At 48.6% G+C, this 131,092-nt stretch overlaps 14 protein-coding genes and 1 pseudogene across 43 annotated transcripts in view; 9 read left to right on the top strand and 6 right to left on the bottom strand.

The window, feature by feature from the left end:
* The window catches only part of SYNGAP1 (synaptic Ras GTPase activating protein 1), a 31,717-nt gene extending 31,531 nt beyond the window's left edge, over positions 1 to 186 (bottom strand). For all 11 annotated transcript variants that reach the window (XR_004381589.1, XM_032849157.1, XM_032849158.1 and 8 more), the window contains exon 1: positions 78 to 186. Coding sequence is in view for 10 of the 11 variants with exons in the window: in XM_032849157.1 (XP_032705048.1) it covers positions 78 to 144 (67 nt within the window). In the remaining variant the exon portion in view is untranslated. The remainder of the gene's footprint in view (positions 1 to 77) is intronic.
* A 2,093-nt stretch (positions 187 to 2,279) lies between these two features.
* Positions 2,280 to 3,903, top strand: CUTA (cutA divalent cation tolerance homolog). Of its 3 annotated transcripts, none has more exons than XM_032849186.1 (6): positions 2,280 to 2,398; positions 2,793 to 3,001; positions 3,171 to 3,230; positions 3,342 to 3,387; positions 3,510 to 3,559; positions 3,676 to 3,903. In XM_032849186.1, the coding sequence occupies exons 1-6, from the start codon at positions 2,297 to 2,299 to the stop codon at positions 3,800 to 3,802; spliced, it is 594 nt and encodes a 197-aa protein (XP_032705077.1). In that variant the 5' UTR covers positions 2,280 to 2,296; the 3' UTR covers positions 3,803 to 3,903. The 3 variants fall into 3 exon arrangements, with proteins under 3 accessions (XP_032705077.1, XP_032705078.1, XP_032705076.1); XM_032849187.1 differs by lacking the exon at positions 2,280 to 2,398 and adding an exon at positions 2,405 to 2,533; XM_032849185.1 differs by lacking the exon at positions 2,280 to 2,398 and adding an exon at positions 2,405 to 2,602.
* Positions 3,904 to 4,262: 359 nt separating this feature from the next.
* Positions 4,263 to 9,489, bottom strand: PHF1 (PHD finger protein 1). 8 transcript variants are annotated; one of them, XM_032849177.1, is made up of 15 exons: positions 8,936 to 9,472; positions 8,013 to 8,188; positions 7,839 to 7,920; positions 7,633 to 7,728; positions 7,136 to 7,236; positions 6,882 to 7,030; positions 6,586 to 6,681; positions 6,373 to 6,441; positions 6,114 to 6,237; positions 5,932 to 5,999; positions 5,664 to 5,768; positions 5,351 to 5,540; positions 5,167 to 5,261; positions 4,818 to 4,895; positions 4,263 to 4,654 (listed from the first exon to the last, which is right to left on the bottom strand). In XM_032849177.1, the coding sequence occupies exons 2-15, from the start codon at positions 8,169 to 8,171 to the stop codon at positions 4,366 to 4,368; spliced, it is 1,701 nt and encodes a 566-aa protein (XP_032705068.1). In that variant the 5' UTR covers positions 8,172 to 8,188; positions 8,936 to 9,472; the 3' UTR covers positions 4,263 to 4,365. The 8 variants fall into 8 exon arrangements, with proteins under 8 accessions (XP_032705068.1, XP_032705067.1, XP_032705069.1 ...); XM_032849176.1 differs by having other exon boundaries at positions 4,818 to 4,898; positions 8,936 to 9,468; XM_032849178.1 differs by lacking the exon at positions 4,818 to 4,895 and having other exon boundaries at positions 8,936 to 9,477.
* A 730-nt stretch (positions 9,490 to 10,219) lies between these two features.
* KIFC1 (kinesin family member C1) lies at positions 10,220 to 23,225 on the bottom strand. Of its 4 annotated transcripts, none has more exons than XM_032849154.1 (11): positions 23,060 to 23,225; positions 18,331 to 18,471; positions 18,122 to 18,221; positions 17,072 to 17,125; positions 16,904 to 16,954; positions 16,301 to 16,698; positions 14,872 to 15,651; positions 13,942 to 14,232; positions 13,767 to 13,840; positions 13,564 to 13,639; positions 10,220 to 10,380 (listed from the first exon to the last, which is right to left on the bottom strand). In XM_032849154.1, exons 1-11 carry the CDS (start codon positions 23,069 to 23,071, stop codon positions 10,336 to 10,338), a joined length of 2,022 nt encoding a protein of 673 aa, XP_032705045.1. In that variant the 5' UTR covers positions 23,072 to 23,225; the 3' UTR covers positions 10,220 to 10,335. The 4 variants fall into 4 exon arrangements, with proteins under 4 accessions (XP_032705045.1, XP_032705046.1, XP_032705043.1 ...); XM_032849155.1 differs by having other exon boundaries at positions 16,301 to 16,695; XM_032849152.1 differs by lacking the exon at positions 10,220 to 10,380 and having other exon boundaries at positions 12,811 to 13,639.
* Positions 23,107 to 27,489, top strand: LOC116862073 (annotated as a pseudogene).
* Positions 27,490 to 55,189: 27,700 nt separating this feature from the next.
* On the top strand, positions 55,190 to 55,455 carry SMIM40 (small integral membrane protein 40). The gene has a single exon (XM_032849146.1). It carries the CDS (start codon positions 55,213 to 55,215, stop codon positions 55,453 to 55,455), a length of 243 nt encoding a protein of 80 aa, XP_032705037.1. The 5' UTR covers positions 55,190 to 55,212.
* Positions 55,456 to 60,995: 5,540 nt separating this feature from the next.
* Positions 60,996 to 65,455, top strand: DAXX (death domain associated protein). Of its 4 annotated transcripts, none has more exons than XM_032849144.1 (8): positions 60,996 to 61,102; positions 62,000 to 62,259; positions 62,415 to 63,246; positions 63,373 to 63,587; positions 63,759 to 63,972; positions 64,124 to 64,601; positions 64,755 to 64,977; positions 65,192 to 65,455. In XM_032849144.1, the coding sequence occupies exons 2-8, from the start codon at positions 62,053 to 62,055 to the stop codon at positions 65,249 to 65,251; spliced, it is 2,229 nt and encodes a 742-aa protein (XP_032705035.1). In that variant the 5' UTR covers positions 60,996 to 61,102; positions 62,000 to 62,052; the 3' UTR covers positions 65,252 to 65,455. The 4 variants fall into 4 exon arrangements, with proteins under 4 accessions (XP_032705035.1, XP_032705033.1, XP_032705034.1 ...); XM_032849142.1 differs by having other exon boundaries at positions 63,759 to 63,981; positions 64,127 to 64,601; XM_032849143.1 differs by having other exon boundaries at positions 61,000 to 61,102; positions 62,003 to 62,259; positions 63,759 to 63,981; positions 64,127 to 64,601.
* Positions 65,456 to 65,846: 391 nt separating this feature from the next.
* ZBTB22 (zinc finger and BTB domain containing 22) lies at positions 65,847 to 69,489 on the top strand. Of its 2 annotated transcripts, none has more exons than XM_032849128.1 (2): positions 65,847 to 65,988; positions 66,911 to 69,489. In XM_032849128.1, the coding sequence occupies exons 1-2, from the start codon at positions 65,921 to 65,923 to the stop codon at positions 68,889 to 68,891; spliced, it is 2,049 nt and encodes a 682-aa protein (XP_032705019.1). In that variant the 5' UTR covers positions 65,847 to 65,920; the 3' UTR covers positions 68,892 to 69,489. The 2 variants fall into 2 exon arrangements, with proteins under 2 accessions (XP_032705019.1, XP_032705020.1); XM_032849129.1 differs by lacking the exon at positions 65,847 to 65,988 and adding an exon at positions 66,027 to 66,213.
* Positions 69,490 to 69,685: 196 nt separating this feature from the next.
* On the top strand, positions 69,686 to 79,790 carry TAPBP (TAP binding protein). Its single transcript, XM_032849131.1, has 8 exons — positions 69,686 to 69,897; positions 70,016 to 70,186; positions 70,416 to 70,676; positions 76,821 to 77,219; positions 77,611 to 77,952; positions 78,054 to 78,143; positions 78,259 to 78,296; positions 78,658 to 79,790. The coding sequence occupies exons 1-8, from the start codon at positions 69,861 to 69,863 to the stop codon at positions 78,667 to 78,669; spliced, it is 1,350 nt and encodes a 449-aa protein (XP_032705022.1). The 5' UTR covers positions 69,686 to 69,860; the 3' UTR covers positions 78,670 to 79,790.
* A 718-nt stretch (positions 79,791 to 80,508) lies between these two features.
* Positions 80,509 to 87,958, top strand: RGL2 (ral guanine nucleotide dissociation stimulator like 2). Its single transcript, XM_032849126.1, has 18 exons — positions 80,509 to 80,655; positions 80,872 to 81,071; positions 82,418 to 82,501; positions 82,757 to 82,935; positions 83,066 to 83,116; positions 83,204 to 83,501; positions 83,785 to 84,036; positions 84,123 to 84,226; positions 84,326 to 84,410; positions 84,491 to 84,559; positions 84,768 to 84,842; positions 85,371 to 85,403; positions 85,506 to 85,627; positions 85,724 to 85,819; positions 85,916 to 86,027; positions 86,136 to 86,426; positions 87,052 to 87,166; positions 87,277 to 87,958. The coding sequence occupies exons 2-18, from the start codon at positions 80,913 to 80,915 to the stop codon at positions 87,486 to 87,488; spliced, it is 2,337 nt and encodes a 778-aa protein (XP_032705017.1). The 5' UTR covers positions 80,509 to 80,655; positions 80,872 to 80,912; the 3' UTR covers positions 87,489 to 87,958.
* An 831-nt stretch (positions 87,959 to 88,789) lies between these two features.
* Positions 88,790 to 90,108, bottom strand: PFDN6 (prefoldin subunit 6). Of its 3 annotated transcripts, none has more exons than XM_032849134.1 (5): positions 90,053 to 90,108; positions 89,758 to 89,907; positions 89,441 to 89,511; positions 89,237 to 89,361; positions 88,790 to 89,014 (listed from the first exon to the last, which is right to left on the bottom strand). In XM_032849134.1, exons 2-5 carry the CDS (start codon positions 89,819 to 89,821, stop codon positions 88,885 to 88,887), a joined length of 390 nt encoding a protein of 129 aa, XP_032705025.1. In that variant the 5' UTR covers positions 89,822 to 89,907; positions 90,053 to 90,108; the 3' UTR covers positions 88,790 to 88,884. The 3 variants fall into 3 exon arrangements, with proteins under 3 accessions (XP_032705025.1, XP_032705026.1, XP_032705024.1); XM_032849135.1 differs by having other exon boundaries at positions 89,758 to 89,836; positions 90,053 to 90,093; XM_032849133.1 differs by having other exon boundaries at positions 89,758 to 90,098.
* Positions 90,109 to 90,411: 303 nt separating this feature from the next.
* Positions 90,412 to 98,029, top strand: WDR46 (WD repeat domain 46). Its single transcript, XM_032849130.1, has 15 exons — positions 90,412 to 90,562; positions 90,668 to 90,880; positions 90,988 to 91,068; positions 91,215 to 91,327; positions 91,452 to 91,539; positions 91,672 to 91,733; positions 91,973 to 92,077; positions 92,165 to 92,315; positions 92,437 to 92,572; positions 92,766 to 92,865; positions 96,578 to 96,891; positions 97,040 to 97,134; positions 97,293 to 97,388; positions 97,537 to 97,650; positions 97,763 to 98,029. The coding sequence occupies exons 1-15, from the start codon at positions 90,494 to 90,496 to the stop codon at positions 97,859 to 97,861; spliced, it is 1,836 nt and encodes a 611-aa protein (XP_032705021.1). The 5' UTR covers positions 90,412 to 90,493; the 3' UTR covers positions 97,862 to 98,029.
* Positions 98,030 to 98,102: 73 nt separating this feature from the next.
* On the bottom strand, positions 98,103 to 100,105 carry B3GALT4 (beta-1,3-galactosyltransferase 4). The gene is made up of 2 exons (XM_032849132.1): positions 99,939 to 100,105; positions 98,103 to 99,751 (listed from the first exon to the last, which is right to left on the bottom strand). Exon 2 carries the CDS (start codon positions 99,726 to 99,728, stop codon positions 98,577 to 98,579), a length of 1,152 nt encoding a protein of 383 aa, XP_032705023.1. The 5' UTR covers positions 99,729 to 99,751; positions 99,939 to 100,105; the 3' UTR covers positions 98,103 to 98,576.
* Positions 100,106 to 100,738: 633 nt separating this feature from the next.
* On the bottom strand, positions 100,739 to 107,143 carry RPS18 (ribosomal protein S18). Its single transcript, XM_032849156.1, has 6 exons — positions 107,085 to 107,143; positions 106,523 to 106,621; positions 101,322 to 101,408; positions 101,136 to 101,237; positions 100,957 to 101,048; positions 100,739 to 100,858 (listed from the first exon to the last, which is right to left on the bottom strand). The coding sequence occupies exons 1-6, from the start codon at positions 107,085 to 107,087 to the stop codon at positions 100,783 to 100,785; spliced, it is 459 nt and encodes a 152-aa protein (XP_032705047.1). The 5' UTR covers positions 107,088 to 107,143; the 3' UTR covers positions 100,739 to 100,782.
* A 152-nt stretch (positions 107,144 to 107,295) lies between these two features.
* VPS52 (VPS52 subunit of GARP complex) lies at positions 107,296 to 122,313 on the top strand. Of its 2 annotated transcripts, XM_032849124.1 has the most exons (20): positions 107,296 to 107,628; positions 108,482 to 108,566; positions 108,715 to 108,767; positions 108,955 to 109,030; positions 109,220 to 109,287; positions 109,583 to 109,758; positions 110,145 to 110,295; positions 110,584 to 110,684; positions 110,804 to 110,936; positions 111,078 to 111,135; positions 111,476 to 111,609; positions 112,078 to 112,233; positions 112,701 to 112,819; positions 113,225 to 113,348; positions 113,642 to 113,737; positions 113,853 to 113,960; positions 114,183 to 114,248; positions 120,708 to 120,819; positions 121,028 to 121,146; positions 121,349 to 122,313. In XM_032849124.1, exons 1-20 carry the CDS (start codon positions 107,539 to 107,541, stop codon positions 121,493 to 121,495), a joined length of 2,172 nt encoding a protein of 723 aa, XP_032705015.1. In that variant the 5' UTR covers positions 107,296 to 107,538; the 3' UTR covers positions 121,496 to 122,313. The 2 variants fall into 2 exon arrangements, with proteins under 2 accessions (XP_032705015.1, XP_032705016.1); XM_032849125.1 differs by lacking the exon at positions 108,715 to 108,767 and having other exon boundaries at positions 107,297 to 107,628.
* Positions 122,314 to 131,092: the final 8,779 nt, after the last annotated feature.

Raw genomic sequence — 131,092 nt, 5'->3', positions numbered from 1 at the left:
CCCCCCCCCCCCCCCGCCCCTGCCCCTCCCCCTCTTGCCCCCCCCAACTGGCCCTCCCCCTCCCCTCCCCACCGTACCTCTGAAGGGGGCATAGGACATCGCGGGGATGCTCCCCCGATGGATGGAGGCGCGAGACCTGCTCATCAGGCCTGGGGGGGAGGGGGCGGGGGGGGGGACGGGGGAGAAAGAGAAGAGAGAAAGAGGGGGAGAGAGAGGGGGAGAAGGAGGAGGAGGTGGAGGAGGAGGAGGAGGAGAGAGGAGGAGAGAGGAGCGGAGAGGAGCGGAGAGGAGGAGAGAGGAGGAGGAGGAGGAGAATAGGAGCCAACGGCAGCAGCGGCAGCCGGGAGAGAGAGAGAGAGAGAGAGAGAGAGAGAGGGGGGCGGGGGAGCGAGCGACAGAAGAGAGAGCAGGAGGAGGAGGAGGAGAGAGAGACTCTGCACCCCCCACCCCTACACTGTGAGAACCAGGGAGAGAGACCCCTGCCTCAAAAACACACCAGAATGAGAGTGCAGTTCTGAAGATCTGTAGACCTCAGATGCTGAGACAGAGAGACCCCAGACCCACAGAGAAAGATGCCTTGCTACCCACCCCCGGGGGGCAGGGGGTTAATCTGAGGCACAAACTCAAAATCTAGAGGAAAAGAGACCCCTATCTCAGGAAAAAAAATTCCCAGATCCCCTATTGAGAGAAGGTCAGAGGTCAAAATATGAGTGTCCAGTTTCAAAAGGTTCTCCACAGCTACAGAAACCTTAGACTCCAGAATCAGGTGGTGGTTTTCAGGAACAAGATCAGACACCTAGAGTCAAAGAAAAAGGTGAAATCCAGATTCAGAAAAAACCCAGACCTAGAATTAGCTCTTAGAGGACTCAGATCCAGAGAGAGATACCAGACCCCAGACTCATATCTCAGAGAGGAGAAACTGCAGATTCAGAGACTGATAACTCAAGAGATAAACTCCAGACCTGGGGGCTGAGTGTGGGGTGAAGGGAGAGAGGCAGGGACAGACACTCATGCAGCTCAGAGATACAGAATGCAGAGACCCCGAACTCATGAAGAAGAGTCTGAAAGACCTCAGAGAGTGATCGAGTCCCAGAAACAGATACTCCCCAAACAAAAAGGAAACTCAGTCCTGAGAAAGATCCACTGCAAATACTGAAAGGCCCTACAGAGATCTAGCTCAGAAACAAACCCAAACCCAAAGACAGATCTCAGGGAGACCCCATCCCCAGAGACACAGGTATGAGAGAACTCTTATAAACGCCCAGTTATGCCCACCAGCAGACTGGAAACCCCAAACATTGAAAGGAGGGGGAATACTGGGGAGGGGGAGTGGCAAGAGCCTTTTCTCTGCTGCCTCCTCCCACCTTTCTCTTCTCTCATTGGCCCCTCTCTCCATTTTTGGGTCACTGGATGTGCTTGGGCCCCAGGGAAGTTATGTAGGACAGGTCCTGGCTCCTAGGGGGATGGGTTAAAGGAAGGAGACCCAAGATTCAGAGGTATACCACTCCTAGAGAATTAAATAGGAGAGGAGTAAGGGACAAAAGGACCATCACTACTTCCTGGAGTCCTCCATATCTCCAACCTGAAGCCCTCTCTCTCCCCCTCTCCACCCCCCCGCCCATTCACCAGTCTGTCTCAACCTTTGGGGGTTTCGGTTAAGAAGGCTGAATTGCCCTCAGCCCCATTTTCATCACATTTGCAGGGTCTCACTCTGTCCTTTTAAAATGCATCTTTCTTTCCCCACCTAGCCATCGTGTCGCCGTGCCCATCCCTGCTTAACCACTATCCCCTGCCCAGGGACAGCTGGTTTCTCAGATTATCGTTCATTACCCAACCTAGGCATATGTCACTCCTAACCAAAGAGGCAGGGGGCGCTCTCTTCACCCCCTGAGGTTCAATCTTCTCAGACCCTGACACTCCTTAAGGCCTCGGAAACAGTTTAAGGGCTGTAACTTGGCACATTCTGGGGTTTAAGGATTATCTCCCCCCTCCACAACCTGACGCATCGAGTCGGCGGGGTCTCCAGCCCCCCTTTCTAGAGCCAGCTCTCTCATCACGTGGCCTGCGGAACTGGCCTGCGATTGGCCTCTTCGCGCAGCCCATTGAGGGACAGCCGCCTGAGAGAGACCGGCTCCCTCACGTGACAGTGGAACGCCGCTGCGGCTCTCCTCAGCCTGCCATTGGCCGTTTCCGGTTTACAAGGAAACGAGCGCGCCATTTCCGTGCACGACTGCAGAACCGTCCGTCGATTGGCCAAATTCCCTTTTGCTCCTCCCCCGAAGGGAGGCGGGGTAAGATGGGTCACGTGAGGGCCAGGATTGGCTGGCTCTGGAGGTTCGGGTGGGCTTCTACTGTCACGTGGTGTGCCCTGTTTTCTTATCACGTGGGTGCGACCCAGGTAAGAAGAGGCTGCTCTTCCTGGGCTTGGGGTCCCTTCGCGGCGTTACGTGCGGTTGTTGATATTCAACCCTCCTCAAAGAGCATAAGCTGCATGAGGGGGGGGCGGGCTCCCGCAATCCTGCTCGGCGGAGGGGTGAGTGACCGGCCCCGCCCCTTCCGGTCCTCGAAGCCTCGACCACCACCCTCACCCCAAATCCTAGAGGTTGGCTCCTGAGGAGGGAGTGGAGACCGAGTCTGCCTTCATTTCTCAAGTTTCTCTCCCAGCTTCAGGACCTTTTCTTTCGGGGTGCAGAAGAGGGAGGGCAGAGCCTGTCTATCCAAGTGAAAGGTTCCCGAGATGCAATTTCCTCGGGTATTTGTGGGGTGACACCCTGTTCATTTCGTGCTCTCAGGCCGCTCTGCTCCTGTCGCTTCTTTGGATGCCGGCGCTGCTGCCTGTGGCCTCCCGCCTTCTCTTGCTCCCCCGAGCTCTGTTGTCCATGGCTTCAGGAAGCCCCCCATCCCAGCCCCCGCCCGCCTCGAGCTCCGGCTATGTTCCCGGCTCGGTCTCTGCAGCCTTTGTCACCTGCCCCAACGAGAAGGTCGCCAAGGAGATCGCCAGGTGGGGACCTCGGTGTGGAGCGAGGAAGAAGCGAGTTGGGGGTGGGAGAGAAGAGTGCACTCCAGCAGCTTCCTGCTTAACCTCCGGCTTTGGAACCGTGCTTCTGGGCTGCCAGTGCAAAAATCCGGGTCGTGGGGCGTTCTGAATGGGGGTCTCTCTTCTCCTTCAGGGCTGTGGTGGAGAAGCGCCTGGCAGCCTGCGTTAACCTCATCCCTCAGATTACATCCATGTGAGTCCTTATAGGAGTTGGGGGGTTAACCTAACTCTAGGGGTTGATTGGCAGTGCTTTTCCTTGAGGGCAATCTTTGCTCCCTCAACACTCTCTCCCTGACCTTTTCAGCTATGAGTGGAAAGGAAAGATTGAGGAGGACAATGAGGTGCTGATGGTGAGAAACATTTCCCCATCCAGTGAAAACTGGATTCCCTGACCCTGACCCCATTCCCTCACCTGAGATCCTGAAATCAGCCCCATTCCTTGATTCAGTCGTGTTTGTGTTTTGCCTCGCAGATGATTAAAACCCAAAGTTCCTTGGTTCCAGCTTTGACAGATTTTGTTCGGTAAGAACTTTGACGTGGGTAGTGATCCCAAGTGAGCCCACTTGCTGGGCAGTCTGGGGGGGGTGGGCTCCTTTAGATAGATCTTTGAGGGATTCCCCCCCCCCATGTTTTCACAGTTCTGTGCACCCTTACGAAGTGGCTGAGGTGATTGCATTGCCTGTGGAGCAGGGGAACTCCCCATACCTGCACTGGGTACGCCAGGTTACAGAGTCTGTTTCCGACTCCAGCACAGCCCTACCATGAGGAACCCTGTTTCTGCCATTGTTTCCCTTGTATACTTCATGCCCTTTAACTTCCAGGAGATGACTGGGCCCCTAATAAATCCTATCTTTGGTTTTCTCTGCCTTTTGCCTTTTTCCTTTCTCCTTGTCAGGTGTGTGAATTTGGTTGGGAAGACTAAAAGTGCGCTAGCCCCTGTGTTCTCATCTTCCAGAATGACCCAGGGCTGCTAGATCTGTTTATTTACCTTTATTTCAATCATACAGAGTCCGGGATCCTTTATCATCCCCCCTCCCTCCTCAGTCTCCATCCCCAGGGGTTAAATAATTTTAAAAAATATTTAAAAAGCTGTAACAAAATAACATCAAAGGAAATGGGAAGAGGGATGGGGGAAGGGTCAGGAATCAGGAAGGGAGTAGAGAAGAGATTCCCCAAACTCCCACCTAGATTCCAGCTTGGGCAGTAGGGAGAACTACCCACCACCCCCCCGCACCTCCCCAGGTACATCCCAGCTGTAGGTGAGGTCAGAGGTCAGGGTACGAAAGTGCCGGTGTGTGTGAATGGGGAGGTAGGCAGAGGCAGGTTGTTTAGAAGATGCCCCCACCTCCCCACTCAACCAGATACTGCACAGAACCATCAGGCCGTACTCTCCGAGCAAGGACCCGGACAGGGTCCCCTCGGGACAGGTAGCCAACCCCACCTCGAACTCCTCCCCCAGTCCCAGGAGACAAACTACGGCACAGGGGAGAAGGGGGTGCTGAGCGTCTAGGAAGACCTGGGGAGGGGGCTGGGACCGAGGACGATGAGGCAGTCATCGAGTTGGGGGCACTTTTAGGGATGTCTGTGGGGAAACCAATGTGAAGTTCCAGGGGTGACCTAGGGAGAGAAGGCAGTTGTGAGTCCAGATGCAGATAAGAAGGACTAAAAATGGAGCTCACGTTTGGATCAGAGGCACAAAGAAATCGGGTTAGAGACTGAGGAACTTAAGAGCACAGACATGAAGAAGAGGGGTGGCACAGGTAAAGGGGAAGAATCTCACCTGTCTGGGGGTTCACCATCCCCAGAGGTCCCTGCGGTGCTGGCAGAGGGGTGGAAGGAAGCGAACATCCGGATGGGACTGCTGGGGTTGGGGAGGGGAAAGTCAGGACCTGAAGCAGGGGAAGAGGACCCTCTCCCACTGAGAAGAGCAGAGCTCAAACAGCCCCAAGGCATCCCCAGCCCCAGAATATTAGGGATCAGACATTGGTTCTGAAAGTCTCTAGGATAAGAAGTGAGTAGCCAAGGGGGAGATGGAAAGTAATTCTGGGTAAGAAAGTCCAGAGGATGTAGAAAATTGGAAGAGAGATTCTAGGGGTATGTAACTGGTTGGAGGGTGAAGGAACACTGACCTGGGCAGGCAGCGGGCATCTGTGGGCCGGAAGTTGTAGCCGCTGCTGCCCTGGTAACTCTGGTTAGGGCTGGGGGGTGGTGGAGACACTGAGGCCTAAAAGAAGGAGCAGAGCACTAAGAGATAACCCTTGATTCCTTCCCACACCACCATTTGGCTTCATGGGGTTCCCCCTGCCCCTGTACCTGCAGTGCCCTCTGCAGACGAGCCCGCTCCCTTTGCTCCTGGGGCTCGGGCTGATTGCGCACTGCTGAGGGTGGCCCCAGCTCCTCCATTTTCCCCTTCTGCCTCCTCCTCAGGGGCTCTGGCTCCGGCCTCCGGCGCTTCCCCAGGGGACGTGAGACCCCTCCCCCAGGGCCCTGCCCTGAAGGGAAGCTGTAAGAGGCCTCCTTATCCCCCCAGCCCCCTCCCGGACACCCCAAAGACCTCCCCATCTCCATAGGTATGCCTCCCCCATTAATACCCTAAGGATTTCCCCATCCTCCCTGGACCAGTGACCTGGTGGGGGCTCCATCTTCAGTAACAGGCTCCACAGGGGGAGGGATCCGAGCATGGAGACCAAACAAGCATTTCCTCTTCTTAATCTCCCTCCCTGAAATGAAACTGGGGTGAGGAGAGAAATGATACAGGGTCAGTGCAGTAATAAAGGGCCCCTCTATGCCATTACTCAGTGCTTTTCAAAAATGATCTTCCCGGGGGGGTGCAGCCCCTTTCCTCCCAGGCCTCTGTATCTGTCTCTCTTTCTGAGCACCCCCCTCCAACTCACCGGTCCTTGTGGCTGTTGAGAGCAGAGAGGAGTTTGGAAGAACGTTCTCCCTTGGGAGTGTCTGAGAGCTGGGGAAGGGGGGCACAAAAGGGGTCAGGGGAGCAGCGGTCCCTCTCCCTTCCCCCACTTTTTTAATACTTCTCTGTTCCCCCCTCACCCCCCAAAGCTTCACCACCCCTTACCTCCCCGAGGAGCAAACTGTCCCAATTCTCAGAAGTGAAGGGGAGGATCTCACGGTCAAAATCAAAGTATTTTTTCTTACAGCAAACGCTGAGGTGATAGAGGACAAGATGGGCCACATCCACCCTGAAGAAATATTAAGTTGTCAGGGTTGTGGCAGCACTGCAAAAGCCTAGAGGGTCCCGAGGTGGGAGGCTGGGGCACACCGGGTCGCCTCCTGGGGCTGCTGAGAGGACCTATGCTGAGGTCATATCAACTCACCAGCGAAGCTGTAGCCGCCTGACCTTCTCAGGGCCCCCCCGACACACACAGCATTCGAACTCATAGAACCTGGAAGTGGGCAAGAGGGAAGGAGAGAACACACCTTATGCCAGGAAACTATACCACGCTATGGAGGACTCACAAGGAGGGGGTGTGCAGGGGAGTCAAGCTTCAGAGGCTGGGGAGAAAGCCAAGGCCGCGCTCCTGGCTCACCTGTCCCCGTAGAGGAGGGGCTTGCTCAGACACTGGGTGCAGGCCTCGTGGAACCACTGCAGGCAGCTCCGGCACTGCAGCATCTTCAGGTTCCACCTGAGGGGTGGCACAGGCCTCGTGACCTCCAGACACTGCCCCCACCTGAGGCGCCCCATGCCCTCTGCACCACCTCCTTCTGTCCTCTTCAGCACTCTCCTCATCCTGTTCTTTCTCCTTCGTTCCCTGGGCTTCCCCCTACCCTCACTGCCATCACTCCTTCCCTAAACCCCCGCTGCCCCCCATCCGTCATTACTCACTCCCCGGGGCCACCACAGTAACAGTAGCTCTGCTGCCGGTTGCTCAGATGTCCAGCGTCCCAGTCTAGCCCCTTTAGTCCGTAGGGCAGTGACAGCTTCATGCCCAGCATGGCCCGCGCATAGGGGCCCTTCTTCAGTGCACCCCCCCTCTGCAGACAGGGAACAGACAGCCTGCCTTAGAGGGGTGCGGGGGGGGGCACGGAAAGGCTTGGGAGAGGCTGTGGATGGGAGGCTCCCACAGGAAAGTGACTTACCTTGGTGGCAATGGCGAAGACACATTGACGGCAGACCCAGGATGTGCCCTCTCCTTCTCCAGGGGCGGGGGCCCTTGGAACGTGGCAGTCCTGGTGATAAGCTGAATAACAATAATATTGATGGTGCTAGCGACTGGGACAGGAGGGGTCTCAGCCACCTCATTTCATCCTTGACCATGATCTGGTGTAGTGGGTGAATTACCCTTATTTGACAGGTTAGGGGACAGACTCCTAAGGGTTTGGGGAGGTCTTATGGTTAAAAAAAAGGGTGTATCTAAGCCACCCTCTGTCTATAAACCTCACACCTCCCCATTCCGTGGCTGTTTCCCCCTGTACTGGAAGGGAGTGAGGTTACAGAGTTGAGACTGGCCCAGAGCAAGTGGCTTGGGGACTCAGCCAGGACAGGTAGCATAAGGACCAGTGGTGGAGGGAAGACTTGAGAGGCAGCCTGGAAGTCTCAGAGCAAGCTGGACCATTCAGGTGTCCTGCCCTCTCACCGTGGCGACACTTCTCACAGCTGACCAGCCGGTTCCCAGGGCCCACAGTCTCAGAGCGACAGACACAGCAGAGAAGTTCCTCCCCGGGGAGGGCAGCTGTGAGGGAACACAGTGTTGTGGGGCCTATCCTTAAGCCCCTTTCCATCCCCCACGCCAGGTTTCTGCTTTTTCATGGCATGCACAGGCTTGGGACTCGAGGGTCTCACCAGGGCTAATGTCTTTCCATAGAACCAGAAACTGGGAATCGTCCTCAAACTGGACCAGACACACCTCCCGAGCACTGTCCACCTGGAATGGATGAGCACAGGGGACGACACAGGAATCAGAACTCCATAAGGAGAATGGGGAAAAGATAATAGGTCAGAGGTCAAATCCCTTACCTTCTTGATGGTCCCCAAGTATAGCAGCCCATCCGTCCACCTGGCCAGCACATCTTGACCCTCCCAAAGACGAGGCCTGGGGCCTGAGGTGGGAGCAGGGGAGGCTGGGTCCCAAAGTGGGGGGGCACCAGAGCGGCTCAGCCGGGGGGGCTGTGCCATTGCATCCTGGGGGGGGCCTAGCCAGAAGTGGGATGGGAGAAGGTTATGAATGTTGAGCAACTCCCCATTTTTCTTTGCCTCAAGGATTCAAGTAACCGTGGTTCCAGTCTCCACATCTGAGACACCTTGATAGGAAACCACACAGCACCCCTCCCAAGCTTCTTGACTCCAGCTTTTCCAACTCTCGTGACTGGCTCTCCTCTCCCTAACACCCCCCCCCCCTATCCCCCCCCCCGCCACATCCCCCAACCTAGTTCTTTAGTTTCCCAGCTTCCAGAGCTTCCCTGGGGTACTATATCCTGGCCTTGAGGTTTTAGGAGAAATGATGGTTGCAGAAGCAAAGGTTACCATTCAGTTTCTACTGTCACCTTCTCCTGTTTGGAGGTATCATAATTGGGGTGCTCTGCTACCCAGAGATGTGTTTTGGGAGCTTTTCTGGAAATGTTTTCCAGAATAGAAACGGATGCCTCCCTGGGCCCGCGTGTCTCATTCAGAACAATCATCCTGACGCCAGGTTATGTCAGGTCACCCTCAAATACGGGGCTCCCTGCCCCCGGGTTAGATAACTTCCCTGAGTGCCCCGGGAGGGGGGCGTGTCCCAGTCCCGGTCTCTACTCCCCATGACGGTGAGTCCGAGAGGGGACTTGAGTCGGCCCAGCGCGAACCGATGCCTTGGCGGCGAGGCTCTCCCGCCCGCGCCCTGCGCGCCGACCCCCGGCTCCCTGCCCCCCCCACCCCACGGGCGCCTCCCGCCGCCTTCTTACCAGTGACAGCTGGGGCCGCCGGGAGCCGGGCAGAGGCAGACGTGGGAGACCGAGGCGAACCCCCCGCGCAGGGAGGGCACGTCTGGGCGTCGGAGGGCGGGCAAGCAAGGGCCGGGGGGTCCCCAGGCCCAGCCCCTCCGTCCCGGCAGCTCTGGGGCGTATGACGCAGCAGCCAAAGCAGCGGCAGCGGCAGGAGGAGGCGGCGGGGGGAAGGAGGGGAGTGGAGGGGAGGGACAAACCGGCTCGGGGGGAGGGTGGTGGGAGGGGAGGACTGGGGGGAAGGAGGAGCCGGTGGGGGGGGCGGGCACCACCTCACCCCACCTCCCTCACCTCCAAAGGGCCTGGAGGGCGCCGAGCTAGTGGTGGCCTCTCCGCGTATGGGGCGGGTGGGAAGTCAAGGCCCAGAGGGAGAGGGAATCCCCGCAGCCCCTTCCTCGGAGGGAGACCCGCCCTCGGGGCAGGAGGGAATCCCCCCCCCCCTTCCCGGCAGCCGGCCTCCAGCCTGGCCCCCGCCCCATGCCACATCCGTTAACTGCCCCCCCAACCTCCATGGTCACTCCAAGTCCCGCCCCCCGGCCCCAGTTCACGACCCCGCCCTCCATTCACCCTTCCCTCGCCCCCGCCACGCCCTCCTCCCTCGAGTGCCCCGCCCTCCTCCCGCCTTTGCCCCCGGCCCCGCCCTCCCCGTGGCAAATCCCCCCCCACACACACACGCCACGGCCGCGCTTCTGCGCACGCGTGACCCCTCCCGCGCGCGGCACCTGGGAGGATTGAGCCCCTCCTTTATGGGGCGGTGGCCGTTAGCTGTTGGCGCGAGCGAGTCAGCGGGCATGCGTCCCGCCCAGCGCTTCCAGGGCGAGTGCATGGGCCGGGAGAGCCAGCAGCAAGGCGGTAACGCCGCCGAGAGCCAGCCAATGGGCAGCGGGCGGGCTGGCCCCGGCGGTTCGAGCGGGAAGGCAGGGAAAGGGCGGGGGGAAGAGCCGGCAGTTTGTGGGAGGGCGCGTCGGCCCCGCCCCTGGGCTCGGGTTCCCACCCTCCCACACCCACGAGAGGAGCGCTCCCGAGTGGGGCTGGGTGGCCTGCGGCGCATCTCCTAGAGGAAGACAACTGGGGGGCGGGGGTGGTATGGGAGGCTTAGGCGAGATTCCAGGAGATGGCCTCATAGGGAGAAAAGCTGAAGCCCTTGCTCTGCAAAACACAAATACTTGGCAGAGTAGATCCACAGTTTCCATTTTTACAGATATGGGCCATCGCTAATAAAGCCTTTATTTAAAGAAAAAAAAAAAACTGTTCTTTATTTGATAGACCCAGGTCACACAGAGCCCCTCCCCCCCAACAAAGCATCCCTCAGCCGCCCCACCCCACCCCGAAAAACACACATGTAGGATCTGGATCTGTCTTCATTTCCTGTTGGCCTGGGCCGTACCAATAACACACTGGTTCACCTGCGGGCAGAGGGTTTAGACAGGATAAAAACGTTTTCTGAATAACCAAAATAACTGTTTTCTCCAAGATTGTCTCCCACTCCCAGTATTGGGGCTGCCCTCAGAAAATACTAAAACAAGGGCTCTGAAGGCAGGTTCAGGCTGGTCTCAGTTAAGGTTAGGTCTATGCCCACTAACCAAACCAGGTCTGGAGGAGGTGAAGAGGCCTGCTTGAGAAGGGATAGAAGCCACACACAGGAGCAGAGAGAGATGGAGTGTCCATTTTCAGAATACCATAGCCCAGAGACCCCAAGCTCTCCCACCACTTACCGGTGAATAAGTTAGACAAAACATGAATAACACTCATTTAAGAACTAAGTCTCCTTGGAACATAAATGATCCCAAGTCTAGGCAGGATATGTACAAGATGAATCTAGAATAAAGACTACTGGGGGATGAATACCCAACTTTTGTAGCAACATGGACGGGACTGGAAGAGATTATGCTGAGTGAAATAAGTCAAGCAGAGAGAGTCAATTATCATATGGTTTCACTTATTTGCGGAGCATAACAAATAGCATGGAGGACAAGGGGAGATGGAGCGGAGAAGGGAGTTGAGGGAAACTGGAAGGGGAGGTGAACCATGAGAGACTATGGACTCTGAAAAACAATCTGAGGGTTTTGAAGGGTCGGGGGGGTGGGAGGTTGGGGAACCAGGTGGTGGGTATTAGAGAGGGCACGGATTGCATGGAGTACTGGGGGTGGTGCAAAAACAATGAATACTGTTACGCTGAAAAGAAAAAAAAAAAAAAAGACTACTGGGTCCTGTCTAAAGGACACAGGAGCCAACCAAAAAGAGCTCCCACTGGCCAAAGATGGGGCAATTTGAGCATCAGAAAGAATAATGACTACAAAGGATATATATCAAATCCATAACATCTGTAAAATGACATCCCCCATATAAAAACTCACTTGGTCACCTTTGGAAGTTGCCAAGATACCAACTTCTAAGACTGAAAATTGATAAACAATCTAGCATTTACCCTGCCTTTCATATATAGACTGGATTTCAGAGTAACCAAATACATGGCAAGGGAAAGTTCTTTATAAAAGAGACGAGACTAATAAATGTAAAGTTTAGAGAAAGCTAAGCTCCCTAATGAAATAATACATGTAGGTGCGATCATTGTTCTATAAAATCACTAAGTGAAATCACTAAGTCAATAGGGAGTTTTCAAATGGTAACAAGCTGGTAACACCCAAATCCCATGATTGATTTTTATTTCATTAAATATAAAACAATTGGATATTAGGTGCCTCCTGAGGCAATAGAAAGTATACGGTACTGTCTAAGTTTTCTTGTCAAGAAATATAAGCCTGATTCTAATCTGATCAAGCCCCTAAATCGACTAGATAACAAAAAGTTTGGAAGAAGGAGGAAGCAACCAGCCAAAATCCAGAATATGGTATGTTCTACAGGATAAATGACCCTATTTCTTCAACAAATAAATACCATGAAAGAGATGAGATTATTACGGATTAAAAGAAATTTAAGAGACATTTCGACAAGATGAATGGGTGCCCCTTGCTTTGAGCCGAATTGGGACAAGCCTAATAAATTCAAGACATTTCTGAGACAATCAGGAGAAATTTAATAACGCATTAACTTTAGGATACTAAAGAGTTTATGCTGTTGGCTGTTAATGATGTTGATATAACTTTAATTGAACTTGCAAGATAGCAAGGGGAATCCTGATCAAAACAGAAGCCCAGGGCAGGGTACCAAGGGAACAGACTACTTCCTTGGCAGCAACAAATGCTCACTGCGGAGAAGCCCAGGTACAGAAGAAGGGCAAATAAGTTAGATTATCTCTGACCAGAGATGCTAAATAAAGCCAGAACCCACCATAGGGCTATACCCTCAAGAAAGGAGTAGTCAGAGGGAAAAATTATCCTCCAGAGACAGTCAGTAAAGAAACTGCAGTGGCAGAAGCATTAGTATCCTAGAGAATTCAGGGCATGCCTTCCCTCCACTTAATGTTTAAGTGGGTTTTGGAGCCTGACTTCATACTACTTGGAATGAAAAACATTAGAAAAACTTAGAAAAACATCTAAGTCTCTCTCTTTCTCTCTCTTTTAAGATTTTATTTATTTATTTGACAGAGAGACAGCACAAGCAGAGGGAAAGGCAAGCACAGCTGAGGGAGAGGGAGAAGTAGACTCCCTGATGAACAGGGAGCCCGATCCGATGCAGGGCTCAATCCCAGGACCCTGGGATCATGACCCGAGCCAAAGGCAGACACTTAAGCGACTGAGCCACCCATGCGCCCCTCTCTCTTTTTTTGAGAGAGAGACTGTGTGCATGCACAGGGCAGGGGGGCAGAGGGGGAGGGATAGAATCTTAAGTGGGCTCCATGCAACATGGGGCTTGACCTCACAACGCTGAGATCATGACCTGAACTGAAATTGAGAGTTGGACACTGAACTGACTGAGACACCCAGGAACCTGCAACTAAGTCTCTTCTGATCCAGCGATCCCACTGCTAAGAAGCTTTCCTACTTAGAACTACACAAATACAAAATGACGTGTATGGACGAGGTTAGTCAACATGGTCTTGTTTGTAATAGAAAAAAGGGTGGAAACAATCCAAGTGTCCAGTAGAGGGAACTGGTGGATAAACTTTGGTGCAGCCACAGAGTGCAGTCCCAGGCGGACGTAAAAATAATGGAGGATCTCCGTGTGCTGGTGGGGAGTAATCTCAGGGCTGTCTTGCTAAGCAGAACACAGTACAGAACAACATACATATATGAAAAGAGAGAGAGATGGCTTCCGTATAAGGAGGAGGGAATAAGCACATGCATATTGTTTCTATTTGCAAAAAGAAACACCAAAAAGAAAGTAAAATGTTAAATGTTAAAAACGACTATCTCTACCAGGACAGGTGGGGAGAATGGGGTGCACAGGGGCAGTGGTAAAACTTCATTTTTGACCTCTTTAACTACCTATTTTTAAAAATTAAAAAACCTCAAGACCCAATAGCTGAAAATGGATCCAGAGAGGTGGTGCCCCAGATGCCTGGCAATCCTTTCCAGATGAATGTGCCCTTGGTCTGAAGGGCTGAATGGGCTCCTAAAGGGTCAGAATGAAGAAGTCTACAACCACCCAGGCGTCCTAACGGCGCCTGGGCTTGGTGGTAACTGCACCTTGGAGGCAAAGCGTAGGGAGTTGAGGGACTCAGAGACGTTCTCTTCTAGGGGGGAAATGTTCACGAACATGAGCCTGTGGAGAGAGGAGAGGGGGCCAAACCCCAGCATCAGTGGCTGGGTGGACACTGTTGCCTCTTGCCCGCCCCTGACCCTAGTGTCGCAGTCTCCACCCAACCGCTCTGTCTGTCCCTTTCACTCACATCTTAGCGCTGCCACCCAGAGAGTTCTGCAGCAGGTAGGTGAGCTTGCTATTCCGGTAAGGAACGTGGGACTCCTAGAGGGTTGGGGGAGACAGGTGATTAGGATAAGACAGGATTAGGCATAAGCAGTCTCAATTTACCCCAGGTCCCACCGGCCCCCCATCCCCATTCCCACCTTGTTGCTCAAGGCCATGATGACCAGCCCCAGGGTGGATAGGCTGCTGTTAATGGCTTGTGTTTCCCGAAGGCGTTCCCGTTCCCCAGGGCCAAGGGCTAAGCCAGGGTCTAACCGCTCACTCCCAGCCAGGTCCACAAGGCTGAGGGGAGCCGCACACTGCAGGCCTCGTCCAGCATGCTCCCCAGAGATCTGTAGCTGGAACACACTGTGACTACGTGATGATCGCTCGTTCTGGGACGTGCGGGCCACTGCCCGGTTCTGGCGGGCCAGCTGGAGCAGGGCCTCCACCTGGGGATGGGAACAGCAAGTGGCAAAAGCAGTCAGGGGGTCAGCATACAGCTATGTTGGTAGCAATGAACCAGAGTCAGCGCCTGCCCTCTTGAAGATTTCTTTCTAGCCAGAAGAGACAGAATGACACAGTATAACGTACAGCTATGGCTAAGAGTACTAAGGAGGGAGACAGAACAGTAAGGAGTGTGAAGGTAAGGTGAGGGTTGCAATTTTCGACAGGATGGCCAGGGACAGCTTCAGTGCCTTAAACTCTGAAGGCAGTGAGGGGGCAAGCCATTGGAGGAGAGGAACATTCAGGCAAAGGCCCCAACAGGAGACTGTTGACGAGATGGCTGTTAGAGGCCAGCATGGCTAGAGTGAGCTGAGCAAGAGTAGCAGCAGGAAATGGGACCTGAGAAGCAGCCGGCAGGGGCCAGGAAGCCCTCGGCAGGTGCGTCACTCCACCCCCTCGTTCCCTAAGGCAGAAAGATCGACCTTACAGCCTACTGGCCAGAACTGATGTGTCGACCCACCCACAAGACCTACTCTTCCCCCACCCTTCCACTCTCTCCTATCCCCTCCCCCATCCACCTGCATCCTGGGCCACCCTGAACACTCCTCCCCACTTCTCCAGTCCCAGTGCCCTTTGGGGCTTACCTCTTTCTCACAGGAGACAGGAACATATCGGGCATTGGTGACAGTAAGTTCCTCACTCCCCGGCCCTGCCCGGCGAATCTCACACTCACTGCCCTGGCCCTTCCGGGTCCCCGCGGCCAGCAGGTCTCGGACAGTCTCATTGTAGATCTCTACGTAGCTTGCCACAAAGCTGTAGGTCCAGCCCTGGCCGCCCAGCTCCTGGGCCACGGAGAAGAGGTGCCGCAGGGCCCGAGGGATCAGGCCCTCCACCTGGGGGTCTCCCCCAGGCCCGCCCTCCATGGTGAAGGTCTTGCCACTGCCTGTCTGGCCATAGGCAAAGATGCATACTGGGTAGCCATCCAGGGCTGACTGGACAAGCATGGCGATCTCCTCAAACACTTGGTCCTGTCCGCTCCCGGGTGGGAAAACCCGGTCAAAGGAGAAGTCGTGGCGGGTGGTGGGGGCTGGCGTCCCACTCAGGGTCCCACGACGCTCGTCAGACCGGGAGATGCTGAGGCGGGTTGGAGGATCCGAGGGCCCACCGAGGCCAGAGGGAAACAGGAGGAAGCCCGGGGATGGGGTGGGCTCCCCCGGAAGGACAGGGCGCACCCGGCAGAACACGCGGATATTGCCTTTGAGTTCCTGCAGCTGGTTGTGCAGTCGCCGGCGCTCCATCTCTAGCCCATGGAGACGTTCTCCTTGCTCCACCAGTAAGGTCGCCTGGGTGGCAGCCTCCTGTCGCAGAGATGCCACCTCTGCTTGGCTGCCCAACAGAGCCGCTTCTGACGCCTGCAGCCTCCTCTGTCCAGAACAGAATGGACACAGAGAGTGAAACATAAGGATAAGTAATGATGAGGCGGGGGGTGGAGCCAGGGTGGTCCCTGTCCCCGAGGACTTCACAGTCTGCTAGGGAAAGAGGTAAGGAAAGTAGGAATCATGGTACCAGATTAGGGAGTGCTACGGGATCCCCAAAAGGGGCACAGGGACAATGGTAGTTAAGCTAATGCCTGAGAGTATCAGAATAAACCAAAGAAAAGACGGAGAACAGGAAGAATTTTCCACAAAGAGGGACGCGCACTTGCACGTCCTGAAGAAAAGATTGAATCATTTGAGAAACTGCAAGTAATTCCATCTATTTGGTGCTCACCAAGTAGGCAAACAGACATGAGAAGAGGAAGAGAAAACTCTGTGGGGGTTTCTGATCAGCAAACAAAGAGAGAGAGGAGGAGCTAGAGGACTAGGGGAGACACAGATTGGGGGGGGCTTGCTACGAAAGCAGTCAGGGTAGGGAGAAGTGGGGCTGAAGGCAAGATATAGTCAGAGAAGTGGGCAGGGGTGGAGAAGGACAGAGGAATACTGCTGGAAAGAGGTGACCAGGGACTCCAAGCCCAAAGAGCTTCAGGGTAACCCAGAAAGGAGGGTTGGCATTTGGTGAGAAGGTGGCCTTTACCTCCTGCTCCTCCAGCCGGGCAGCCAGTCCCCTTCGCTCCTCCTGCAATCCCCTTTGTTCTTTCTGGAGCTCTTGCACCAAGCCCTGCTGTGTGCCCAGCTGCTCTTCCAGCTCCAGGACACGGGCCCTGAGGCTCCCCAGCTCCTGCTGGCCCTGCTCGGCCTGGGCCTGCACCCTGGCCAACTCCCCTTCTAGTGTCCTGCACTCTGCCCCCAGGGCCCTGGCCTGTTGCTGGGCCTCCTTGAGCTGGTCCTGCAGCTGCTGGTTCTCCTGGTTCAGTGTCTGAGTCCTCTCCCGACAGCACTTCAGCTCGGCACTTAGGTCACATAACTGACCCTTTAAGTCCCAGGCTGGACGTTTGGTGGGTTTCTTCCCTCCCAGCACGGAAGGGGCAGCTGCTAAGATGGGCACAGAAAGGACAAACGTCAGGGAGGTCGTGGCTTTCCATCTCTCCTCCCTCCCAGCCTTTAAGGCCTCCACACCTGCTGCTACATCTCTTTGCCCTCCACACAGGGAAGGACCCAAATGAATTTTTTTGGGTGCTTACCACCTCCTCTCTTCCCTATCCCAGCCTCTCACCCAGTGGCTATGCTTGGCACCTACCTCCAGGCTTCTGGGCAGGAACGGCAGGGCCTGGTTTCTGATTCTTCAACACTAGAGAATCGGGGAGTTAACTTAAGGAAACACAGAACCACTGTCCTTCTGCCTCCATCATCTCCCTTTACACATACCCCAGATCTCCTCTCAGCCCCAGCTCTGAAGAACTATTACCTGTGCCTATAGCTGTGGAACAGCGGGGTCCTGTCTTCTTGGCAACTTTGGGAGCTGTTGGGAGATGGGAGAGGACAAAGTAGACAATCAGTCTCAGGGGGACATGAACTCTGGCTGGGCCAGGCGCAGAGTAGTTGCTTTTTTCTGAGGATTAGAAATAAGATAACTTCCCTCTTCCCTGAAGTCTGGCCAGCTTCTGAAGATATCCTTCCCAAGGCAGATATTACTCAAGACACGAAGAAAGGGGCACCTGGTGGCTCAGTCAGTTAAGCATCTGCCTTCGGCTCAGGTCATATTCCCAGGGTTCTGGGCTCCAGCCCCACATGGAGCTCTACATCGGGCTCCCGCCCCACATGGAGCTCTACATCGGGCTCCCAGCTCAGAGGGAAATCTGCTTCTCCCTCTCCCTTTGCCCTTCCTGTCCCCCACTGCTGCTCACTCTTCTCTTACTCACACTCTCTGTCTCTCTCTCTCAAATACATAAATAAAATCTTAAAAAATAAAGAAAAAAAAAAAGGACACCAAGATAAGCAAAAAGAGCAGGGGACAGAGCCATGTGTCAAGTGCATTACCATTTATATATAAAAAAAACCATTGGAGAACATGTCCAGATTTGCTTGAATGCCCACAGAACGCCCTGGAAGGGATAGAACATCCGCAGAATGCTCCTGGGGAGGGGAAATGGGTGGCTGGGGAACAGGGGTAGGAGGGAGACTTTCCACTGTGTAATGACTTTTGTGCTTTTGGAATTTGGAGGTGGGGGGTGTTGCAGAAGGAGAGGGAGAGAGAATCCCAAGCAGGCTCCACACCCATAGTAGAGCCTGACTTGGGGTTCCATCTCATGATCCTAAGATCATGACTTGAGGCAAAATCAAGAGTCAGATGCTTAACCCACTGAGCTACCCAGGTACCCCTTGTGTCTTTGGAAATTTGAAACAAGTGAGACCTATGACCTATTCAAAATAAGCTAAAATTGGAAGACAAGAAATAAGAGAGCTGAAGAGCACTGGACTTCTATGCCCTTGGTTTCTGCCAACTGCTAGAACCCACCTGTGGTCTGGCTTTGTGTCTGTGGCCTCACAGTGAGGGCTGGTGGTCTGGGGTGGGACGTGGCAATTTTGGTCACTGTGTCCAGTCCTCGTGTCCTTTTCTGGAGATAGACAAAAATGGGGTCCATTTACTCTCCCTGATTGGGTTAGACACACACACACACACACACACACACACACACACACACAGCTTTTCCACACCCAGCTCACCTTCTCTGGCTCCAAGGCATCCTCCATCCGGTCAGGTCCCCTCTTAAACCTGGTTCCCGGGAGAGGCAGGCGAGAAGGAGCCTTGACCAGGGGCCTCTTCAGCTCTACGTTCCCCCTCACTTCCAACAAGGGGGACCTCTGCTGGGAAAAGAGAGACCCTTCAGAACACACCCTAGAGCCCAAATGTCCCAAGAACTCCCTTCTTTGGTCCCCTAGCCTAATTCTCAACCACCAACAAGCACTGACTGAGGACCTCTTGTGCACAAACCAAGGCCAACAGATCATGTGCCAGTGAAAAGGCACAGCGAGAAGTGGGACATAATGCAAAAGTGGGAGAAAGCTCTAAGGGAAAAGTTAGACAGATGCTGGACTTCAGCTAACTTTAAGGGTAGTACTTATTTTTTTTTTTAAATATTTATTTGACAGAGAGAGCATGTACATGAGAGAGGGAGAGTGGCAGACAGAGGGAGTGGGGGAAGCAGGCTCCCCGCTGAGGAAGGAGCCTAATACCAGACTCAATCCCAGAACCCTGGGATCATGACAAACACAGACGTTTAACTGACTGAGCCACTCAGGCACCCCAAGTGTAGTACTTAAACAAGCACAGAGATGGGGTGCCTGGGTGGCTCAGTCGTTGAGGGTCTGCCTTTAGCTCGGGTCATGATCCCAGGGTCCTGGGATTGAGTCCTGCCTTGGGCCCCCAGCTCAGCAGGAAGCCTGCTTCTCCCTCTCCCACTCCCCCTGCTTGTGTTTCCTCTCTCGCTATATCTCTCTGTCAAATAAATAAATAAAAACCTTAAATAAATAAATAAATAAACAAGCATAGAGAAATGGACACTTTTTTCAGATGGCAAAACCTCAAACACATGCATGATATGGCTGGGAAACCAAAAGGCTCTTTCAGCTGCAGTGGAGAATCATAACTGAGAGAGAGAGCGGATGATCCAAAAGGCTGAAGACTAGATGGGAGGAGCAAATAATATTTTACTTTTTTTTTTTTAATTATTTTTAGAGAGGGAGAGAGAGAGAGTCTTACACAGGCTCTACACCCAGCCCGAGCCCCATGTGGGGCTCAATCTCATGACCCTGAGATCATGACCTAAGCTGAAATCAAGAGTCTGATGCTCAACCGACTGAGCCACCCAGGCACCACAAGTGGGTAACATTTTAGAATTTGTTTTAAATGCTTCCTCTGTATCAACTTAATCCTTACAGCAGCCCACAGAGGAGGAGCTATTATTAGCCTCATTTTGCAGATGAGGGAAGGAAAGCACTGAGAGGTAGAATAGTTTGTCTAAGGTCATCAGTGAGTAAAAGGCAGAGCCATGGTTAGAATCCAGACAGTCTGGTTCTGGAAGCCATGTGTTTAACTGCTGGACTGTATTGACCCGTAGGACTTTGATGCCAGGCTAAGGGGGAGTTTAGGTTTTAGTCTTGTTTATGTGGAAAACCAGATAACAGTTTCTGATCAGGCACAGGAAAAATACACAAAAGAGCCTACTTATAAAAAATAATGAGTTGTAAGTAAGCTGACCTGCATGGAGAAGACTAAGAAGCAACATGACCTGGTATGGAGATCACCAAAGTAGAGGTGTGTGTCGGGGGTGGGGGGAGCAGTGGGAAAGACAGACCCTCTCCTAAGCACCTCAGTTCAGTGCCTGGAGATTATGTCTGTTTCATTGCTACTCCTGTCTAGGGTGACCAACCATTCTAGATTGCACAGAACTAACGGGTTTCTGAGGACACAGAACTTCTCAGTGTTAAAACCATCTCTGATCCCACAATCAGGAGAGCACTATGTAGACAGATCAACTTCTGATCTTCACTATAGTTAACTTTTAATTCCAAGGCCAGTGTCTCTGCCCTTTGGCTTACTTCATTCATTCAATATTTACTTAGTGCCCTGTTATGTGCCAGAAAATGATCTGGGTTTGGGAGTAACAGATGTGATCCCTGCCTCCAAAATACTCATGAAAAAATGGGGAAGAGAAGCATTTAAAGAGATTGTTAAAACTTTACTGACAGCTACCATAAAAAGTGCCCCAAGGAGGGGTTGAGCATGTAGTTCAGAGGGAAGAGTGACAGAGAATACTTCTAAAAGGTCTTTTAAGGCAAAACCTTGAGGATGAGAAAGAGTTAGCCAAGGAGCTTGGGCCAAGGAAGAGCATCCCAGGCAGAAAGCTAGGAGGGGTGCATGCAAGGAACGTCAAGTTGTTCTGTTTAGCTGACACATGGAGTATGCGCGGAAAGTGGGGAGATGAAGGGAAGGGATTGTGGCAGTCAGCATGCCATGAAGAGTCTAGCGTTTACTGAAGGCAAGAGGGACCTTGATGATTTTTTCAGAATAGTAAGACTAGATTTATACCAAAATAGCAATGTGAGGAATGAATGGAAGTAGATGAGGGGTATGACAGGCAGAAAGCATGTATCATTCCTTTCTTCCTTCATCCAACAAGGATTTGTTGCACTAAGATTTGTTGCAAGACTGCTCTGTACCAGACACTGTTCTAGAAGCTGGGGTGAGAGTAATGAACAAAATCCCTGCTCTCCCAGAAGTAAATTGATAGAGTATTCTTTCCAAACTGGAGTACCAGAAAATTAAGCTCTTCAAAAAATGATCCACTTTCTCAATTCTCCCAAAGATGTATACACCTCTTACCCTTCTAGAAGCATAAGAGAGAAGTTAATTCATTAGATATAAAAGATGCATAGAGCTTAATTTTCATGGAACTCAGCCGAGAGGGGCTGTTTTAGGAGCTTGAGGGCTAAGTAAAAATCCATTTGAGAGAAGGCTGGCAGTGGGAATGAAGAGGAGAGCTGGATTACTGGAAACCAAGTATTGATCTAACTAGGAGCTGGTCTGGTGAGGGGAGGTAGAGGGCAGGCAGTGAGGGTTAGGCTGATTCCAATGATGCCTGCCACATTCCAACAACCAGGAGAACAAGAGGAAGGGCTGGCTTTTCTTTTTTAAAAAAATTTATTTGGGGCTCCTGGATGGCTCAGTCAGTTGAGCATCTGCCTTCGGCTGGGGTCACAATCCCGGAGTCTTGGGATCGAGCCCCACATTGGGCTCCTCCCTGCTCAGCGGAAAGCCTACTTCTCTCTCTCTCCCTTTGCTGTTCTCCCCTACTTGTGTGCTGTCAAATAAGTAAATAAAATCTTAAAAAAAAAAATTACTGGAGAGAGAAAGAGTGCACTTGAGTAGGGGGAGGGGCAGAGGGAGAAAATCTTCAAGCAGACTCCCCACTGAGTGCAGAGCCCTACATGGGGTTTGATCTCATGACCCATGAGATCATGACCTGAGCCGAAACCAAGAGTTGGTCGTTTAATGGACTGAGCCACCTAGGCGCCCCTATTCTTGTTTCCTAATTAAACTTTTCATTTAAAACTCATTGCAGATTCACATGAAGTTGTAAGAAACAACATGAAGAGATTCCAAATACCATGAGATATATTCAAGGATGTTTACAGTGCATCCCTATAGAGAAAACTCTGGAACAATTTGATGCCCTGGTGTTTTAAATTTTAGTTTATTGGTTCATTGTCTTTCCTTACATTAGATTGTGAGCATAAGAACATATCTGTTTTGTTCACAACTATATAACTAGTATAATGTCTGCTACATGGCATGACTCAATACATTTTTAAAGGAATGAAACTAGAGTCCACCAGTGGGGGAACACTTAAACTCTGATATATCCAGACCACAGTCTTCTACGCAAATAAAAAGGGAGGGGGAAAAAAGGAGGTGACATTATTTTTCCTGCTGCCTGCAGAAATGTGCACCAAGAATAGAGTTATTTAACATGACACATTTCCCATCGCCCCACAGAATGGCAGCTTCTCATAGAATGGCATCTAGAGAGATGACAGGGATTAGTCTTGTTTATCGTTGCATGCCAAGTATCTATAACTGAGCCTGGCACACAGTAGGTGCTCAGTAAACATGAGAAGGCTTCCATTATTTTACATGTTACAATCATACTGCTCTTCTCTTCAGCTCTCAGGATACAAAGAACATCTCTTCAGGCTGAAACTTGTTTTGGGTAAATCTGATAGTAAATAGTAAACAGAGAATCCAGACAGGAGCCTTTTTCTGGCACCAAAAGTCAATACACTCTCGCTGTCAACATCTCTCTCCACTGGGGAGGGGAGGCTGCAGATGGTTGTGGGGCGCAGTAGGTCGCTGATAAGAGAAGAAACTAAGTCAAACCAGTCTCAGGGGGGCAGAGATCTCTGTAAAACCTGGAGAAGGAGAGAAAATGAGGAGTCCTTCCGTTCAGATTATCCCAATCCCTCTATCCCTTCCAGCACTCCAAAGCGACAGCAACAAGAGAGGACTGGAAAGATCCTCAGCGGGGATCTGGCCTCAGATACCATTTCCCCAGCGGCAGACGGAATCTCAGATCTCTCCCTTCTCAATCACACACTGCAATCGTGGGTAGGAACTGAGAAGTAGGTAGGAGCCAGGCAAGCCTGAGAATCCGAAGTGGGAAATCCTAGAGACATGAAAGTGTGGAAGGGTGTATGGGGCTCCCTGAAATCAGGGGAGGACGGGCTGTCATGCATTCCTACTTCCTGGGGCTGCTTCCCGCCCTCTCCGTCCGTCCTATCCACTGTGCGGGGACGCACGGCTTTCGCCCTCCAAACAGGCAGGACCAAGGCGGGCCGGGAGCCGAGGAGGCTCGTCAGCATCGGGGGCAGGAGACCCAACGCGGCTTCTACTCACCTGCGACTCCATGTCCAGTTCCGTGCCACACGCTCCAGGAGAGCACAATGGAAGAGGACACGGCGCCGGGGTTCCTGGCACCCGTGTTCTCTCGCCGGCTCGCGACACGAAGCACGCGCGCTCCGGACTCCGGTGGCTATCCCGATACCACACCCGCCACTTTTGAATTCCAACCGCCGCCACCCTTCTCACCTCCCTCCGCACGCAAGGGCCAATCGTCGCCGTCGCCACAGCCGAGGGCCAATCGCAGCGCCCTCCGCCTCCCGAAGCCACACCCCGCCAGGCGGGCTCCTTCTCCTTCCTGCTTCGAGGGCGACGGGTAGACACGCTGGTTAGTCACACTTCCGGCTCCGCTTCCACCTCCCTCACTCTCCCCTCCTGTAGCAGTAGTCGCGCTGCACTTCCGCTCGGCTCCGAGCTGCCGCGCCTTGCGTCAGAAAAGTGCCTGGAACGCGCCGCACGTACGTAGCTGGTGTTGGGGCCGGAGCGCGGGAGGAAAGGAATCACGCGTGCGCAAACGGGGACCCGGCTCGGGGGCGGGACGCGACGAGCCCCCCCCTAGCGACTGCATCCGGGAGCGCACTCGTTACTCTCGACTGGTTCGTCGTGATTGCGGTTGGTGGTGTGGGGTGTCTCCGCGGGTATGAACTCCCGGGAAAGCTTCCAGAAAGTGGGAGCAGGAGCCCTCCCGCGAGTGTGAGAGTGGCCGCAGCTGCTCCTTCCCCAGTCATTTTGGCATTTTTTTCACCAAATTTAGGGAGCTTGGTTACAGCCTGGTGCTCCTGGAAGCCCGGCAGTGGGGATTCGAGGCTCAGAGGAGTTTTCTCTGCAGTCCCCCTCATCACCCTACCTACTAGGTATCCGGGCTCTGATACTGCTGCTGGGGAGCTGACTTCGGGCCTTTGGAGCCTCGAGCCCACCGATGGCATACGGCTTACATTTATGGAATATTTGATGTTTTTCAGGCTGTGTGCACGTGCATTATCTCTTAATTGCTAAATTCACTGAGCTCTTACTATGTGTCGAGTGTTTTGCATCTTTTTTCCTGCAGGCTGGACGAAGGAGGCAGGATTAGAAAGGTTTAGAAAGTAACAAGCCCAAGGTCACACTGCTGCGTGGGAGTCGATCTAGATTCCATTAGCTTCAAAATCCAAGCTGTAGGTTACCTCACACTACCTCTTAGTGTCAAAGACACCAAACCCTTACCTGTGAGTAATTTGCAGGGAGGTTCTACTGCATTTGGTCGTCGGAGTTTCCAACCAACCTGCAGATGGGATGGGATTTTATGGATGAGACTAAAAGGCAGGGGGGGGATCTGTCATGGTGCATTTTTGGAGATTGACAGAACTGGAATTTAAGCCACATATCTTCTACTCCAGTGCTTGGATTGAAACCTGCTTGTGGAGGGAGCAGACTGTGGGGAGACACAGTGTCTGAAAACCGGGTGGTCATCCCCCAACCTTTGATAGATTAGGAAACCTACAAAAAGTAGGAGCTTGAAAATAAGAGAGAGAGAGAGAGAAGAGGAGTGAGGGAGGAAACAAGAAGATCAACAACTTGTGGGATGGGCAAAGAGGGAGAACTGAGAAGAAATACAGCAAAAGACATTTCTTGAAGTTATAATGAAATATTAGACCAGGAGAAATATGGACCCATTAGTACATTAAAGGGGAAACAGTTTACTCATGTCAATTGATGCATTAACAACTACTCAAAATACTCAACATCTGCTGATGTTAAAGAACATCTCATAAACTGATAAAAGACATCCTCAAAAATCCTACAGCACACATCATAATAATGGTGGAATGTTGAAAGCATTTCTATTAAGACGAGAAACAAGCCAAGACTGCTTGCTCTCAATAACCCTAGTCAATGCAAGGAGTTTAGCCAGCCCAACAAACAACAGCAACAAATATATAAGGATTGGAAAAAACCAAGAATATCAGTATTTGTGGATGATATAATTGTGTGTGTAGCAACCCTAAAAGAAAATCGAGATAAAATTGGTAAATGAATTTAGCAAGGTTGCTGGGTATAAAATCAATATAGCAAAAAAATCAGTATACAAAATCTATTGCATTTCTAGCATCAGCAACCATCAGCGAGTATAACTTTTTAAAAATATTTGCCATTTGGGGGTGCCTGGGTGGCACTTAAAGCCTCTGCCTTCAGCTCAGGTCATGATCTCAGGGTCCTGGGATCAAGCCCCACATCTGGCTCTCTGCTCAGCAGGGAGCCTGCTTCCTCCTCTCTCTCTCTCTGCCTACTTGTGATCTGTCAAATAGATAAAATCTTAAAAAAATATATTTGCCATTTGAGGGGCACCTGGGTGGCTCAGTCAGTTAAGGGTCTGACTCTTGATTTCAGCTCAGGTCATGATCTCGGGGTTGTGAGGACTAGCCCTGAACTCAGTGGGGAGTCTTCTTGAGAGTTTCTCTCTCCCTCTCTGCACCCCTCCCCACACACATGCCTTCTTTCTCTATCAAACAAATAAATAAATAAATATTTTAAAATAGCTTGCCATTTGGTTACATGAACATATACATATATGAAGTCAAGGTGTACACTTGGTCTGTGCACTTTGTTAGGTTGTGATAAACATTTTGATAAAAATATACCATTTGCCATAGCAACAAAAATATAAAGTACTTGAGAATAAATTTAACAATAGGTATGCAGGCCTTTATGGATAAAATGATAAGCTTTATTGAAGATGTTTTTGAGGACACAAAGATTGGATGGGGAACATTGGAAAATTCCTGTTTGCATTGTTCTACCCAAAGACTAATAGAGATTTTTAGTCCATGTGGTAATTATTCCCCCAGTGACTTTCCAGTTCTCAGAGAGATAAGAGAGCTCCTGACATTAACTACAACAGATGGCTGGATGATCTTTTGCCATTTCTTCTTCTCCCTGCTCTTCCAGACTATCCAAACACAGATAACCGCACAGATTCGGATAGCAGGGGAAGCAAGATAGGGGATGAGAACACCCATGTGACACTGGGCGTGAGGGCACTTTCAAAGGCCAGGGACCGTCTAGGCTCCATCTCAAACTGCTACAAGAATGTTCTTTTTCACCATGTGTCCAGATCACAAAATTCCACTACTACAAAGCACACTGAATGAATGTCCTACAGAGTTTCTCATAAATTTTCATATCCAGACTGGGAAATAACTGATCATGAAAGTAGGGTAGAGATTGGGTTAGAAGAAGGAAATGTGGCTTTCTATATTTTAGCATCATTTCTTTGATGGGAAATGAAAGGTGTTAAGTAAAAAGGGGGTGAATGTACATGATTCCTGTCTTGAGAGCGAAAGAGTAAGGTCAATTATCCCTCTGAAAAGCAATGTCAAAAATCCAGGGAAAACACACCCTTTAAAACAGGTCTAAGAAACCATCTTCCCTTCTTTGGTCAGTGCTCCTCAGAAAAAAAATTAGTCATAAAAGGAAAAAAAAAAGTGTTACTACACTTAATAATGTCTTGCTTCATTTTTATGCAGGATGCAAATTCAGTGTAAGAAGCACTCTGATCAGTAGCTGCTGCTTCAGAAAGGCAGCAGTTAGTGGCCTCCCTGCCCCTGGAATTTGAAATGTATTTAACCTGGTCAGCTTGGGCCTGGGTGATGCCAAGAACAACATCCAAGGGGCCGGAAGTTGGAAGACAACACACTTAAGTGTATGTAGAAGCCTATACCTCAGTCCTGACAGTAGGGATGAAAGCCCTGAGTCTTATGAAAAAAAATTGATTCTTGCTCATAAAGAAGTGGAACAAGAAGCAGATAATATTCTGAAGGATGCCGATATCAATGGTGTTGCCTTCCTTGTGGCTGATGATCCATTTGGGGCTACAACATACAGGGATCTTATTCTGAGAGCAACGAAACTGGGAATCTCTTATGGAGTTATTCAAAATGGTTCCATAATAAATGCTATAGGTTGCTATAGTTTACAGTTGTGTAAATTTGGAGAGATAATTTCTGTTGGTTTTTTGGGCACTCGGAGACCAGAAAGCTTCTCTGACAAAGTGAAGAAAAGACAGAACAGCATGCACACACTATCCTGGATATAGAAGTAAAGGAGCAGTCTTCGGAAAAATCTCATTGAAGGAAGGAAGACCTCTGAACCTTCTTGGTATGTGAATGAAAACCAAACAGCGCAGCAGCTTCTGGAGATTGTTCGGAATCAAAGAATATGAGGAGAAGAATCAGTAGTTACCAAGGAGACACGTGTTAGCTTAGCCAGGACCAGAAAATTGCAGCCGGCACTTGCAGCAAACGCGTGCTATGGACTTGGGAGGACCATCACATGCCTTAATTATCACAGGAAACAACATGCATCTGCTGGAGATGGAGATGGCTCAGGCGGTTTTCCATTCTAGCAAAACAGCTCAGAATCCCGAAGCCTTGATGCACTTTACATCCTAAACAATACATTCTGTATTGTTAGATAATTAATTTCAGTCATATATGCCTCTATACATGTTCATACAACAAACTGAACAGTTCTTTTGGTTTATCTAATAAATGTAAAACAAGAGACCAAGAAGATAGCTGTTGACTCAGCAATTAAAACACAAAAAAGAAGTCTTTATTGGGGACCAGCTGTGGCACAGAGCCAGGGACACAGCTGTGCTCATGACACAAAGTGCCGGGCACACAGCAGAGACAGGACAGACACAGTCCCTGCCTTTTTGTTGTTTTTAAGATTTTATTTATTTATTAGAGAGAGAGTGTGTGTGGGGGGGGGGTGAGCATGAGCAGGGGGAAGGGCAGAGGGAGAGGAGAGCCCAACTTGGGGCTTGATCCCAGGACCCCAGGATCATGACCGGAGCTGAAGGCAGACACTTAACTGACTGAGCCACCCAGGCATGCTAGTCCCTGCCCTTTTGGAAGTTCTCACCCACTGAGGAGTGCAGTAGATGAGCAGGTAGAGAGGCAACGACCTGAACTCAGAGATCATGGATGTGACATCCTCAGCACAACAGGTACAGTAGTGAGCACTCTCTTCCCTCGGGGGGCCAGAATCTGGAAAGCAGTAAGTGCAACGTAAAAATGCATTCACTTTGAGATTTCTATTTAGCTCTTTGAAGTTTTCCGAATCTAGTTAGTGAGCCCTTTGTTAATTAAAAAAAAAAGTCTTCCATTCTTCAAAGAAAAATTCATATCTGGTCTTCTATTTTCTTTTTTAAGACTTACTTAGTTTTTTTTTTTTTTAAGACTTACTTTCAAGGGTGCCTGGGTGGCTCAGTGGGTTAAGCCTCTGCCTTTGGCTCAGGTCATGATCTCAGGGTCCTGGGATCCAGGCCCTCATCGGGCTCTCTGCTCAGCAGGGAGCCTGCTTCCCCTCTCTGTCTCTGCCTGCCTCTCTGCCTACTTGTGACCTCTCTTTCTGTCAAATAAATAAATAAAATCTTTTTAAAAAAATAAAGAAATAAACTTGAAGTTTAAAAAAAAAAAAAAAGACTTTACTTTCAAGTAATCTTTACACCCAACCTGGGGCTTGAACTCACAACCCCGACATCAAGTGGTGCTAGCTCTACTAACTGAGCCAGTCAGGTGCCCATTATATTTTCTTTATAAAGGATACCTTTCTTTCTTTTAAAGTTTTATTTATTTATTTATTTACTTGATAGAGAGACAGCACGCACAAACGGGGTGAGGGGCAGAGGGAGAAGCAGACTGCCCCCCCCCCGCCCCGGGCAGGAAGCCCGACACAGGGCTTGAAATGGAACTCCAGGATCATGACCTGAGCTGAAGGCAGACACTTAACTGACTGAGCCACCCAGACACCCCTAAAGACGGCCTTAAAGAGGTGCCTGGCTGGCTCAGTTAGTAGATTAAGTGACTCTTGATGTTGGGATTGTGAATTCAAGCCCCAGTTTGGATGTAGAGACTACTTAAAAATAAAACCTTAAAAAAAGAGAAGGCCTTACATATGTTTTTCTGTCACCATGGCTTAAATGGTCCAGTGTGCTCCTCATGACCACATGGCCAGATTTCTCCAGGACAAATCCAGCTACAAAGCTTCCTTAAATTCCTCAAACCTGCAGGGTGCCTAGGTTACTCAGTCAAGTCTCTGCCTTTGGCTCAGGTCATGATCTCAGAGTCCTGGGATGAATGAGCCCCATGTCAGGCTCCCTGCTCAGCGGGGAGTCCACTTCTCCCTCTCCCCCACCACCCTGCTTCTGCTCTCGCTCTCTCTCCAGCTCGTACTCCCTCTTTCTCTCTCAAATAAATAAATAAAATCTTAAAAAGAAAAGAGGGTCCCTGTTGCCCCATAGAGTCACCAACATTTGCTATTAGTGGACTCATCTTTGCTGATTTGATGGATGTAAAATGTTATCTCGTTATTTTTAATTGACAGTTTTTGTTTCTTCTTTGAGTTGTCTTTCGTACTATTTTCACTTTTTCTGTTGGGTTTATTGTCTTTCTCATATTGATTTGAGGAAGTTCTCCATAAATTCTTGATAGTAATTCTTCTTGGTTATATGCCTATGTATGATGTCTTCTATAATGTGCATTTTATTACTACTTTAATTTTTGAAATAGCAGTATATTCACATGTATTTCAAAAGGCACTCGAAGATAACCAGGATTCTTTCAAAAATTAAGTACAGAATTACCATATGACTGACCGAACTCCAGCCATGTTCCTCTAAACCCTTTCCATCTAGCCCTATAAAGACTTAAACACCACAGCGTTGTTTCTAATAGTTCAAGGCCACATCCCTAGGATGACCGTTGTCCCACTTAAAGTGCCTGCCTGAGAAAACTTGACGCTGCCAAAGAACTTATTGTTTGTTCCAGCCAACACGTAAAGGTATGCCCCTGTCTCCCAGCCTCTGTGGGAGTGTGAGAGCCTAACCTGGATAAGCACTAGTTAATAAACCTAAATGGATGTCACATGATCAACCACTCCGCTTCCTGCTTTTTGTAATTCTTCACTTCCACTCTACAAAGTCAGTTACTCACCCCTCCTTCCTGTTCCCTCATTCTCCCTTATAAATGCCCAGTTACTTCTGTCCAAATCAGAGCTGAGTTTCATTCATGCTGGCCTCTTTTCCTTACTGCAACAGTATCCTACTACCGACTAGAAACTGTCCTTACCCCTCAAAGCAGGGTCGTTTTGTGCATGAACCAGCAATTTTACCTGAGAAATAAAAGCATACGTCCACACAGAAAATTGTACAAGAGTGTTTGTAGCGGCACTACTTATAATAGTCAAAAGGTAGAAACAACCCAAGTGTCCAACAACTGATGAATGGATAAACAAATTATGATATATATATATATATATATATATATAATGGAATAGTAAGGATTCAGCCATATAAAGGAATGTAGTACTGATACAGGCTACTTTGATGAACCCCAAAAACATTATGTTAAATGTAAGAAGCTAGACACAAAAGATCACATATAGTGTGATTCCCCCCCTTTTTTTTTTCTTAAGATTTATTTCCTTATCTTAGAGAGAGCATGAGCAGGGGTGGGGGGTGAGCAGAGGGAGAGAAAGAAGGGAAGCCGACTCCCAGTGAGCAGGGAGCCCAATGCCAGGTGATCTCAAGACCCTGAGATAATGACTGAGCCAAAACCAAGAGTGGAAGGCTTAATGGACTGAGGCAACAAGATGCCCTGTGTGGTTCCTTTTTTTTTTTTTTTTTAAGATTTTATGTATTTATTTGGGGAAGAGAGAGAGCACACATGAGCAGGGGGAGAGGCAGAGGGAGAGAGACAAGCAGACACCCTGCCCTGATCATGACCCTGAGATCACGACCTGAGCCAAAGTCAGACGCTCAACCAATTGAGCCACCCAGGCACCCATGTGTCATTCCTTTTCGTAAGATATATGCAGTCTATAGGCAAATAGGCAAACCATAGATACAGAAAGCAGATTAGAGGTTACTAGGGGATGAAGTCAGGGAGAAAATGAAGTGTTTACTTAATGAATATGGAGTGGTTTAATGGGGTGATGAAAAAGTTTTGGAAACTAGAGAAAGAAGCAGGCTTCCTGCTGAGCAGAGAGCCCAATTCGGGGCTTGATCCCAGGACCCTGGGATCATGACCTGAGCAGGAGGCAGATGCTTAATGATTAAACCACCCAGGCGCCCCTGGACCTTGATCTTAAATAGGTGCTAAGTGAATATAGAAAATTATTTCTCTCTCACAGAGTCTAGTGTTCAAGCCTATTGTCTTGCTGAAAAATCCTATTTTGAATTTCAATGCATATTGGTTCTTTTCTTTTTTTAAGAAGCAAGGAGGGGTAGAAGGAGAGGGAGGAAGAATCTGGAGCAGATTCCACAGTGAGCACAGATCCCATGCAGGGCTCAATCCCATGACCATGAGATCATGACTTGGGCTGAGACCAAGAGTTGGACACGTAACCAACTGAGCCATCCAGGCTCCCCTCTTTTCTTTTCTTTAAAAAAAAAATTTTTTTTAAAATCTCAGAGGGATAGAGAAAGCAAGGGAAAGGCAGAGTGTGCCTCTGTGCTCTGATGAGCACAGAGCCCAAGACTGGTGGAGCTTGATCCCAAAACCCTGAGACCAGGACCTGAGCTGAAATCAAGAGCTGAATGCTCAAGCAACTGAGCCACACAGGTGCCCCTCTTTTCCTCTCTCAGCAATCTGAACCTCCTCACAAGCATATTGATGCCATAACCAAGTAAGGAGGAGGTCATTTCCTTGCTAAGGGCAAAGAGAAAAACACATTAATAGTTTCTAAGGATCTACGCCAATGGTTAAACTCATTCCAGCTCCCTGCTCTACTTGACTTCCCTACTCTGAAGTCCAGTGAAGTTTTGTCCAGTTCTTTGAGTGTTGACATGGACACATGTGTCAGTGTGGGTGTATGCATGTGTATATACATATGTGTGACAATGTTAAGTAAAATCAGCCCTCCAATTATTCGCCTTTTTAAGATTTTATTTATTTATTTCAGAGAGACAGAGAGGGCAAGAGAGAGAGCACACAAGCAGGGAGGACAGGCAGAAGGGGAGGTAAAAGCAGACTACCTACTGAGCAGGGAGCCCAATGTGGGGTTTGACCCCAAGACCCTGGGATCATGACCTGATCCAAAGGCATCTGCTTAATAGACTGAGCCACCCAGGCACCCCGCCAATTATTCTTTCAAAACATTTTTCTTATGCCGCAAGTCTGGCTTTTAAAACCCCAAAGCAAAAAAATGGACACATTTATAATTGGTGTTAACTATTATCATTCTTCTCTTGAGATAAAACCAGAACCCTTGTTCTCTGTGAAGAGAATAGGGACGGGGGTTACAGGAAAGATAGGATAATTGGTTACTATTTTGAAGATCTTTTATCTCTACCATCCATGTCAATGGCAATAGAGAGAAGAGAAGGCAGTAATGGTGACCCAACCAAACTGCCACTGAGCTGTCTAGCCCTCTGGCTCCTCTTTCAACTTCCTTGAGCCCATAATCCTGTCACCAATAACCTTTGAACGCAGCAAAATGAAGTCAAGGTATTTTTGAGTCTTAACCATATGCCCAGCAGTATTTTATGTACTTTCATACACATTACCTCATTTTGTTCTCAAAGCAATCCTTCAAGGTAGGTATTAGCATTTTCACTTTTTAATGATGAAGGAACACAGACTGAAAGAGGTTGAATAACTTCTCCAAAGCTTCACAGCTAGAACATGAAAGAGGTGGGATTCAAACCCTATCCTCTGTTATTTCTAACCTCATCATCCTTTCCTTACATTAAGGTACCTCTGGAGAGAATGTGTCAGCACCACATGGGGAGGATTCTATAAAGATGAGTATGTCCTTTCTTGTAGGAGTTTATTTTTAAAACAAGTATGAAAGTGAATTTACTTAACCTGGCTTTAAACTAAAGGCATCATATTTAAGCCACTGCTAAAAAATATCACAAGTGGAGAGTAAGGCCCTAGCTCCCTTGCCACGTATTAGAGGGAACTCATACTGGGACGGGTCAAAATGCCACTCAATCTGGCGGTAATGTTTGGGACATTTCCCACTCTTGTGAGGCTTTTGAAACCTAACAGTAAGTAAAGAAAACAATGCCTAAGTTCATATTTTTAGAGATTTTTAAAAATTATAAAATCCATATTTTCTTCCAGACCAGTCTATGTTTTTATCTGCCCTGCATGTTTAGCCCTTTTTGAACATGGTTTAAATGTCATCAGACATTCTTGGTGGGTAGAGGAAGTCCCTCAAACATCAAGAACCCAGAGTTCTTCTGGTTCAGTTGGTTATCTGTTGATACACAACAAACTACACCAAAACTTGGTGTCTGAAAATAGTAATTGTTTTATTGTTTTTCACAATGCAGTGGGTCAGGAATTCCAGCAGGTCATAGCTTGCTTCTGATTCATGGGTGTCTGCTGGGACTGGAATGTACACAAGGGCTTCTTCATTCATATGTCTTGAGCCTCAGCTTGGAGGGCTCAAGTGGCCAGGGGATGACAGCAATTGCTCAACTAGGGTCATATATCTGAGGCCTCAATTCTCATCATCGCTGGCTTCCAAAGTTCCTTATTGTGAAATCTCAGGGCCCCTCCCTCTCCATGTGACCTTCCCATACAGTCACTCCAGCACAGTAGACAGACTTCTTACCTAGAGATTCTAAGTTCCCTAGAGAGGAAAAATGGGACCTACCAGGGTCTCTTTAGGCTTAGGCTCAGAACCGAGTCTTAGTCACGTCCCACTGTACCCTACTGGTTACATTGTGACAGGGCCAGCATGGATTCAAGGAAGAGGGGATTACGCAATGTTGTAAATACTGGGAGGCATCCCCTAGGGGTCACAATGCAGCAGACCACCATAGGTCTCAACCTGCTTCAACCAGTCTGGCAGAAAGTTCCCTCCTTTGGTGTTTTTAGATGAGCCCACAAGAGGCCTTATGTGTGTTTGCAAACATCAGCTATAGCCACCATGAAGTATTTGCCATGTTCCTCCTCTCTCATTCTGGTTCAATCCTCATAGTTTTCAAAGCTGCTAAGGAAGCTTTGCTGTTACTACAACTGATACCCTACATGCTATCAACTGATCCTCAGAACACCACATCAATGCTGGGTTTTGTGACAAACTGGGACAATGAGTCCTACAGTAGTAGGACTTGCATCTGGCATCCCTGACGTCTCTCAGGAAACAGCTCCTTCCGCTGATGAACTGGGGCCTACAAACCACTGGCACTCAAACTTGTGCTGGAGCTTGGGGTGATGGTGAGCAGACTCACATTATCACTTTCTCTTTCTTGTAGATACAAAGCATAAGGTCAATCAGTGCTCTCAAGCTTCTAAAGCAATGAAGGCAGAAAGTATAAGGGGAGACATCCTCACCAGCCAGACAAGATGCCCTGCTACTCACCAAACTTGGTGACAATCTGAGAAGCTACTGAAGTGGAATTCTCCAGTCAGCTGGAGGTAAAATGTCACAAATGTCTGTAATTTTAAAATAGTAGGTTATAAAAGGACACAGAAGGAATTCAGCTAAAGAATTCTTTTTAATGCTCAAAGTCACACAGCAAAGAGAATAGAAAAGGAGACAATAGCAACAACATGTTGGAAACTGGAAAGCTGAAAAGCAAGTGGTAACCAATTTAGCAGACCAGAGAGAGCTGAGGAAAGCAGAGCAGCAACCAAATTTACATCACAGAAGCTGCTGAAGGAATCAGTGACACAGCCACCTAAGGAGGTGAATATGGGGCCAAAAGCAGAACGTCTAGTTGGAAGTCCACTTAAGAGGCAGCTGAACCCCAAATGCCTCTCCTCTGAGAACAGGTGTGTGACTTCCCCTCCCAAACTAGTAGAAGTCTGAGGATTTATATCCTAGAAGTTACCAAGTAGAGGGTCTCTAGACTGGAGGACACAGACAGTAAGGGTGTCATCCTAAAATAGGAGGAGGTGAAAGTTTAGAATTTTCCACTGAAAGTTGGGACTCACAGTTTTCCCCCCCCAACTTAGATCACTTAGAACTCTGGCAGCCAGACTAGAACCCTTCACACAAGAGATACTCTTTTTGTCCTTTTGACAAGGGCAAAAGAGAAGATCTAAAAATGCAGATGGGTGTATCCAAGTGATAGCCCAGCTAGATCACTATCCCACCCATATCCCCTGGGCAGTCGCACTTCAGTGTACTCTTGCTGACTTCCAACTGTCAGCCTCGGAGTCTCTTTGCCTGTGGTCTCTCTCCAAAGCCAGGGAAAGCTATTCTGCTTAGGTATATGGCAGGCCAGAGTGTTAGGGAATTAATAACCTCCCCACTGAGAGTGATTCTCAACCAATGACTGTCAGGATTTGTTGTATTAATACCCGGTTTCCCTTCCCCTTGCTTGCAATAATTCTGAGGTGTGTGTTTTACACCATTTTCTCAGAATTTCTCCATAGGATTAAGCCTTAGTCATTCTAAGTTATAGTTAGCATTATGGCTGCCTTCTCTTTCCTGTTTTACTTCCTTGCTCTCCTACCTATGTTTCCACTGAGTAGTTCCATTAGAGTACATGTCTCAGGATCTCTTTTGAGAGAATCCAAACTAAGACAATCACATCAAAACTGAAAATGCCCATGCAAATTGAGTAGAACTTCTAATCAGCCTTGTAGTGCCCTCTTCTAAATATAAACAGTCAAGGATGACCAGAAATTTAAGAAAAAATTCTGTCTTGAAATATGGAGATCAAACAGAACAAAAATAAAATAACTTGGAGGAACCAGAGACTAAAATGGGAGAAGAAAACATACCAAAAAATCTATTATTAATATCTTCAAGAGAATTAAGAAATTAGAGTCATGAAATAAGAACAGAAGATTATAAAAAAAAATAGCATTCAGAAAACAAAACAAAACTCCTGAAAATTTTTTAAAAAAATGTGACAGCAGATATGAAAAACATAATATGGAAGATGGACAAAAAAGAAAATAAAAAAAGAAAAAGAAGATATGAAAGATAAAGTCAGAGATATCCTCCAGGAAGTAGAATAAAAAGAAAACAATATGAAAAATGAGAGAAAAAAAAAAAAATTCAGGCAGTCCAAGAGGTCCAATACACGATTTGGGGAATTGTATAAAGACAGAATAGAGGGCCACCTGGGTGGCTCAGTGGGTTAAAGCCTCTGCCTTCAGCTCAGATCATGATCCCAGGGTCCTGGGATAGAGCCCTGCATCGGACTCCCTGCTTAGCGGGGAGCCTGCTTCCCCCTCTCTCTCTGCCTGCCTCTCTGCCTACTTGTGATCTCTGTCTGTCAAATAAATAAATAAAATTTTTTAAAAAGAGAACATTTGGAAGGATATCATCAAAGAAATAATTTAAGACAATCTCCCAGAACTGATGGACATGAGTTTATAAAGTGAAGGTGCCCTGCATATTGAAGAAAATATTCCAGTTCCAGAGCAATATCATCTTAAAATTTCACTAGTGAGGACAAAGGGGAGATCCTAAAAACTTCTAGAGAAGATAAAACAGGTTTTATATAAAGGATCAAGTGCCAGAATGTTGTCCACTGGAAGCTAAAACACAGTGAAGTAACCCCCTCAAATTTCTTCTTTATTTTTTTTAAAGATTTTATTTATTTATTTGAGAAAGAGAAAGAGAGAGAGCACGAGCAGGGTGAGGGGCAGAGGGAGAGCCAGACTCCCTGCTGAGCATGGAGTCCGATGCAATGTGGAGCTCAATCCCTGGACTCTGGGATCATGACCTGAGCCGAAAGCAAATGCTTAACCAACTGAGCCACCCAGGAGCCCCGGTGCCTTCAAATTTCTGAGGAACATTTTTTTTTCCCAGTCTAGTGTCCTAAATACATTTTTCAGACATGGAAAATCTCAAAGCATTTACTTCCCAGGCACCTTTTTTTCAGAAACTTTTAGAGGATGTGTTCTACTACAACAAAGAGATAAATAAAAAAGAAGACCTGATATGTATGAAACAGGAGATCTATCAAAGAGAGGAGGGAAAGAATTCCTAGGAAGACAGTGAAGGGAAACACCAAGGACTGGAGGGTAGCCAGTACACTTTGGAGGGGTCGGAGGTTTTAAGAGGGAGTTTCATTCAGAAGAGTGATAGACTACATAATGTGTTTGAAGAAATTGAGAAGAAATATGCATCAGGGGATATCTGGGCATTGAATTCATGGTAAGAACATAGAAATAAATACCCAAAAGGTCAATTATTAGGTCAAGGGAAAATGAGAGGTTACACAGTAACATTTGTGCGGTCATAATAGATAAATAATGAATATTCATCTATCAAAATGAACTATGTTGGACTGATGGTGGGAATGAGAAGTGGGCAGATAAGGTCAGGGATGGGGTAGTATTGTTTTCCATAACAAGCCCTGTAATAGAAGTGTTTAAACTGTGTGCATGAGGGGCGCCTGGGTGGCTCAGTGGGTTAAACTGTGTGCCTGAATAACTTTGATAATAAAATCATAAAATTAATGCCCAAATAAACAGATAAATAAAACAAAGACTAAGAACTCTAGGAATGGAGGTGAAAGTAGGAATCAATGGTCTGTTGTTTTTTGTTAAGAGGCTTGTAAAATTTATTTGACTTTTTGTTTTCCAGTTTCTTCACTGAAAATTTTTTTATTGAAGTATAACATGCATACCCAAAGTGTACATATCATAAATATACAACTTGATATTTTTTCACAAAGTGAACATAGCCCTGCAACTACCCTCAAGAGAAAGAAACAGAATATTTCAGAATATTACCTTATGGGATGGCCACATATACTCCTTCCAATCACTACCTACAAGGACAATCCTTTCCTGATTCTAACATAGAGATTAATGTTGACCATTTTGCATTTTACATAAATGGAGTCACACAGTAAATCATCTTTGTGTCTGATTTCTCTCATTCAACATTATGTCAATGAGATTCATCCATGTTACTGTGCGCCACTGTAGTTCATTCTCATTCCTATAATGTCCCATTGTGAGAATATACTGCAATTTATCCATTCTACTATTAATGGCATCTGTATAGTTTCCAGTATGGATCTACTATGAGTGGTGCTACCATGAACATTTTAGTAAATGTTTTTGGTAGACATTATACATGTATTTTGTTGGCCATTTGTATCTAAGAGTGGAATTGTTTAACCACAGGAGATACATATGTATATCCATATTCAATATGGATGCTGCCAGAAATTTTCCAAAGGAGTTGTATCAACTTTACATTCACACCAGTGGTGTATGAGAGCTCTAGTTGCTCCACATCCTTGCCAACTCTTGTTATTGTTAATCTTTTTTATTTTAGCCCTTCCGGGGATATGTAGTGAGATTGCACTGTGGTTTAATTAGAATTTCTCTGATGATTAATGAAGTTAAGCACTTTTTCCTAAATTCATTGGCCATTGAATATCAGTTTCATAAAATGTCCCTCCAGGTTTTTTGCTCACTTTTCTATTGTGTTTTTGTCTTTTTCCTATTGATTTGTAGAAATTCTTCATCTATTTTCATATTGGTCTTTTGTTGTCTATATGTATTGGGAATATTTTCTCTCACTCTATCGGCTACCTATTTTACCTTTGAACTGTGTTGCACAAATGAAAGCAAGACCCAAATTATATGCTCTCTACTAGAAACACATAAAATATAGAGCCATTTTTAGCTAAAAATAAAAGGATACAAAAAGGTATACTATGCAAACACTAATCAAAAGAAAGCAGAAGGGCTATATTCATACCAGACAAATCAGAATTCCCAATAAGGAATATTTCCAGGGATAAATATGGACCCAACAATAACAGAATCAATTCATGGAGACATAACAGTCCTAAAGGGTCGTGCATTGAACACAGCTTCAAAATATATACAGCAAAATTTCTAGAAGTGAAAGGCAAAATAGATAAATCCATAGTTATAGTTGGAGACTTCAACATATTCCTGTCTCAGTAATTGATAAGACAACTAGACAGAAAATCAGCAAAGATATAAAGTCCTGAACACATCATCAATAAATTTGATCTAATTGACATTTAGGGAACATTCCACTCAACAACAGAAAAACAACATTCTTTTCAAGAATACATGGAACACTTATCAAGACAGACTGCATTCTGGGCCATAAAAAAAGCCTCACCAAATTTAAACTAATTGAAATCATAAAAGTATGTTCTCTCATTACAACCAAATTAAATTAGAAATCAATAACAGAATGACATTTGGAAAATCTCCCAAATATTTGCAAATTAAACAACACACTTCTTCAAAAAGCCATGGGTCAAAGAAGAAGTCACAAGGGAAATCAGAGAATATTTTGAATTGAATAAAAATGAAACACAAAATTATCAAAATTTGTGGATACCACTAAAGCAATGCTTAAATAGAAGTTTAAACATTAAACTAAAAAACAAGAAAAATTTCAAATCAGTAATCTAATCTTCCACCTTAAGAAACCAGAAATTTTTTTAAAAGAGCAAATTAAATCCAAAGTGAAGGAGGAAGGACATAAGAAAGGGTAGAAATCAATAAAATTGAGAACAAAAGAACTGCTGAGAAAGAACAATGAAACCTGAAGCAGGTTTTTCAAAAAGATCATTAACATTAATAAACATCTAGACAGACTCATTGAGAAAAACTATTTTTTTTTTTTTAATCCGTAGTGGCAGAAATCAGTGCTTGCCAGTAGCTCCATGTTGTGGTGAGGAAATTGACTACAAAATAGCAGGATGGGGCACCTGGGTGGCTCAGTGGGTTAAAGCCTCTGCCTTTGGCTCAGTTCATGATCTCAGGGTCTTGGGATTGAGTCCCTCATCAGGCTCTCCGCTCAGCGGGGAGCCTGCTTCCCTTTCTCTCTCTCTGCCTGCCTCTCTGCCTTCTTGTGATATCTGTCAAATAAATAAAATCTCTTTTGAAAATAGCAGGAAGGCATTTTGAGGGGCATGAAAATGTTCTGTAGCTTGATTGTGGTGATGTGATTGCATAAATTTATCAAAACACATAGAACCTACAAAGAGTGAATTTTACTGTATGTAAATGATATCTCAGTGAATCTGATGTTAAATACCAGAATCCATTTGAGCATTTTAGGTAAAATGAGAGTTTCATGATACTTTTGTTTTAGATGTGACTGTTCTGATTTGCAGATAAAATGTGTGCGTGTGGGTATTTGTTTGTAGTTCTGTTTTTAGCCCATATATTGTGGTTAACAAAGAAAGCAAGCATTGCCCTAGAACATGCCAAGGTCTTCTTCTCTGCCTTGGGACTTTCCCCACTTAGCCACTTCTTCCGCTTGAAATGCTAAGACTGGTTCACTTTCCTTCTTGAAGTCAGCTTTGGGAGCCCTTTCACGGTCACTCTGTCAAGTAACTAAATGTCTTTCTACTCTATATCTCTAACTCTCTCTCACACTGTGTCTTTCACTCATATCACTTAATACAACTGTAACTTTTTACTTCTGAACAATACATTGAGTCTGTGGACTTGCAGATTGTAATCAAGTAATAGCTGTCTCCTCTTCTCCCAGTGCCCTTTGGAACCTGCCTTGCTGGGCTGGTTCTTGCACTGCTCCTGCACCATACTCAGGAAGGCCACAGATCACATCTGCTCAACCTCTGGTATACAAAGTCCTCCAGGCTTCACTTCCAATTAAGTTTCTTCTCTTGGCCAGCTAGGACTGGCTTGACATGGAAAGCTACAATGGGAAACAGGCACCGTGTGGTTGTCTTCTTTTCATGCATTTCTTTCTAGGATCCCTTCCCACCCAAGTGGTGCAAGGAGGTAAGGGGAGACCAGAAGCAGTTTGGGTTTCCTCTTGCAGAGGCAGATGTTCATACTGACTCTTACTCTTGTGGAATGTTTGTGGGTTTGTATACCCCCCAGTTGCTGGTTATCTCTCACTTACACTCTCTATCCCAAACCTTGAATTTGTCTGGTGTTTATTTTTACACCCACACTGGGCTCCCTGCTCATTGAGAAGTCTGCTTCTCCCTCTTCCTCTGCCACTCCCTCTGCTTGTGCGCTCGCTCTCTGTGTCAAATAAATAAATAAATAATCTTTAAAAAGATATTAAGTATAAAAAAGTAAGGCAGAGAAAGAGAATGGTACACTACCATTTATGTATTCTTAAAGAATATGTATGAATACAGGCTTGTATATGAAGACATGCCATCTCTGGTAGATCCAGGTTTGGACAGCCCCGAAACTTGTACAATTCTGGTGGCCCTTTTTAAGAAAATAAGAAAAAAATACAAAAAATTCAAATCAAAATTGGGTTCAGGGCCTGGGAAGGGTCCTGAGCAAGGAAGGAAGGAAGCCTGATGCCAAAGCATCACTGGTTTCACAGTAAATTAATTGCCTTATCTGGAAAGAGACAGGAGAAACCAGTACTAGGGTTTGGCCCTTGGGAGGTGAACTAGGTGGTGGAGGGTGGTTACTTAATTAACTTATTTTTAAAAGGTCTTATTTTTAAGTAATCTCTACACCCCATGTGGGACTTGAACTCATAACTGCAAGATCAAGAGTTGCATGCCCCACCGACTGAGCCAGTCAGGAGCCCCTCAACTGTTACTTTTCAAAGCCAATAGCTTCTTGCCATCATAAAAGTAAAATTAGGATCTTAAAATTAGTCTTCAGTTTTTATTTCTCATATACTGTTGATCTTACAGCTCTTTGTTGATTTTTTTCATAGCATCCTGTTCTTTCATATATATATATATGTATATATATATATATATGCTATCTTATCTATGAGGAAGTTTATCACAGTTTTTGTGACTTTTTCTCTTTTGTCTCTGTTTCCTTTATGTTCTTTTTTACTTTTTATTTTGATTTGTTGTCCTTGTCCAGAGTCTTCCTCAAATATCTGGTGATCCTTAACTGAACAGTCACATTTAAGGTAAAGCTACCAAGCTGGTAGGTCACTCTGCTACCTTGGTGGGAACTAGTAGCCTTTACTCTAGGAGAATCCAGATTTTTAAAAAATTTGAATAACCCCCAAATATCAAAATCTGTAGCTATTTTTTCTTGAGGGGGTTAGTTTTCTTAGAGAATCAGACTAACATGGGGTGAAAGGAGATTGTAACCTTCTGGGAAGCAGCTGAGGAAAGGGAACTGAAGGATTCGGTGCTTGAGATATGGACTTTACTAAAGGCCCCTGTGCTTGGCATGGGGCCTCATCTCTGCTCTCAGCTGGGCCTGGTGTCCCAAGGCCAGAATCTGTGTGGTTTGGCTTTCTCCAATCTTCCCCTGGCATAATGTCCTGGCCTAGGAGGTTCCCTGCTTACCAACTGTGGGGAGAACTAAGTGTTTCTTCAAAAACTTTTAATCCTTCTTCCCGCTGTATCTCTGCTTTCAAAGGGAATGGTGGCGGTGGGGTGGGGTGGGGGGTCTGTTCTTTTATCTTCTCTCTCTAAGTTCTGCCTGAGGAATTGGCTTGTGTCTTGTGACTCACAGCTACTGCTCTTACCCCATCGTTTTGCTTTCCTAGGTTGGCAAAGTCAGTTAACACTCTTCCTCGGCTCTATCAGCTTTCCAATTCCTAAAAGGTTGACTTCCCCTGTCTGATTCGTCTCTTCTCCTTGTCCTCTTTTTCCTTATAAGCTTGTGACTTTTTTCCCCCTTTACTTCAGGGAGGTTTGGGGCATGAGGAGAGATAAACTTGAATGTCCAATTCTCAAGATTTAACCAAAAGAGCTTAAAATTGCCTTTGTATTCAAAGAAATGAAGCTGGAATTTGTCTTTGGATCCAAAGGTATATCTTGATATACTTTGTTTTGGGGAGGACTACTTTTACAAACCTTTTATTTAGCACTGGTTCATCCAATAATCCATTAAAAAATATTCCCAAGCATCTTGTATACTGCACAGCCTGGGCAAGACAGGGGTCGTTCCTGCCTTCGCAGAGCTTAGATTCCAGTTTTGAGAAAGGAGAGACACAGATAAAGAAGAGAAAACCAACCAATAAATATTATAAAGTATAATAAATTATTATAATTACAACAAATGAAAAACAACAGTAAAGAAAACCCTATGGTCCTCCTCCTTTTCACATCCCAGTAAGAGTTGGTAGTATTGACTGCTTCCATATACCATCTCCCACTCATTTCCCACGACCTACTCCAGTTGGGCTTCTCCCTCTTACTCTCTTTAAATTCTGCCAATGACTTCCATACAACCAAATCCAATGGACTTTGCAGACCTCCTTGTATTTGGTTTCCAGCAGCAGATGGCAAATGGGCTTCCACTTTCTTGGGAAAGTCCTTTGGCCTATATGACCCAACACTTTCCTGATATCCCCTTCACCTCTCTGATTGCCTTTGATCACCATTTCCTTCTCTATCTTGACATTAAATATTGGAGCAGTCCAAAGCTTGGTCCTGGACTCTCTTCTCACTTTATAATCCTAGGAGATCTCATTCTTTTTTTTTTTTAAGGATTTTATTTATTTGAGAGAGAGAGAGAATGAGCGGTGTAGAGGGGCAGAGGGAGAAAGAGAGAGAAAGAGAAGCAGACTCCCCACTGAGCAGGAAGCCTAATGCAGGGTTTGATCCCAGGACCCAGAGACCTGACCCAAAGGCAGATGCTTAACCGACTGAGCCACCCAGGCACCCCAGGAGATCTCATCCTTAAGAACTGGAAATTTTAGGGGCACCTGGGTGGCTTAGCCAGTAGAGCATGCAACTCTTGATCTCAGGATCATGATTTTGAGCCCCACATTGAAGGCACAGTTTAGTTAAAAACAAGCAAGCAAACAAACAAACAACAAAACAACTGGAAATTTTGGCACTTGCTTTCCTGTCTGGCCTCCACCAATAATCCTGTTGTTACTTTTACATATGGCCTGGACACATTTGCTACTTTATCCTTTCCCAGCATTGTTGTGAAAGCTCCAGCTCTGCCGCCTATGCCGCTGTCCTCATGAGGCTGGACATATCCATGGGAAATGACAACCACACAGCCATGCTGGCTGATCTCTCTTTTAATTTATCATAAGCCTCAAGTAGACTCAGTGCTGGCTAACAATCATATTGCACTTCCCTATTCCAGTGCTCTTTACCCTAGAATGTTTGAAACCCAAGGAGTACACAAAGACCTTACAAGTGGTCTGAGGGCATGACCAGTTATGGAGGTATCCATTTTTGCATTGTCTATTGCTATATGCCCTTTTCCCTAAAACTGGTTTGCCTGAGAGCGGTTCTGCAGAGTCTCTCTTCCCTCCTCCTCTTTTACAATTGCCTACGTGCCATTCTCTCAAGGTGAGGAAATGTGAAAACATCTGGGTTGTCAAACAAAAGTGCAATTTGGAATATTTGGAATATTGTTTTTGAAAGAAAAGGACTTTAATGATTGAGCAATGAATCCTTTAGCGAGTCAGGTGGTGTCCAATTCTTTGCTTTCAACAAAATTAAAAGAGAATATAATGGAGTTGTCAGCCTGAATATCATTAAAAATACTTTTAATGATGGCCCATTATGTGATTTTTGACATATAATTCAGAAGGAGTTCAAAGAAGTGAGTGCTATTGCTATAATAAAAGTATTTCCGTTCCCTTTTACTTATTTATGTGAACAAGGACTCTTAGCCCTTACACTGACGAAAAAGAAAAAACAGAAAAGGAATTGATAATTAATGCTGCCTCATTCCAGCAACATGATTCAATGATACATGAACTAGTTGAAAACTCATTAATAGATGCATTTTGGATACCATTTTATATTAATATTTAATAATTATCAAATTTTATAATGGACATGTGATTTTCATCAGTTCGTGCTACTGTTAATGGTTCAATCCAGAAGAAAAATTGAAACACTTAGAATGCTTTGTTTAAATGAAATTAAAAAGAACTAATTTTATTTTATTTATTTATTTTTAAGATTTTATTTATTTATTTGACAGAGAGAGATCACAGTAGACAGAGAGGCAGGCAGAGAGAGAGAAAGAGGGAAGCAGACTCCCTGCTGAGCAGAGAGACCAATGCGGGACTCGATCCCAGGACCCTGAGATCATGACCTGAGCCGAAGGCAGCGGCTTAATCCACTGAGCCACCCAGGCGCCCCAAAAAGAACTAATTTTAAAAAACTGATTTTGTTGCAGAGAAATATAGGGAGATCATTATAAGACTCTCAGATATCACACCCATTAAATTAAGATAAAATTCTATGGTGGAAGTAAGTGAAATAGGAATTCAAGGAGAAAAACAATGTAAAATCTCCAACTGTGGAAGAACAGTTCATTCACATCTTTTTAGAAAACATGTTTTTAAGTAGGTTCCATGCCCAAAGTAGGACTTGAACTCATGACCCTGAAATCAAGAGCAGTGTGTTCTACCCACTGAGCCAGCTAGGCACCCCTATTCAAATCTCAGCAGGGCACCATGCTGGCCACTGGGTAGATGACTTCTTTGCCCTTTGTGCCCATACTGAACAAAACTCAGGATACACTCCTGTTCGTGCAGCCAACTGTGAAACCTCAGGGCCCCAGCAAAGATGGCAACCTTGGGGCCAAGCTAACACACCCTCTGGACAAGAATGAAATAAAGAAGGTTAGGCAAGTTTTACAAGAGAGAAGAAATTCAGAAACTGGGTGTTGATTACAGACTCAATGCTAGTCTCTTCCACCAAGCTTTCATAGCCTTTAGAAACTGTACTGTGCAGCCTCCTTCCCTGGATGTGGATATTCACATTATTTTGAATGATACTTGCTTTGGTACAGCTCTTGTGGATGATTTGTTTCTGTTTTTCTTGAGACGTGAGAAACAGGTATTTCCTGTGTTGGAATGTAAAGATGATCTAGGTAAGATCAGTGACTTAATAATACCACCTAACCAGGGTGCCTGGGTGGCTCAGTGGGTTAAGCCTCTGCCTTCAGCGTGGGTCGTGATCTCGGAGTCCTGGGATTGACTCCTGCATCGAAGCCTGCTTCCCCCTCTCTCTCTGCCTGCCTCTCTGCCTGCTTGTGATCTCTCTCTCTCTCTCTCTCTCTCTCTGTTAAATAAATAAATAAAATCTTTTAAAAAAAAAAACCACCTAACCAATACTGAGAAGCTAGAGCCATACAATGGAAGATAATATTCCATTCAAGTCCCACAAATGGTGAAAGACTTATGAAATCCAGAAATACTTGCCAGCAAAATATGAAGTATATTGTGGCCCTTTAAAATTACCAGAACACTGGGGTGCCTGGGTGGCTTAGTCAGTTAAGCACTTTTGATTTTGACTGAGGCCATGATCTCGGGGCCCTAGGAGTCTGCTTCAGGATTCTCTCCCTCTTCCTCTCCCTCTCCCTCTGCCCCTCCCCTCTTACCTTGTGCAAGCTCTCTCACCCTTTTTCTCTAAAATAAATAAATAAATCTTTTAAGAAATGAATAAAATTACTGGCACATGAGATCTAGGAAAAGAGTAATACTGCTGTTGGTATATTACCAAATATTTGCTCTTTTTCTTGTTCTTTGGGGAGGGACTGGGCAGAGAGAAGGTGGGAGGTGGGAAAGGACATATGTTGTAATTTACCATTCATAAAAGTCCATTGTAGGGGTGCCTGGGTAGCTCAGTCATTAAGCATCTGCCTTCGGCTCAGGTCATGATCCCAGTATCCTGGGATCGAGCCCCATATTGGGCTCCCTGCTCAGAGGGAACGCTGCTGCTTCTTCTCCAGCTCCCCTGTGCTTGTGTTCCCTCTCTCGCTCTCTCTCTCTGTCATAAAAAAATAAAATATTTAAAAAGAAATAAATAAATAAAGTCATTGTAAAAATGAGTGTCATCCCATCTATTTTGCCATATTCAATTCATTACAAGCAAGTCATTAGGTCTAGCCCACATTTAAAGGCAGGGGATTACACAAAGGCATGAATATCAGGAGGTAGAGATCACTGAGAGCTATTTTAGAAGGCTGCCTACTATACACAGCATGACCATAAGTCTAAACATCTGTTATAATTAAAACTATTCTGGTCCCAAGGAAATATGTTTCCATACCTCTTAGCCTCTGTCATTGAAACAAAAGTTGATGGTGACCCAATGTTGTGAAGATTTATGGGTTGTGCTGTTGCTGACAGCAACAAGATGGACACTTGTTTAAAATGCAGGGAGAATTTAGCAGTGTTAGTAATTAGGTAATAGAAAAGACAAATTAATCAACTTGTCAAATCTCAGTCAGTATGAAAGCAATGTTTTCTTATATAATGATGTTTCATTTCCCAGTATAGCCACAGTTGCACACGGTGGCTGAAGAACATTTCCCTGTACTAAACAATTTATATTATTCTTAAATTTCTGTGTATATATATATATATATATATATATATATATATAGGTAGGTAGAACAAGTATGACATACGAAGTTACACTGGCAACTAAACAGACAGGCAATACTTGAATTACATGTAGTTTTATTTTTAAATTTTTATTTTATTTTATTTTAAAAATATTTAAGAGGTAGGGGCACCTGGGTGGCTCAGTGGGTTAAGCCTCTGCCTGCAGCTCCAGTCATGATCCCAGGGTCCTGGGATCAAGCCTGGCATTGGGCTCCCTGCTCAGCGGGGAGCCTGCTTCTCCCTCTCTCACTCCCCCTGCTTGTATTCCGGGAACTCTCTCGCTGTGTCTCTCTTTGTCAAATAAATAAATAAATAAATAAATAAATAAATAAATAAATATTTTAAAAAAATATTTAAAGGGTACCTGTGTGGCTTGGTCAGTTGAGTGGCTGCCTTTGGCTAGGATCATGATCCCGGTGTCCTGCAATGGAGTCCTGCATCTGGCTCCCTGCTCAGCGGGGAGTCTACTTCTCCCTCCCTCTGCTCTTGTACTCTCACTTTCTTTCTCTCTTTCTCCCTCTCAAATAAATAAATAAAATCTTTTTTAAAAATTTTAAGATTTAATTACAATTTTAAAATGTTAAATTTTAAAATACCTTCTTTCTATAATAACTTTAAATATTTAGTATGACTTGCATTCTATACTTTATTTTTTTTTATGATTACTGAAAAGGGACATTTAATCCAGAATGGAGATAACCAAAGAAGGCTTCCTGTAGTTCTTAATCTTTATCCTTTTACCTTTAATCATTTGTCCCCTACCCCTTACTGTAAATACATTGGGATCAGCGTAACCATGAAACTATTTCCACTGATCTGGCTTTCAATTTTTATTTCATTTGTGTCATAGTTTTCTTTCCTTTTCTTCTCTTTCTTTCTCCTCTTTCCTTCCAAATTTTTATTTAAATTCTCATTATTTAGGGGTGTCTAAGTGGCTCAGTTGTTAAGTGTCTACTTTCAGCTCAGGTCATGATCCCAGAGTCCTGGAATGGAGCCGCGCATCGGGATCCCTGCTTGGCAGAAAGCCTGCTTCTTCCTCTCCCACTTCACCTGCCTGTGTCGCCTCTTTCACTGTGCTTCCCTCTGTCAAATAAATAAAATCTCTTAAAAAACTTAAAAAATAAATTCTAGTTAGTTGACATATAGTGTAACATTCGTTTCAGGAATAGAATTTAGTGATTCACCACTTACATGTAACACCTAGTGCTCATCATAACAAGTGCCCTCCTTAATACCAATCAACCTTGTAGCCCATCCCCCACCTATTTCCTTCCATCAACCCTCAGTTTGTTCTCTATCTTAAAGTCTCTTATGGTTTGCTTCCCCCTTTCTCCTTCTCTCTCTTTTTACCCCTTCCCACACATTCATCTGTTTTGTGTTCTAAATTCCACATATGAATGACATCGTATGGTGTCTTTCTCGGACATTGTCTTTCTCTGACTGATTTATTTCACTTAGCATAATACACTCTAGCTCCATCCACATTACTGCAAATGGCAAGATTCCATTGTTTTTGTTGGCTGAGTAATATTCCATTGTATATATGTACCACATCTTCTTTATCTACTACTCATCAGTCAATGGACATTTGGGCTTCTCCAGAGTTTGGCTATTGTTGATAATGCTGCTATAAATATCAGGAGGCAATACTCCTTAGAATCTGTATTTTCATATCCTTTGGGTAAATATCTAGTAGTGCAATTGCTGGATCCTGAGCAGTTCTATTTTTAACTCTTTGAGGAAGCTCCATACTGTTCTCCAGAGTGACTGCTCCAGTTTGCATTCCTACTAGCAGTGTAAGAGGGTTCCCCTTTCTCCACATCCTCATCAACATCTGTTGTTTCCTGTGTTGTTAATTTTAGCCATTCCAAGAGGTGTGAGTGATATCTCATCATGGTTCGTTTGTTTTTTTAACTTTTTAAAAATTTTTCTTTTTTTAAGATTCTATGTATTTATATGACAGAGAGAGACACACAGGGAGAGGAAACACAAGCAGGGGGAGTGGGAGAGGAAGAAGCAGGCTTCCTGCTGAGCAGGGAGCCCGAAGCGCAGTTCAACCCCAGGACCCTGGGATCATGACCTGAGCCAAAGGCAGATGCTTAATGACTGAACCACCCAGGTGCCCCTAATCATGGTTTTGATTTGTATTTCCCTAGTGATGAGTGATGTTGAGCATCTTTTCATGTATCTGTTAGCCGTTTGTATGTCTTCTTTGGAGAAATGTCTATTCATGTCTTCTGCCCATTTCTTGACTAGATTTTCTGTTTTTTGTGTGTTGAGTTTGATAAGTTCTTAATAGATTTTAGATACTAACCCTTTATCAGATGTGTTGTTTGCAAATATCTTCTCCCATTCTATAGGATGACTTTTAAATTTGTTGATTATTTCCTTCACTGTGCAGAAGATTTTTATCTTGATGAAGTTCCAATAGTTCATTTTTGCTTTTGTTAACCTTGGCTCTGATTACATCTAATAAGAAGTTTCTTGGGCCAAGGTCAAAGAGGTTACTGCCTGTGTTCTCTAGGATTTCGATGGTTTCCTGTCTCACATTTAGGTCTTTCACCCATTTTGAATTTGTTTCTGTGTATGGTGTAAGAAAGTGGTCCAGTTCCATTCTTCTGCATGTGGCTGTCCAATTTTCCCAACACCATTTGTTGAAAAGGCTGTCTTTTTTCCATTGGATATTCTTTCCTGCTTTATTGAAGATTAGTTGACCATATAATCATGGGTCCATTCCTGGGTTTTCTACTTTATTCCATTGATCTATGTGTCTATTTTTGTGCCAGTACCAACATTTTATACTTTAGTTTGAATAGATGATTTAAACAGTAGAAAAGTAATATTTGAAGGCATAAGTATAATTTTAATTTTACATTAATTTCACTTTACATCTCTGCAAATATATTCAAATAATTTAAAATTTGAATACATTTGTATTTAACTTTTAAATTATTTAACCCATTGCCATCAATAGAACACAGACTATGTGAAAATCTTGATTATAACATAATGACTTTGCTAAAATAAAGATAAATAAAATTCATTTTATTTATTTAAAAAATTTTATTTATTTATTTGGTAGAGAGAGAGAGAGATAGCACAAGCAGAAGGGAAAGGGAGAAGCAGACTTTCTGCTGAGCAGGGAGCCCGAAGTGGGGCTTGATCCCAGGACTCTGGGGTCATGACCTGAGACGAAGGCAGATGCTTAACTGACTGAGCCATCCAGGCGCCCTTATTTATTTATTTTAAAATTTTTATTTATTTATTTGAGAGAGACAGAGTGAGACTGAACAAGAGAGCTCAAGCAAGGTGAGCAGCAGAGGGAGAGGGAGAAGGAGGGAGATCATTACCTGAGCCTAAGGCAGACGCTTAACCAACTAAGCCACCCAGGTGCCCCTAAAATTCATTTTATAACACATATATTTTAGGGGCGCCTGGGTGGCTCAGTTGGCTGAATGTCTAACTCTTAGTTTCAGCTCAGGTCTTGATCTCAGGGCCGTGAGAACAACCCTCCTGTTGGGCTGTGGGCTCAGTGGGGAGTCTGCTTGACATTCTCTTTCCAGCTCTCCCTCTGCCCCTCCCCTGAACTGTCTCTAAAATAGATTAAAAATTTTTTTAAATAACATATTTTATTAATTGGTGAATAATGCTTATCTTTATTACTCATCCAACCATATCTGCTCCACCAATAGAATACCTAGATACATGTGATAATAATTAAACATAGTCATTTTGATGTTCTTCTAATTGTGGTGCTTCACTCATATTTTTAAAATTCTGTTGTGAGGGTAAATTTGTCAAAGTAAAAGTAAAGAACATATTTAACAGTCCATTAACCTGATTAATGGCTTAAAAAAATTTAGACCTATGATATGTAAGCTTCCATCTCTACTCTTCCACTGGGAACCTACAAATGTCTACACCTTCTTTTCTCTCTGTGTTGAATTAACCCCTTGGTGCCCAGCTGATTATTACTTCTTAGTTCACTGAAAAACAGAAGCAACAGAAGAGAACAGTCTCCACTTCCCACTACATCTCCCTACCTACCTACATTTCTGCCCTTAGACTCTGTCTTCCCTCCGGGCACCAAATCTAAGTATCTATCCAAGGCTACCTCCTCTACTTATGGACTGCACCCCAGGCCCTCTCACTCAAGGATACCAGTCCTACCACTCCTAAAATTACCACTTTACCCCTGTCTCCTCCCTCCCTACTTAGTCATTCCTATGAGCATATAAAAATACCAGAACATGTCTATTAAAAAAAAATCCTTCCTCCTGATCCCACATCTCCTTCTACATTATGCTGCTTTTCTCTTCTTCCCTTTAGGGCAACATTCTTTGAAAGAACTGGCTGTGCTCTTGTTCTCCTCTTACTCACCACTCTCTCTTGAACTCTCTCCACTTCTTCCATCAAGGGGTAGATTTATGAGATCTCTATCTCCTCCCTATAAATCTGAACAGGTTTGTGACTCTCCTGTAACCAATAAACGCAGTGAAGTCATGCTATAAGATTTATGAGGCTAGATCTAAAAGGTGATGCACCTTTTGCCCTTTTCACTGCAACACTTGTTTTCAGAGCCACAAAGGTCATGTAAGAATTCTAACTATCCCAAGATTACCACGCTGTGAAGAAGGCCAGGCTACATGGAGAGGACTTGTGTAGGTGTTCTGGCCAAGAGCTCCAGCACAGATTCAGCTGACAGCTAGCATCAACTGCCAGAAGATGCCTCCAGATGGTTCCACCTCAGCAGCTAAGTCACCCCCAGCCTTTAAATCTTCCCACCTGAGGAACCAGACATCACCAAGCAAAAACAACCTGTCCTTACTGTGTCCTTCCTGAATTCCTGACGGCATTCCACAAGTATAACAAAATGGTTGTTTTATGGTTATGTTAGGCTGCAACAGTGTGTATGTGTGTGTGTGTGTGTGTATGTGCGTGCGCGCGTGTGTGCGCGTGCACATGTGTGTTCATATATATGTTCATATATCTCCTTGCTTGGTTTGCAGATGGGGCCTACAAACAATGGCATCCCTATAGCAATGAGGATATCTAGCACCCAGATCTTGGTTTCCAAGTGTCACCCTGTTAGAAGAAGCCAGAAAAAGACATGGTTGATTCCTAAACTGAGACAGAAGAAGTACAAATTGAAAGGGAAAGTAAGGAAGCGCTTAAATAATGTTAAGGACATTTCAGAAGGACACGGGATCTGGCTTGAAGGGCTATTTTATTTGACAAATTTGGGATAATTTGTGCATCAAAATAATAATTATAGTAACCTATTATAATTCATTAAGTAAAATAGAAATCCACAGGTCCAGATAATAAATATGATAGTAATGGATTACAGCTTATTGAGTAAGATAGGAATCAATGAGTCCATAGGATATCAATAAATGAATAAACAAGGGAGAACGAAATGCTCTCTTTTATAGCAGATTGTTGACTAAAACCTGAAGAAGAAATAATGGAATTAAAAATCAGTATTTAATAAACATTATCATGGTGGTTATTCCAATGGGGGTTATCAATGGCTGCTAAGGCAAATAGATAGAGATATGATGATGTAGCAGATACTTAGGAATTACAAAGGGACACATCGCGACTTTATGGAGGAGAAACCTGCTAAAGTGGGTTGGAAGTACAGGGGTGAGATAGGTTCACCTCCAGCACTTCATGATGTCATGCACTGAAAAGACATAACATCATTTTTCTCTTGCCTGTATGTGGCACTTGGGTTGAAAGACATCTTGCAGAAATGAAAAGCCTGTGCTCCTTATATTTTTAAAGATTTTATTTATTTACTTGAGAGAGAAATATCAGGAGCAGGAGGAGAAGCAGAGGGAGAGGAAGGGGAAAGAATCTCAAGCAGACTCCATGCTGAGCACTGAACCCAACAGGGCACTTGATCTCATGATCCTGATATGACCCTAAGATCATGACCTGGGCCGAAATCAAGAGTCGGATGCTTAACAGACTGAGCCACCCAGGTGCGCCTGAATACTGGATACTTTTTAAAATGTTTTCTGTAAACTTGAAATTATTTTAAAAGTTTTTAAAAATCCCATGAATATACATTACACGAGACCTTGGTGCTGAACCTGCCATGTGGAAGGAAAGAAAAAGGTGATTGTATAGCCTTATGGTGAACTTGCCTGAGACATAAGCGAGGGTATCAGAAATTAATACATTAACATAGCACTTCACAATTTACAAAAAATGAAAACAAACAAAAAAACACTTGTGTCATTTGCCCCTTATAACAATTTTGTGAGGCAAGAGATTTACTAGTTTTATAAAGCAAAACAAACCAAAACAAAACAAAAAACAAAAGCTAAGAAAAAGTCAGATGACTTCCCCAAGGTCACACTCACAGACAGACAAAAAATAAACTGAGGCATATTAAACATTTTAAGCGTTGGAGGAAAAACGGATTTGAATGGGGACAGCACCAAACCAGAAGTGCTTAGGCATGCTCCGTAGACAGGAGCAACCAGAAAGACTTACACAGATAAAAGTGCAGAAGCAAAGAAAGTAAATTATTTGGCCAGCTGTAAAAGCTTAAAGTCTAGTTGGCCGTGACTGTCCTCAGCGTTCTGATTTCCTAACCTTGAGGAATTTACAGGCTTAGATTTTGATGTGCTCACATAGGCCACCACGCCATTAGCACCACCTCAGTCTCAATGCCTCTTTGTTTAATTAATTTAACACATGTACTCGCTTCGGCAGCACATATACTAAACAAAAATTTAACACACCTCCTAATTATGTAATCAGTTTGATCCCATCCAGGTTTTTTTTACTTTTAACACAACCCTCTTGAGGCAACAGCAAATAATAACATGAGTTGACTCTAAACAAAATTGTAACATCGTTTGTACCTTACTGGCGGTGAACAAGGTCTTCCTACTAAGGTAGGTAAGAGACCCTAAAGGATCCAGGTATGAGGTCCACTACCGCACACTGCTTACTTGGCGGGCTACCCTATCCCCCATGGCCCCACTTAACCCAGGGGATCCTCTGGTCTCCACATGGGCTTCGATTTCTGTCATGTACCTTCCAACCAGTGCCTGAGGAACAGGGCCAAGAAATGACCTTCAATCTTTGCCCCAACGACAACCTTCTGGACGACATTCGCAGCCAACAACTATTTCTCAGGACTCCTCACTCTCCCTCATTATTGCGCCAACACTTAAGCTCCAATACTTAAGCTCCAATTACACCCTCTGGCCCCGCTGACCAATCATGATCTTTCTCTTTTTCTAGACTTCCCCTTGGGCTCCTGCGGTCCAATTATAGCTGTCCTCTGGAACGCAAGGGCCGGAAATCCAGAAGAGAGCTGTGCGGGTTTCGGTGGGCCACGCTTAGTGACCGCAGACTTGGGGGAGAAGTAGTCCTACGCAGCCTCCAGCCCACCTCTGTACTTCCCCACCCACATGGGTTAGGAGAGCCCTTCCAGTAGGCCTTTTCTCACCACCCACTGTGAAGCTGGAATGGGCTGACAGCGGCTCACGGTAGCATACGAGCTCTGCTTGCTCACCCTCTCTCTGTAGTACCCCAAGATGTTGGGACCTGAGCCTAGAGACCTAGAATGACTTGAGCTGTTCCAGTTTGCATGGGTCTGTGTTGGGCCTTCAGTTGCCAAGTCCCAGTTATGGTAATGGCGGACAGACTTTAAGAATCATCTAATCCAGACCATTCACAGTGCACTCGATGATTATATGAGTGTTTCAAAGGCTCAGAGGCTCTTCTCTCCTTTCTCTCTCTTTGGTGGGGGAATTAGGGTCAAGCCTGACAGGTGCAGGACTTGCTGCTGCCATGCCCCTTAATCCTGGTGCTGCTGAGCAAGGGCTTCCATGCCAGCCTCCCTGATCCAGACAGCTGTCAGACTATGAGTTAGTATGGCAGAGGAGGAAGGTGATGTGGATGAGGAGGATGTGTTCCTGGCATTTGCCCAGGGTCCCTGTCCTCCCAGGAGTCCCCTGCGTCGGGCCTTGGACAAGGCCTTCATTATCTTCCTGGCCCTCGTCCTCACACTACTGACACTGGAGGCTGTTTGTAGGCTACTGTGGCTGCTGCCATGGGCAAAGTTTGGGGACTGGCTCCTGAGAACACCTCAGAAGGAGGAGGAGCTGGAATTGTGACCACCTTTCCTATTAATGTTCTCTTCTCCTGCTACAGAGGTGAGAGCAGAGGGAGATGGGACGGCTGGGGGCTGTGGAGGGGACACTGCGATAGCTTAGAGCAGCTGTCTTACATTTTTTTGCACCTACACATTGGAAATTAATTTTGAAAAAGTTTGTACTCACATTTTAAAGTCACCACCTAAAATTTTTCATCATAATTAAAATTGTTTCAAGGATGTAATTTCTGGTATATTGAAAACATTCACATTGAAAAATGAAACAGATCACCCTTTGAATGTCCAGGGGAAGGGTAATATCAGAGTGACTCGATACGCACCACTATCCATTTAAAAATAGATAAACAAGCTCCTAACAATTAGGATTATTCCTTTCCTTCTTTCATGACTTTCTTTTCTCCTTGAACACCTTGTTCACTTCCCCACAGACAATTTTAGGCTTTTATTTTTTTTTTTTAAGATCTTATTTAGTTATTTGTCAGAGAGAGAGAGCACAAGCAGGCAGAGGCAGAGAAGCAGGCTCCCTGCTGAGCAAGGAGCCTGATGCAGGACTTGATCCCAGGATGCTGGGATGATGTCCTGAGCCAAAAGCAGCTGCTTAACCAACTGAGTCACCCAGGCATCCTGACAATTTTAGGCTTTTATACTTCAAAAGTCTTTTATTGACTAATCTATCCTACTTTCCTGCCTATACTTATATTTTAATTGAGATGAAAAGCATTTTTCTTTCTTGTGACCATGACAGAAAAGTTAAAAAAAAATTTCTTCTGTGCTATCATTATGAGAACAGAACTGATTAAATGGCATAAAGACTGCACACATTTTTTAAATGGCTAAAAATTAAGGGTGCATTTTTTAATGAGATAAGGGAGGAGGTGTTTATGGTACCTTGATGAAGGAAATAGGCTATGAGTGTGTGTGTATGTGTGTGTGTGTGTGTGTGTATGTATGTGCGTTTTAAGATTTTATTTATTTGAGAGAAAGTGAGGGGAAGTACAAGTTATGTGTGTGTTTAAGATTTTATTTATTTGAGAGAGAGAGTGAGAGGGAAAGTACTAGCTGGGGGGAGAGGCATAGGGAAAAGGAGTGGGAGAAGCAGACTGGGAGCCCAGATAATGACCTAAGCCAAAGACAGATGCTTAACTGACTGAGCCACCCAGGTGCCCCACTATGTGTTTCTTTGTTAAGACAAGGTAAGATTTCATGATTGACAACCACAGGCACACCTTAGAGATTTGCAGGTTCAGTTCCAGACACAACAAAGCAAATACTGAAATAAAGCAAGTCAAAGGAACTTTTTTGGTTTCTCAGTCCGTATAAGTTATGTTTACACTATAGTCTATTAAGTGTGCAATAGTATTATGTCTAAAAAAACACAAATGCACATACCTTAATTTAAAAACATTTTATGGAAGGGCACTTGGATGGCTCTGTCAGTTAAGCAGTCAACTCTTGATTTCTGCTCAGGTCATGATCTCAGGGTCATGAAATTGAGCCCTATGTTGGGCTCTGCATTGGGTGTGGAGAGCCATTGGCATTCTCTCTCCCTCTCTCCCTCTGCCCCTCCCGACCCAGCAACACACACACTCTCTTGCTCTCAAATAAAAAAAAATACATTATTGCTGAAAGATGTCAGCTATCATCTGAGCTTTCAGGGAGTTTTAATCTTTTTGCTGGGGAAGGGTCTTTCCTAGATGCTGATGGCTGCTGACTGATCAGGGTGGTGATTGCTCAAGGTTAGGATGGCTGTGCCAGTTTCTTAAAATAAGACAACAAGGATGTTTGCTGCATCTGTTGACTATTCTTTCACAAATGATTTTTCTGTAGCTTGTGATGCTATTTGTTAGCATTTTACCTACAGAACTTTCAAAATTAGAATCAATTCTCTCAAACCCCGCTGCTACCTTATCAACTAAGTTTATGTAATATTCTAAATCCTTTGTTGCCATTTCAATAATCTTAACAGCATCTTCATCAAGAGATTTCATCTCAAGAAAACACTTTTTTTTTTGCTCACCCATAAGAAGCAACTCTTCATCTGTTGAAGATTAATCTTGTGATTGCAGTCAATTCAGTCCCATCTTGAGGCTCCACTTCTGATTCTAGTTCTCTAACCATTTCTACAACATCTGTGGTTATTTCCTCCACTGACATCTTGAACACCTCAAAGTCCTCCATGAAGGTTGGAATCAACTTCTTCAAAACCCTTATTAATGTTGATTTTTTTAAAAAGATTTTATTTATTTATTTGACAGAGAGAGACATCACAAGTAGACAGAGAGGCAGCCAGAGAGAGGGAGAAGCAGGCTTCCCGCTGAGCAGAGAGCCCAATGTGGGGCTTGATCCCAGGACCCTGAGATCATGACCTGAGCCAAAGGCAGAGGCTTAACCCACTGAGCCACCCAGGTGCCCCTTAATGTTGATATTTTGACCTCATCCTATGAATCACGAATGTTCTTAATGGCATCTACATTGATGAATTTTTCAAGAAGGTTTTCAATATATTTCCCCCAGATCCATTAGAAGAATCACTATGTATGCCAGCAATAGTCTTATGAAATGTATTCTTAAGTGATAAGACTTAAATGTCAAAATTACTCCTTGATCCATGGTCTGCAGAATGGATGCTGTGTTTAACAGGCATGAAAACAATATTAATCTCATTGTATATTTCCATCAGATCTCTTGGATTACCAAGTGCATTTTCAACGAACAGTAACCGAAAGGAATCTTTCTGAGCAGTAGATGTTAACAGTAAACTTTGTTGTCAAGAGATGTGCTGTCATCCAGGCTTTATGGTTATTTATAGAGTACAGGCAGACTAGATTTAGTGTAATTCTTAAGGCCTCTAGGATTTTTGGGATGGCACATGAGCAATGACTTTAACTTAATGTCCCTAGCTGTATTAGCCCTCAACAAGAGAGTCAACCTGTCGGTTGAAGATTTGAAGCCAGGCACTGACTTCCCACTAGCTATGAAAGTCCTAGATAGTATCTTCTTCCAATATAAGACTCTTTCATCTACACTGAAAATCTGTTTAGTGTAGTCACTTTCCTTAATTATCTCAGCTAGGTCTGCTAGGTAACTTGCTACATCTTCTACATCAGCACCTGCTGTTTCCCCTTGCACTTTTACGTTATAAAGATGGCTTCCTTATACCTCATGGACCAACCACTGTAAGCCTCAAACTTTTCTTCTGAAGCTTCCTCACCTCTCTCAGCCTTCAAAGAATTGAAGAGTCAGAGCCTCTGAGAGTTTGGCTGTTGCTTAAGGAAATGTGGCTGGTTTGATCTTCTATCCAAACCATTCAAGCTTCCTCCATATCAGCAATAACGCTGTTTTTCTGATTGTTCATGTATTCTCTGGAGAGGCAATTTTAATTTCCTTCAAGAACTCTTCCTTTGTATTCACAGCCTGACTGCTTGGCATGAGAGGCCCAGCTTTCAGCCTATTTCAGCTTTCAACATGCCTTCCTCACTAAGCTTAATAATTTTTAGCTTTTGATTTAAAGTGAGAGGTGACTTTCCTTTCACTTGAACACTTAGAGGCCATCGTAGGGTTACTCATTGGCCTAATTTCAATATTGTTGTGTCTCAGAGAATAGGGGAGACTGAAGAGAGGGAGAGAGGTGGGGGAACACTGGTTGGTGCACAATATTTATTAAGTTCACTGTCTTATGTGGGTGTCACTTGTGGTATTCCAAAACAATGACAATAGTAACATCAAAAACTACTGATCACAGATCACCATAACAAATATAAAAATAATGGAAAATTTTGACGTATTGCAATACTTACCAAAATGTGACACACAGACACACAATGAGCAAATGCCGTTAAGAAAATGGTGCCAATAGGGGCAGCTGGCTGGCTTAGTCTGTAGAACATGCAACTCTTGATCTTGGGGGGTTGTAAGTCTGAGCCCCACATTGGATGTAGAGATTACTTAAAAATAATTTTTTTAAAAAAGAAAAGTGTTGCCAGAAGATTTGCTCAATGCAAACCTTCAATTTATAAAAAAGCAAAAAAATTTCCACAATATCTGTGAAGCACAATAAAATGAGGTATGACTGCATTTTTTTTTTTTTAAGAGGGAGGAAGTCTATTAAAAAAGGAAACAGGAAGAGGGAGAACCTCTACTGCAGGCATTTACTCAGTAAGACCAATTTTGCAAAAGTTGAGAATCTGGAAATTAAATTCCTCCAGCTCCTCTAAGTCTAAGTACCCTCTTGGAGTTTTCATGTTCCCTAATTTGAAGACTATAGGTGTAGACATGGTGTGGGATTCTTTAATGGAAGGGAGGGTTTGAGCTTCTGGTACTCTGAGAGCTTACGGATGTAAGGACCTCTGCGGTCCTAGAAAGTGGCAAGATGCTTACCACTTGTCGAATGTGAAAGGTTGCAGGAGACGGGAATCTCCGTGTTAACCAGTCTGACTTCCCCATAAGCTTATATTTGGACCCAGCTTGGCCTCCACGAGTCCTTCCGGCCTTTCTGAAGTTGAGTGAGATGGGCGTGAGGACAAGGCGGGCGTCAAAATCAGTTTCTTGTCTCTTTCTTCAGCTCTCCCAGAAGAAGAGGAGGAGAGGAGTAGAGACCCAAGGTATTTTAGAAGTCTCATTTCATCTGATAGCCCTCACAGCGGCAATTTGCACAGCTTCTCCTCAAAGCTCCCGCCCCATATCGCTGTCCGAAGGCCCTGGAGCTCCTGGACAAAGCTCGGCCTCCAGGTCATCACTGCCCACACTTCGGGAACCCCCACCAGAAAAGAACGGAAAACCACCTAGGTGCCACCTACTTGGTTGGTCATTAGTTCCGTAGAGGCGCTTAAAGAGACATCAATAACAATAGCAATAATAACAACACATTTGTATAGCGCTCTGTGCTCATTTGTATGGTTGTGTTATGATTTCACGATTGGGAGCGGAAAGAACCTGGAAGTAGAAGTAGCTGCTGGACAGCGGCAAGGGAGTGCGCAGCCTGCAGAAGGGAAGGGGCAGGCACAGTCGATTAAGCCGTGGAGAGGGTACAAGGCAGGTAGGAAAGTAGCTCCGGAAGGCTGGTCAATGGCCTAACGGAAGGAAAAGGGTTTTTTTTTTTCCCCTCTTAAGAGACTCTCGCTCTTCCCTGCACCCTTGCGCAGTCTTGGAGGGCCCAGTTTCTTAGCTGTCCTGTCCGTTCCCCCTCCCCTACTTGGAAAGGTGGCTCAGTCCTTCCCGCACGCGACCCGCCGACGGTTGGGCCGGATGCAGGAAGTTTCTGATTGGTGGAGTCGCAGAAGCACCGGGTGAAAAGAGCTCCGTCGGCGGCGCGCCCGAGTTCAGGTGTAGCCAAGACCGTACGGCAAGATGGCGCCCCCGTAGTTTGGGACGCCCTGAGGTGACAAGCCCGCCCTCTACTGGTCACAGGAAAGGGGGCCGCAGACCGTGTGGGCGACACTTGGAGGTGGGGGCGAGTCTACCGCCACTTCCGGCCGAGGCGGGGCCGAGCGCCGTACGACAATATGGCCGCGTCTAGGTGGCTGTAGGCGGAAATTCAGCAACTTCCGGTCCAGAGACGGGCCTGCGGTGGGAGGGGGAAGGAAGGCGGAGGGAACCATGCGAGGTTCTGAGATCAGCAGTGAGGGTCGCCTCGAGAGACCGTTTCTGAGGTGGGGGCCGGACGGTGCGGGGAGCGAAGGCGGGGGCGGGAATGTCGAGGGAGAGGTATTGGGGAGTCCCGGACGCTGAGTCTGAGGGGCAAGCTGTGGTACCTTCCTTCCAATCCCTGAAGGGGAGTGGGGCGGCCGGGGGACTGAACTGGGGGAGGGGGACTTGGCGGGAAGCTCATTCTGGGGAAGGGGTCGGACGCGGGGTCGGAATCAGAGAGGAATCGGGAGAGTTCAGCGCTAGGCTCGCAATCGGCTACCGGTCACAGAGAGAGAATGGGGGAAATCGGGTGGGGTAAGAGGGAGGGGACTTGAGGTGAGATCTCTCCCAACCTAACGCCCGGGTTTGAGGAGACCCGTCAGAGGGTGGAGTGTGAAGATAATTCAGGAAGGCGAAGGGGGAATGGGTGGTTGGGAGGGAACCTTCTTCGCCTCAGAGAGTCTCGGAGTTGGGGGTGATTCTTCAGGATGGGGTGAGGGTGTGGATTTGACGTGCTTGAGAGCGAAGTGGGGGAAGGCTCGGGAGGTGGTGCTGACGGGGGTGTGGTGTCTGTGTTAGGGAATGTCAGGAAATCCAGAGTGCAATGCGGAAGGTGGTCCAGGGGTTGGAAGAATCAACTTGGCTAGTATGAGATGATAGTAGGGAAACGAACCAGAGACAAGATATCGACAGGAGGGGTGGAGCTGGGGGCGGGGAACTTAAGGTTTTCAGGTGGTTTGGGCCCCCCCCTAGTAAAAGGTCAGAAAAGCCTCCGGTACTAATGTTTGCTGAAGATAGGCGGTGAGGACACTGTTGGGCAGGGCTGGGTGTTACTGGAGCCCAAGAAGACTGGAAAATGTGTGCGATGAAGGGATGGGCTGTGCTGGAGGGGCGCTTTCTGAGGCCCCATCCCCTTCCAGCAGGAATCCCGAAATCCCCAACACTTCCTCCCTCCGGGGGATTTGATCCCCCCATGGCCAGCGCTAACAGCATCATCGTGCTGGATGATGATGACGAAGATGAAGCAGCTGCTCAGCCAGGGCCCTCCCACCCACCCCCCAATCCGGCCTCACCCAGGGCAGAAGCCCCTGGCTCCTCCCAGCCCCATGGGGCTGGAGGAAGCAGTAGTTCTGGCGGCAAGAAATGCTACAAGTTGGAGAATGAGAAGCTGTTTGAAGAGGTGAGCTTTAGGGGAGAAGATTCTTGTGCCCCAGGGAGGGGGATGGCTGACTGGCTCTCCTATCCTTTCTTCCCCACTAACCCTACCTCGCCTTCTTTCTCTCAACCCCTCCCCCTTGTCTCTTTCCCCCTCCCTTCTTCCTCTGAACCCTCTAGTTCCTTGAACTGTGTAAGACGCAGACAGCAGACCACCCTGAGGTGGTCCCGTTCCTCTATAGCCGGCAGCAGCGTGCCCACTCTCTGTTTTTGGCCTCGGCGGAGTTCTGCAACATCCTCTCTCGGGTCCTCTCTCGGGCCCAGAGTCGGCCAGCTAAGCTCTATGTCTACATTAATGAGCTCTGCACTGTTCTCAAGGCCCATTCAGCCAAGAAGAAGCTGAACCTGGCCCCTGCTGCCACCAAATCTAGTGAACCCTCTGGGAATAACCCTCCCACAGACCCCTCCTCGGACCCCACACATGCCGAGACCACTGCCTCTGAGGCCCCAAGGACCCGTGGTTCCCGGCGGCAGATCCAGCGCTTGGAGCAGCTGCTAGCGCTCTATGTGGCAGAGATCCGGCGGCTGCAGGAAAAGGAGTTGGATCTCTCAGAATTGGACGACCCCGACTCCACGTACCTGCAGGAAGCAAGGTTGAAGCGTAAGCTGATCCGCCTCTTCGGGCGGCTGTGTGAGCTCAAAGACTGCTCTTCCCTGACGGGCCGTGTCATAGAGCAGCGCATCCCCTACCGTGGCACCCGCTACCCAGAGGTCAACAGACGCATTGAGAGGCTTATCAACAAACCGGGGCCAGATACCTTCCCTGACTATGGAGATGTGCTGCGGGCCGTGGAGAAGGCAGCTGCTCGGCACAGCCTTGGCCTCCCCCGACAGCAGCTCCAGCTCATGGCTCAGGATGCCTTCCGAGATGTGGGCATCAGGTTACAGGAACGACGCCACCTTGATCTCATCTATAACTTTGGCTGTCACCTCACAGATGACTATAGGCCAGGTAGGGATTAGTGAGATGCCTGTCGGTAGCCCTTATATGTCAGATGTTTGGTGGAGGGGGGCATCTCACTAGTCCTGTCTTCTAGGGTTTGGGCTGAGTACTCTGATTTTATATCTTCCCACGTAGGCATTGACCCGGCACTGTCGGATCCTGCCTTAGCCCGGCGCCTGCGAGAAAACCGGAGCTTGGCTATGAGCCGGCTGGATGAGGTCATCTCCAAATATGCAATGATGCAAGACAAGAGTGAGGAGGGCGAGAGACAGAAGAGGAGAGCTCGGCTTCCTCAATCTACCTCTTCCCACACTGCAGACCCCCCCAAAGCCTCCCTGGATTCTGGTGAGGTATGGAAGGGATAAACCCTTCAGACAGACTTTGTCCTTCCCTTGCACTGGCCAGCAGGGATTCCCCACACACCCATCCCCTGTCCCCCGAGGGGGAAGAGTGCAAAAGGAACACAAGAACCAGACCCTCTCGGGCAAGGGATTCCTTAGAGGAACTCCTTTGTCCCCCAGGGCCCTAGTGGAATGGCATCCCAGGAGTGCCCTACCACCTCCAAGCCCGAGACTGATGATGAAGAAGATGAGGAAAGTGATGAGGAAGAGGAAGAAGAGGAAGAGGAGGAGGAGGAGGAAGAAGAAGAGGAGGCCACAGATTCTGAAGAAGAGGAGGATCTTGAACAGATGCAGGAAGGTCAGGGGGACGATGAAGAGGAGGAGGAGGAGGAAGAGGAAGCAGGTATGTCAAGAACAGTCTCCTGTGTCAGTTCCCTCTATTCTGTTAGATATGAGCCACCTGTTTGAGACCCTTCCCTTCCTCCTCTTACTCTCAGCAGTATTCTTGAGTTCTCATGCTACCTCTCCCCTCTTTTCTTCTTTTCCAGGTCAGAATGGAGACAAGAGCCCTATGTCCCCACCACGGATGTCCACTGAAAAGAATCTGGAACCTAGCAGAGGGATCAGCAGGTCTGCAGGGGAGCAGCAAAAAAAAGGACTCATAGTGTCACCATCTTCATTGTCAGAAGAGCCCTTGGCCCCCTCCAGCATAGATGCCGAAAGCAATGGAGAACGCCTTGAGGAGTTACCCCTGGAGGAAGAGAGTCCTGTGTCTCAGCTCTTTGAGCTAGAGATTGAAGCCTTGCCCCTGGAGACCACCCCTTCCCCTGAGGAGAGGGACATTTCCTCTTCCAGGAAGCAATCAGAGGACCCCCTCACCACTGTCCTGGAGAATGGAGCAGCCATGGTCACCTCCACTTCCTTCAATGGAGGTGTGTCTCCTCATACCTGGGGAGATTCCTGTCCCCCCTGCAAGAAGTCTCGGAAGGAGAAGCAGATTGGAGCAGGGCCATTAGGAAACAGGTAACAACAAGAAGGACGAGGAGGAGGGAGGCTAAGGAGAGATTACAGGGGGCTTTCTGAGAGGAATATTGTGGAACTGGGTCTGCTGGGAGAGACCCCTCCAGCCTCAGGCTCTCCATAACCCCCCCTACATATTTGTGTTTCTGTCCCTAGCTATGTGGAAAAGCAAAGGGCAGTGCATGAGAAGAATGGGAAGAAGATACCTACCCTGTCTAGCCCACCTTCTCCTCTGACTTCCATGGCCCCAGTTGCTGATTCCTCCACGAGGGTGGACTCTCCTAGCCATGGCCTGGTGACCAGCTCACTCTGTAGCCCATCTCCAGCCGGGTTGTCCCAAACCCCCCATTCACTACCCTCCCGGCCTGGTACTTATAAGGTAAGAGGGGGAGGCACTTTTTCCCTAACTTAATTCTCTTTCATTGTCTGTTTAGTTTCAGGTGTTCCATCTGAATATTACATGCACCACATCCTCTCTCTTCCTTTTTCCTCACCCCTGTTTTTAATCTCTGATAAATCCTTCCCTCCGCTTCTACTCCCCCTATATTCCAGACAGACGTCTCTTTCTGACTCCATCTCTCACTCCCCTGCAGATGAGTGTGGCCACACAGTGCGATCCTGAGGAGATCATCGTGCTCTCAGACTCTGATTAGCTGCCTCCTCCCACTGCCAGCTTCCAACAAAATGTTTTGGGATAGTATTTGGAGGATGGTGGGAAGCTGATCACTGAGGAAGGGATTGATTGAGCTAATCGCCTTTTGGTGGTGTTTCTTTAAAAAAAAAAAAAACAAAAAAAACAACAAAAACTTAAGTTTTACACAAACATTAATAAACAATAAAGTTCTTTTCTTATTGTATCCTTGTCTTTTCCTTGTCCTTCCATACTCAATGCTTGGCACCAGCTGTTCTCAGGTTCAGGGTTCCCTGACCCCTGGCAACACTTTGGAGCTGTCCTTTGTAGCCTGTTCTTAGATCGCCTCTCTCGGAGTTCCCTCGCCCTCAGGCCTTCCCCTTGCCCTCTGCCTGGCACTGAAAACAAAACAAAACAAAACAAAACGTGCTTCGGCGTTCGAAATACGCTTTACTTTCTCACTTTGAGCTGTAGGAGTAAAAAGGCCAATCAGGGGCTGACTGAAGGTTATTTGGCCAATCCGTGCCTGGAGGAAGGGGGCGGGGTTTCGGGGGGACGGTCAGAAGCTGGGAGAGCAGGGTAATTAGATCGCGCAAACCCGCTAATGGCCACAGTTCAGGGGCGGAGCCTAAGCAGCGATGTTCAAGACCCTTGGCCAATGGGAAGAACAGGCTTGCAGAATTAAAGGGAAATGAATGCTTCGGCCAAACCACCATGTCCTGAGTTCTTCAGCGGCGGAAGAGGCCTGTTACCTTTAAGGTGGAATGAGACCTCTGTTCTTTAAAGGAGAAGTGTCCGAGTCGGCCAAGCATTGCGCAGCGGCACGGGCGGGGGTGCCCGCCTGTGCCTTTAAAGCCGGAGGGGCGGGAGGCGGAGCGGAGGCGGAGGGCGGAGGGAGTCGGCGCAAGATGGCGGCGGGAGGGGCCCAGGCTGCTGCTCTGGCCGCCGAGTGAGGGGCGGGGGGGCCCGGGGGCGCGCGGCCCGGTAAGCGGGGACGCGCGGGGTTGGGGGGCGCCTTCCGGGTGGAAGAGGAGGTCGAAGTAGCGCTTGGGGCGGAGCAGAGGGGGGCGGGGTCCGGTGTGGGCGGGGGTAGGCAAGGGGCGGGGCCGAGAGGGCCACGGGGGTGGGTCTTGAAGAGGTGGGGCCGAAAGGGCCAAGGGGAGTGCCTTGAAGGGGCGGGGCTAGAGGTAAGCCGGGGGGCAAAGGGGGCCTTGGCTCGAGAAAGAGCTGGGTGGGGGGGATAGGCTAAAAAACACATGAAGAGGGGGATGGTTCTCAGTACAGGAGCAGACTTGCCCCCCTCCCAATAAAAGGGTGCAAAACACCAATAAGGTAAATGTTGGAAAGTCAGGCTCTCAGGCAAGTAGGAAATTAAAAGGAGAGGCACCCCACTCCCCAAACCACCTTATTTCTCTAATCTCCAAGGAAAGAGCACTGGATTTGGAGTCAGGACTTACGCGTTTGCTGACACTGTCACTTCCTGGCTGTGTGATCTTGGATAATCTCCTCATCTTCTGAACCTTAGTTTGCTATCTATCAAATAGGGTTGAGAGGGATACCTACCATACAGTGCTATTGTGGGGAATCAGTTAGATAAAGGGTGTGAACATGTTTTTAAACTGTAAAGGGAAGGACTTTGTCATTATGAGATGTTATCATTCTTCTCTCTTTTTTTTCCCAGAGACCCCCCCGGCCGCCCACCTCCTTCCCCTTGTTCCTGTGGCTGGGGGGGTACCCCCTCCCTCCACGCCATGGAACCATCTCCTCTCTCTCCCAGTGGGGCAGCACTGCCCCTTCCTCTGTCACTGGCCCCACCCCCACTGCCCCTGCCTGCAGCTGCGGTGGTACATGTGTCCTTCCCTGAGGTGACCAGTGCCCTCCTGGAGTCCCTCAATCAGCAGCGGCTACAGGGCCAGCTCTGCGATGTGTCCATCCGAGTGCAGGGCCGGGAGTTCAGGGCTCATCGTGCTGTCCTGGCTGCCTCCTCCCCTTACTTCCACGACCAGGTTTTACTCAAGGGCATGACCTCCATCTCGCTGCCCAGCGTCATGGACCCAGGCGCCTTCGAAACTGTTCTGGCTTCGGCTTACACTGGCCGCCTCAGCATGGCTGCTGCTGACATTGTCAACTTCCTCACAGTGGGGTCGGTGCTCCAAATGTGGCACATCGTGGATAAGTGCACTGAACTCCTCCGCGAAGGCCGGGCCTCAGCAACCAGCACCACTGTCACCACTGCCGCAGCCACCTCTGCCGCTGTCCCTGGGGCTGGGCTCCCAGCAGGGAGTGGGGCCACCGTAGGCCCCGCGGCCATGGGCTCTGTGCGCTCTCATGCCTCCAGCCGGGCCAGTGAGAATCAGTCCCCCAGCAGCAGCAACTACTTCAGTCCCCGGGAGTCCACTGATTTCTCCTCTTCCTCCCAAGAGGCATTTGCAGCTTCTGCAGTGGGCAGCGGGGAGCGCCGAGGAGGTGGCCCTGTATTCCCAGCCCCTGTGGTTGGCAGTGGGGGAGCCACCTCGGGGAAGCTGCTGCTGGAGGCAGACGAGCTTTGCGATGATGGTGGCGATGGGAGGGGTTCTGTGGTTCCCGGGGCTGGGCTCCGGCGGCCTACCTATGCACCACCCAGCATCATGCCGCAGAAGCACTGGGTATACGTGAAGCGGGGTGGAAACAGCCCAGCACCAGCACCCCTGGTTCCCCAAGACCCAGATCTGGAAGAGGATGAGGAGGAGGAAGACCTGGTGTTGACCTGTGAGGATGATGAAGATGAAGAGCTGGGGGGTGGCTCCAGGGTTCCCGAGGCTGGAGGACCCGAGGCTACCCTTAGCATAAGTGATGTCCGGACCCTAACTGAACCTCCGGACAAGGGAGAGGAGCAGGTCAATTTCTGTGAGTCTTCCAATGACTTTGGCTCCTATGAGGGTGGGGGTCCTGGGGCTGGGCTTGATGATTCAGGGGGGCCAACCCCTTCATCCTACACCCCCTCCCACCCTCCGAGGCCCCTGCTTCCCCTGGACATGCAGGGCAACCAGATCCTAGTCTTCCCATCGTCTTCATCTTCCTCCTCCTCCTCACAGGCTCCAGGACAGCCACCTGGGAGCCAAGCTGAACATGGGGCGGTGACCCTGGGGGGCACCTCAGCCGGGGCCCTGGGCATGCCGGGTGGTGCCGGGGGGACCCCTGGAGGGACAGGCAGCGGGGATGGAAATAAGATCTTTTTGTGCCACTGTGGGAAGGCCTTCTCCCACAAGAGCATGCGCGATCGGCACGTGAATATGCACCTCAACCTGCGGCCCTTTGACTGCCCCGTGTGCAACAAAAAATTTAAGATGAAGCACCACCTGACCGAGCACATGAAGACACACACGGGCCTCAAACCCTACGAGTGTGGCGTCTGCGCCAAGAAGTTCATGTGGCGAGACAGCTTCATGCGCCACCGGGGACACTGTGAGCGCAGGCACCGCCTGGGCGGGGGCGGCAGTGGGCCTGGTCCTGGGGGCCCGGTAGGGCCATCCCTGCCACCCAAGAGAGAGTCCCCCTGCGGGGGCGGGGGCAGTGGTGATGAGGCGAGTGGGGCCACGCCCCAGTCCAACCGAAGGGTCTGGTCCCCACCCAGTGTGCACAAGGTGGAGATGGGCTTTGGTGGAGGTGGAGGAACAAACTGAAGCGGGGGGCTCCTGGAGGTGGCTTTCTGGATGGAGGAAGCAGGGGCACAAGGCAGGGGTGCTGTGGCCCTCAGGTGATCTCCCACCATGCTCAGTGTCTTCCTTATCTCTCTGGACTTGTATATATTTTGGAGGGGGGATCCATGTTGCACCATCGGCCACCCCAGTCCGTTCCTCAGCCCCTCTCGCACGACATATCCAAGGAACTAAGTCCCCTTCCCCTCAGATGGGTGCACTGAAGCCCCCGGCTCCAGACTAGGGCACATATGGTGGGGGGAAGGAGGGGGGCCCGTGGAGCATCCTGGAGTCACAGGGTCAAGGGTCAGGTGGTTGTAGTCTGTACCTGAAGTCTGTGTTTGTGTTGTTGTGGGGACCAGGCCTTTGAGCCCCACCCTTGTCCTAGAACCCACCCCACCTCCCTAAGGACGTGCCCTATATTTCCACCCTCATCCCTCCTATCCCTCCTTGGGGGCCCCCAGCTGGATTCTCATTGAGGAGGGAGTGAAGTCGAAGAGGGAGTAAGTCGTAAGAGTACACGGTTTTTATTTTAAATCTTATTTTTTTTAAATGGTGATTAAAATATTTATTGGTCATTTCACTCGGCTTACCAACAGCCCCTCTGTGTTTGCTGGGGTCCGGGCGCAGGTGGGGAAGGGCGGAGTAACCGAACTCTGGGAAGTAGAGTCTGGGGGTGGGGGCGGAGGGAGGAGGATCCTGGGGTTGGGGAGCGCCCCGGGACCAGGTGGTGCTGTGTGGTCCAAGAGGGCGGGGCCGGCCCGAGGTCCCCTTGACCAGAACCCGAGCTACTGTCTCGGGATCCCCGCCCGGCCAACGCGGAAAGCACCTGCCGCCCGCTTGCCCTCACCCTACCAGAGAGGAGACTTCCTCCGCCTCTCCTGCGGGCTTTTCAAGGAAAGTGAAAGTGAAAGGGAGAAGTCGAGGCTTCGGGGCTGAGCAGATCGCGGCGCCATGAAGCCCCTGTCTCTGCTCCTCGCCGTGGCTTTGGGTGAGCGAACCCCGAGACTCAAAGGCCCAAGAACATGGGGGAGGTGGAGGGAAGTGAGCCCACCACACGCCCGACGCGGGGGGCGTGTCGCCCCCTCACTCGCGCCCCTCTCCCCCAGCCTTGGTGACCGCCGTCTCGGCGGGACCTGCGGTGATAGAGTGCTGGATGGTGGAGGACGCGGGCGGGGGCCGCCTGACCAAGAAACCTGCCGCGCTGCTGCTGCGCCAGGGCCCGGGGACACCACCTCCCCGGCCGGACCTCGAACCCGAGCTCTACCTCAAAGTGCATGGTGAGTTACCACGGACTCGCCCTCAACTCTGTCACTTCCACCGAAACCCCCTCCTCTTTAGGTCGCGCTGTGATCTCGGGCCTCAGTTTCCCCGTGTAAAATGAGTCTGGATTACCTCTAAATCTCCCACTGCTGGGTAGTTTGTGCCTTCGGGATTCCCTGGACGCTGCCCTCCCCGCCCCTTTCCTGGCGGCGACTGCAGCAGCAACTCCCTTCTCCCGGCTCACAGATCCCGCGGGAGCGCTGCAGGCTGCGTTCAGGCGGTACCCCTCGGACGCCCCCGCGCCCCACTGCGAGCTGAGCCACTACGTCCCGTTCCCCGCCTCGGCGAATTGGGCCAGGGGCCTGACCCCGGAGCAGAGCTGCCCGCGGTCCCTGGACGGGACTTGGCTCATGGTCAGCATATCCAGTTCGATCTTCCGCCTCTCCAGCCTCCTGAGAGTACCGTCCGAGCCTCAGCCCGAGCCTGCTCTCATCACCTTGGCAACAGGTAGAGAGGCGCAGGCGGAGGGGGTTGGAAGTGGAGAAGAGTGGGTAGATTCTGAGGGTCAGGATCAGCCTGTGACTCGCCGTGTGAACTCGTTTCCCCAGTTGGGGCTTAGTTTCCTCATTTGTAAAGGCGAGGCACTTCGGCTAGGATTGTTTAATCGGTCTCAACAGCTTCTCGCTCCTGCCCAGTTTTAAACAATCACAATCCTCCCTTTAGGGGGCGGGGCTTTGTGGAGTTCCGGAGGGCTGAGCTTTAGAGAAAGTCTGACTTTTCCTGTCCTGGGACCTTGAGAAACTTGTAAGGGGATGGTGTTGGGAGAAGCTCAGAAGCAGGAACCTTTTTTCTCCGCTCGTCCCAGGTCTGTGTCTTGCTAGGTAGACACTACCATCTTTGCGGTTTTCGCTTTTTCAGAAACCGGCGTCCAAGCGTCCAAGCCCCACCTGTGCCCACATCCGGAGCTGTGGCCTTTAGCTAGGCAAAGGCTCTTGCACTCGAGTGCGTCGACCCTTCTTGCCAGCCCCTTCCCTAGGGCTCGTGAGCACGCACTGATTCTGTGGTCACCAAATGGTGGGCTGGCCCGTGTGGAAAAGACGGGAGGCCTGATGGCTCCCACCGCCGGCATCGCTCGTGAGCTGGTGCAGAGCGGTTTGATAGGCAGGGATCTGGCATTTTACCGAGCTGAGGCTAGAGAGGGAGTGGGCGGATAAAGCAAGACTGGGATCCACGGGGGCTCACCCTTCTCGCAGCAGAGGGTGGGGTAGGATACCAGTAGAGTCATTGGCTTCCTTCAGTCTTGTGAGGTTGTTTTTTGTTTTTTTTTTTTAAGTTTACCTAGTTTTAGATGTATCTCTATACACAATATAGGGCTCAAATTCAAGACCCCCGAGATCAAGAGCCACAATGCTCTTACGACTGGGCCAGCCAGGTGCGTCTTGTGCCATTTTTTTGTAAACAACACAGCACAACTGGCAGGCCAACCCTCCCTTCTCCCTTCCCCAGGACCACCTTCCTGCCACCCAGAGTGAATCACCCCAGGACCAGGGAAAGGGACTCAGCACCCATTCATCACCTCTACCTATGCGGCCATTCTTAGTTCCCAGGCCCCATCCTAGGCAGGGGCAGAGGCAAACTGCTCCTTGTCGGGAGAGTAGCTCTCTCCAGCAGGCAGGAATATTTCACAGAATTGTGGGCTTAACCAAGGTGTGGGGTGAGAAGATGCTTTTCTCTCTGAGTCTGTTTTTCCAGCTATAAAATGTGGATGCTATTTCCCATGTGCCTTTCTCTTTGTTGTGACTCTCAGGGGAGACACTTTGTTAATTTATTCACCAATTCAATATTTATTAGTACCAAGGAGAAATTTGAGCCCAGTTTGTTCTCAGTCCAGGCTGCAAATAAGAGTCCTCTTGAAAGTCTCTAAAATTGGGGTGCCTGGGTGGCTCAGTCGGTTAAGCAGCTGCCTTCGGCTCAGGTCATGATCCCAGGGTCCTGGGATCAAGCCCCACTTCGGGCTTGTTTCTCCCTCTACCGCTGCCTGACGCTCTTCCTGCTTGTGCTCTCTCTCTCTCTGTCAAATAAATAAAATCTTAAAAAAGAAAAGTCTCAAATATACTGAATCGTCCCACTCCGGGTGAATTAAATCAGAATCTCTGAGGTGGTCCTGGGCACTTTTAAGGATCAGGAAGGTGATCAGATGTAGATTCTGCTTTCAAGAAGTTTTTTGGAAGATTTGTCTTGGCTAATTGTAGAGTGTAAGATAGTTTGGGCCATGAGAGAAGTGTGGATAGGAGCCCCGGAGTGCCCCAGGTGGGAAAATATTCTGCTGCTCATAGACCCCTGGGGGTAAAAATTAGTTGCTGTGCTCAGTCTTTCTTTTCAAGCATTTCTACTTGATTGGAGATTGAAGAAAATGAAAGTGGTTTTAACGTAAAATTTAAAATGAATCTTTTAGGGGCACCTGGGTGGCTCAGTGGGTTAAAGCCTCTGCCTTCAGTTCAGGTCATGATCCCAGGGTCCTGGGATCAAGCCCTACATCGGGCTTTCTGCTCAGCAGGGAGCCTGCCTCCCGCCCCCACCAAGTCTGCCTCTCCGCCTCCTTGTGATCTCTGTCAAATAAATAACTTTAAAAAATCGTTAGAAAAATATAAATAAAATGAATCTTTTAGGGGCACAAATCATTGGTAATTTTGCTAATATACATTTATACAGTATTTCTTAGCAAATACTTTAAGATGTTTGTTGCTAAAAATTTCTTTTATTTTTTTTAATTTTATTTTTTTTATTTTCAGCATAACAGTATTGTTTTTGCACCACACCCAGTGCTCCATGCAATCTGTGCCCTCTCTAATACCCACCACCTGGTTCCCCCAACCTCCCACCGAACCCCACCCTTCAAAATCCTCAGATTGTTTTTCAGAGTCCATAGTCTCTCATGGTTCACCTCCCCTTCCAATTTCCCCCAACTCCCTTCTCCTCTCTAACTCCCCTTGTCCTCCATGCTATTTGTTATGCTCCACAAATAAGTGAAACCATATGATAATTGATAAATTTATTTTCTTACAACTGTGGAGGCTAGAAGTCCCAGATCAGGTCCAAGATCAAGGTGCTGGAGGGGTTGGTGTCTGATGAGAGAGCTCAGCCCTTGTGGTTGCATGTGGCCACTTCCGGCTATGTCCTCATAAAGAGGAGAGAGGGAGCTCTGGTGTTTCTTCCTCTTCTTAAAAGGACACCAGCATATCAGGTTAGAGCCCTATGTTAATTATCTCATTTGATCATGATCACCTCTTCACAGCCCCTATCTCCAAATACAGTTGGCCCCTGAATGACTGTGTGTGGAGGAGTGGTGGGCGTGGGGGGAGGCGTCACAGGTCCTGACCCCACCCCCAGCAGTGAAAAATCTGCATACCCTTGACTCGCCCAGAATTTAACCCCTCATAGCTTACTGTTGACTGGAAACCTTACTGAAAATGTAAACAATTGATTGACACATATTTCTTGTGTTGTATTACATACTGTGTTCTTAAAGCTAGAGAAAACGTGTTATTAAGAAAATTTATCACAAAAAAAAATCACAAGGAGGAGAAAATACATTTATATTACTGTACTGTTAAAAAAACCAAACCTGCATATAAGTGGACCCTCACAGTTCAAACCTGTGTTGTTCAAGGGTCAACAGTATAGTCACATTGGGGGTTAAGGCTTTAACAAATGAACTTGGGCGGGGGTACCACAGACATAGAGTCCATAACAGTTTTGTCTCTTAAGTCTCCATTATTCTGTAATTGCCCTGCACCCCCGAAAGGCTCTTGGCTTGTCACTTGTCCTGTAAAACTCCCCATATTCTGTATTTGGCTGAGTGTTTCCTCATTGTGTCATTTTCCTCCTTGTTCCTTTTCCCTCCATACTTCCTTTGAATTGGATAGATCTAGAAACTTGATTAGATTTGGACTTAAATTTTTTCAGTAATGCTTTATAATAATTACTACCATTCACTTTTTTTTTTTAAGATTTTATTTATTTATTTGAGAGAGCACAAGCAGGGGGGAGTTGGCAGGGCGAGAGGGAGAAGCCAACTCCCTGCAGAGCAGGAAGCCTGACATGAGGCTCGATCCCAGGACCCTGGGATCATGACCCACGCTGAAGGCAGACACTTAACCGACTGAGCCACCCAAGTGCCCCTACCATTCAGTTTATTAACAGAAAAGCAAAAACCTATATAACGCAAGCTATAGAAACAGATATGAGTTTCCTTGGGGTTCTGCGTCTGTTGCATTTATATTTGTATTTCTTGGAGTCCTGCTTGTGGGATGCACGTCTAAAACTGCTCCTTCAACCAATGTGAAAGAGTTCTGTTAGGTTAAGGGTTAAATTAAGCCGTAAAACCTTCAGATTTTATTAATCCTGTGGATCGTTTTTAACAGTTCAAAAGTATGTTTCTGGATTTTGATAAATGAAGTGAACTGCCTACCTTTTTACCTTAGTGAACAAAAACTGTCCCATGAGGTTGAGAGAAGTTTCATCTTGTGGGGCTCAGAAGCTACGATTAAAAATTACATAATCACAGTTGAAAATTATGTAATACTTTTATGTGAAGGACCAACATTTCTGGGAAGAAGAAGCAGGAAAACTGACCTTGAGGGACATGGAGTATTTAAATATTTGGGAGACAATGGGGAGGGACCCGAAGGACCCTTATGACCATAGCAAAGAAAGGCCCAATGATTAGAGTTTCTACTAGACACAGAAAGGGATTCTTTGGAGCTGGTTCTTGGGGTGCAAGAGAAGTCTGGAAGGGTGGGTTGGGGGCTAGGTTATCAAGTGCCCTGAGATCTGGGCTTTATAGGTGACAGTGAATCATCAGAAGTTTTGTGTGTGTGTGTGCACATGTGCATGTACGCACACACACACATGTCATTTTCCCAAAAGCCTGCTATTTTACTTGATTCTTACAAAGGTAGGCAAGGATCAGATCATTGGGCAGGTGAGAAAAATAGAGCTTGAATGATTTTCCTGAGATACCCAGCAAGACCGTGAGGAGGATGATGGCTGTACTGAAAAGAGCAACACCTAACATTTATTGAGCATTTTCTATAGCCAGGTCCTGGCATTTTATTGGCATAACCTCATTTATTCCTGTCAACAACCAAAAGAATGAGGTACTGATATCCTCCCCAGGTCACAGATGAAGAGATCTGAGACAGAGCACTTGGGGAACTTGTCCAAGAACTACCAGCTTGTAAGAAGGCAGGCTGGGGATTGAGCCTGGCTCGTTGAGCTCCAGCTTGTGCCTTAGTCGCCTGCTTCGTTGGTAGCTGGGTTTTTTAAACAGGCATGTGACCGGCTCAGACTTGTAGCCACACTGTGTGGCTCCAGCATGGACGATGAATTGAAGAAGAGGGAGACTGAGGATAGGAAGACCTGAGAGGAGGTTGTAATTATCCTTATGTATCTTGGTGAGAACTTGAGCTGGAGACAGAGGTGGGATCTCTCAGGAAGACTGAATTAGGGCCTGGTGGGGACAGCCCATGGTACGTTAGATTTGCCAATTTGCTCCTTTGTCTCCCTTACTAGACCATAAGAAACTTGAGGGCAGTCCCTGTCTCATTCACCGCTCTGTCCTCTACCTTGAACATCATAGGTGCTCGGTAAATATTAGTCGAGTGAGAGAATTGGAGGATGAGTCTTGGTGACGTCAAGTGTTTGCCTTTAGTGTCTGGGGGGCTACTGGTGATCCTTCATCGGGGCGGGGGGAATGGGCATTGGAGTGGGGTGAGGGAATGCTGCAGAAATGCTGTTGAGTTGGGGCACGTTAAGTTGGTCTGATGGATGGTTAGATGTAATCACCGTAAACACTTTGGTGGCCTTACTGTATTCTGGGCCCTGTTTGAAGCACCTTCCAGATATAGGTGTCTTTGTTATCCAGATGCCAGAACTGAATAAATCTGGTAGCAAGAGGCACTAAGTGATTTAACCCTCATGACAACCCCATGAGATAGGTACTATTACCATCATTATTATCTCATTATTTAGGAGACTAAGCTGAGCCATGGCAAAGTGAAAGAACCAGCCCATGGGGCCGTATAAATAGCGGGAGAGTAGGGATTAACCAGCGCGGCCCAGCTCCAGGAACTTAACTAGCATCCCCTGTCTCAGCAGAGCATAGAGGTCTGTGTCCAGGTCTAGGCTAGAGCCAGAACCTTCCAGAGTCAGTAAGTGCTCTGCACAGCACCAGAGGATTGACAGCCTGAGTTATCCCAGCCTTCTCGAGCGAACCAAGAAAGGCCTCGCTCTTTAAGGGTGGGGCATGGAGACGGGACTGGTTCAGGCTGTGTCAGAAGTGCACTCAGCCCACGGACCCCAGAGCTTGTGCAGGCTCTGTGCTCAGACCAGCCTTCAACGGCTGTGCCCACTCACTGCCCCTGTTCTGGACCCGTCTGCTCACTCTTAGCCACCCTGGGTCCCATGCAGGCTCAGAACAAAGAAGGATTTGCAGGGAGGACTAGAAGGTGGTGGGTATCAGAAAAGGAGGTGTCCTCTGAGGGGTGGGTGAACTTGAGTTGGGTCCTCCCTATAATTCTATTTCTCTTTTTCCTCTTTCTTTCTGTCCCTCCTGCCCCTTCCATTCCCTCCGCTCCTCATCTTCCCCAGCTGTGCTGACTGTCCTCACCCACAGCCCCGTCCCTCGGATCCAGCTGGGACAAGATGCTCTGCTGGACTTGAACTTTGCCTACATGCCCCCCATCTCTGAGGCTGCTACATCTCTGGCCCCAGGTCCCCCTCCCTTCGGGCTGGAGTGGCGACACCAGCACCTGGGAAAGGGGCACCTGCTCCTGGCTGCAACTCCAGGGCTGTGTGAGCAGATGCCAGCTCCCCAAGAGGGGGCCGTGGCGTTTGCCGCCTGGGATGATGATGAGCCGTGGGGTCCGTGGACTGGAAATGGGACCCTCTGGCTGCCTGCGGTACGGCCCTTCCAGGAGGGTGCCTATCTCGCCACTATACACCTGCCGTACTTGCAAGGGCAGGTCACCCTGGAGCTTGCTGTACAGAGTGAGTTGGGTACAGGGATCTCCACGGGTCAACGGTGGGCACAGGGATTGGGCAACACCATGATGGCAGAGAAGACGGTGCTGTGTGAGTGGCAGGAGACAGATGGGAGTCTCTCGGAGTCAGAGGGGCAGTGGGGGGAGGTCCCTGGGAATCTGAGTGATGGGGATGAAGGTTCTCGAATCTGAAGAATAGGACATCCCTGAGAATGAGGGTTTTAGCATGGGGTTTCCTACGAAGCACCAGTGGGAAGACAGCGGGTTCCCCATCCTGGTAGAAAAAAAAATCCAAACCCATCTCAGTTTGGGGGAAAGCATAGGGCAAACTAAGGGTCTCTGAGGGAGGACAGATGTGGACTGATTCCCTCCATGCTCCTTTCCTGTTTTCTCCCCAGAGCCCCCCAAAGTCTCCCTGATGCCGGCACCTCTTGTATGGGCTGCCCCCGGGGAGGCACCCCCTGAGTTGGTCTGCCACGTGTCCCACTACTATCCTTCCGAGGGCCTGGAGGTAGAATGGGAGCTCCGGGGCGGCCCAGAGGGCAGCTTTCAGAAGGCCGAGGGGCAGAGGTGGCTCTCTGCCCTGCGCCACCACTCAGATGGCTCTGTCAGCCTCTCCGCGCACCTGCAGCCCATCCTGGTCACGGCCAAACACCATGGGGCACGCTACGCCTGTCGTGTCCACCACCCCACTCTGCCAGCCTTGGGGCGCAGTGCCGAGGTCACCCTGGAGGTGGCAGGTAGGAGTCAGGAGGAGGATGGAGCTGCCAGGGGTGGGGTGGGGGTGGATGTTGGCACCTGGGAAGATACTGAGTTCACTCTCCCCCCTTCCACCTGCCAGGTCTCTCTGGGCCCTCACTAGAGGATGGTGTGGGCCTCTTCCTGTCTGCCTTTCTCCTCCTTGGGCTCATCAAAGCACTGGGCTGGGCTGGTAAGTGTGACCCTCACTGCCAAAGTGACAGTCCCTGCCTACTCCCAGTGGCCTGTCACCTATCCCTCTGCCCTACCACTACTTCATACCATCACTTCTCAATCTCTCTCCACAGCTGCCTACAAGTCCACTTTGAAGGATTCAGAGGAGAAGGTAACAGTCCTCTTTCTTTCCATTCTCATTTGAGCCTTTCCCTGTAATTCCTCACCCAGGGACTCCTCATGCAAACTCCACCCTGGGTTTGGAATTCTCACAGACCTGGGTTAACTCCTGCCACTTTGAATGTTCTACTTAACACCTCAGTTTCCTTGAGCATAAGGATGAAAAAAATTACTTAGGCGAAAGCACTCCGCCCAGTGTCTGCCAGCCAGAAAACCCACAGAAACTAGGAGCCCTGTTCCTCTGCCACCCTCTGTGCCCACGAGGGTTCATTTATCTCTGGACCAATCATGAGCATTTCACCTCGTCTTCTAAAACCCAGAATGCCTCACCTCCTTTTTTATTTCTCTTCCAGAAAGTACAGTGAGGGCACTCATCACCATCCTGGGGAAGCCGCCATCATCTCTGGCCTGAGTTACTGCAGTAGCACCCCTAAATACTACACCATCACCTGCTCATGCTCTCTCCACCCTCTCTCTCCACAGAGCAGCTGGAACCCTTTTTCAAAGGACACAAACCTATAGCATTTCCTTTCTTAGAGCTCTAAGGCAGTGGTTCTCAAAAATTTTTAATCTCAGGCCTTTGTAAGAATTGTCAAGAATGCTAGAGAGCTTTTTGGTTATGTGGGTGATAAACTACAGATATTTATGCTACTAGAACTTAGTAAATTATGCTACTTAGTAAGTTCTAGTAGCATCAATTGCTTAGTAAGCAAGCCTGCGTTCTTGTAGCTGTGAGGACAATGATGTCAGTAGACAGTTTCTAGAAAACTCTAGTGGTACAATATTTTGGAGAAAGTGAAAAAGGCAATATTGTTATGAATAGCCTTAACTTCGCACACCCACAGAAATAGTCTCCAGGACCCCCGGGACAAGGGCCACACTTGGAAAACCAGTGCTCTAGAAGCCAAATCCATTTCCTGTCCTGGCCTAGGCATCTCCTGCTCTGGAGCCACCACTTGCCTCTTCAATCCTACCTGGTACCCTCTAGCCCTTATTTCAGTGTCACACCGATGTCGAGTTTTTTTTTTTCCAATGGCTCCCACCTTCCCCGGTCTGTTCCCTTTGTCTGGTCCACCCTCGCCCTTCTTGGGCTCCAGACCAGGTCAGCCTCGTTATTCCCTCAGACCAAGCAGTGTCCCTTTCGTGCGGTTCACCACAGTTGTATTTAAGTGATTGTGCGAGTCCTTGTCAGATGCCTGTCTTCCCTGCCCGACTGTCGGTTCCTCAAAGGCAGGAACGTGCCTGTCTGTCCCCTGCTGTGTCCCCGATCCGGCAGAGGGCCGGGCGCCCACTGGAGGGCGCTCAACACAAGAAATTAGTCCTTTTCTCGTCCTAAGAATTCAAAAGCAGGTGTTCGACCAAAGAACTACAGGATGAGGGAAGCGGCCGCTGGCCTGGGGACCTCCGAGGGGGCGGACGGTCGGCTAGACCCACGCGGAAAGCGATCTAATTGTGTGGGAATAAAGTTGTGTTCTAGTGCTCCCAACAGGGTGTCTCATTCTACCCCACGAGTCCCCTTTGCAAGCAAGCACAAGACTCTTACAGCCACCTCTGGTCCCTTCCACTTACCCCCGACCTCTCAAATGCTCTGGCGACACCCAACCCTCCGGAACGGCGGGGGTCGAGCGCCACTCAAGGCGGGCAGGACGCCCTCTAGCAGCAGGCTTCGGTGGGGCGGGGGTAAGCCGAAGGGAGCGCGCATACCAGCGCCGGGCGCCGGAAACCCGGGAGAGCCGAACCTAGAACCGGAAGTGGCGGCTTCCTGCTCCGCCCCCTTACGAGAGGGCGGGAACCCCGCGCTCCTCGGAAAACGCGGAGTGGATTCCGGTCCGCTACACGCGTGGGTGTGAGTGGGGAGGGTAACCCCGCGGGGTGGAGTAACCGATCCCTCTCGGCCTAAAACGCTTCCCACGGGAGCTCTAGCCTCGGTGTTGTAGGGTGGAGGGGAATGTCAAGTTCGGCTCCTGTCCTTCCTCGGGAGCTGGAGACTGGAATCTTTTTTCCAATTAAGCGCGGGGCGACGTGGGCCCCAATATCCCCGCAGAGAGGGCCTCGAGGACAGCGGAGCTGGGGTCCCTGGTTGCTGGGTCTCGGCCGCTGGACGTCCAGCGCTCCCCTAGTCCGCGGCCCTGGCTCCTGTCCTCACTTCCTTCCCTTTTTGGCTCCTGCAGTCAAAGCGGGCGGACGTGGGGGGGAGCGGAAAGGGCGGGAGGGCCCGGGAGCCTGGCGGGGGGGTAACGGGGGGTGAGGAAAAGCCGAGGAGGGGACTCGGTCCAGGGACTCGGTTGGGGACCGGAGACCGACGGGAACAGCGGCCCGGGATCCCTGCTGCTCCCACCATTCCCGAGCAGGTCAGAGCCAGAGCACCCTGTGACCCTGCCCGTTTACGTACTCGTGACCCCCCATCCCCAAAATGCACCAGGGATCCCCATATTCCACTATTGTGTTGCGGCCCCCCCCCGCAGGACTCCCATACGGTCACCTAGGCACCTACCCGCGTCCCTCCCCTCCCCGATCCCCCGCGCCCACCTGACTCTCCACCTGCACCCCCCTCCGTTTCTCCCCAGGCGCCCCCATGGCCCGACCCCGCTGATTCCTTCACTCGGCCATGCTCCCGCGGCCCCTGCGGCTGCTTTGGGACACGAGTCCCCCCGGGGGAGTCGTGCTGAGCAGCTTCCGGAGCCGAGACCCCGAAGAGGGTGGGGGCCCAGGTGGCCAGGGCGTGGGCGGGGGGCAGGAGGAAGAGGAGGAGGAGGAAGAAGACGAGGTGAGACGCGAGTGGTGGGAAGTCGGGGAGGTATATACATTTCGGAGACTCTCCATCTTGGTCTCGTGCCTCTGTGTCCCTTCATCTCTTCCTCCCAGCCTCAGTTATTTCCGCGCCTCTTGCCGGGTGTCTGCCTGTCTGCCCGCTGCGGGGAGTCCCGGAGTTTCTGTGGTTCCCCGTGGCAGTGTGACTCAGGACCTGCCCGCAGGAACCGTCGCTGTTCCTGCCAGAGCGTCTGGCTCTCTATCCTGCGAGTCTCTGGCTCTCCCTGCTTCGGCCTGATTGTGCCTGCCTCTCTGGGCACCGTGTCTTGGTCCCTGTCGCCCTCCTTGTTTTTGTTTGGCGGGGAGGGGTTTGTTTCCACAGTAACCGGCTCCACTGACTCTGGGATTGGGGAGGGAACCCTTCGATTTCGTGACCCCTCCTCCTCTCCCGCTGGGCAAAGAGTGGAGGCGGGAAGCCCAGGTTTTTGGACTTTGGAGGGTAGATCCCAGGCCGAGTTGGCTGGGGGGGGGGGGGGGGGGGGGGACACGGGCCGCCAGCGGGGGGGGGGGGGGGGGGGGGGGGGGTGTAACCTGCATTACTCCGGGCCTAATGGTGGTGGCCAGGAGCAGGATTTGGGGCCTCAGGAGGGGCCAGAACTTGGATTCGGGGCCCCGAGGCCCTGGACTCTTAGGTTCAGAGACTGGGTGAGGGCAGGGTGACTGGCAGGGCTGGTTTTTCGGGATCGGTTGGGGGAGGGGCTGGGGCCACGTGACTCTCTGAGTCGGCTGGCGCGCCCCCCTCCATCATCCCAACTTCCACTTCTCTTTCCTGTACTGGGATTGGAGCCGCCACCTTGAGGGGGGTCTCCCAGCAATGAGGGACCAGGGAACGGGGGCTATGGGGAAGAACTAACTCCTGGGGCTTGGTCAGTTCCTGCGGGGGAGGGCGGAGCTTGCGGCTGTGCCTGTGACTGGGGTTCCAACTTCTCAAGGCCTCTGCCTCTGGCTTTCTGTCTCTCTTGCTTCCCCCTCCTGTTCTTTGCACCTTGCTTTTGTGCTGTTTGGGGTTCAGCTCTGGGGGGAAAGGGCTACAGCGGTCTCCAGACCCAGGGTTCCTGCGTTCCACCCGCCCCCCCACCCCCTCGACTCCACCGGGCCCTGAGGCGGCTTGGGGGGGGCTGTCTGGGCCCCAGTGGGGGAGACCTGGGGTCACCAGCCCCCCCCACCCCTCGCACTCGCTGGTACTGTCCCCCGCCACCACAGGTGAGGGGTACAGAGGGAGGAGTAGGGCCTGGGGGTAAGGGCTGGGGGCAGTGGGGGGGTGGTGTGGGACTGTCTGACCTCCCTTCCTTACTCCACCAGGCCCCTGTGTCTGTCTGGGATGAGGAGGAGGATGGTGCCACCTTTACTGTCACAAGCCGCCAGTATCGGCCTCCCGATCCCTTGGTGAGATCCTGACTCTGGCTTCTCATCTCTGACCCATCACTTCCCAGTGCCTCTTCCTCTGCCCAACTTTTTGGCCAGAGTGCTAAGTCAGAGGTCTGGAGCACTGAACTCTGCCATGTGACTTAGGTCAAGTCTTTGGCCCTCTCTGAATCTTAACATAACAAGCCTGGACCATCTCCTAGGTCTGGGATTTCCCTCAGAGATCTGGGGGCTGAGTTGGAAAAAGGGTCAGTGACTTTCCTCTGTCTCCCCCAGGCCCCGACACCTCCCCCACGTTCCTCCAGAAGGCTCCGAGCCGGCACTCTGGAGGCCCTGGTCAGACACCTGCTGGATGCCCGGACATCAGGGGCTGACGTGACCTTCACATCAGCTTTCCTGGCCACCCACCGGGCCTTCACCTCCACGCCTGCCCTGCTAGGGCTTATGGCTGACAGGTCAGGGTCATAAAGGGCCAAGGGTTGTGGAGGTGTCTGGACTTTCTGAAGCCAGGAAATCCCACCAAAATAGTCAAAGCCACTGGGGGTTTGGAAAAAATGGGCAGATAGGATCCCTTCTCCTTCCCAGGCTGGAATCCCTTGAATCTCATCCTACTGGTGAACTAGAGAGGACAATAGGGTGAGTGACCCATGGCTGCCAACCTCACTGATGCCTCTGGCTGAGCTGCAGCTTGATCTCTGACCCCTGGCCTCCCCCCTCTCCCAGGGTAGCCATCTCTGTACTGTCAACCTGGCTGGCCTCTCACCCTGAGGATTTTGGCTCTGAGGTCAAGGGTCAGCTTGACCGGCTTGAGAGCTTCTTGCTTCGGACCGGGTATGCAGCAGGGGCGGGTGTTGGGGGGGGCAGCGCTGACCTCATCCGCAACCTCCGGTCCCGGGTGGACTCCCAGGCCCCCGACCTTCCTAAGCCCCTGGCCCTCCCCGGCGATCCCCCTGCTGACCCCACGGATGTCCTGGTGTTCCTCGCTGACCACTTGGCCGAACAGCTGACCCTGCTAGATGCGGTGAGACCCTGACCTCTTACCCCATGCCCCTGCCCCCTGCCCCCTGCCCCCTCGCTAACCTCTCCCTGACTCCACATCCTTTCCTTGCTTCCAACCCTTCCTGATCCGGCTCCCAGGCTCCTCTGTCCACTTGGTTTTGACTTTTCCCCTGTTGCCCTTGATTGTTACCCTTCAAACCCCACGCCCCTGTGGTTCCTTGGCCACCTGAGATCCTTGCGCCCCTGATATCAGAAGGCTGACCTCACTTGACTCTGAGATTTAATGTCTGACCTCTGTCCTGCAGGAGCTGTTTCTCAGTCTGGTCCCCTCTCAGTGCCTGGGGAGCCTGTGGGGTCACAGAGACCGGCCAGGACATTCCCACCTCTGCCCATCTGTCCGAGCCACTGTCACACAGTTCAACAAGGTGGCAGGGGCGGTGGTCAGCTCTGTCCTGGGGGCTACCTCAACTGGAGAGGGGCTCGGGGAGGTGACCATTCGGCCACTCCGTCCTCCCCAGAGGGCCCGGCTCCTGGAGAAGTGGATCCGCGTGGCAGAGGTAAGAAGGAGGCTTGGCCCTGTTGGGGACCCTGGTGTAGAGGGCGATCCCAGAGCTCAGGCCTCCCTTTGTGGCCCCCCCCATAGGAGTGCCGTCTGCTCCGAAACTTCTCTTCAGTTTATGCTGTTGTGTCGGCCCTGCAGTCCAGCCCCATCCACAGGCTTCGAGCAGCCTGGGGGGAAACAGCCAGGTGGGGAGTCTGGGGTACTGGACGGGAGCTGAGGGCTGGGAAGAGGCGTGGGGGCGAGCCTGGCCCATCCTCAAGGCTATTGCCCTCCACCCCCCCCAGGGACAGCCTCCGAGTCTTCTCCAGCCTCTGCCACATTTTCTCTGAGGAGGATAACTATTTCCAGAGCCGGGAGCTCCTCTCACAGGTGAGGCCCTGCTCGCTGGTGCTCGCAGCTGTCCCCGCTCCCCATCCCACACCCAAACTTCCTTGTTCTGTCACCATCAGGAGGGGAAGCTGCAGCCCTCTCTGGAGCCGAATTCCAAGAAGGCCCCGAGGTCTGGCTCCCGGGGTGGGGTGAGTGACTAGCTGGGGGGTGGTTGTGAAAGAGGAAGGAGTGTGTGTGGGGAAGGGGTCTGAGGGATGGCTAGGGGATACATAGCAGGGGGTGGGGGGTGGAGTTAAGTTTGTCCTCCGAGGTCATGGGACAGGAAAGTGCAGAGGGATAGTGGAGCCATCAGATGAGGGGTAGGGGCGTGTGGCTGATCCTGACCTCTGACCTCAGGGTGTGGTCCCATACCTTGGCACCTTCTTGAAGGACCTTGTGATGCTGGATGCAGCCTCCAAGGATGAGCTGGAGGTCAGTGGCGTGTGTGTGTTCGTGTGTGCATTGTGATGAAGGAACGAGTAGGCCTTGGGGTCAGACAGACCTTCCAGAAAGGTGCTGCAGGCCGTCAGCACAGAACTCCAGGGCTCGAACCAGACTGTCAGCACCCTGGTTCTGTCACTTGGGCAAGTTGCTTAGCTTCTTTGTGTCTCAGTGATCTGTAAATGGGAAAGCAGCGACAGTGTCTGCGCGGGTCTGTTATTATGAGAGTTGGGTGAATTACTGCTCAGCAGGTGCTTGGAGCGTGCTTGAAATGTAAGCATATGTAGCCTTTGTTAAAGAAACAGATACTGGGGTCTTGGGCAAGTTCCTACTTCTCTCCAATCCCTAATTTGCCTAGCTGTGAAATGGACATCACTTGTAGGACAGGGTGACGGGGAGCAAGGGGAGGGGCAGAGGACTGAGAGACCCGGTGGCTGGAGTGTGTGTGAGGCGGACGTGGGTGGGTGTGTTCCCTCCATGACAGTGTTGGGCCTCACTCCATCCCCTTTATTCTTGCAGAATGGATACATCAATTTCGACAAGCGGAGGAAGGTGAGGGGAGTGCCCGGGCTGGATGCCAGACAGCCCTAGCTGTGTCCCAGGATGGGGAAACTGGGGAGAGTCAGGGGTCCCTGAATTTTGGCTCCTTCCTAGGAGTTTGCTGTCCTTTCTGAGCTGCGGCGGCTCCAGAATGAATGTCGTGGCTATGACCTCCGACCCGATCCCGATATCCAGCGGTGGCTTCAGGGGCTCCGGCCATTGACAGAGGCCCAGAGGTGATAGGCTGGATGAGGTTGGGACTCCAGGGCTGGGGTTGAGTGTGGGGATCAATGTGTCACATCCTGCCCTCTGCCCACTGGCCCTTCTCCCAGCCATCAAGTGTCCTGTGAGGTGGAACCAGCTGGTACCAGTGACCCTCCTGCCCCGCGTGTGCTTCGGCCGACGCTGGTCGTCTCGCAGTGGACAGAGTGAGGGAGTCAGGGGTTGGGGGGTAGTGTCCCGGCGAAGCTCCTTGGGAGAAGAGCCCTTCTTCCTCTGATCCTCCCAATCTCTCACTACTCCAGAGTTCTGGGCTCTGTCGGGGGACCCACCCCCCTGGTCTCCTGGGACCACCCCAGCGTCGGGGGAGATGAGGCACCTGGAACCCCTGCCCCTCTGCTGACCCGGCTGGCCCAGGTGAGCTCTGTTCTTGACCTCAGACCTCAACACTGACCCTGCCTTTGCGAACCTTTCTTCCTTGACCTCTCTGCCTTCATGCTGATCCCCCATGTTGTTTGTCCCTAGCACATGAAGTGGCCGTCTGTCTCATCTCTGGACTCTGCCCTGGAGAGCACTCCATCCCTGCACAGTCCGGCTGACCCCAGCCACCTCTCTCCCCCAGCCTCCTCTCCTAGGCCCTCTCGAGGTCACCGCCGCTCCGCTTCCTGTGGCTCCCCACTCAGTGGGGGTGCGGAGGGGGCCTCCAAGGGGACAGGATACGGGAGTGGGGGGTCTGGGCCAGGGGCCTCTGATTGCCGAATCATCCGAGTCCAGATGGAGCTGGGAGAAGATGGCAGTGTCTACAAGAGCATCTTGGTGAGGACACTGCGGGCTTGGGGGTGGGGTTGAAGGAGGATGCCTTGTGGGACTACAGGTGTTATCTTAGGCTTGAATAGCCAACGGGGAGGATGAGTCTAGTTTAATTCTGACCTTTGGTTATGGCAGCTATTTAGAAAATTTTTTAATTTTCATTTTTGAGAGAGAGAGAGCCCGCGTGCGTGAGCCTGCACGCAAGTGGTGGAGTGGGAAGGGGCCGAGGGAGAGGGAGGGAGAGAATTTTAAGCAGGCTCCACACCCAGCACCACAGAGCCCAATGTGGGCTCAATCTCGTGACTGAGATCATGACCAGAGCCAAAACCAAGAGTTGGACGGTCAACCACCCAGGCGCCCCTCAGCTATTTTATTTTAAAGGCTACTTGGCATTAGCTGCTGCACCTGAACTTCGCTTGTTTGTCAGAACCTACAGCAGTTTCTTCATAGGGAAGCCCTATGTTACTGGACACCATGGAGTACAGGGAGCTACCATATAGGGTTTCCCTGTTCATTCTAAAGTGTTTGACACGAGTAACCATGTCTGGTTGGGATCAGTGGTTAGAGCCGAATGGGTGGAAAGCAGAGGTGATGGCCAATTTATTGCTCTTTTGGCTTCCTGTCCTACCAGGTGACAAGCCAAGACAAGGCTCCAAGTGTCATCAGTCGTGTCCTTAAGAAAAACAATCGTGATTCCGCAGTGGCTTCGGAGTACGAGCTCGTGCAGCTGCTACCAGGGGAGCGAGGTCAGAGGCCATGAGGGAAGGCAGACTCTAGAAGAGAGTGCTGTCCACCCATGGTGGTTGTGGCGGGAATGGCTATGTCTGTTCTTGATGCCCCCTCTCTGAACACACAGAGCTGACCATCCCACCCTCGGCTAACGTCTTCTATGCTATGGATGGAGCTTCACATGATTTCCTCCTACGGCAACGGCGAAGGCCCTCTACTGCTACACTGGCTCTCACCAGCAGCCCTTCTGCCTCAGGAACTCCCCCAAGTGAGGGAGGAGGGGGTTCCTTTCCCAGGATCAAGGCCACAGGGAGGAAGATTGCCCGGGCCCTCTTCTGAGGAGGAAGCCCTGCCAGCTCAGCAGAACTCCTGGTGGCCATACCAGATGTGGGGAGATATCCTGAATAGTGGTGGTCATGTTGCACTGGCAAGAAATCCAGAAAGGTGGCCAGACACCCTGGGGCAGTGAAGTGCCATTGGTTCACCAGACAGCCGAGAGAACCAGCTTTGTGGGAACTAGTCATCTCGGTAACCAAGCTGAATACCTGTGTTACCTCCCTACTTTCCATGAATGCAGCACACAGCTAGTGCTGGAAAAAGGGATCAGTTCCTGATTCCTGACCACATCCTAGCATGCCAAGGGCCAAGGAAAGGCCTATAAGGAGGGGGAGAGGAAAAGCCTAGAGGCTCTGAGCCCTGGGGAGAGAAGATGGCAAGAAATGGGTTCTAGTAGGAGTTCCTTTTCCTACTCTAGGGGTTCCTGTCACTGTGACACTAAGATAATAAACCAAAACACTACCTAAATTTTACTTCCCAGTCCTGTCCTTGCAGTGTGTATGGTCTAGCAGCTGGGAGTTGGGGTGGGGAGATGGCTGGAGATGGACATCAAGGAACAAGAAAGGGCTCAATGTTTTCTGTCCCTGTTGCTGAAAGCGAGGTGTTGGTGAAAAGTTTCCTCACAGTAGTGAATTCCTCCCCAGTAACCTCTCCAGCTGGGTCCTTTTATTCCCTAAGTTTTTCTTCTCCGTTGTCACCCATATCAAATACTAGTCACCCAGTTAAAGCAATCAGTCTGAAGAATGACCCCTGGTTGGAAATCTGTAAGAAACAATTTTAGGACAAAGAAATGGAAGGCCAACTTTGTGGGTGATGTGTAAACTTGGAGGACTTGACAACATCACAAAGCATTCCATGTTGGATTTTAAATCAGTCTAAGCTACATTCAAACAAATTCTAGAAAGAGACTGACTAAGAGAGATGCCAGGGCTTTCTGGAGGATGATGACAAATCATAGCGAGGAGGGTCACCACATTCTGTCCTGAGATCTCAGTTTAGGTTACTGTGAGTTCTGTAATTAAACTCATCTTTCCAACAATTGCTGTGTTGGAAATGCTCTTCTCAGGTTTCCTGAAGTGCTGTGCCAACCAAGGTAAGGAAGAATTAAGGGTTGCATACACGGGCAAGAAGTAGGTTTGGGACATGTCAGATTTTAAGGCTTAGGAAAGAAAAAAGGATTACTCTGCTGCAGAGAGATTCCAGTTACAAGAATTTGGACCAGACAGAGTAATACACGCAATATATAAATAAAGTGGAAGGGCCCCAGGTAACGGATGGAGACAATTATGACAGAAAGTGGCTGGTCAGAAAACAGCCAGATGTTTTCACATTTTATTAGCTACAGTATAGACCCTAGAGCTGCCTCATTCCCTCCCCTCCCCTTCCCCCCACCACAGGGTCAGGCCTTCCCGGAAGCCCCCGCCTTGGCTGCCTGTGCCCGCTGGAACTCCTGCTGCAGCTGAGCCAGGGTCTCCCTCTGTTGCTCTGACTGCCGCTCGAGGTCCCGGAGCTGGGATTCATATCGCTTACTGAGGAGAGGGAAGAGAGACAACGCAAATGTGAAATTCATGGGACTTATTATTGAGGACACTGAAGGCAAGGAAGAGATTGATGGAAAACCTGACATCTGGGGGAGGGTTTGGAGGAACTGGACAAGAGGAGGCTACCCGGGAGCTACTCTACAATGGCTCCTCAACCCCTTCACGCCAGCGGTGTCAGGTGCATTGCAGGGTGGCAGAACAAAGACTCACATTTCAGCTGTGATATAGTCCAGCCTCTTCCCCACGGTGGCCCGAGCCTCTCCCAGCTCCTGTTTGACCAGCACAGGACCCAGAAGTTTAAAGACCACGTTGGATCCATCTAGCAGGGCCAGCTCCTGATGAAGGGAGGGGATATGCGTGATCAGAACCATAGCCGGTACAGGGCCCTCCTCGCCCCAACAAGTCCTCTCTCACCTCCTTCACGATATTATTTTCTGTTAGTTGCGCCTCAAGCTTTTGCCGTCCTGACATCGATTTACTCAAGTCTGGGGATTGGGAAAAAAAGGCTTGATTAGAAACCTCAAATGGGCCGCCTGACCCCAATCCTGGTAAGAAGAAAATGGAGCTGAGGAAGTAGACAAGGATGCCGCGGCAGGTCAGTGGGTGGGGAAGAGCACTGTGATCGGGAAGGAAATGCACGCGGTGCTTCGAGTGAAAATCATTTTCTTGGCTTGGCTTTGGGCTGTGAGTGAAGGGACTGGGGCGAGGCCGCACCGACCCTGCTCCCTTACCCTTCTGTAGCTGCTGATATTTCTCCACTTCTCCCTGTAGCTTCTTCTGGATTAACTCGGCCATGGCGGGGACGAAGGCCTGCGGGGAGCAGGAGAGGGGCGCTTGGTCTCACACTGTGGAAGGTACCCGAACTCCCCTTTCGGCCTGGCCTGAGGAAATGACAGCACTCTTGAGAGGCAGCCTCCCGGAGCACCGCAGCCTCACCCCGTCCCGGAGAGCTCTCTACTCTGGCCCTAGGGCGTGGCGGGCGCAGCAAGACCCCAAAGCCCTCAACCGTAACCCAACCCTACTCACGTTCTCCCTTCACTATTACTAAACCTGGAAGTAAACAAAGAATGCTGGGAAAAGACGGCGCCGGAAGCTGTCTTCTGACGCATGCCGGGAACTGTAGTTCTGGCGTGTTTAATGAATGGCGTTCCGCCAGAAGACTGGACTCGGAATGTTTTAGGCAAGACAGGGACACGAAGCCGGAAGAAGGATGCGCACCGTTACTTAGTCCCCAGCTCCAGACTACCTTTCTTTCATTACTCCGGCATAAGCTGCTGCTCCAGATTGCGGGATCAAGGCCTGCCCCGCCCCTCGAGAGAATAGGCCCTTATTCAAGATGGCGCCTAGAAGGCTTCAGACCTGGTAGGCACTGATTGGATAAAGGAAGGCGGACTTCCGGGAGTTTTCAAGCAGTCTGTGGGACAGCTGAGAGGAGTTTGCACGTGGATCGTTGTTCGGGTGGATTAGATGGAAACAGCCCCCAAACCGAGCAAGGATGTCCCGCCCAAGAAGAACAGACTTCAGGCCAAGAGGAAGGTAGAGACGTCTCTTTCCTAGGATGGAAGGGAAGTTTCTAGCTGCGGGGTCCCAGGGGGGCGGGGCGCGGGCTATGGAGTATTAGAGCTTCTGATGTGCCCGTAGAAACCGCGGAGGTACTGGGAGGAAGAAACCACTCTAACCGCTGCGGGAGCCTCTCCAGGGCCCCCTCGTAACAAGAAGAGGAATCGTGAGCTTCGCCCCCAGAGGCCCAAGAACTCTAACATAGCAAAGAAGTCTCGGATCTCCAGGAAGCCTCAGCTCCCGAAGAAACCCCGAGAAGGGAGGAATCTTGAGCCTCAGCGGAGTGTGTCCGGGGTAAGCCTGGGACCTGATAAGGTGGTGGGACAAGTCGCCTTGTGCTTCACGGGTGCGAGGATTGGGGTCAACCCTAGCCTGTTTGCTGATTGTTTCTTCTTCCCCAGGCCCAGGATCCATTTCCAGGCCCTGCCCCCGTCCCTGTGGAGGTGGCTCGGAAGTTCCGTCGCATTGACAAATCCAAAAAGGTGAGGACCAGCCGGAGAGTGGGGAGAAGTTGCAACCCGGGAGTATATGGGTGAGTGGATGGGGTGGGGGGTGCTGGTGGCTCTCCTGGGACCCTAAACAATGTCTGTTTCTTTGCCCACTTTTCCCCCGACCAACGATGTTATAGCTGCCACATTCGAAGTCCAAAACCCGAAGCCGACTTGAGGTGGCTGAGGCTGAGGAAGAGGAAATCAGTATTAAAGCTGCTCGTTCTGAACTACTGCTTGCTGAGGAACCCGGGTAAGTGGACCCCAATGTGGGCCTCCCCAGGCCCTGCTTTATGGGGCTTTTCTTTCTCATTTTCATGTTGGTACACCCACTGCATATTTGGGAGTTTGACTCCAACGGTAGCACTCACTCCTAGGTTTCTGGAAGGGGAGGATGGGGAGGACACAGCAAAGATACGCCAGGCTGACATTGTGGAGGCTGTGGATATTGCAAGTGCAGCCAAGGTGAGTGGAAAAGGGGCCACCGGCTGGATTGGTGGTGCAGAGCAAGATGGAAGTGGGGATTAGAAGAGGGAACAACTGGAAGGAGCCACTTCTTTCCTGATTTTTTTTTTCCTGCACTCTTTCCTCTCTCAGCACTTTGATTTAAACTTGAGGCAGTTTGGACCCTACAGACTGAATTACTCCCCAACTGGGAGGTAAGGCTGGATAGGAGTCCCTTGAACTAGGATGTGGTTCATCTCCTTAACCACGTCAGTCACACTCTCCTCAGCTGGACCAGTGTATGTTTAGGCTGATGGTGGGGGGAGGGTCCTGTGATTTGCTTGCATGTGAGGGTGAGCATATAGAGGAATGGCCGGTGTGGGATGGATCTCACATGGTCCAGGTCAGGGTGCTTTTCTGCACTGACGCTCTACCTGTCCCCTGCCCCCAACAGACACCTGGCTTTTGGAGGGCACCGGGGTCATGTGGCCGCCCTTGATTGGGTAACGAAGAGGCTCATGTGTGAGATCAACGTCATGGAGGCAGTGCGGGACATCCGGTTAGTGGGAGTGAGGCGTCCCTTTCCTCATTGAATAACTGCCCCCAACCCCCCTTTCCCAGTGAACCTTTCCACCCCTCCTTATAGGTTTCTGCACTCGGAGGCACTGCTCGCTGTCGCTCAGAATCGCTGGCTTCACATCTATGACAACCAGGGCATCGAGCTCCACTGTATCCGCCGCTGTGACCGAGTCACACGGCTGGAGTTCCTGCCTTTCCACTTCCTCCTGGCTACAGCTGTGAGTGGCTGTGGAGCACAGGGATTGGGTGGCAGCCCTTGAGAAGACCGTTGCTTCTCTGGGATCCCAGTAGAAGGACAGAGGGCAGTCAGGACTCATTCTGTGTCTCTCTCTCGGTCAGTCAGAGACAGGGTTTCTGACCTACCTGGACGTGTCAGTGGGAAAGATCGTGGCAGCTCTGAATGCTCGGGCTGGACGGCTGGACGTCATGACTAAGAACCCTTACAATGCCGTCATCCACCTCGGACACAGCAATGGTTGGTCTCTAGCTGAGCTTTGACTCTCTGACTACCTAGCCCTGCTTTGTTTCTGTATTTGTGCTTTCCAAGTGCCTTCAGGTTGCCCCTATTCATCTCTCTCGTTACTCCTTGGCCTTGAAACCCTGTCCTTTCCAGATGTAATCACCTCAGGGTTTGTTAATAACTTTGGCTCCTCTCCCCTGACATCCAGGTACCGTGTCCTTATGGAGTCCAGCCATGAAGGAGCCACTGGCAAAGATCCTCTGTCATCGGGGTGGGGTCCGGGCTGTGGCTATAGATTCTACAGGCACGTAAGTCACTTGTTTGGTCATGAGCTGCTGGGGAGGTCACAGCTGGGTGGAAGGATATAGAAGGCAGTGTGTCTTTAAGAGCACAGACTCACAGTCAAGATGCCTAGGTTTAAATCCTGGTTGGGGCACCTGGGTGGCTCAGTCGGTTAAGCGTCTGACTCTTGATCTCAGCTCAGGTCTTAAGGCTTTGAACTCAAGACCCTGAGATCAAGACCTGAATTGGGCTCCATGATGGGTGTGGAGCCTACTGAGAAAAAGTAAGAAGGTAAATAAATCCTGGTGTTAACCACTGACGGGCCATGTAAGTGTGGATACATTTCATAACCTCTGTGTGCCACACACTTTCCTCACCCCAAGAATAGCGATGAGTGTCTAGCTCAAGGATCAGAAAGCTCTTTCTGTAAAGAGCCAGATAGTAAAGATTTTAGGTTTTGCCGGCCAAGAGGAAAATTTGAGTGTATTGTATAGGTATTTGAGTAAAGAGAAAACAAAGTATCACAGATTTTTAAGCAGTAAAATTCAAAATATAATAGTTACCAAATATAGTATTTCTGTAACACAGGTATTCTAATGGGAAGAATTGGGTTTCCCTTTTGAGGATAACATTTTGCTCAATTGAGGTTCACAGTTAGTGTTCTGAAACAGCAAGCCCATTTGCAAATGTTTTTCTCTTAATTTTGATCTGTGGAGAGATCTTACCTATTTTGTCTTTGAAGACCTCCTTCATACAGATGATGAGATAGGTGGCACTTTAAAACGCTGTCAAGTTATAACCATGTCACCACAAGTTGTCATGCGCCCACAGCGGTACGAAGAGATGACATACCACACGTGATGTCGGTCTTGATGGCTCTCCCAGGCTACTGTAGTACAAAAGTGGCCACAGAAGAAACCAATGAACGAGTGGAGTCGTGCTCCCAAACAGCTGCGTCTGCAGATGCTGAAATTTGAATCTCCTTATAATTTTCACCTGTTTCAAAATATTTTTGAATTTCTTCTGGGCACTTAAAAATGGCCAGACCATTCGGAGCTCGAGGGCTGTCCAGAAGTAGGTGGTGGCCGGATTTGTTTGGGGCGTGGGCTGTAGGCCGCCAAGGCGTCCTAAATGTTAAAGCGAGTTAAGGCATATCAAGTTTGGCTTGGTGCCCAGGGAGTATGGAGCACCGAGAGTTTGCAGCTGCCCTGGTGTGCCGTCTGAGGCGTATGTTTGTGTACATGTGTGTATGTGTGTACACAGTGTATTCTGTTGTACACAGGTTCCCTCTAATGGGAATAGTGGGTGTTCCCCTTAATTCGTTTCTTTGTTAGGCACTCCCGGGCACTTGCTGTGGGCTGGGCTCTGGGCCTGGGCTTCTGGGGGTGGTCCAAGGATGAAGGGGCTATCGGCCCTGCCCTGGTGTGGTATTCCACTTTATGTACAGAAACAGGAGACTGGAGTTTATGGAAATGATTATTCAGGAGATGCGTTTAGTTCCTGCTGAGTCGTCTTCTGTCACCCCAGACCGAATGTGTCTGTTAAGGGATAGGTCACCCTGCTCTTCCTTGCTTGTTCCCTTTCTGCCACATTTTCCTCTCACCCAGAATTGGACTTGACACCTCTAGCTACACAGCCCCATCGTCCTCAGCCAGCAGTAAGGGCAGGAACCAAGTTGCTGTTTACCGGGTGCTTCCTGGAGGCCCAGGCTCATGCTACTTGCTTTGGTGCTGTCACTTCATTACTGTCCACAGTCCCGGCTGCGCTCTCCGAGGTCTGTTTATCTCCATCCTTGCTGTCTCCTGTGAACATGTATGATGCTCGCAGCCACTTTCCAACCTCTGGTTCTTCTTTCTCCCGGCGTGTCCTGGGTGCTGATCATTCCCACAGCTGCCTTCCTCCCTTCACACTGCTGCACCGGAATCTTCTATATGTGGTGTAAACTACGTAACTTTAAGTGGTTTTAAACAAAGTCAGGAAAAGGAACAGCCTAGTAGCCATCAACTTATGAAAACCTTCCAGATGCTCAGGCCCACCCTCCCTGGTCCTCTCATAGTTGTTGTATCTTTGGGGCCAAGTGATTTGTCTCAGCCGTTTTTACTTCATATTTGTGCCAGCTGGCTTTAGGAGCGTGCTCTCTGTGGGCCACTGAGTCTAAGCTGTTTTCTGCCTTCTCTGGGCTGCTTTGGTCAAGTACTGCTGTGCCCAAGGCCTAGTCACTTAGTTCCCTGAGATTTGGTCCACACCTGGACAGCAGCACAGGTCCTTGACTATAGGCCCACCTCTGCTTATCTCTGGTCGCCCTCAGGTGTGCCTCAGGCCACAGGGGCCGCAGAGATGAGGTTTGCTGTTTGCCTTAAGAGGCATTATGGAGGGGCGCCTGTGTGGCTCAGTGGGTTAAGCCTCTGCCTTCAGCTCAGGTCATGATCTCAGGGTCCTGAGATCGAGCCCCTCATCAGGCTCTCTGGTCAGCGGGGAGCCTGGTTCCACCTTTCTCTCTGTCTACTTGTGATCTCTCTTTCTGTCAAATTAAACAAACAAACAAAAAGGCATTATGGAAGCTTGCATTAGGTTTGGATTGGATTCTCAGAGCTCAACTGTTTTCTGCAACTTTAGAAGCATGGTAGTGCAGCCTGGATGCCCTCCGGCCAGCGGGCTGGTATTTGTGCAGCGGATCCCAAAGGTGGGTGTGTGTGGGGAGAGTAGCCAGCATGTGCCCTTCGGTTGTGGGTTGACTGAAAGGAGTGACCCTGTGTCCCAGGAGCCCTCGGAAATTCCCAGTTAGCACTGGCGGTCCTTCCCGTCTGCTGGAGCTGGGGCCCTGATTGTCTTGTGTCTGGAATAGAATCCAATTGGGCCTCTGTTCAACCCCGTCACAGGGCTAGTTCCTCTTTATAGGAGCCCCTCAGTCCCCTCTTCTGGGGCTCACAGCCAAGACTAAGAAGAGAGTCCATGGCCTTTTGGTAAACTTACATCCCCCGGCCTTGCTGGTCTCCCTTCAGCCTCCATCTCTGAGGAACAACTTGGACATAGATAGACACTCCCAATCTCTGAAAACAAGCAGCGGCAGTACACATTCCTGGAGAGCGCTGCCTTCCCTTCCAGGGAAACACAGGGTGGGGCGGGGTCCTCTAGCTCACGACGGCACTGCTTCCTCAGCTTTTCTCAACTCCGTGCAGCCTTCAGTCTGTCTCTCATGGCCAGAGAGCAGTGTCAGAGATCTGCATCTTCAGTCCGAGTTTCAAGAGCCCCTGCCAGTGCTCCCCTCCTCATCCTGCTACCCACATGTCCCACCAATCCTGAAAGCAGACTTCTGTTTCCATCTCACCTCCACACTGTGATGTTTCTTCCTTTGTACCTGCTAGGTGTTTCTTGTGCTTCCTCGAGAATGACCTCCAATGGCTCCAATCCCAGTTTTATTATGAAGTCCTCCCTGACCATTGCTGTCGGTCCTTCTCTTTGCAGAGCCACTGCGCTCCCTTGTATGCAGCAGAATGGGTCACTTTGGCTGATGGGCGTGTGTGCTCTCCCTTTGATTAAGAGGACAGACACTGAAGAGACAGGCCTGATTTGAATTCTAGCTCTACCACTCACCCTGATCACTTTTCTCTGAGCTTCGGTTTCCTCGTCTGTAAAAGGGAAATAAAAATTGTTTCTTTATGCCTGCACTTGGCCACAACCCTGCTCAGCAGGCCCACGCAACAGATTCCTTTAACTGCCCACCCCCCTCTCCACCAGGTACATGGCCACCTCTGGCCTGGACCACCAGCTGAAGATCTTTGACCTACGAGGGATGTTCCAGCCTCTGAGTGCTCGGACCCTGCCCCAGGGAGCGGGGCATCTGGCCTTTTCCCAGCGGGGACTGCTGGCTGCGGGCATGGGTGACGTGATCAACATATGGGCAGGGCAGGGCAAGGCTAGCCCACCCTCCCTGGAGCAGCCTTACCTCACCCACCGGCTCTCAGGCCATGTGCATGGCCTTCATTTCTGCCCCTTTGAAGATGTGCTGGGGGTGGGGCACAGTGGCGGCATCACCAGCATGCTGGTCCCTGGTGAGTGGGACAGAAGATGGGATCCATGTGAATAAACTCTGGGTGGAAGTTTGGGTTGGCTCAGGACAGCCAGCAACAAAGGGCTTGGTTGGGCTGCAGCTGCTGGACTGGGTTCTGTTTATGGCTTCATGCTTCTCCATCCCTCTAGGGGCTGCTGAACCCAACTTTGATGGCCTAGAGAGTAATCCATACAGGAGCCAGAAGCAGCGCCAGGAGTGGGAGGTGAAGGCCCTGCTGGAGAAGGTGAGCATGAGCCTGTGTAGGGTTGGGGTTGGGGAAGGCTCCCCATGCCCCAGGGGTCTTGGGAAGAGTGGGACTCAGCAGCCCCATGGCCTCCATCCCTCTTTGGGTCATTCTTCTGTGGCTCCTGACCCTTTCCTGTGTCTCTGTGACACCTCCAGGTACCTGCAGAGCTCATTTGTCTAGACCCGCGAGCCCTGGCAGAGGTTGATGTCATCTCTTTGGAGCAAGAGAAGAAGGAGCGGATAGAGAGGCTGGTATGGAGCAGGCCCCAGTACTCAGGTCCTCCTCCCATCCACACCCTCTGCTGTGCCATGTCCCCAGAAGGAGGCACAGCGGATGGGGGCTGCCACAGTTCCTGGCCCCTGAGGCCGTTCTAGATTTCACCCTTGTCCCCCTGCTTAGGGCTATGACCCCGAGGCCAAGGCTCCCTTCCAACCAAAGCCAAAGCAGAAGGGCCGCAGCTCGACAGCAAGCCTGGTGAAGAGGAAGAGGAAGGTCATGGACAAGGAGCACCGGGTAAATGACCATTGAGGGGTGGGCTAGGCATCCCACAGCCTGTGTCATCCTGCTAGTACCTCTGCCCTTGCCAGCCTGCCACTTTTCACCTTGTCCCCATCTCCCCACCCAGGATAAAGTCCGGCAGAGCCTTGAGCAACAGCCACAGAAGCAAGAGAAGGCCAAGCTCCCGAGGGCCCGGCCATCTGCCCTGGACAGATTTGTGCGCTGAGCCATGCTCCAGGGTGGCCTGAGAACAACAGTGTCTCCCCACGATGGCCTGTGGGAAGATCACCCTATTTCTTGGAATGAGGAGAGGGTAGTGTACCCCTTCCCCAACTGGGGGTAGACAGCTGGCTCCTGGGCTGGGTTGGTATTAAAGAAGATGGCTATTTTTTTGGATAATGTGTCTAGACTGGGGACCTGTTCCTCTCCCTTTGCACAGCCTGGGACTACTCTGATTGGAGGGGGTCCTGGTATCCCGCTTCTGCCCCACCCTGTATCTTATCACCATGACCTTAGCCTTTTTCTGTAGGGCCCTTCCTCCTCTCTTTCCCACGTCCCTGGCAATTGATGTCCTTCCCATCCAGCATGGTCTGGCAGCCTCCAGGCTCCCCAGGTTTGTGTTCTTGGACTCCTGGTGAGGATCACGCTGTACTCGAAGAGGTAGACAAACAAGTTTATTGAGGAGCTTATGCCCCTCCTCTGCCAGCACTGAAGAGAAGCACCCCAGCACTGGTTTGCTCTTCTTGGCGACCGTGATGGGGACTGGCAGGCCAGGCCCCTAGATTTCTCCCTTATCTCTCCATCTTCAGTAATAGAGCATCTGATAGAGGAGACTGGTCAGCTGCAGCCAGTCAGGGCCCCCGCCTTGGGCCTGGGCTGGAGAAGGTGGAGGGGGTGCCAGCTCGACCCTCAGCTCCAAACTCCTGTGGCCCCAGGCACTCTCAGCTATGAAACCAAGCTATTACCCGACAGCGCAGGATGCCCAAGACTTCCTGGAGCCAGGAGCAGAAGGGTGCAGTCCTTTCCCTGTCAGAGCTGCCCACCAGCTTCCAGGCTTCCTGCATCTTCCAGGGGTCCAGCTTATGGGATGTCAGCAGGAATTTCCCATAGCAGCACCGGTCCAAGGGGTAGTGGGTGGCCCCAGCCAGCTTGACACAGTGGGTCGGGGTGAGGCCTCCTCGTCGGGCACTGACCCCCACAAAGACATCTTCCAGTGGCAGAGGGGGTGCCCGGCTGGCCACTTTCAGGATGAGCTGCACGGCAGAAGCTGAGAGCACATACCCTGTGCCAGAGGCATAGGGTGGAAAGGGGCCCCAGGTAGGAGGCCACTGCTCCTCCGATATCTGGTGCTTGTTCCCTGGTGTCCGAGAGGGGTGCACCCGCCAGTGCACGCGGCCCAGGTACAGAAGAGGCACTGGCTGTCTCCTCAAGATGGACCCCTCTTGCATGTCTTCATCTCCAGACTCAACCTCTCTCAGAGGCGGCTCCTTGCCCTTCTCCCATTGTTCCCAACGGCCCCCTCGCCGAATCAGCTCTGACACCAGTTCAGGGACATTGACAAACACATCATCATCCGTCTTGAGGATGTAGCGGGCCATGGAGCAGTGTTTGTTTGCCCAGTTGAGCCCACTGAGGGTCTTGAGAGTAAGGTTCCGGTAGGAGTCCCGGAAGGCCGCCTGCAAGATGTCCCCCTGGGCCGCTGCCTCCCGCACCAGATTGATGTGGGGTTCCCTGGTAGGATGCCACAAGCCTGGCTCTCCCAGCAGAAAGAGAGTCTGCACCCTGAGCCCCCGGGCCTCACGCAGACCGCCCCACGAAGCCCGAATAGCATTTCTTTGGTTCAAGTTCTCTGGGGCTGTGCACACAAGGATGAGCAGGAAGGGTGGGGCGCCGGGACCCCCGCACGCCTCTTCATTGGGGATCAGGAGGCGAGGCAGGGCCAGGGGCGGCCCTGGAGAGGCCGGAGCTGGGCTCAGGGAGGCCAGCGAGAGGCTCAGCAGCTCCTCCCCGATGCCCGAGGGCCCGAAGAGGGTCCAGATAATCACCAGCAGCAGGGCGGCAAGGAGAAGGCGCCGGAAGAGGCTGAGGGGCATGGTGTGGGGTAATCAGAAGCGACCTGAAGAGAAAGAGGAGGGCGGTTAGTGAGCGGACGCCCCAGGTCCCAGTGACCGGAGTCTCTAACCGGCCGCGCCTGGGATGGAGCGGGCGGCTGGTGCGCGCGGCCAGCACCAGCAGGGAAGAGCGCCGAGATCCGGGAAGCGGTAGGGCTGAGGGGGGCACAGCCGGAACTGCGGGGAGGTTACCTTGTCGGGGCCCCGCCGCCCCAAAGCTCGGCTCCATGGTGGGGTGTCACTGCAGCGCCAGGAGCCCCTCCCCCGCCCGCGGTGGCGGCTGGGTCCCGCCCCCCTCCCTGGGAGGGTGTAGGGCCGCACGCGCACCCGCCTCGCCGGAAGCTGCTCGGTAGCTTCGCGGCTGCGGCGGACGGAACACGGCAGACCGAGCCCCGGCGGCGCGGGCCCGGCGCGAGCCGGCGTGAGCGGAATTCGGAGCAGCGTGCCGCAGTCGCTGGGGCGAACGCCGGGCAGCCGAGGCCAACTTCCTTAACCACACACGCGACCCCCCGCTACGTGGCAGACCCCAGCTCTTCCGGGTCAACGATTTAGAGGATTTCATCCCTACCGGTAGTCCACAACTTCCCGGCCTCGGCGCCCCTACGCAACCCCGTATTTTTAAAAGAAACCCAGGGGCGGTCAAGACCTGAAAATACTCCCCGGACCATCAACTGGCTAGGCTCAAGGTACCCACTTCTCGCTAGCCCCCAGGGGCCTTGGTTGTCTTGAAACTGCCCTGGTCCCCCCGTCTGGGGGTGGGGGTGCTTTATCTACGTCTTCCGTTAGAGGGCGGACACCACAGGGTTGCCTCAGGTAGGGCAGGGAGTGGCACTACCACTGGGCATTGCTTTAGCCCGGGGGTGAGGACGTGGAGCTGGTCTGGATACCCCAGGGAGCCATCAACCAAGAGTAAAACCACCCACAGGGCCCAGAGAGACAGCTTTCCCTATCAGCGTCCCCAGAAGAATGCAGAGCATCACACAGAAGGAAGCTTTAGGTGTATAAACTATTTTATTAACAGACAAGGCCTACAGATTTATTTCTTCTTGGACACACCCACGGTGCGGCCCCGGCGCCCTGTGGTCTTGGTGTGCTGGCCTCGGACACGAAGTCTGCAGGTAAGAAAACAGAAGGGTCACAGGTTACACACAGCGCAAAGGAAATGTCTGGAAAGAAAAGGCAGAGTGAGTAGACTCCCACCCCTACTCACCCCCAAAAGTGGCGCAGCCCTCTGTGGGCCCTGATCTTCTTCAGTCTCTCCAGGTCTTCACGGAGTTTGTTGTCCAGGCCATTGGCCAAAACCTGGATTTGGAAGAGAGGGTGAGGAATGTTTTACCCACTGAACCTACAACTAATTCTAACTAGACACCCTGCCATCTCAATACACACCTGGCTGTACTTTCCATCCTTCACATCCTTTTGTCTGTTCAAAAACCAGTCTGGGATCTTATACTGGCGAGGGTTCTGCATAATGGTGATCACACGTTCCACCTGGCAGACAGGGACAAAGGTCAGATACAGAGGGCTTCCCTTCGATGGCAGGCCCAACCCACAGCCCCCCTTCCTTATCCTCACCTCATCCTCAGTGAGCTCTCCGGCCCTCTTGGTGAGATCGATGTCTGCTTTCCTCAACACCACATGAGCATATCTTCGCCCCACACCCTAAAGAGAGGTTTTGGAAATTTGGGATTGAGTCTGAGTTTTTTTGGTTCCCTTTAATAGTGGGGCTCCACTATTCAAAAAGCACACAAAGGTCAGCAACCACCCAGTGCATTATTACTTTTCTAGATACAAAACCTAACCATTAAATAGGAGGAAAATAATTTTTTTCCCCAGGGACAGGTCTGAGAAAAAGAATCTTTTCACAATGTTCAGCATATATAGCTGTCAAAGACACTGCAGCAGCACCCAAGAGCAGTACCTTCTAGTCTCTGCCTTGTGGAGAACCAAAGGGTTGGTTCTCTCAAAGCTAACAGAGCACCAATAGCAAGACTAGGGGCTTCTGGATTAACATGGCTGGATCAAGAGGTAGGACTGTGGTGCTCTGAGTCTATAAGGGTCCTAATTCTTTGGGCATTTCACCCCATCACAATGATCAGTTTTCCAAGATCACAAACTTGGATTTTGTCAGTGCCCAGAGATGACCAGGCCTCGGGGAGCTAAGGGCCCAAACCAAACTGAAAAGACCCAATGCTTACACTGGTGGCATTGTATCAGCACCAACACCAGTAATCCTTGCCACCTGAACTCATGAACCAAACATGTTAACAGTGAAGGATGATGGACTGGGTTGAATAGTTCCCAACCCCCACCACATGTCTAACTACAATCCCATAATGTGACCTTATTTAGAAATAGGGTCATTCCAAATATAATTAATGAAAATGAGGTTACACTAGATTAAGGCAGGCCCTGAATCCAATGCCTGGTAGCCTTATAAAAAGAGAGGACATGGGGCTCTGCCTTCAGCTCAGGTCATGATCCCAGTGTCCTGGAATCAAGCCCCGCATCAGGCTCTCTGCTGGTCAGGGAACCGGCTTCCCTTCCTCTTTCTCTGCCTATTTGTGATCTCTGTCTGTCAAATAAATAAATTAAAAAAAAAAAAAAAAAAAAAGAGAGAGAGAGAGAGAGAGGACAAAGTGGAAGGCCAAGTGATAGGAGGAGTGACACAGCTAAAGAAAACAAAGGAGTGCTGGCAACCACCAGAAGACAGGATTCCTAGAGCCTTCAGAGGGAGCATGGCTCTGCCGACACCTTAATTTTGGATGTTTGGCCTCCACAACTATGGGAGTAAGTTTTCATTGTTTTAGGCCAACAAGTCTGTGGTGACTTTTCTCAGTAACCCCACAAAATGAAGAGAGGTGTTTTCCTCTGTGTAAGAAGTGATCTAGAGGAGCACCTAGATCAGTTAAATGTCTGCCTTCAACTCAGGTGGTTATCTTCTGGTCCTGTGATCAATACGACATAGGGCCCTCTGACCAGCTGGGAGACTGCTTTTCTCTCTCCCTCTGCCCCCCACCCCGCCATTTGTGTACGCTCTTGCTCATATCAATATTGCTTTAAAAAAAAAAAAGTGACCTAGAAAATCAAGTTATCACACTGATTCAGAAGAGATTAAGGTCTTGAAGCCTGCTTCTCCCTCTCCCACCCTCCTACTTGGGTTACCTCTCTCACATGTCTGTCAAATGACTAAATAAAATCTTTAAAACAACAAAAAAAAGAAACAAAAACCCCACAACCACCCAAGCAGAAGAAATTAAGGTCTAAATCTCTCTCAAATTTTAATATTTATAGTTAGTAGTTATGTCTGAGATTTGCTTTTAAATGATAGGAAGAATATAGATGAAACAGGAGTCCAAAGTTTTGCTAAATACTATTTCATAGGGGATAATTTTCTTCCTTCTAATTTTTCCATAATCAAGTTTTTAAAGAGTTGCTGTAAGCTTTTTTAAAAAGTAGGCTCCAATCTGCACCCCAGTATTTATAGCAGCAATGGCCATGGTCGCCAAACTGTGGAAAGAACCAAGATGCCTTTCAACGGACGAATGGATAAGGAAGATGTGGTCTATATACACTATGGAGTATTATGCCTCCATCAGAAAGGATGAATACCCAACTTTTCTATCAACATGGATGGGACTGAAAGAGATTATGCTGAGTGAAATAAGTCAGGCAGAGAGAGTCAATTATCACAAGGTTTCACTATTTGTGGAGCATAACAAATAACACGGAGGACACACGGAGATGGAGAGAAGGGAGTTGAGGGAAACTGGAAGGTGAGATGAAACATGAGACACTATGGACTCTGAAAAACAACCTGAGGGTTTTGAAGGGGTGGGGGGGGGGTGGGAAGTTAGGGGAGCCAGGTGGTGGGTATTATGGAGGGCATGTATTGCATGGAGCACTAAGTGTGGTGCAAAAACAATGAATACTGTTACGCTGAAAAGAAAAAATAAAATAAAAATTACGGTCTTAAATTTAAAATAAAGCTTAAAAAAAAAAGTCAGCTCCATACCCAGCATAGAGCCCAATGAGGTGGGGGTGGGTTGGGGCTTGAATTCATGACTCTTGAGACTAAGACTTGAATTGAAATGAAGGGAAAGATGCTGACACATACACCCGAGTGCCCCTGGCCAAATTTTTGATAGCCCTGTTTGCAGGCTGATATTGACTAGCCAACTTTCTACATTAGATCCCTTTTCTCTTCCAAGGAGACCCGTTTTCTCCATCCAGAAGAGTTAAGTATAATCAGGGGACCATCACTCATTATTTGTTGTCCAAGGGCCTAGAACATGAGTTGACACCAACTTAATATTAATCTTGGAAAGTATTTAACAATATTACTCACGGGACAGGACACACATTCCTCCTGAGCAAGGTCAGTGGGTTCCTCCCAGTGATTACGCCCAATCCCAACCCCTTCCTCCCAGGTTTCCAAATAACCCACAGTATCACCCTGATTTAGAGGAAGGGCAGAAGACCAGCCAACCTTAAAGAATATCCATAGTAAAAGTCTACAAGTAGAAACAAAACAATTACAAAGGGATCATGGCATAGAATAATCTTATAGGGTCTGTATTACCTCTCAATATCCTCTTCTGCTGCCAACATCCACTCCATTCTTCATCCTCCTCCAGCCAATTAATCCCACTTACCACTTCTTTAGCCACATCTTTGGAAAAATCCCTCCCCATACCCAGCTCCCCACACCATACTTTCTTCCACTTTCCAAGTATTACCCCTCCATTCTGGATCCTTAACAAAAGACCGCCTCCTATTTAAGCTTAGTTCTCTCACCAGAGGAAGAGCTAGCTGCATTTGCTAGCTATCCACACAATTAGCAAAAATCTCTGTATTATCTATCTCTAGTAATAATCTTTCCCAGTGATAAGCAAAGTATCAGGATCCCTAAGAGACTTATTACAAAGTTCACAAAGTACCTTAACGTCCTTTGATTAAATTGTTCTAAGTGGACTACAAAGGCTATGGCACATATTTAAAGAAAAGTAAATACAAAACCGGTTAAGAGGCAAAGAGAAAGGGTTTAACACAAGGATCCCATTAACCATGACCATCTTTTATACAAGCACACCTTGTTTAACTGCACTGTGCAGATATCCTGGTTTGTTTTGTTTACAAGCTGAAAGCTTGTGGCAAATCCTGTGTCAAACAAGTCTATCAATGCCATTTTTCCAACAGCATTTGCTCTCTTGTGCTTGTGTCACATTTTGGTAATTCTCACAGTATTTCAAACCTTTTTATTATTATGTTACAGTGAGGTGTGATCATGATTCCTTGAAAGCTCATGATGATTCATTTTTCAGCAGTATTTTTAAATTAAGGTATGTACCTTTAAAAAAAGAACACTATTACACATTAAATATTAATTACAGTGTAAATATAACTTGCATACAAACTGGGAAATCAAAACATTCGACTCACTTTATTGCCTGGAACTGAACCTGCCATACAGACTTTTGAGATAAGCTCGTCTGTATTCACTATCCCACTTAAGCTTCACAGCAACCCTTAAAAAGGTACCAGTAGATTTTACACTGCCTTCCTAGTTTCATGTAATTAACAAAAGGAAGCAATCTTTTTATTTACCATTTAAGAACAAACAAAAGCCGTACCTCCTGCAATATAATGTGAAAAACTGAAAGAATCTGATCTTGTCAACCAAACAAGGATATACAGTTTTGATGGAATAAGTTATCTATGCAATATTTATGTTTTTAAAAAATTCTCTGAAACCAGGCTACAGTTTCCTTGGGACCATTCCCTTACACTGCATGAGCATCTATGATACACCAGAAGCTGGGGACTGTGAACAAGACAGGACTGTCCCTCTCCCAACGGTGTCCACATACTGGCAAAAAACACATTCAGCCATATCCACAATTACACGGACAAACAAACAAAAAAAAAAGGTAGAATAATATCCCCAACTGGAAGGCCAGTTCGTTAGGTTGGTGAAAAGAAAACACATCCAAGCTTGTACTCATCAACCTAATACATACAATGAGCAAATATTGGTTCCCATCAACTGGAAATGCATTTCATCACTTCTGACATTGGAATAAATGCCCCGCTCACCATGTAGCGTTACCCCTTCCACTCCCAATTATAGGTTTCTTCACACTTGGCAATCTTTTGGCATTTCCACCCCCTCCATGTACAATTACACAATTTCTAAGGGCATAAAAATTTCACAGGAAGGGTTACTATTACGATGCATTGCTATAGTGGGCAGAAACCAAACTCAGAATGAACCTCACAAGACGACCATGGCTGATGGTCCAATAAATTCTAGCGAATTCTAGTAGAGGAGACAACCCACTCCCCATCCCCTAGGAGAGAAGAAGTATCTTGGCCTGACCTGACTTTTGTTACTTACCTTTTAGAGAAAATGTGGTAAGTGGTTAAGGGAAATATAGTCACTCTTTTAACCATTCCTTTTTTTTTTTTTTTTAAGACTTTATTTGACAGAGAGAAGGATCACAAGTAGGCAGAGAGAGAGGGGGAAGGAAGCAGGCTCCCCGCTAAGCAGAGAGCCCAATGCGGGGCTCGATCCCAGGACCCTGAGACCATGACTTGAGGGGAAGGCAGAGGCTTAACCCACTGAGTCACCCAGGCACCCCACTTTTAACCATTCTTTATTTTACCCAGCAGCTAAGGTGATCCGGTTGGGACAGGTTTCCTCAACCTTGCCTCACTTACAGCTGTCTTAACAAACCCAGTTTCATTTATGTGCTCCATTCCTTACCCTACTTTACCTTAATTGCAGTGATGGCGAAGGCTATTTTCCGCCGCCCATCGATATTAGTGTTGAGTACTCGCAAAATGTGCTGGAACTTCTCAGGGATCACTAGAGACTGACAGAGACAGGGCGAAAAATCAGGCACGGTGAACTGCCATCAGACAGGAACGTCAAGCTTATCATACAGGGGGAAACAACCCGCCCCCCACTTGTTTTCTCACAACAAACTCCTCAGTCCAGCCCGCAGAACATGAAGTGTTCAGGCTCGGGAAAACGCAACCATTGGGAGGGGGCAAATTTTCCGCCCATTCCCAAGAGTACACTCTGAGTAGCGGAGACTTGAAGTCACCATTCACGCCCAAGCCTTTTCGTGCTTTCGAGCGCCCTGGGAGCCACTCTTCCTCTGGCCCACTCCCCAGACCTGGAGGTCTTCACTCCTTCCTGCCCAGGGGTGTGTCTCAAAGATCCACACAGAAAGTTGCAAACCCCCAGAATAGGGTATTTCAAGCCTCCCAACAGCAGACTTTCCGTGTCCCGGTTCCGATGTCGCGGGATCCCCGTACTGGTTACAGTCTTACCATGGCGGCGGCCTCAGCGGCGGCGTGTAAGCCTCCTATGGAAGAGAGAACGGAAGTGACGTAGTGGCCTTATATAGCCAGCAGGCGGAAGAGGCGGAGCTATCATGTGAAGCGCTTCCGGAAACCGCTGGTGCCAGAGCCAATTCCACTCCTGAGAATCTCCGTTCGTAGTCACAACTTCCGGTGAGGTCTCTTTTTTTTTTTTTTTACAGTTCGTAAAATTCTTGAGAGGGAAAGCAGCAAAGGTTCCAGGGTGAGATTGTGCTTAAGACGTCCAATTCCCATTTGCAGCTGAGTGAAGTGTTTAAGCCGAAAAGGAAAGGCTAGAGTCAAACAACTTAATTCAAATATCTGGGAACGGTTTCGCGCCCTGCAAGACTCTCCAGGATTTGTTGGTCCATCCGAGGGCCGGACTCACAGCGACTGACAGCTGCCGGAAGTGAGGCTGCGCGGAATGGCCGCTGCTGCGACCATGGCGGCAGCAGCCCGAGAGCTGATGCTTCGAGCCGGAGCCTCAGATATGGAGGAGGAGGAGGGCCCGCTGGTGAGAATGCGGGACTATTTCTCTTGCGGAGTCTTGTCCGATGGCCCTCGCGTCAGAAAGGCCTGGGCTGGGTTTAAGCGCAAAGGTGGGGGCGCGGCTGATACTGGTGATGGCTATCTGTGTGGCTTTGCAGATCCCGAATTAGGATAGGGCCTGGGTCTGAGCGGGAATCAGAATGACCGAGAGTCAGGTCCCAGGGGCAGAATTTCAGTTAACTTCCAGATTTGGGGGCAGAATAAAGAAGCAGTGTAGTGTAAAAATTAAGAACATGACCTATAGTCAGATTGCCTGGGTTCTAATTCCACCTTTGCCTCTTGCACGCTGTGTGTCTTTGAGCAAGTTAGCCAACTTCTCTATGTCATACTTTCCACGCTGTAAGATGAAGGAAATAAGACTTTACCGTGTAAATTATTGGTTATGATTAGATGAATGAGTGTATGAAAGATGGCATCTGGCACGCAGGGAAACGTTTTTAGCAGACATTTCTGGAAGGGCTGGTGATCCCTACAGGGATTGTGATGAAACACCTAAGATAGCAGGAGTCTGGGTATCCTGTATTCAGCTGTAAGTTTTGCTCTGTTCTCTGCAACTCCTGATTTTCCTCATTGGGACACCTCTACTCTCTTGGTGGCATGAGAGTCTCTTTGTCATATTCCCTACCCAGAAGCCCCAGCTAGCAGATTGGGTACAATGTGAGATTGTTGGAATTTTTTGACTCAGTACCTATGTCTCCTAGTAAAAGCCCAGCCTGTTCCCACCTTCCTCCCACTCCCTAAAGGTTTGTAGATTATCCCATTATATTTGTTCTCTCTCTCTCTTCCTTGTCCTTTCCCATTAACTTGTCCCTCTCCAGGGGGTTGGTCCTGGTCTTCAGGAGCCATTACAACTTGGAGAATTGGACATCTCTTCTGATGAATTCATCCTGGATGAAGTGGATGGTAAGTGATGGCCAGAGGTGGATGAGACTGCTTATGATTTGAGAGGCTTGGTGGCTGGAAATAGTAAGGCAGGGATTGGTGTACAGATGTTCATTTGGGGGAGAGAGCGCTATGGAGCTGGACCCTTATGTTAAACTTCTATTTCCAGTTCACATTCAGGCAAATCTGGAGGATGAGTTAGTAAAGGAAGCTCTTAAAACGGTGAGGCTTTCTGCTATACTGATCTGCCCCCCCCCAACTTACCCTCCCCTCAAAGAAGAAAAAAAGGAAACAGTTTCTCGCTCTTATAATATTACCCTGGTGTCTCACCCTCTAGTCCTTTGTTATTCTGTCTCAGTGTCTCTTCACTGTGGCTTTCTCCTAACCTGTCGTGTTTATGTTCTCTCAGGGTGTGGATCTCCGTCACTATTCAAAGCAGGTTGAGCTGGAGCTACAGCAGATAGAGCAGAAATCCATCCGGGATTGTATCCTCCAGTAGAGAAAAAGGGTGATGTTATTAAAATGGGGATTTTTGTGGAGCATGGTGCAGACAGCCGGGGGGGCTGAAATCTTCTCTCTGAGGTTTCTGTCATTGCAGGGAAAATTTGGAGTGGTCCTGCAGGTCTGAGAATCTCCAACTTTATGGTGAGGCCCCTTGACTTTTTGTGGGTCAGATATCCAAGAGAGTGAGAACATAGCATCTCTGCACAACCAGATCACAGCCTGCGATGCTGTTCTTGAGGTTAGTAACCAGTACCTGTGACTCCTAATAACCCTGAACCAGATCATGGTCTCTCCTGTCATTCTTTAGGTCATCAGCCTCAGGTGGGGATAGTTAGATTCACTTTCAGGATGACCTCAGTAGCCTTTTTTGGTTGTTACTGTCCTACTAATATTATTTGCCAGTGACCTTTGGGGTATCTCCTTACCTCATCACCTGCTACCCTCTTGGACTGACTTCACCCGTAAACTTAGGTGGCCCCTTTGTCCCCTGGCAACTCTGTGGCACTCCAGCAACATCTTCTGTCCTCCCCCAGCGCATGGAGCAGATGTTGGGAGCTTTTCAGAGTGACCTTAGCTCTATCAGCTCTGAGATCCGGACGCTGCAGGAACAATCAGGAGCCATGAACATTCGGCTTCGAAACCGCCAGGCAGTTCGGGGAAAACTGGGGGAACTTGTTGATGGTCTGATAGTACCCTCTGCTCTGATCACGTGAGTTGTCAGTTGAAGAGTCACAATGTCTGTAGCAGATACATGGACTAGGGTGATCTCCTGTACTTACCACATCAGTTTCTGGCTTCAGGTCATCAAGTGCCTTCCAGAAACTTGATGGGTGGGTTGACAACTCAACCTTGATGAATACTTTAGGCATCCAAGATCAGGGATATCCAGGGTTGGGTGTTAAGTTGGAGGTTTCAAGGCTTATGGGCATGGGGCAGTGGGGAGGTTTCAGGAATAAGAAAATTTGTACACGTATCCTGACTATATGATTAGTATAAGAACGGAGAGGTGATAGTCTGGATAGACGAGATGGGATTTGGGATTTAGCGATGTCCAGGTCTTCCTCCTGACCTCCACCACCCAACCCTACTACCCAGGGCAATTCTGGAGGCGCCAGTGACAGAGCCCAGGTTCCTGGAGCAGCTGCAGGAGCTAGATGCCAAGGCAGCTGCAGTCCGAGAGCAGGAGGCTAGAGGGACAGCGGCCTGTGCCGACGTCAGAGGCATACTCGACCGGCTCCGGGTCAAGGTGAGGGGTGGGGATGATACCCTAGAGATTACTAGAACCAGCATCCCTGACACCTTCAACCTGGATTTCCCTGGCAGTCCTCACTGTAGCCCGTCCCCAAGAACTTCACCCTGCCTTACCTGGCAAAGCCTATCTTATGTCTCTAGGTTCCCCTGAAAAATTTCGGAAATACTGAAGAGTTGTTCTCTACCCTCCATCCCCCTATATTTAACATGTGGCACTTGCCCCACTGTTTCTCAAAGTCATAAGGTTGCAGCTTCATGCCCTGTATCTGGTCCCCCCGTCTAGGCGGTGACGAAGATCCGAGAGTTCATCCTGCAGAAGATTTATTCCTTCAGAAAACCAATGACCAACTATCAGATCCCCCAGACAGCACTGCTGAAGTACAGGTCACTGCCGGAAGGAAGGGCTGGAGAGGCTCTAAGTTGTTGAGCCGCCCAGTGTAGTATCTGCTTCCGTGGGGGAGGTGGGGAGACTGACTTGTCCCTGGTGCCCGCCCCTCCCCCAGGTTCTTCTATCAGTTTCTGCTGGGAAATGAACGAGCAACAGCGAAGGAGATCAGGGATGAGTATGTGGAAACACTGAGCAAGATCTACCTGTCCTACTATCGCTCTTACCTGGGGCGGCTCATGAAGGTGCAGGTGAGGCCAGAGAGAGAGGCCTTTGGAGGCACATGGTCTGGGAAGAGGGACCACCCCTGGTCAAGGCTGGATGGTGGAAAAAAATTTTTATCACACTGTGGGAAGAGGCAGTTACGAGTTCTCTCTTTTCTTTTTTCCTAGTACGAGGAAGTCGCTGAGAAGGATGATCTAATGGGTGTAGAAGATACAGCCAAGAAAGATATCCTAGAGCTGAGAAGTCCACCTTCTAGTCCTTGACAGTGAGGGTGCCTCAAAGACACTGCTTTTTGCCTTTTTCTCTGGGACTGAAACCTTCGAGAATGTGATGAAGGCTATGGCCCCCCTCCCCAGAAAAAGGCACATGTCTTTTTGACACATGATGTCAGGGAGGGTAGAAGGTCTCTGAAGCCCATTCCCAGGTGTCAGGGGGAGTGTGGCCCTGGTACTGGGAAGGAGGGACATTTAGGCTGTGCCTGGCAGTCTGTAGTCCCTGAAGGTACCGAGCCTCTGAGTCTGTCACGGTTGTGATCTTATTGTTTTCCCTGACTCTGACCCTTCACGATTCTTCTCGAAGCCTTCCCTCCGCAGCAGGAACACCATCTTCACCCTGGGGACCCGTGGTTCTGTCATCTCCCCCACTGAACTGGAGGCCCCCATCTTGGTGCCCCACACTGCCCAGCGGGGAGAACAGAGGGTAGGAGAGGGAACAAGAGTCAGTCATGGGGGGACACTGAGCATGGGTGGGGGAGACCAGATCTGTGGGCCAAACTTCCTGGCCTGCAGTCCCCTGTATCAATCCCCTTAGAACTGGGAATGGCCTTCTTGGGTCACTCAAGTGTTCTGTGTTGTAAAGAGGCTTGAGACCATTGACTTCAGGACAGATAGAGGGAGAGCTTGGCTGAGAGGAGTGTCAAGAGGCAGGTTGTGGAGGTTGGTGGCATAGTGACAGCAGGTGGAGGTGGGCTCTTCTCTTGTGCCCTTTGTCGCCATCCCCCCTTCAGTACCCATTCAGGATGCTCCATCACAGCCTGCACTTGGGTTAGATGGGAAGGGCCTCCTGAGCTCTCTTTACCCAGGCTCATTGATTTTTCCATTAATATCTATAGAGTCAGCATTGGGGTCCATCCCTTCTATTTCTCTTCTTCACCTCTCCCATCCCTAGTATCCATTCGAGGCCCTCTTCCGCAGCCAGCACTACGCCCTCCTAGACAATTCCTGCCGTGAATACCTTTTCATCTGTGAATTCTTTGTTGTGTCTGGCTCGGCTGCACATGACCTCTTCCATGCTGTCATGGGTCGCACACTCAGCATGACTCTGGTAAGATTCCCCAGCTCCTGTGCCCTTGGATCCCTCGGTCTTCAGTCCTCTGCAGCACCTTATTGGGGTCATAGCTCTGGTGGTACTGAAAACAGGACCCCCTTGTTCTAAAATGCCTAAGCCCTGGACTCACAGAGTGTATGAAACCCTCAAAGCTTGGGGATCCCTGAGGCTACCCCTGATATTGACCCACACCGAGGTAGTAGCATCTAAAAACTAAGGGTCCCTGAAGTGGTGCTCAGCCCTGACTTCTGCTGTGATGGGCTTGGGATCATGGATTCTGATGAGCGAGGCAACAAGACTACCTGAGTGGCCCGGTGGACAGGGAAAGAGGGGGCATTTCCTGAGAGCTCACTCCCCTCCCTTCCAGTGCTGCATCCCCAGAGGAGCACATGCATTTGTCTGTAGCCACTGGGAACGACAGAGGAATAAACATCCTTTTCCAATACTCTGTCCCTAAATCATAGAAACACCTGGAGTCCTATCTCACGGACTGCTACGATGCCATTGCTGTTTTTCTCTGTATCCACATCGTCCTCCGGTTCCGCAACATTGCAGCGAAGAGGGATGTTCCTGCCCTGGACAGGTCACTGAGCTCTGGTCCTTGATGCCCCGCTGTCCTTGAACCCTTGGTCTTACGTGACCCTGCCCTGACCCTTGGGCTGCTACTGAGCCAACACCCTGACTCTTCCTCCCATCTATCTGCCTGGGGACAGTTCTGGTTTCTGACTCACCTTGCATACCAGTCCTGTCTCCCCCAGCCCTCAGCTGTTAATTGGGTTCCCCCACAGAAACCCACCACCATTCCCCCACATTTCTTTTTGGCCTTTTAAGTTTTTATTTTAATTCCAGTTAGCTAACATACAGTGTTCTAGTTGGTTCAGGTCTATGATAACAGTGATTTGGCAATTCCATGTGTCACCCAGTGCTCATCATGACCCCCCCCCCCCATTTCTTGCCAGCTGATCTCTGATTCTGATTAAGCCTGCAGGTACTGGGAGCAGGTGCTTGCCTTGCTGTGGCCACGGTTTGAGCTGATCCTGGAAATGAATGTCCAGAGTGTCCGAAGCACTGACCCTCAGCGCCTCGGGGGGCTGGATACTCGGCCCCACTATGTGAGAGAGGGCAGGGGTAACAAAGGGGCTCCTGAAAAGCAGGGTTCTTAGCTTCGCTGTGGGGGTTGGCCAGGTTCCTAGTTGTGCTGTGGGCCTGGCTGGATCCTGGGGCACAATGTGTGGGGGGGCAGTCTAGGAGTGTGTGTGAACTCAGGGTGAATCGGGCACTGTTGGTTAGCGGGATTGGGGGTGGGAGTCACAGAGGCTGAGTGGCCAGCTCCCAGGGACTTGGGCAGCTGTGTTGGTTGGGCCAGGGGGCCAGTGTGATTTTCTTCCCACTTTCTCTCCCCCAGATCACACGCCGATACGCAGAGTTCTCATCTGCTCTTGTCAGCATCAATCAGACGATTCCCAATGAACGGACAATGCAGCTGCTGGGACAGCTACAGGTGAGCGTGGGCAGGACAGACTTCCCAGTGGCAGGGCTGCTGAGGTGGCCTGGAGTGTGAGCAGGGCCATGTACTCCTGCCTCTTCGTGTCACCTCTTCCTTCTGGCTTTTCCAGGTGGAAGTGGAGAATTTTGTCCTCCGAGTGGCTGCTGAGTTCTCCTCAAGGAAGGAACAGCTTGTGTTTCTGATCAACAACTACGACATGATGCTGGGCGTGCTGATGGTACAGATGCCGCATCTCCCTTCCTCCTTACCCAGAGGGTTTGGCTTCCCCCACTGCTCTGGTGGCTTTGGACGGACAGAGAGGTGTTGGGCTTGTCCATGTATTATTCTTGGTGTCTGGCCTGTTGCCCAGCCAAGTACAGTAAATGTGGCAGGAAGGGGATATCCTGAAGTGACGGGCTGCTTCTCCCCACACTTGAGATTTCCCTTTGTCCTCCCTTAGGAGCGGGCTGCAGATGACAGCAAGGAAGTTGAGAGTTTCCAGCAACTGCTCAATGCTCGGACGCAGGTATGGGGGTGAGGAAGAGGAGAGGGACAGTCTTGTGTGCTATTTTCAGTCTTGTGTATGTGTGTGTATATGTAGGGAATGGTAGTTAAAGGGCTTCAGCTACACAGGATTGGAACAATTGGTCTGTTTTATTTTCTTTTGTATTTTTTTAATGATATACATGCCCCTGAAGCTCCTGCATATCTTGGCGATAACCAGCATCAAACAATTGAGTTCTTCCTCACCCTATTCATTTCCTTGCCTGTCATGCTTTTAAATCTCTCCTTGACCTAAATATTGTGTTTACCATGCTCTTGCTTTTAAAAACACAGCTTTAAGTATGGCAAAACAATAATAACTTAGTTTTATTTATTTACTTCTAAAGTTTTTATTACGTATTTATTTACTTTTTAAATTATTTATTTATTTTTAAAATTTATTATTTTTAATATTTCATTTATTTATTTGACAGAGAGAGAGATCATAAGCAGGCAGAGAGGCAGGCAGAAAGAGGGGGAAGCAGGCTCCTCACTGCGCAGAGAGCCCGATGCAGGGCTCAATCCCAGGACCCCCGAGATCAGGACCTGAGTCAAAGACAGAGGCTTAACCCACTGAGCCACCCAGCCACCCTTATTTACTTTTTTTTAAGTAGTCTCCATGTCCAACATGGGGCTCAAACTTGTGATCCCAATATCAAGAATCACAGGCTCTACCCACTGAGCCAGCCAGGCACCCCTATTTAGTTTTATTTTTGAGTGACATGAAAACAATTGCAGGATTTTTTTTTCATGCATAGTTTTTCTTTTTTTCTTTTTAAAGATTTTTTATTTATTCATTTGATAGAGACACAGCAAGAGAATGAACACAAGCAGGGGGAGTGGGAAAGAGAGAAGCAGGCTTCCTGCCAGGCAGAGAGCTGAATTTGGGGCTCAATCCTAGGACCCTGGGATCGTGACCTGAGCTGAAGGCAGACTCTTTTTTTTTTTTTTTTTTTTAAGATTTTATTTATTTATTTGAGAGAGAGACAGTGAGAGAGAGCATGAGCGAGGAGAAGGTCAGAGAGAGAAGCAGACTCCCCGCGGAGCCGGGAGCCCGATGCGGGACTCGATCCCAGGACTCCAGGATCATGACCTGAGCCGAAGGCAGTCGTCCAACCAACTGAGCCACCCAGGCGTCCCTGAAGGCAGACTCTTAATGACTGAGCCACCCAGGCGCCCCATCATGCATAGTTTTCCAACATTATATGTCATATTATGATATATAATTGCAGCTTACGCCTTTTCACTTTATATAATTTTATGTTGTGTGAATATAATGTATTCTTCAGGTGGACCTTTGGATTATTTCTAGTTTGTTTGTTTTTTAAAGATTTATTTATTTATTTATTTATTTGACAAAGATGACAAGTAGGCAGAGAGGCAGACAGAGAGAGAGGAAGGGAAGCAGGCTCCCCGCTGAGCAGAGAGCCCGATGCGGGTCTCGATCCCAGGACCCTGGGATCATGACCTGAGCCGAAGGCAGAGGCTTTGACCCACTGAGCCACCCGGGCACCCCTATTTTTAGTTTTTTGCTACTGTGAGAATTGTTTTGTGAGCAATTACATCTTTTAGTGTATGTAGATGGAGATAAGTTTTATAAAAATTTCTCTTGGAAGTAGGCTTTTGCTTATTGCTTATAAGGGCTTGTCAGCATTCAGCTTTATGAGACACTGCCAAATTGTTTTCCTAAATGTATACCAGTTTTTTTCCTTACCAGTGATGTGTAAGAATTCTCACTGAGCAATATTTTCTCCAACACATTAGTATTATCAAACTATCTTTGCCATTCTGGTAGGTATCTTGTTGGGGGTCTTTATTTGCATTTTCCTGATTACTAATGAGATTGAGCATCATTCCAAATGTTCAAAAGTCATACAAATTTTTCTTTTCCGTAAGATATCTGTCATAGCATTTGACCTTTTAAAAATTGGGCTATTTGTGTATTTCTGTATGATTTATAAGAGTTTTTTGTATGTTCTATTTATGAAACCAATCTTTTGATTATATAGGTTGCAGATATCTTTCAGTGCTTTATCTTTTTATTTATTTTTATTTTTTTTATGTTGTTTTCTGGTGGGAAAATTCTTAATATGATTGACTTTACTGATTTCTTCTTGATTTTTCTGTCTCATTTAAGAAATCTCATATTATCGCAAGGTCAGAAAAATATTATACTACATTTTCTTCTTAATGTTATAGAATTTTGCTTTTTTACATTTAAGCTCCTGGAATTGATTTTGTATATGATGTGAGTAGGAATCTAATTTAATATTTTATATATAGATTATGATGGGCACAGAACCATTTATTGGAAATCCCTCTCTTTCTCCACTTGATCTGCAGTGTGCCTCTAAAACGTGAAAATCTGTAAAGATATGTCTTGCCTCTGTTCTATTCCATTGATCAATTTGTCTGACCTGTAACTTAGTTTTAGTTATTATGCCTTATAATTACACAAATTCTACCTTTTTCAGGAGTATCTTATTATTGGCCTCTTGATTTTTCATATAAATTTTATTGTGAGCTTGTAAGTTTTCACATTGAAAAAACTCTAAGGATTTGGATTGGAAGTTCATTGATCAATTTGGATCAATTTGGAAGAATGGATAGTTTATGATATTGAAAATTCTCATCCATGAGCATGGGCTTCCCATTTTTTAAGATATTCTGTAATGTTTGTTGATAACCTTTTATAATTTTCAGCACAAAGACATCACAAATCTTTTGTCAGAGTTATTCCTAGGCAGGTCAATATGCAGATTTCATCCTCCTAGGAGTAAATAAAACCTCTCCAGTCCTTTGCCTTTAATTTCTTTTATCTTTGATCTCATACTCTTCTACCTAGGATCTCTTTGACAATGTTGAGCAGTTGAATAGAAGGGTTATAGGGAGAATTCCTATCCTGTTCCTGATTTTAAAAGGAATGCTTTCATCACTGCCCCATTAGGAGTAATGCTGCTGTGAGTGTTTTCGTAGATGCCTTGTATCTGGTCAAGAAAATTCTTCTCAATCCCTAGTGTGCTAGGAGTTGTTGCTATAGTTTTTCCTATTAGGAATAAATCCACATTTATTTAGGAATAATTACTAGGAGTACTAGGAATTACTATGAATAATTGCTACTTACTTTCTAATTGTTGAGACTTTCTGATCTATTCTTTTGGAATTTGTCCTTTAAGTAAACTATTGATACTTAAATATTATCATTTTAGAGAGAAATTTTCTTGTTGTTTGAACTACGGAATGGAAATGCTATTGGTTTTTGTTTATCAACCATATAGCTAGCTACCTCCTTAATTTACTATTTCTAATAACATTTCTGGAGATTTCTATGTGTGTGTTTCTATGTAGGCATGACAATTTTAGTTCTAACTTTCTAATCCTTAAGTCTTTAATTTCTTATGTCTTTATTCTCTTACTGTACTTGATGGTACCTCCAGCACAAAGTTGAATAGTTGAGTCAAAATGATGATGGTGAGAAACCTTCTCTTTTCCTAATTTTAAAAGGAATGCTTTCATCATTTCCCCAGTAAGAAGAATATTGTTGTTTTATAGCTACCCTTTCTCAGGTTAAGAAAATTCCTTTCAATCCCTAGTATGCCCGGAGTTATTACATATCAGTAATTCATTTGTTGAAATTCAAGTATAATTAATATACAGTGTTAAGTTAGCAGGTGTACAATATGATGATTCAACAATTGTATACATTTCTTCAGTGCTCAAGATAAGTGTACTCTTAATCCCCTTTATCTATTTCACCCATCCCCCACCTACCTGCTCTGGCAACCACCAGTTTGCTCTCTGTATTTAAGAGATTTTTGGTTTGTCTCTCATTTTACTTTTTTTGTTTTGTTTCTTAAATTCCACACATAAGTGAAATCATACGGTATTTGTCTTTCTCTGACTGACTTATTTCATTTAGCATAATACCTTCTAGATTCATGTCATTGCAAATGTCAAGATCTCATTTATTTTTATGGCTAATACTCCATTGTCTATACATACCACATCTTTGTTCATCTATCAGCGGACATTTCGGTTGTTTCCATATCATTGCTATTGCAAATAAGGCTGCAATAAACATGGGGTTGCATATGTCTTTTCAGATTAGTGTTTTTGTTTTCTTTGGGTCAATACTCAGTAATAGAATAACTGAGTCATACGGTCATTCTGTTTTTAATTTTTTGAGGAACCTCCATACTGTTTTCCACAGTGCCTGCATAGTTTGCTTTCCCACTACCAGTGCTGAGGGTTCCTTTCCCTCCACATCCTCACCAGCAGTTAGTACTCAATTCCTAGAATGCCAAGAGTTATTATTTATTAAAATCATTGAATTTTTAATTAAGAATGTGTTTTTCTGTAATAGTTGAGGTAATTGTATGGTTTTTGTTCTTTATTGATTTTATGGTTTATTACTTGTAGATTTTAGAATGTAAAATCATTCTGGATTTGGTCTAATTCATTTAGAATTTTTCCTTCTTTGTGCATAGGTTATACTGGCCATTGGCCATTCGTTTCTTGTAGTATCCTTATATGGTTTTGGTACCAAAGTCATACTGGCTTTGGAGAAGGAGGTGGAAAGGAAGTATTTTGTTTTCTTTGTTTCTATTCTGAAAGAGTTAAGATTAAAATGATCTCTTCCTTGAGAGGTTTCATAGAACTTGCCAGCAAAAGCATCCCTGAAGATTTTAAACAATGGAATTCCCTCAGATTACTGCTTTTATTGAATTTTGCAGGTTTGAATATGTAGCATTTTTAAAATAATTTAGTTCTAAAATAATAATAAAAATAAAATAATTAAGTTCTAAGAATTTGCAGTTATTTCTTCTTCAATCCATGTGATTTTTTTGGAGGAGTGTTTAAAATTTCCAAAAGTAGATTTCTTATTTATCTTTTTGTTGTCTAATGTCTAATTTAATTGCATTGTGGATGGATAACGGGGTTTTTTTGGTTTTGATTTTTGGAAATTTGTTTAGATTCACTTGTGGCCTAGTTATGTGATCAACTTTTGTAAATGTTCCATGTGTTTGAGAAGAATGTGTATTCTGTAATTGCTAAGTGTGGAGAGCCAAGCTTTTTAGTTGTATTGTTCACATTATCTACATCAAAATATCTATTGCTTATTTATTTTTTTTTAAAGATTTTATTTATTTTTTTGACAGATCACAAGTAGGCAGAGAGAGAGAGAGAGAGAGAGAGGAGGAAGCAGGCTCCCTGCAGAGCAGAGAGCCCGATGCGGGACTCGATCCCAGGACCCTGAGATCATGACCCGAGCCGAAGGCAGAGGCTTAACCCACTGAGCCACCCAGGCGCCCCTCTATTGCTTATTTTTGTGTGTGCTTGGCTTATTAATAGTTGAGAGAAATGTTTTGAAATTTATAGATTTGTCACTTTTTCAAAAAACTGCAGTTCTATCAACGTTTGCTTTATATAGTTTCCATTTATTTTATCTAAATTCCTAAAAGGTTAGAATCCTTAGATCTTACTGGTGACTTGAAATATTTGTCATGAGATAGTGACCCACTTTAGCTCTAATAATTTTGTCTAAAGCCTGTTATGTCTGATACTAACATAGCTCTGTCAGCTTTAGCTTGGTTAATATTTGCCTTTTAATTGATCTCCATTCTTCTACTTTCAGCCTTTTTATGTTTTCACATTTTAAGTCTTCTATAAATAGCATGTAGCTGAAATTTTTAAAAAATTGGGTTGTCTGCCTTTTAATTTGTGATTTAATCTGTTTATTTTTATGATGATTAGTGTTACATTTGGACTTTTTCTACCATCTTTGGTTTTCTTTTCTTTTCTTTTCTTTTTTTTAAAAGATTTTTTTTAAAAGAGAGCCCGATGCGGGGCTCGATCCCAGGACCGTGGGATCATGACCTGAGCCGAAGGCAGAGGCTTTAACCCACTGAGCCACTGAGGCGCCCCTCATTGCTTGGTTTTAATCAGGGGGAGTCATATGGGCCTAAGATGGGATTAAGGATATTTTTTCTGTCGAGAGGATTTGCCTCTGCTTATGCGGTAGCTGAGAGATGCAGTTCACCGTCACCTACATCAGCACGCCTTTGAGGCTCTTGTGAGAGACCCAGGCTCTGCTTCTCTACTTGAGTCTAGCATCAGGCTCGGTTTCCAGATAGCAGAGTTGGCGTGGCCACTTGCCTTCTGGCGGCCCTGCTTTGCCCAGCTGCCCACCCCTCTGGTTTTGGCCCTGATCCCACTTTCTCATTGCTCTGCACCCAGCCCAAGTTTAGTTTTTTGGTTTTTGTTTTTGAAGCGGGGGTAGTCCTTGGAGATTTCCCTGCCTCTTGTGAGACCAGTGGTGTCTTAAAGTATATAATTTGCTCTGGGAGTATTCTGGGACCTGGTCAGTCATGATGCCACATGTGGGGAAATCTGTTGACACCAGGACACTTGACTGTGTGTGTTTGTGTGTTTATTTCTACAGGAATTCATTGAAGAGTTATTGTCTCCCCCTTTTGGGGGTCTTGTGGCATTTGTGAAGGAAGCTGAGGCTTTGATTGAGCGTGGACAGGCTGAGCGACTTCGAGGGGAAGAAGGTATGAAGATGATGTGGTAGTGGTGGGGTCAGTGGTAGAGGGAGTGGGAAAGAAAAATGAGAGGATGCAGATTCCACGGTGGAGTGCGTAGAGCAGGCAAATGGGGTCGGGTGGTGAGGAGGGCTGTGCCTTGGGGAAGGCTTAGGGGTCAAAGATCACCTAGCCAAGTCCTCCTCTGACACCCTCTCTCTTTTCCTCCTGCCATCAGCCCGGGTTACTCAGCTGATCCGTGGCTTTGGTAGTTCCTGGAAATCATCAGTGGAGTCTCTGAGTCAGGATGTAATGCGGAGTTTCACCAACTTCAGAAATGGAACCAGTATCATCCAGGTGACTTGCAGCTCCTGGGCCTCCCTCCTTCCACCCCCAACCCCTGTTACTAGTGGCTTTCCCTGGGCTCAGCATCATCCGGGTGACCCTTGATCTTCAATGTCCAGCATGCCTAAAGTTCTGGATGAGCCCTAGCCAGATTCCCAACGTCTTCTCTAGTACCACCCCACAGCTTGACCCTTGCATGACTTTGTCTGCCCAGGGAGCTTTGACCCAGCTGATCCAGCTCTATCATCGCTTCCACCGGGTGCTATCTCAGCCCCAGCTCCGCGCTCTGCCTGCCCGGGCTGAGCTCATCAACATTCATCACCTTATGGTGGAGCTCAAGAAGCACAAGCCCAACTTCTGATGTGCCGGACCCTGGGACCCAATGGCCTTCTCTAATGGGACTTCTGGACCCTGTCCCAGCCTCTTCGTCACCTGGGGTTTCCTGACCAGTTTTCCGCGTGCCTCCCAGGTCCTTGACATGCCTCACCCTGCCTTCATTCTCTGGACCCTGCCTCATGAGGATAAGCTGGATCCCCTTGTTTTTAGGTCTCCAGGACCACTTCCCCTGGGGTTCCAAAACAGTCTTTATCATTTTCCCAATTTCACCACTCTTCCCCCCGACACACACCCAGATTCTCTTCCCCCAGTAAAACCTTCAGTGTCTCAGTCTCTGGTTTACTCAACTCTTGTCACCATGTCCTGAGGCACAGAGCCTCAACTCTTGGACTTGATGGCAAGGCAAGTCATTGATTTTTTTCTTCTACTCAGTGATTTCTTTTCTGTAGCTTTTTGACCTAAGATCTCAAAAACTTGAACACTAACCAATCCGATTCCTCTTGGCTTGAGAGTTACTCGGAGGCCAGTCTGCAGAAAACAATAAATATTTAATATGATATAACACTCTTCTCCCATCTCCTTCCTCCCTCCCTCCTGGGCCTTGGGGGTGGGGGGGCATTTCTGCTCCAGGGTCACCTTTCTGCTGTGGCTACCTCCTGGGCTTACCTCCTGGTGGTTGTCCAGAAGGGAGAGGTACAGAAAGTAACCTTTAACCTCTAGCTGCTTCAGGGCAAAGAAGTGGCTGCATTGGTTTTAGGGAGGGGACTAGTTAATGAGTAACCAGCCTGATGGAGGCAGTTATGGCAAATGCCTCAAAATAAAAATAAATTATATGCACACACATACATACATATATACTGCTATCTTGGCTCCCCAACGCGGACTTTCCTTGCATCCCTGCCCCCAAGCTGACCCTAGGACTGTCCCCTCTCCTTCAACATCAGCTCTTAAGTTCCTTTGGTTGTAGCTGGCACAACCCTTGCAGGGTAGGACAGGGGCAATGGTAGGAGAGGTTTCCAGAGTGCCTATTTCATACATTTCTGTGTCTAACTTGGAGCACCTGTACACCTCATTTCAACTCAGACTCCAGATCCGAGAGACACGGAGGCGCCTTTAAGTTTTAAGGGGTAAGGCGCAGCCAGTCTGGAGAAAATGGTAATTCGGAGATATTTCCTTCTCTACTTAGGCCTGAGCATTCCTTTCCAGGCCCCAGTGAGTTAGGGAAGGAAAATGTATTCTACCCACTGCTTGGGCCCTTTGGATACAGGCCCAGCCGCAGAGTCAGGGAGGGGAAGGATCCTCAAAACCTACCCGTGTTTGCTAAGCGTTGGGTCCCCGACCGCCCCCCGCGAGCGCATTGAAAAGGGAGGTGGGCGCGTGGGGAGGGGGAATTGAAAGGGTCCTGGCCGGCAGGCTCTTCCGATTGGCTGCCGGGGGGCAGGGGCGTGGCGGGTCGGGCCTTTTCCCGCTCCCGCCTTCCTTGGGTTCCGCCCATCTCCGAGAGCCGCTTCCTCAGCTTTGCTGGCCTGGGCCGAAGTGCGGGTGGTGGGGTGGGTAACTGTGGGCGGCTCTTGATTGGCCCAGACGCCTCAGGGGCGGAACCGGGGCAGTGTCCTTAACTGACCTCAGCGGGCGCCACCGCCCCTCACGCCCTGCTCTCGGCGTCCTACCAGTGTTACCCTGCCTGACTCTGTCCCAGAAGTTCCCTGAGGCCTGCTGCGTGCTAGGTGTTGGGGTGCTAGGCTCCGAGGGCCGCCAGTTCGCCCCGGGAATCCTCTGTCCCTCTGTCCCTCTGCCTTCCTTTCGTGCTCATCATTCCTCGCCCAGCTACACCCGCCTCCAGTTCTAGTTTTCAGCCTTAGCGGATCTGGTGCTTACATTTGCTCTGACTCCAGCCTCAGCGTGAGGTGCACAGAGAAGGCTCGCTCAGGGTTTGGGGCTTGGAACAGGCAAGGTACAGGCTGTTTTGACAAAGAGCAGTTTCCTTACAGAAAGGGTCCCCTGATACCCCACGTGGGAGACTTCCTCCAAGACAGGCGACGTAATCGGAAGTCAACTAATGCTCCTATGGGAGAAGGGCTGTGCGGGCAGGCACTCTGATTTTAGTACAGGCCGCTTCTGTCCATCCCGGAACGCAAATATTCAGACGACCGATAAGCGCGTTATTTTACGGGGTTCACTGAGGGGCAGTGCTGGAGTATGAGGAGGCTCTTGATTAGGGGACCGGAAGGCATTCACATTTTATTGTAACGCATAGTTTTCGAGGACATCGATCTCCCCGGGGATCCTTAAGAACTCTTAAAATCAACAGTCTCAGGACCGGATGAGACAGACTAGCGTGAAAGGGAGCCGCGATACCCATATCGACCTCCAGGGGGCAGCATCCACCAGGAAATGGTTTTTCTGGAGGCCCGGGCGAAGCTTCTCCCGTGCTTCCGTCACGCTGAAACGACTGAAGTTGTTTTCTTTCAGCCTGCCTATCCACCTTTTAAAAAGATGTTTTCAGGGACACCTGGGTGGCTCAGCCAGTTAAGTATCTGTCTTCAGCTCACGTCGTGGTCCCAGGGTCCTGGGATTGAGTCCCATATGGGGGCTCCCTGCTCAGTGAGGAGCCTGGTTCTCCCTCTGCCTGCAGCTCCCCCTGCTTGTGCTCTATCTCTGACAAATATATCAAATCTTAAAAAAAAAAAAAAAAAAGTCTTTAGAAGGATTTTTAAGAGATTTTATTTACTTGAGAGAGAGTACATGTGGGGAAGGGCAGACGGCGGGGGAGAGAGAGAATCTTAAGGAGGCTTCAAGCCCAGCCTGGAGCCCAAGGGGAGAGGGCACCAGATCTGAGCCTAGGTTGGGTCTGATGCTTAATTGACTGAACCACTTAGGCGCCCCAAGATTTTTTTATTTTTTTAAGCAATCTCTTCACCTAAGCTGGGACCAAACCTACAATTCCAAGATCAATAGTTGGAAGCTCTGCTGATTGAGCCAGCCAGGCACTCCAGCCTAAAAACCCTTTGGCTTAGATAGAACCTTGTGATCTCCAGGCTGAAACTCAACTTCTGGCAAACATCACTGCCCCTCAAATTTCTCCAGCGCTGCTCAAGGATCCTTGACCCTTTAAAGAAATAGCATTTCCCTCCATTTCTCTACCTCTGCACCCTCAACTTGCCCTGAGTTATTTCTTACCTGAACTCTCTGAAAAACACCTAGTGTTTAACAGCTCTATATCTGCACAAAATGGGGGTTTCCATCCCAGCATCAATTTCAGGACAATTGACTGAGGACAAAAGAGATAAGGGACATCCCCCTTCCTCCTCATCCTATTATTGGCCCACCTGCCCTCCAGGTAAGAAGGGTGGCTTTTTTTATTTCAGAAGATCAGTCATAAGGGGAAGCAGGCAAATTAGCCAGATTCCAACATAGATCTGGGGTAAAGATTCAAGGAAAGAAGGAAAAAGCCCAAGACAAAACTTCGAGGGAGGAGTAGATATCAACTCTTTTCATCCTGGGAATAATGGGTACAGCAATTCATGTTACATTTTGGAGTTCTCCAAGTGTTTTCATATATAGCCAAAGCATATTTATTGATCCCCTTCTGTGTTCTATGATAGGCACTGATAGGATTCAGCGAAGACTAAATCAAAGTTCTTGATCTCATAGAGTAGACCTTTCATCTTACTGAATTCACACCCCTGCCCTGTGAGGTGTTATTTCTCTTTCATATGCTTGAATAAGTAAATGAGTCCCAACATCACACAGCCACTCAGTGTCTTGAACATTCTCTGTCCACACTCACTTCTTGTTCCATGACTCCAGGCTGGGAGTTGTGGGCCTGTGGCAGTAGCTATCTGTAGAGAAATAACAAATTAATTCTAAGAGGTAAGAATAAATTATTGGAAGGATATTTACAGAAGTGAAGGAAAATCTGAACGGGTAGGCTTTGGAAAAGACAGAAGCCAGGACAGTTCCAGGATCTAGGTAGCAGGGACCAAGGGTCCCAAGGTTCACAGGCAGGGAGCAACATGGTCTCCTAGCCGGGCCCCCTTTCCACTCAGACATTGCTGGGTTCCCCTGCAGGGCCTTTAACCAAGATCCTAAAGGATCTGTGAATGAGGATTGGGGACATTTTATTTTATTTTTTTAAAAGATTTTATTTATTTATTTGACAGAGAACACAAGTAGGCAGAGAGGCAGGCAGAGAGAGAGGAGGAAGCAGGCTCCCTGCTGAGCAGAGAGCCGGATGCGGGCCGATCCCAGGACCCTGGGATCCTGACCTGAGCTGAAGGCAGAGGCTTTAACCCACTGAGCCACCCAGGCGCCCCAGGATCGGGGAAATTTTTTTTTTTTTAATTTTTTTAGGATCGGGGAAATTTTAAAAAAATTTTATTTTCACTAACTTCGAACAGACACTTAGCATTTCCTCTAAAGAAAAGTGTAAGCAATAAACCACAGCAGAACTGGCAGTACCTGTGACGGTCATCGATAGAAATCACAGGGGTTGGGGCGCCTGGGGGGGCTCAGTCGGTTAAGTGTCTGCCTTCAGTTCAGGTCAAGATCCTGGGGTCCTGGGATTGAGCCCCGCATCTGGCTCCTCGCTTAGCAGGAAGTCTGCTTCTCCCTCTGCCTCTTTTGCAACCCCTGCTTATGCTCCATTTTCCTTCCTCAAACTCCCCATCCCAAATCTCAGGTGGCAACGCTCAGGGTGGGATCTGCGAGCTTTGGACCAGTCTACTCCAGGGCGAGCATCCAAGATGCCTGTGAGCCCAGTGTGCACCCTCTCTGAGTGACAGTAATGTGACTGCCGCATATCAAGGGCTTACCCTGTCCAATGCACTGATTTTTGCACCCCCCCCCCAACTTTGTTGAATTTCTTCTTTGGATTTGCTTTTTTTTTTTTTGCCTTTTCTTTTTTTATTGATCCCATCTCTTTACTGTTTCTTCACGTTGCCGTGTTTGAGTTTGATATGCTAACCTGAATTTCGAATCATTGGTTGTCAGCCCTGTCTCCTTTTCCAGCATATGGACTCAATGCTGTAACTTCTCCTCTAAACACTGTTTGGTTATGTCTCATATGTTCTGATATCTTTGATCTCTTTATATTGTTATTCAATTCAAAAGATTTCCTAATTTCTGCTGTGGTAGCTTCCGTAATCCAAGGATTATTTAGGAGTATATGGCTTGACACTGGATCAGTTCAGTATTTTCTTATTTTATTCTTGATTTCTACCTCCACGAAAACATATACTGAATGGTTTCAATCCTTTGATGTCTTTCTGAAGTTTGTTCTGTGACATAGTATGGGGTAATTTTTAGTAAGTAAAATTTGATATACAAAAGAATGTGGATTCTTTTGCTATTGGGGCAAGTGTTCTGTATTTGTCAAATAGGTCAAGTTGTTAACTGTGTTCTTCAGATGTTCTATATCTTTTCTGAATTTTCCTTGTGTTTTTTTTCTATCACTTATTGAGAAAGGTGTGCTAAAGTCACTCACTATGAATGTGTATTTTTCTGTTTTTTTTTTCATTTAATTTTTTCAAATTCTGTTTTGTGTATTTTCACATGCTTTGGATATATATGACACTGGGTTTGGGGAAGAGAAGGCATCAGGAGTTTATGGAACTGCAATATCCTATTGTCTCTAAAATGAAATTAGGATCAGAGTTCACCGTTAAGTTCACCATCTGGGTCAGAGTCAGAGGATGTTGATGCTGCTCCTGAGAGACGGCTACAGAGATGATCATGGAGCATTTGGGTGCCAGGGTTCTCATCCGGGTACTGCAGAGCCTCGGTATAGATCACCTGTAGGAGAGGGAGAGACAGCAGCTCCTTGAAGGGAATATGGATAGGCCAGTAGTCAGGAGGTGGGAGATCCTCACATCTGCAGAGAGAAGACTTGAGAAGATGTTGTCCTCCCATTTATCTCGCAGGATCCTGTGGCGGACCTCCCTATAAGGACAGGAGAGGGGCTCAGTCCTTGGCCTCTGCTTGGCCTCATTCATAGTCCAGGACAAGTCCTACAAACTTAGCACCTGTAGGCATCGTCACCAGCTCTCCCCTATGCCCCTGTGCTTGAGCCCCTTGGCAATTGCTTCTGACACCACCTGATTTCTTCCTCGTGTCCAGTTGTATCCTATTCTTCAAGAAATCTCTGGGTTTCCTGATTACTCCAAGGCTTGATTAACTGCCTTGAAGCCTTTCTTGGTTCCAAGCTTTCTTTTCTTCCTTTAGTTTCTGAAGACTTGTAATCATTTTACCCAGAAGATGTCACTGTCTCTATTTTTATTTCTGATTTTCTCTAATTCTTTGCTCTGCAGCTCCAGGGCCTCATCCAGGGCCTGCAGAGAGCAGACATCTGGACTGAGCTGCTATAATTGTGGTGTGGAAGGTTGTCTTCTTGTGGTCTTTGCACTTCTTTTTTAAGGCATCATATTCTTACTTCAGCTTGAAACTTTGCAACCTTGACATGAACTTAGGAGCCCCTAATTGCATCTTTGTCTAAAAACTTTAATGCAAGATTTGCAGAACCCCTCTTCAAATAACAGCAAAGCCCATCTCCTTTAATATCTCTTTGGTTAGGGGCACCTGGGTGGCTCAGTGGGTTAAAACCTCTGTCTTCAGCTCAGGTCATGATCTCGGGGTCCTGGGATCGAGCCCTGCATCGGGCTCTCTGCTCAGCAGGGCGTCTGCTCCCCCCCCCCCCCGCTGCCTGCCTCTCTACCTACTTGTGATCTCTGTCTGTAAAATAAATAAATAAAATCTTTAAAAAAATAAAAAAAATCTCTTTTGTTATCTGTGAAAAGCTTGGTATCCTTGAGTTTGTTTGAGAATCTCTCATAATAATGCAGGATTTGGAAAAGTTGTACCAATTCATCCACTGTAATGTCTGGAGGTAAATCAGACATAAAATACATTTGTATTTCTCTCTTCTTCAACATGAAACCATCTCGATTCTTCTTTTCTTTTCTCTCTCCCCTTTTGGGATAAGCAGGCTTGAGGCTTTTCTTTGCAAAAGTTCCTCTGCATCCCTAGCATTGATACCTTCGTACATTTGCAGTAGGGCTAGACTAGCCTTCGTTGGAGAAGCCACAGTTGGCCTGATGTATAGCAATATAACCTTCTGTGATCTCAGGGAATGAAGCCTTCTCATCCAGCTCCCACTTATAGGAAGTATCAGCCAGCTATTACCCGAAAGAATCCATTTTTCCCCCACTGGGATCTTCTTGGTGTCTCCATATAATTCTTGCATTCCCACCTGCTTGTGAAACTTGTCCTTCCCATCCAAGTGGTTGCCACTTGCGTTTTCCATCTAGCACAGCGGTAGGGTCCAAGTGGGGGAGGCGGTAGCTGTGCCAGGCTTGGGAGCCACTACCAATTATGTGTGAGGCCACTACCCAGACATTTAACACACAGAGTCATTTAATGCCCACAGCAGCCCTGTGAGGTCAGTACTCTTGTCATCTCCATTTTAAAGAAGAAGAAATGGAGGCCCAGAGAGACCTTGTCCAAGGTTATAGACAGCTGGAACATGACAAGGGTGGGATTTGAATGCTGTCAGCTCTGCTCTAGAGGCCACATCCTTTTTTTTTTTTTTTAAGTTTATTTATTGGGGCACCTTGGAGGCTCAGTTGGCTCAGCATCTATGTCAGCTCAGGTCATGGTCCTGCTCAGCAGAAGAGTCTGCTTCTCCCTCTGTCCCTCTCCTGGCTGGTGCTTTTTCTGTCTCTCAAATAAATGAATAAAATCTTTTTTTTAAAGATTTTATTTACTCATTTGACAGAGAGAGAGATCACAAGTAGGCAGAGAGGCAGGCAGAGAGAGAGGGGGAAGCAGGCTCCCTGCTGAGCAGAGAGCCCGATGTGGGGCTCAATCCCAGGACCCTGAGATCATGACCTGAGCTGAAGGCAGAGGCTTAACCCACTGAGCCATCCAGGCGCCCCAAATAAAGTCTTTTTTAAAAGCTTATTTATTTAATTTTGAGCAATCGCTACACCCAATGTGGGGCTTGAACTCATAACCCCAAGATCAAGAGTCCATTCTCTTCCAGCTGAGCTAGCCAGGCTTCCCCAGAGGTCATATCCTTAATTCCACTTTTTACCCCTTCCAAGAGACTCAACAAAATCCAACCTTCCTCCTATCCCTGTTTTGATCGTTTAAGTGAAAACGTAAATGCCCTAGCCTGCTTACTCTATAGCATTGTTGTCTCTGTGATACTCTGACTCTAGTCTTGACCCAGCCCTCCACTTGCCCCCTCCCGAAGCTACCCTCATGCCCTCTAATAAACTTCGGACCTCCTCATACCCTTAACTTCTCCTTAGCATGCTCCCCTCACTTCCAGACTTTAGCTGAAATGTAACTCTCCCCTGGGGGCACTACCTTCTCTGCTGTCTTCTGAAATAAGAGCTGTTTATTTTCTTATAGGTGTGGGTGCTTTCCTCGCTCCAGATTGCTGCCTCCAAACTACACCTCCTCCAGTTCCCAGGTTTGTGTTTAAAATAGCCCCCTGCCTCAGCTAAATTGCTCTTTTCCTCTTTGCTACTGTCCGCCACATGCTAGACCTTCTTACCTCACTCAAGGGGACAGTGGCACCTAGCGGACTGTGTCTCCCCATCTCCTTGTCCACGCAGAAGACCCATTCCCCACCTGGCCTCTCAACAACTTGGTGACATCATCCCATGAACTTCTGCACTCCCAACCAGCCGCCCATTCCCTTTGTCACACCCTGGACTTCGTCATCTGAAGCAGCCACTCTTTGAAAATCCCTCAGTCAGCCTCCTGACTCAGCCCCTATCTTCTAACCTTGCAGCCATCACCCTGGCTAGCTCCTTACCACCATGTCTTAGGCTCCCGGTACCTCCAGGTCAATTCCCTTTTTCCAACGTGTCAGCCCCTCCTCTCCACTCTCAGCTGTATGGCCCTTCATTTCAACAACTGTCTTGACAATATCCCGAACTCCCTCGCCCCTCTATATTTTCACCCTTGGCCCTACCTGGCAAAGCCCCACCCTAGATGAACCCCGTGATATGTCTTCTTCAGTATTTTACTCTGATGGCCAAGAGGTGTTGGAGGAAGCCACACAACCAGGAAATAGTTACCAGTCCTTATTCATGCCACCAACCCCAGCATTGCTTAGTGACCCAACCACATCACACTGGTCAATGGCTACTTTAAACTCCCTGATCCTCCCTGTCTGGCTCAGTGGGTTAAGCCTCTGCCTTTGGCTCGGGTCATGATCTCAGGGTCCTGGGATTGAGCCCTGAGTTGGGCTCTCTGCGCAGAGGGGAGCCTGCATCCCCCTTTCTCTCTGCCTGCCTCTCTGCCTCCTTGTGATCTCTCTCTCTCTGTGTCAAATAAATAAAAATAAAATAAAATAATTAAAAAATAAGTAAACTCCCTGATCCTGGGCCTGTGAGGCTCCTCTGTCTCACCTCTCTCAGCTGGGGATCTCACTTATGTCACATAGGAAACTGAAGCCCTCAGAAGTGAACGCCCTCCAACACCTGTCACTAAATTTACATTACCCTCTTGTTCCTCACATTAGAGCAGTAGCTCTCCAATTTTGTGTGCATCAGAATTGCCTGGAGGGCCTGTTAAACTATGTATTCCTGATTCATTGGTTTGGGTTGGGGGG

Source organism: Lontra canadensis, unplaced genomic scaffold (assembly GCF_010015895.1).
Source record: "Lontra canadensis isolate GAN:19392208 unplaced genomic scaffold, GSC_riverotter_1.0 scaffold219, whole genome shotgun sequence".
NCBI classification, from domain to species: Eukaryota; Metazoa; Chordata; class Mammalia; order Carnivora; family Mustelidae; genus Lontra; species Lontra canadensis.
This window is presented reverse-complemented; position numbering and strand designations above follow the sequence as displayed.

Coding starts and splice junctions, on each gene's coding strand:
- DAXX (XM_032849145.1), top strand. CDS start 61,050: ATGCGAGGTTCTGAGATCAGCAGTGAGGGTCGCCTCGAGAGACCGTTT. Junction 61,103..62,069: donor CTCGAGAGACCGTTTCTGAG/GTGGGGGCCGGA, acceptor CAGCGCTAACAG/CATCATCGTGCTGGATGATG. Junction 64,602..64,754: donor GCAGGGCCATTAGGAAACAG/GTAACAACAAGA, acceptor TTCTGTCCCTAG/CTATGTGGAAAAGCAAAGGG.
- WDR46 (XM_032849130.1), top strand. CDS start 90,494: ATGGAAACAGCCCCCAAACCGAGCAAGGATGTCCCGCCCAAGAAGAAC. Junction 90,881..90,987: donor CTCAGCGGAGTGTGTCCGGG/GTAAGCCTGGGA, acceptor CTTCTTCCCCAG/GCCCAGGATCCATTTCCAGG. Junction 91,540..91,671: donor ATATTGCAAGTGCAGCCAAG/GTGAGTGGAAAA, acceptor TTCCTCTCTCAG/CACTTTGATTTAAACTTGAG.
- RPS18 (XM_032849156.1), bottom strand. Junction 101,409..106,522: donor TCGCCATCACTGCAATTAAG/GTAAAGTAGGGT, acceptor ACCTCTCTTTAG/GGTGTGGGGCGAAGATATGC. Junction 101,238..101,321: donor GAGAGCTCACTGAGGATGAG/GTGAGGATAAGG, acceptor CCTGTCTGCCAG/GTGGAACGTGTGATCACCAT.
- RGL2 (XM_032849126.1), top strand. CDS start 80,913: ATGCTCCCGCGGCCCCTGCGGCTGCTTTGGGACACGAGTCCCCCCGGG. Junction 85,820..85,915: donor GTCGTCTCGCAGTGGACAGA/GTGAGGGAGTCA, acceptor TCACTACTCCAG/AGTTCTGGGCTCTGTCGGGG. Junction 87,167..87,276: donor GCTGCTACCAGGGGAGCGAG/GTCAGAGGCCAT, acceptor CTGAACACACAG/AGCTGACCATCCCACCCTCG.
- PFDN6 (XM_032849134.1), bottom strand. CDS start 89,821: ATGGCCGAGTTAATCCAGAAGAAGCTACAGGGAGAAGTGGAGAAATAT. Junction 89,512..89,757: donor ATATCAGCAGCTACAGAAGG/GTAAGGGAGCAG, acceptor CCCAATCCCCAG/ACTTGAGTAAATCGATGTCA. Junction 89,362..89,440: donor AAAATAATATCGTGAAGGAG/GTGAGAGAGGAC, acceptor TCCCTTCATCAG/GAGCTGGCCCTGCTAGATGG.
- TAPBP (XM_032849131.1), top strand. CDS start 69,861: ATGAAGCCCCTGTCTCTGCTCCTCGCCGTGGCTTTGG. Junction 77,220..77,610: donor CCTGGAGCTTGCTGTACAGA/GTGAGTTGGGTA, acceptor TTTTCTCCCCAG/AGCCCCCCAAAGTCTCCCTG. Junction 77,953..78,053: donor GGTCACCCTGGAGGTGGCAG/GTAGGAGTCAGG, acceptor TCCACCTGCCAG/GTCTCTCTGGGCCCTCACTA.
- B3GALT4 (XM_032849132.1), bottom strand. CDS start 99,728: ATGCCCCTCAGCCTCTTCCGGCGCCTTCTCCTTGCCGCCCTGCTGCTG.
- KIFC1 (XM_032849152.1), bottom strand. Junction 18,222..18,330: donor ATGCCTTGGAGCCAGAGAAG/GTGAGCTGGGTG, acceptor GTCTATCTCCAG/AAAAGGACACGAGGACTGGA. Junction 13,841..13,941: donor TCATGGCCTTGAGCAACAAG/GTGGGAATGGGG, acceptor CCAACCCTCTAG/GAGTCCCACGTTCCTTACCG.
- VPS52 (XM_032849124.1), top strand. CDS start 107,539: ATGGCCGCTGCTGCGACCATGGCGGCAGCAGCCCGAGAGCTGATGCTT. Junction 109,288..109,582: donor CCTGCGATGCTGTTCTTGAG/GTTAGTAACCAG, acceptor GTCCTCCCCCAG/CGCATGGAGCAGATGTTGGG. Junction 110,685..110,803: donor ACAGCACTGCTGAAGTACAG/GTCACTGCCGGA, acceptor CCCCTCCCCCAG/GTTCTTCTATCAGTTTCTGC.
- ZBTB22 (XM_032849128.1), top strand. CDS start 65,921: ATGAATGCTTCGGCCAAACCACCATGTCCTGAGTTCTTCAGCGGCGGA. Junction 65,989..66,910: donor AGAGGCCTGTTACCTTTAAG/GTGGAATGAGAC, acceptor TTTTTTTCCCAG/AGACCCCCCCGGCCGCCCAC.
- CUTA (XM_032849185.1), top strand. CDS start 2,492: ATGAGGGGGGGGCGGGCTCCCGCAATCCTGCTCGGCGGAGGGGTGAGT. Junction 2,603..2,792: donor CCTCACCCCAAATCCTAGAG/GTTGGCTCCTGA, acceptor TCGTGCTCTCAG/GCCGCTCTGCTCCTGTCGCT. Junction 3,560..3,675: donor GCTTTGACAGATTTTGTTCG/GTAAGAACTTTG, acceptor ATGTTTTCACAG/TTCTGTGCACCCTTACGAAG.
- SMIM40 (XM_032849146.1), top strand. CDS start 55,213: ATGGCAGAGGAGGAAGGTGATGTGGATGAGGAGGATGTGTTCCTGGCA.
- PHF1 (XM_032849176.1), bottom strand. CDS start 8,171: ATGGCACAGCCCCCCCGGCTGAGCCGCTCTGGTGCCCCCCCACTTTGG. Junction 7,031..7,135: donor TCTTCGCCATTGCCACCAAG/GTAAGTCACTTT, acceptor CCCTGTCTGCAG/AGGGGGGGTGCACTGAAGAA. Junction 5,262..5,350: donor GTCTGCAGAGGGCACTGCAG/GTACAGGGGCAG, acceptor TCCTTCTTTTAG/GCCTCAGTGTCTCCACCACC.